The sequence below is a fragment of the Juglans microcarpa x Juglans regia genome, chromosome 2D, assembly GCF_004785595.1.
Source record: "Juglans microcarpa x Juglans regia isolate MS1-56 chromosome 2D, Jm3101_v1.0, whole genome shotgun sequence".
Taxonomy (NCBI): Eukaryota; Viridiplantae; Streptophyta; class Magnoliopsida; order Fagales; family Juglandaceae; genus Juglans; species Juglans microcarpa x Juglans regia.
This window is the reverse complement of record NC_054596.1, coordinates 42,581,127-42,725,305: the sequence shown is the minus strand read 5'-3', so window position 1 is coordinate 42,725,305 and position 144,179 is coordinate 42,581,127. Positions and strand designations below refer to the sequence as shown.

The 144,179-nt window shown below is 35.1% G+C and overlaps 8 protein-coding genes across 12 annotated transcripts; 4 read left to right on the top strand and 4 right to left on the bottom strand.

The window, feature by feature from the left end:
• The first annotated feature begins 23,851 nt into the window (after positions 1 to 23,851).
• On the top strand, positions 23,852 to 25,900 carry LOC121251211 (exopolygalacturonase-like). The gene is made up of 4 exons (XM_041150574.1): positions 23,852 to 24,041; positions 24,170 to 24,475; positions 24,624 to 25,142; positions 25,322 to 25,900. The coding sequence occupies exons 1-4, from the start codon at positions 23,913 to 23,915 to the stop codon at positions 25,547 to 25,549; spliced, it is 1,182 nt and encodes a 393-aa protein (XP_041006508.1). The 5' UTR covers positions 23,852 to 23,912; the 3' UTR covers positions 25,550 to 25,900.
• An 8,791-nt stretch (positions 25,901 to 34,691) lies between these two features.
• Positions 34,692 to 57,826, bottom strand: LOC121251212. The gene is made up of 2 exons (XM_041150575.1): positions 57,811 to 57,826; positions 34,692 to 35,354 (listed from the first exon to the last, which is right to left on the bottom strand). Exon 2 carries the CDS (start codon positions 35,307 to 35,309, stop codon positions 34,992 to 34,994), a length of 318 nt encoding a protein of 105 aa, XP_041006509.1. The 5' UTR covers positions 35,310 to 35,354; positions 57,811 to 57,826; the 3' UTR covers positions 34,692 to 34,991.
• Positions 57,827 to 59,223: 1,397 nt separating this feature from the next.
• LOC121248469 (F-box protein At3g07870-like) lies at positions 59,224 to 60,921 on the top strand. The gene has a single exon (XM_041146942.1). The coding sequence runs from the start codon at positions 59,473 to 59,475 to the stop codon at positions 60,682 to 60,684; it is 1,212 nt and encodes a 403-aa protein (XP_041002876.1). The 5' UTR covers positions 59,224 to 59,472; the 3' UTR covers positions 60,685 to 60,921.
• Positions 60,922 to 64,315: 3,394 nt separating this feature from the next.
• LOC121248470 (fruit protein pKIWI501-like) lies at positions 64,316 to 66,074 on the bottom strand. The gene is made up of 2 exons (XM_041146943.1): positions 65,821 to 66,074; positions 64,316 to 65,211 (listed from the first exon to the last, which is right to left on the bottom strand). The coding sequence occupies exons 1-2, from the start codon at positions 65,833 to 65,835 to the stop codon at positions 64,669 to 64,671; spliced, it is 558 nt and encodes a 185-aa protein (XP_041002877.1). The 5' UTR covers positions 65,836 to 66,074; the 3' UTR covers positions 64,316 to 64,668.
• Positions 66,075 to 75,820: 9,746 nt separating this feature from the next.
• On the top strand, positions 75,821 to 79,625 carry LOC121251250 (rho GDP-dissociation inhibitor 1). Of its 3 annotated transcripts, none has more exons than XM_041150614.1 (6): positions 75,821 to 75,890; positions 76,427 to 76,646; positions 76,776 to 76,842; positions 78,029 to 78,247; positions 78,330 to 78,454; positions 79,339 to 79,625. In XM_041150614.1, exons 2-6 carry the CDS (start codon positions 76,437 to 76,439, stop codon positions 79,414 to 79,416), a joined length of 699 nt encoding a protein of 232 aa, XP_041006548.1. In that variant the 5' UTR covers positions 75,821 to 75,890; positions 76,427 to 76,436; the 3' UTR covers positions 79,417 to 79,625. The 3 variants fall into 3 exon arrangements, with proteins under 3 accessions (XP_041006548.1, XP_041006547.1, XP_041006545.1); XM_041150613.1 differs by lacking the exon at positions 75,821 to 75,890 and adding an exon at positions 75,897 to 76,127; XM_041150611.1 differs by lacking the exon at positions 75,821 to 75,890 and having other exon boundaries at positions 75,897 to 76,646.
• Positions 79,626 to 84,111: 4,486 nt separating this feature from the next.
• On the top strand, positions 84,112 to 85,902 carry LOC121250700 (fasciclin-like arabinogalactan protein 7). The gene is made up of 2 exons (XM_041149887.1): positions 84,112 to 84,305; positions 84,938 to 85,902. Exon 2 carries the CDS (start codon positions 84,981 to 84,983, stop codon positions 85,758 to 85,760), a length of 780 nt encoding a protein of 259 aa, XP_041005821.1. The 5' UTR covers positions 84,112 to 84,305; positions 84,938 to 84,980; the 3' UTR covers positions 85,761 to 85,902.
• Positions 85,903 to 88,529: 2,627 nt separating this feature from the next.
• On the bottom strand, positions 88,530 to 93,391 carry LOC121250248 (growth hormone-regulated TBC protein 1-A-like). 3 transcript variants are annotated; one of them, XM_041149300.1, is made up of 7 exons: positions 92,235 to 93,390; positions 91,117 to 91,233; positions 90,061 to 90,239; positions 89,884 to 89,977; positions 89,685 to 89,762; positions 89,441 to 89,542; positions 88,530 to 88,910 (listed from the first exon to the last, which is right to left on the bottom strand). In XM_041149300.1, exons 1-7 carry the CDS (start codon positions 92,715 to 92,717, stop codon positions 88,776 to 88,778), a joined length of 1,188 nt encoding a protein of 395 aa, XP_041005234.1. In that variant the 5' UTR covers positions 92,718 to 93,390; the 3' UTR covers positions 88,530 to 88,775. The 3 variants fall into 3 exon arrangements, 2 of the variants coding, with proteins under 2 accessions (XP_041005234.1, XP_041005235.1); XR_005937736.1 differs by having other exon boundaries at positions 88,858 to 88,910; positions 89,638 to 89,762; XM_041149301.1 differs by having other exon boundaries at positions 88,858 to 89,338; positions 89,392 to 89,542; positions 92,235 to 93,391.
• A 21,200-nt stretch (positions 93,392 to 114,591) lies between these two features.
• Positions 114,592 to 115,943, bottom strand: LOC121249530 (replication protein A 70 kDa DNA-binding subunit B-like). The gene is made up of 6 exons (XM_041148231.1): positions 115,841 to 115,943; positions 115,677 to 115,755; positions 115,409 to 115,565; positions 115,095 to 115,252; positions 114,861 to 114,981; positions 114,592 to 114,750 (listed from the first exon to the last, which is right to left on the bottom strand). The coding sequence occupies exons 1-6, from the start codon at positions 115,941 to 115,943 to the stop codon at positions 114,592 to 114,594; spliced, it is 777 nt and encodes a 258-aa protein (XP_041004165.1).
• Between the last annotated feature and the right edge of the window lie 28,236 nt (positions 115,944 to 144,179).

The window sequence follows — 144,179 nt, the reverse complement described above, 5'->3', positions numbered from 1 at the left end:
AACTGCTGCCATTTGTGTTAAGCTTGACCCATCTTGCAGAAGGACGATTCCAGGTGATAGTTTTGCAACGCCGAATTGGGATTAGAACAGCCTGAACATTCAAACTTTTCAATACCTGCAAATCAAAACTGGAAATGTGAGAACTAGCATGCATATCACGGCATATAAGACTAATCCACCGACGAATAGAATGAATAATTTCTGAGATAGATTCAAAGGGACCCTCCATACGCGCCAAACAGCGCCTCCGCCATAGTCTCCAAGTTATAATCACCGGAAGAATTCCCAGAATAATGCCAACTTGAGACGTAATATTTGCTCGACGAAACCACATTTTCACTGTATCTTTCCAATTTTGTCCTATCGGGATCCCAAGATAAGTCCCAAAATAGCGCCAAGTATAAATAGCAATATCACCTGCAAAAAGAACATGATTTTGGTCCTCAAAGTGGCCATTAGCACAACAATCACAACGAGAGGTAATAGGGATGCCAATACAACGAAGATAATAATCAACACTAAGGGCCATATACCAAGCTTTCCACATGAGAGAAGACATTTTAAGAGGGAGACTCTTATGCCAAATCCAGGAATGACCCTCAATAGTATCACTTCTAATGCGAACACAATCCCAAGCCGACTTAGTAGAAAACAGACCATTATCATTTTTAGTCCAAATCAGAACATCCATACCTGGCTTAGCCTTGCAAAGATCCTCTAAAATTTCATCAATTTGATCCGGCCCCACTAACTGACGAATTAAATCGACATCCCAAACATTATTTAATTGACAATCCTTCATGAGAAGATTGGGATGCCCCACAATATTCATATCATTGCTTAAAGGACCTCTATCTCTCCATTTATCATACCAGAAAAAAACCTTACCATCCTTAAGACGCCATTTAGAATTATCCAAGACCAAAGGAAGAGATTTAGCAATCATTTTCCAAAACCTAGTACCCTTAGTAGGATCAACCAGGGCCCAAGGTTTCAAACCCACATATTTACTCTTAAAAAAATTAGCCCATAAAGAATTACCTTGAATAAGATTCCAAGCAAATCTGGCATGAAGGGCTTTCTACATATCATCGAGGTTTCTAAGCGCCAAACCTCCTTCCTCCACGGGACGGCAGATAGAATTCCAGGCCACCCATTTTTTCTTACCTTTGCCATTATGCTCCCCCCAAAAGAAAGTACTCATCATCCGGTGAATGTTTTTAATAGTAGCTTGAGGGACTTGAAGGACAGCAAAAAGATGAAGAGCCATACTAGAAATAACGTGAAGAAGTAAGGTAAGACGGCCACCCGTCGAAAGAAATCTCATCTTCCACCCCGAAATTTTCTTTTGGATATTAGCCAGCATATCTTCCAGATGAACCTGTTTGAGACGACCCAAAATAATAGGCACTCCAAGATATTTGAAAGGAAAAGATCCTTCTGAAAATCCAGTCTTCCGTAATAATAAGCTTTTGCGAGCAGCAGAGATTTTTTGGGAGCAGAAAATGGCAGGTTTAGAGTGATTGATACACTGACCCGACCAGCTCGCATATTTATGGAGCACAGATAAAATCTCCCTAATAGCTTGAGAGCTACCATTAGAAAAAATAACTACATTATCAGCATACATAAGATGAGAGATTCTGGGCGTACCTCGGGCCTGGGAGAATTGACCAAATTTTTTAGCCTCCACACTTTGCTTGATCAATCTAGAGAAAATCTCTTGAAGTATAATAAAGAGATAAGGAGAAAGAGGGTCACCCTGACGTAAACCTTAGCCAGCTTTAAAAAATCCTTTAATAGTGCCATTCATCATAATAGAATACCAAGGAGTCGAGATACATGTTCTGATAAGATCACAAAAATTAGAAGAAAACCCAAAACAACGAAGAACCTCCAGAAGAAACAACCAATCCACGCGATCATAAGCTTTAGCCATATCCAATTTAATCATGATATTACCACCATGGGCCTTTTTATTACTGGAGTGAATCATTTCCTGAGTAATGGTAATATTTTCAAAGATACTTCTCCCTAGAATGAAAGCTCCTTGTTCCCACGAAATCATTCTTGAGAGGAGGCCTGTCAGCCGATTATTTACACTGTTACGTTGCTGTGTCGCCACCTTTTGCAGCTCCATGATCATTCGGAAATTATTATATAGCACTGTAAGTATTTTTCCAAATAACTATCGTGATTTAAATATATTTTTGCACTAACTCATATTATTGTGATCTGGTTGGATATGCCGGACTGAGTCCGAGGAGTTTGGGGGTCGGATGGATTGTGGACGGAGTTGTGTGTTTAGTTGGTATTGTGAATTGTTGGTTGTTGATTTTGGTGTTGTTCATGTACATGGCATATTGCACGCATGATCATGTTTGTAAATGAAACTGGGTTTTCGGGTACATGCATTCATGTTCATATGTTTCATGAAAACTTGGTTTTCATGTGTTAAAGGATTTTGGGTGCGTGTGTATCACGACCCCAAGCCGAGATGGGGTATTATCTCGGTGGAGCTCCTCTGGTCACTCGGGAGCGGAATATACTGAGTGACGTCCCCTGGGTTGTCGCTGGGCGACAACGGGATCGGACGAGATGGTCTCGTGCCGACTCCGTAGCCCCTCTGCTAGCGGGGCTAGAGGATGCTTGGCCACGAATGCGCTGGGCGGAGAACTGAGCATCACTACGAAGCCAGGACGTGCGGATGATCCCTAGGGGAGATCATGGTGCATTGGTTAATGGAATAATGGGCTGTTTTCTGGGAAAATAGCGTGTGTTGATTAAAATGATTTTATGTGATTCATTTTCTAGGAAAATGAGGTTTTATTGATTTGGGTCATTTTCTGGGAAAATGACGGAGTATTATTTTTGGGCCAAAATGGGATTTTGGCATGTGTTAAAAATATCTATTTTCGGAAAAAATAGTATTTTTGGATCTAATGCATATTTCATCATATGAATGCATGTTGGTCGCATTAATATATTTTTATCTCGTAGTTGTTTGGTCTATACTTACCTGCGGTACCATTTTGTGGTAACACAGATTTCGATGCAAATGAGGCTGAGGGTGAGCCTGAGGATTTGGCTCCGCCCGAGGAGTGATCTGGGATCACTCGTTTTGGTTTGAGACTTGTAAAATATTTATTTTGGATGACTGTATAATTTTTAAACCTTTTTACTAATTGTTTAAATTGTATTAACCATTCTGGTACTTAGTTGACTTAATTATCCGCTGTGTTGTTTATTGTATACTGTTGCATGTATACACACTAGGCACTATCGTTGGGATGTGTGACCCTGTTGTCACCATCCTGACGTCTCGATTCCCGTGTCTCCTTACATGGGGTCGGGGGCCCCACATGACGTAAGACCAGATCTGGGTGTTGGAGAAGAATAATGTGATAGAGATCTTCTAAAAAGTTAAAAAGTTATTTGGATTGTTCCATCCATTTTTTTATCTATATATTCAAGATTTTCTTTAGAATTATTTTCTACCTTATGTAATAGAGTAATGTTCTCTAATTGTCATTCATTAGAGAGAGTAATTTGATTCCAATTGATTTGTTTAGGAATTTGTGCACTAGAATTTTGTGTACTAGATTGTAATAATAATGTATATCCTTTTGGACTTGTAATAAGAGCTTGTGGTTCTAATGTTGTTTTCATCAGTTTATAATGGATTCTATATACTACTACTAAAGGATGTGATCCTTTCATTATTTGATAACTGTTTGTTTTAATATTTAATATTAAAGTATGTAAGATATTAGTATCAAATAATAAAAGAGAGTAATTGAGATAACAATTAAAATAATCTGGACCTTGGAACAAGCTTGATTCCACAATTCCAAGTAATGAATCATGAAAATTATAGTGTCTTCCATCTCTTAAACAGAGTAATACTGAGGTGTTTAATCCATTTCTAGTGAGTGATTTTTTAGCTACTTGTACTAGTCCAATATGTATGAAAGAGTAGATACACATAATTTTCGATTGCAAATTAGTTTTATATCATCCATGCATTAAGTAAGGGAAGCTTTTGACTGACGATATTGCCCTTTACGTGCTCTGCTAGGGTTCCGTCTTCTTGTTTGCTGTGGTTGCATGGCAGCTGTGGATGGCCATTCTTCTGGCCGTCGAGGGGTTGCGGCGCCGCAACCCCTCCCTGAAATCACAGTTGCCCATCGTGTTCCAAAAGTAATGGACGGAGAAATATTTTTCAATTCTCAAAGGAAGAAATCAAAAGATCTGCAGAACCTTTCTGCTTCTCGATTGTGATCAAGTTTCTCTGCCAACGTCCCTCTCTGGATGCGATTCGTGCATTCATTGCCAGTCGGTGGGGTTTGTCATCTACCCCGGTGGTCTCCTCTATGAAATTGCCCCGTAACGTCTTCATCAGATTGGCTACGGAAGCAGACTTTGTGAAAGCCCTGTCCCGTGAATCATGTGAAGTGAATGGAGTGGCTTACCGTGCGTTCCACTGGTCTCCTGATTTTAATGAGGAACATGAACCTTCTAATATTCCAGTGTGGATCCTCCTTCCCGGATTACCCCCCAATTTTTATCAAGAATCGTTCCTTCGGATCTTCACCGCTCCGCTTGGTCGATTCATACGCAGGGATAATTCCATGCGCTGTGCGACCCGAACTGATGGAGCTCGTCTTTGCTTGGAGATGGATGCTGCTAAGGAGCCGATTTCATACTTCTGGATTGGCACTCCTGGTCTGACTACGAGCAGAAAACAAGAGATTATTTTTGAGACGTTGCCGGCGTATTGTGGTAAGTGCAGAGTGCAGGGACATAACTCTAAGACCTGTCAAGCAGGTAAACCCAAGCAGGAGGAACGAAACCGGGGACGGAACAAAGAAAAGAATGAATCGGGTGGAAACACTTCATCTCAGAAAGAGGATGGTGAGATAAATAATCCTCTGTTTTTCCTTCCCGAAACTGAGGCTGCTGAACCCGTGGCGCCGTGTGAGGATGCAGTAAAAACTCAACATGGGGTTCACGATCATTAACGTATGACAGGGAAATATGAATCTGGTGGACCTAGTTTTGATAATAAAAAGGGCGGTGAGATTCCAGTTTCTAGTTCTCTTGAGACTGAGTCCGTTAATATAACGGGTGCGCTACTGAATTCAGATGTCAGTCTGGAACAGCTTGGTAACAGCTTGGAAATTCACTCTGATCTGGGGAAGAATATGGAGTTCAATGCTCATCGTATTAGAGAAGTGATAGCGCCTTCGGAGGTTGCAGGTAACCTTTTGAACCAAAATGATATTTTCTCCTTTAATGTTGAATCGCTTCCTACACTGATACTAGAGGAACCTGCCTTCATTACGATTGAGGATAATGAACTAAATTTACCTACTGAAAGTAGCAAGGAAAATATTGACAATTACCCTGAAGATATTGTCTTTGAGCCGGACCCTGATATCCCTCCAGATGTGTTACCTCATTATAAGGAGTACCATTCGGAGTCTGAAGATAAACAGGTAAAGAAAAAAAAATTTGAGAAAGTTAGAAGCTCCACTCGGGTCATCACCCGCCCCTCTACTTTATCTTTATGAATAATTCTATAATTGTTTGGAACGTCCATGGTATTGGTACCTCTCGTCGCAGATTAAAGAATTTAGTTTCCAAGTTCAAACCTCAACTGGTTGCGGTTCTTGAACCGTTTCAAAATGTGGACAAAGCCATCTGGTTGCAGCATTATCTTCAGTTTGATTCCTTTTCTTCTAATGTGGATGTTGGTGGTAAAATCTGGATTTTTTGGGCTAAATCTCTTGATATTCAAGTGGTGAGATCCAACTTGCAGTTTGTCTCGTTTCGGGTCAACACTGGGTCTTTTCAGTTTTTATTAACTATCATCTATGCTAAGTGTAGTATGTACGAGAGAAAACTTATGTGGGAGGACCTTAGCTCCCAAGTTATGGGGCCGGCTCCTTGCCTGTTTGCTGGGGACTTTAATATTATTCAGAATAATTTGGAGAGAAGGGGTGGATCTCCTAGATCTAATGCAACGATGGCGGATTTCAATGATTGGATTCACCAAGGTGGATTGGTTGAGATGAAGTCTAAAGGAAGAATTTTTTCTTGGTGTAATGGGCAGTTGGGTCTTGCTAGGTCTTGGGCTAAGCTTGATCGTGTTCTTATGGATTTTTCCTTGCTTTCGTATTTCCCGAATGCGGTTTGCTCTTACTTGCCACGAACAACTTCTGATCACGCCCCCATGGTTATTGAGTTCAAGATGGATCCTTCTTCTTATGGCCCTTCGCCTTTTCGCTTTCAACAAATGTGGGTGGATCATCCCCAATTCTTGTCGTGCGTCAAGCAGGCTTGGTCTGCTACTTTTGATGGTCATGGGCTCACAAAATTGGCTTTTAAATTGAAGAGTACTAAGGTCGCCTTGCGTGAATGGAATAAACAGAATTTCGGTCATATTAAAATGCATATTATATCCCTCAAGAAGCAAATTGAGGAGATGGAACAGAAACTTCAGCAAAATTGGGATGATTCTACGGAGCGGGATCTTATTGCTGCCTCAGCGGAATTGGATAATTGGCTCCGTCGTGAAGATACTAGACTGGCTCAAATGGCCAAGTTAAAATGGCATATGGAAGGAGACCGGAATACTAAATTTTTTATGCATGCCTTGCTAATAAACGACTTAAAAAAGTGATGCACATGAGATCATCGAATGCTATGGTCTTTAATTCACCGGAGAGTATTCATCAAGGTGCTGTGGATTACTTTTCTTCTTTTTTGCAAGGCTCCCAGATTAGCTTGTTACCTGATTTATCGACTCTTATTTCTCCTATTATTTCTGATTCTGACAATTCGATGTTGTGTGGGATGTTGTCTATGAAGGAAGTGTCTTATGCTCTTTCTTCTATTCCTTCTAACAGTTCTCCGGGACCTAATGGTTTTAGCTCGGGCTTTTTCAAAAGTTGTTGGGATATTGTGAAAGAGGATGTCTTGGAAGCCATTTCGGAATTTTTTAATTCAAAATATCTTCCAAGATTTTTCACTGCATCTTTTCTGGTCTTAATTCCAAAGGTTGATACTTCCTCTGGTTTTGATAAATTTAGGCCAATCAGCCTTTGGTCGGTGTTCTATAAAATATGCTCCAAAATGTGGCCGTGGGTCTCAAAAATTCACTTTTGAATGGAGACAAACTAAGATCCGAAATTGATAGGGTAGGGCTTAGGGATGTCGGTGAAGCTAGTGGTGGTGGTGGTTCACCAGTGACGGATCAGAGCTGAGGTTGGGTCCATTGGGTTGCTAGGAGGTCGAGGATGAAGTGATGAAGAAATGGTGGCCGGTGGTGGCGCGACGGGGGCGCTGGAGTGAAGAGAGCGCCACGGCTTGGTGTGGTGCGTGAGGGTTGTCGGCGGCGCGAGGGAGGCTGAGATTGGTGGGGTGGTGTAGCCGGCCGGTGGGGAAGCTGATGGGAGGGGCGGTGAGGTGCACGGCAGCGCGACGGCGGTGGGTTGGGTGAGGCGACAGATGCACGGGGAAGGGGAAGGGGAAGGGCTATCGCGCCGGGGGGGGGGGGGGGGGGAGAGCTGGGGGAAAGAAAAAGAAAAAAAAAAGAAAGGAAAGAAAAGAAAAAAGGAAAAAGAAAAATGAAGAGAAAGAAATGAGGTCCAATCCTCACATCTTGGGTCACAGAAAATGATCCAACGAAAATGATTTTAAAATAGCAAATCCATTAAAATAAATTAAACTTAATGATACAATGAAAATAAAATAATTAAATCCCACAATCAATTAATTTAAAAAGAAGAACAATTTAAATGTACAACAATAAATAAATATTAAGAAAATATAACAAATTAATTTTCAAAATTTAAAGATTATAAAATAAACCATTTAAAATATCCGATAAATTTTAAAATAAGAGAATAAATTTTTGAATTAATAAAAATAATCATTCAGTAAAAATACACTAAAATACGGGGTGTTACACGTCAATCTCTCGGAATAGATCTCAAAATTTTGATACCAAATCTCAAAGTCTAGATACAAAGATCTGGAGAATTATTCTCGAAAATATTATTGATACACCATTATATACTGTTAATTATTCAGATAAAGCATCCACCTCTCATAATCCTAAAAATGAACATTATTTTTCAACATATTCACGAGTAGTTGGAGATGACGCTCAAATATATACCTTGAATAAAGAAAAATTTAAAACTAACAAAGAATATCTCAAACAAGATTATATGAAGGAAGATAATAGTCACAAAAGATTAATATTTTTCTCAACTTTTACAAAAATAGAAAGAGATTATATTCAAGAAAAATATTATGAGTATCTAGAGAAAATACATATTAATATACATTTCTTTATATGGTTTGAAATCTATAAATCAAATCAATTGTCTATCATAAATAGGACTACAAACTAATGGATTAGATAAGAGAATAATCAAATTGTTTATGAAGAATAACCATTTTGAAGCCATCAAGTTCAATCAAAGAAATACTTAAATATTGGCATCACCAATAAAAAAAACACAATAATACAATAGAAGGTAAAAACACTAATAAAAATATTGATAATATAATCCAACAAAACAATTACACCAATTTATATCTAAAAACCATGAGTAAACAATTAGAAAGAATTGAAACCCAAATATTTCCTATTAATCATACTATTAAAGAAGCAAAAGAAACCACTTTATTTGTTCCACATGAAATCTCATCTCATGTAAAAACTATCTTTTTTAAAAGCAAAAATGATTTATTGGACCAAATCTCTAATAAATTAAAAAAATTAACTATTAGTAGTACTACATCTACCTCAAAACAATCACATATTAATGTATTAAGTGAGACAGACTCGTCTGTATTATCTGATTTTGAAATTAGTAATATTGAAAACTAATTTAAAATTTTAGATTTACAAATAAATAAGATTAGAGGGTATCATATTAATAGTTTTCAGCTAGGGATTCTAAACATCATATTTCTATTACTCGTAATTGGTATCCGAGGCCTACTCTGCCGGATATGCAATTCGAATAAAGAGAATATATAGTAAGATCTGCTTTTGCACCAGATGTATTATATGAATAGAATATAGATGGATTATCTGAGTATGAAATATTAAACTATTTTCAAGAAATAATTATGGTTGCTAACGTCTATAAAAGTAATAAAAAAACTGATCAACAAGTAGCTCATATTATAATTACATGTTTTACTGGCTAATTAAAAGGCTGGTGGGATCATTAGCTTTCAATTAAACAAAAGACACAAATATTAACTACATATAAATATGATGAAAACATGCAAATGATTAAAATATAAAATGGTTTACCATTAGAAGATGCCGTAAATACTTTAATATATATATTAACTAAACACTTTGTTGGTGATCGGCATGTTCAATTCAAAAAAAGAACCAGTGATTCACTGATTAATTTAAAATGTCTTCAATTATCTGATTTTCGTTGGTATAAAGATGTATTTTTAACTAAAATTATAATCATAAATGACTGCCAGCATTCATACTGGAAGGAAAAATTCATAGCTGGACTCCATATGTATTACTTCATCCAAAATGTATGAGAATCATTAGTCAAGACAGATAGTATTATTGTTTTTTATAACCTCACCAGCTAGTACATATATACGTGTATATATATATATATATATATATATATTATATATATGTTCTTGGTTCCAACCTTTTGATATTTACTATCTATAGTAATTACGAATAATTTGTGATGATATATAGATGCATGCATGCGCGGTTGGATTATATATACAAGTGATCTCAGACTCGGATTTGAATATTAAATTATAAAAATCAGTTCTAATTATAATTAAGTCAAAAAATAAGCACTACAACACAATTGCTTTTTAGTGACGGTTAGAAAATTGTGACAGTCCCTAGACCATCACTAAAAGGCATTTTCTGTGACAGTTTCTGGAAACCGTCACTAAAGATAAAATGAGATTTTTTTACGTTCCAACGTATGGGAAATATGCGTTCGAACGTTACATATACGTTTGAACGTAAAATGTTTTGGTGCAACCGTTCGAATGTTATTAATTTTACGTTCGAACGTAAAATGTTTGCACCAATGTTCGAACGTTAAGTAATAACATTCGAACGTTCATTGTAAATTTAAATTAAATGACTTTAATTTAAAAATTATGTGGTTTTTATTGTGCATAATTTGTGAACAAGTCTAAAAAATTGAATTGTATATATTTATATATACACACTTTGTAATATATAAATATATATTATTGATTTTTATATATTTGAAATGCAGTGATTTAGTATTAAAATTGAAAAATATAACATCAAAGAAGATTAAAAATTGAAATTAAAAAACGATAGAAATATTCAATAATATTTTTCGTTATAAATATTAAAAATAAAATACAAAATTTGATAGAATGTAGTAAACAACAGTCAGATGATAACGTTATCCGCAAAAGTCGAACTCCGTACCTTCTCAGTCAAGGTATCAACCTTGTCGTTGAGGATAGTTACACGATGGGTGAGTTCGGCAATAGACGCCGATATAGCCTCGAGCGATTGATCGATCTTATGATCGATATGTGTAGTCAGCTGTGAGATGACCGCATCAACCCAAGCAGGTCGCACATCTCCTACAGATGTACTCGGCGTATGCTGACTACTACTCCCGACATGACCTGGCTCAGGCTGCGACGAAGGAACTAGATCCTCTACAGGGGGTGGCTGACATCTCCTCGCCTGTCCAATGCTACGTCGATGCGTGGTCATGTCGAGGGGGCTCATCTGATCTTTGACCCGCTCCTCTGGCTGGGTCGGCACTCCCTGTGTAAGTAATAGTCGGCTGATGAGGACACCATATGGGAGATTATCCGTGGAGATGATGCTCACCTCGTAACGGATCCTCTGAAAGATGTGCAATGGCAAATCTATAGGATCTCCACGTGCCACTCGTATCAAAAACTGTGCCCGAAGCCGACTAAATGTGATTTTATGAGCCACAGGATCGACATTTATTGCAACAATAAGGTGCAACATGCGGAAGAAATGCAGCAGATGGTTCTAGTTGAAGGCGTTCTTCCGCTCGATCTGTATGCGATCCCTCCAGGTGAGGATGTAGAAATCCTCGTCTCGGTCATCATCCCGAGCCTGGACGCCAGTATCCTCAGCCTCTGACTGGCCTGCATCTCTGGCTGATGCTGGCTCACATCCCCGGCCAGTAGATGATGTAGAAGTGCCTACATCCTCACGGGGTGTCGAGTGTGCAAATGTCTCCACTCCTCGACGAATCCCAATGTGCTCGCCGATGACATCTGCTGATACCTCAATGGAAACACCGCATACAGTCACGGTGTGAGAGGATGCATCCTGAGGCATGTCACACATCCCCATATAGAATTCTTGAACCATTGAGGGGTATACCTTCCCCCTCAATGTGCAGATATTTCCCTAGCCTCTACTGAGGAAAACATCTCTCAGGTTCGTCTGCTGCCAACAGAGTTCGTCGAACTCATTAATTAAGACCTCTCGCTCTACCATAACAGTACGAGCTCCGATACGAGCAGTATCCGACGTGGCTCCTTCCCTCCCTCGTTTCCTAGTATGCAGTGGAAGAGCCATATCCTGAAAATAGAAAAGGAAAAAAAAAATTATTTACAATAATGCATTTTTTTGTATTAATTTTAAGATGCTCTGCCGTAACGTTCGAACGTTTTATCTTTAACGTTCGAACGTTAAAGATAAAACGTTCAGACGTTTATTTATACGTTCGCACGTAAAATAATGTCAATATATTTACATTCGAACGTAAAACAAATACGTTCGAATGTAACAATGTACGTTCGAACATAAGCAGTAAATAAATATTGGCTGACGTACGTTCGGACGTTAAAACAAATACGTTTGAACGTATTTGTTTTACGTGTGAATATAAATATGAACGTCCGAACGTCAAAGCATGAATAATGTAGAAAATCATTACGTTCGGATGTTATAATTAAACGTTCGAACGGGGAAGTCGTAACGGCTCTGTAATTTAAACGTCGTACGTTCGAACATCTTGGTGAAACGTTAAAACGTTTCGACGCAGAATGGCTGAGTCGACTCAGCCATTATTGAAATCTCAAAAATTTCTCTACACGGTTCTAAATACCGAAATGTCACCGTATACACTTCATTTCCCATTTCTACGGTGACTCTTCGGCCAATGACTAGCTGTGGGAGCCAGAAAATGAAGTTGAAAATCCGGCAACCACTTATCTGGTTTTAAACAAAACTCAATCCAAATATCAATAAAATACATGTTACTTGAATAAAAGATGAATGCCTACCTTTAGTGACGGCTGTGGCGGAGTTGACGGCGGTGGTGAAGGAGGCGTGGCGGCGTGCAACAGAGTAGACGATGATACGTATTGGAAATGTCGTTTCGACGTTTGGTTTTGGCCTTATATACACAGAACGTTCGAACGTACTTATTATTACGTTCGAACGTTTTTCAATTTAATATTATATTATAAATGTTTATGTTATATATTAGGATGTTATATAATATTATTGACAATTAGATTATTGGTTTTTTTGTGAGTGCTTGTTATATTTTTAAAGTTTAGCAATATGTTTATACATGTTGTTGTGATTTTATGCTTACTCTTGAAATAATTGTGATTATTGTTTGTGAATTTTGTGAATAGTTTATGAGCTTATGGTGTTTATTGATGATTTAATAAGTAGTATATAGTTATAGATATATAAAATGTAGTATATATATTATAGTATAAGTTAGTATATAATAAAGAATTTAATAAGTAACAATTTAATATATATTATTGATTTATATATATGGTATAATTTATATATTATATACATTTATGTTCTCATTTAAAGTATTATGCTATCATACTATACAATGTAGTATATAGTTATAGATATATAAAATGTAGTATATATATTATAGTATAAGTTAGTATATAATAAAGAATTTAATAAGTAACAATTTAATATATATTATTGATTTATATATATGGTATAATTTATATATTATATACATTTATGTTCTCATTTAAAGTATTATGCTATCATACTATACAATATAGTATATAGTTATAAATATATATATAAAATGTAGTATATATATTATATTATAAGTTAGTATATAATAAAGAATTTAATAAGTAACAATTTAATATATATTATTGATTTATATATATGGTATAATTTATATATTATATACATTTATGTTCCCATTTAAAATATTATGCTATCATACTATACAATGTAGTATATAGTTATAGATATATAAAATGTAGTATATATATTATACTATAAGTTAGTATATAATAAAGAATTTAATAAGTAACAATTTAATATATATTATTGATTTATATATATGGTATAATTTATATATTATATACATTTATGTTCTCATTTAAAGTATTATGCTATTATACTATACAATGTAGTATATAGTTATAGATATATAAAATATAGTATACATATTATAGTATAAGTTAGTATATAATAAAGAATTTAATAAGTAACAATTTAATATATATTATTGATTTATATATATGGTATAGTTTATATATTAGTTACATTTATATTCTCATTTAAAGTATTATGTTATCATACTATACAATGTAGTATATAGTTATAGATATATAAAATGTAGTATACATATTATAGTATAAGTTAGTATATAATAAAGAATTTAATAAGTAACAATTTAATATATATTATTGATTTATATATATGGTATAGTTTATATATTAGTTACATTTATGTTCTCATTTAAAGTATTATACTATCATACTATACAATATAGTATATAGTTATAAATATATATATATATATATATATAATGTAGTACATATATTATATTATAAGTTAGTATATAATAAAGAATTTAATAAATAACAATTTAATATATATTATTGATTTATATATATGGTATAGTTTATATATTAGTTACATTTATGTTCTCATTTAAAGTATTATGCTATCATACTATACAATGTAGTATATAGTTATAAATATATATATATATATATATAAAATGTAGTATATATATTATATTATAAGTTAGTATAGTAGGAATCGTACGTTCGAACGTTTCAAGTTAACGTTCGAACGTTAAACTAAGAGCGGGAAATTTCCCTCTCGATTAAGGTATCTGTGTGATTATTCAGACGTTCGGACGTTTATACTATACGTTCGAACGTTATTTGATGAAAATCACCAGAAAATTATGTACATCCGAACACCAAATATGTTAACGTTCGAACGCTACTTAAATTAGTGCGGGAAAATATGGTAACACTTTGATGAAATGTACGTTCAGACGTTTAAGTTAAATGTCGTTTATCTGTAAATTTACGAAGTTCGAACGAAAAATTGTGATACATTCGAACATATATGAGGAAAGTGCGGGAACTTTACCGCTAGATTTTATGTTATAAATAAGAAGGGTACGTTCGAACGTGTACTGTAAATGTCCGAACGTTATGGGCGGGAATAATTTTAGAATATAACGTTCAGACGTACAACTTAAACGTTCGAACGTTTAAACTAATAATTTTAGAACTTAATCAGTACGCGCAAGGGAGGAAGCAGGTCATTTCTTCTTCTCCCGTGCGTGCAACAGAGAGAGAGAGAGAGAGAGGGTGTTAGAGTGAGAGAGAGTTGAGTTAGAGAGTTAGAGAGAGTTGAGTTTTGGTAAGAAAAAATTTTTATTTCTTGTCTTTATTTGAATTTTATGATATTTATACAATGTATTTTTGTTATAGAATATTTCTAATAAGTTAGTATTGTATTTTTTTGAAGGATTGCTTGTTTTGGGAAGTTGGAAGATTTTGATTTGTAAAAGGATATTGTGAGTGCTAGGTATATTTCTAAACTTTATCAATATGTTGTTGTGATTTTATGCTTACTCTTGAAATATTGTGATTATTGTTTGTAAATAGTTTGTGAGTTATTGTAAATATGTTGTGATATGAATTTGAAATATTGTGTTTATTATTAGAAATATATTTTCATTAGGCTTTGTTAATACATGTTTATTGCTTACTCAACTTTAGAAATATGTTAATACATGTGGCATGTTATTTTGTGAATATATTGTGAGTTATTATGAATATGTTGTGATATGGACTTGAAATATTTAAATTATTATTTGTGAATGACGTCTGAATATGTTTACATTGTTACAAATATATTGTCCTTAAGCTTTATTAATATATGTGGCATGTTATTTTATGCTTACAATTGAAATATTGTGATTATTATTTGTATAGTTTGTAAATAGTTTGTGAGTTATTGTGAATATGTTGTGATATGGATTTGAAAAATTGTGATAATAATATTTCAAATTAAGTAATAACAAATAAAAGTAACTCTTTAAGAATTATAATAATTAAAATTATTGTATAACCATTGAAATTTAAGAATGATAATTAAATATTTATAATAATATTTGAAATTAAGTAATAACAAATAAAACTAACTCTTTAAGAATTATAATATTTAAAATTATATTATACTTCTTTTACAATTTAAGTATAACAATTAAAATTATATTTTAAGAATGATAATAATTAAAATTATAATATAACCTTTAAAATACTCTTCAATAAAAAAGTCTTGAAACTACTAAATAAGTAGAGTTTGAATATGTAAATATACTTATTTATTATAAACTAAAGAGAAAGGAAATAAGGATCAAATAGATTCTTATATAAAAATTATATACTTATTGTCTATATAAGTAAATAACTCACTCAATTAAATATAACAATTAAGATTATAATTGTGGAATGATAATAATTAAAATTATATAATAACCTTTAAAATTATATATAACAATTATAATCTCTAAATTTTGGTCTAATTGCTTGACTGTCATAGTCTCTTCGGCCTTGAGAGTTGTCAAGGTCGGACAGTTTGTGACAGTTAAGTAATTAGATTAAAATTTAAACATTTATTCAAGATCATTCTCCCTCGTTGTGTACAAGACACAAAACGTTGGGTCACATAATCTTCCATCCCTCTTTAGTTTAACAATATGGAGATATTGTTGTATGATTTTTTACTAGATACGTGTGACATTGCATAAATACCCTTAGACCCGTTTGGGAATAAGTGTACATTTATGTGTCCACTGATTCCTGAATTGTCCAGTGTGGACAGTTTGAGATTATATTATCTGTATTGCACATTTTTGTTACTCGCTACTTTCCACGTTTAATATGAAGTTTCGGTATCTTCTTCTACTGTTCTTCGGGTATACTGTTCGTAGGGTCACAATCTCAATATTTGAACATGTATACTTGGAGAATTATGGGGAGGTGCTGCCGAAATTTCTACTAACGTAGAAATTAGTAGAGTGACGAGATTTGTGCAATATGGAGAATATAATCTCGAATGGGATAAGACCAACTACCTTATCAAAAAAGTAATGAGAATTGGAGCATGACATGCATGTGAATTTTCAATGTACGTGTTATTAATATATAGATGTTTTTAGAAATGGACAAAAATTGGATGCGTCTGGACGATAGACTTGGAAAGGATTACGTACCCTATGCATGTGGAGTAAGAACTTTCATTGATTTTGCACGAGCTTCTGCTAATAGTCGTGGTTACATTGAGTGTCCATGTCGAGGGTGTAAAAATTTGTGTGCGATAGGATTGGATGAAGTAGAGCGTCATATAGTTGTGAACGGTATGGATCTGGGGTATACGCGATGGGTACTGCATGGTGAGCCGTATGAAGGGTCAGCAGATGTATTGGTCGATCATCACAATTATTTGCGGCACATGGATGATGATTATGAGCATGATGAGATGGAGGAGATGTTGGGTGACATTGGAGCTGGGATGTTTATGGATGAGGTTAACGACAATGCCTCAACTGGTGGATCAGAGACTGATTGTGAAAATTTTCCTTCACTGTGGGAAGATGCAAAGCGCGAGCTTTACCCAGGTTGTACAAAACATTCCAAAATGTCGTTTATTGTGCGGTTGCTTCACATTAGATCATTGTGTGGGATGTCGACGAAAGCAATAAACATGGTATTGGACTTATTTAACGAGGTGCTTCCCGAAGGGTCTGCATTGCCTAAGAACTTTTATGAAGCGAAGCAGTTGAGAAAGGGATTAGGATTTGAGTACAAGTCCATACATGCATGCAAGAATGATTGTGTATTGTTCTGGAAGGAGAACGAGGAGAAACAAGCATGTCCTGTATGTGGAGAGTCGAGGTGGAAAGGTAAGAAAAACGTCCCGGTTAAGGTGTTGCGGTATTTTCCCTTAAAACCTAGGTTGCAAAGACTATATATGTGTAAGAAAACAGCTCATGATATGAGGTGGCACGAGGAGAAAAGAGTTAAGAATGACGGGTATATGAGGCATCCAGCTGATTCACTTGCGTGGCAGTCTTTCGATAATCAGTATCCAGAGTTTGGGTTAGAAGCTCGGAACGTGCGCTTGGGACTCACAACCGATGGATTCAACCCTTTTGGGAATATGAGTACAAGTTATAGCACTTGGCCCGTGGTATTGATTCCGTACAATCTTCCACCATGGAGGTGCATGAAGGCGCCAAACTTTTTGTTAACTTTACTCATCCCTGGCCCTAGATCACTTGGGAATGATATTGACGTATTCATGCAGTCGTTGATTGAAGAGCTGGAAGAGTTATGGGAAACAAGGGTTAGAACTTATGATGCATCTAAGTCGACATCTTTTCAGATGCATGCTGCGGTAATGTGGACCATAAATGATTTTCCGGCGTATGGGAATCTTTCCGGCTGGAGTACGAAAGGGAAGTTAGCGTGTCCGACGTGTAATAAAGAAACTGCTAGTGAGTGGCTAAAATTTTCTCAAAAGTTGTGTTTCATGGGTCATCGACGTTATTTACCAGCAAATCATGCATGGAGAAGAGAATGTGCCAAGTTTGATGGGAGAGTAGAGGATAGATTTGCACCAAAAGAGTTGTCAGGAGAAGAGATAGTGGAACAACTACAACATGTTAGAGCGAACAATTTTGGCAAAGGTCAGGAAAAGAACAAGAGAAAATGAGCCGTACAGAATTGAATTGGACAAAGCGTAGTATTTTTTTTGACTTGCCGTATTGGTCGTCATGCAAGTTGCAACATAGTTTGGATGTAATGCACATAGAGAAGAATATTTGTGATAATATACTGGGTACATTGATAAGTATTAACAAAAAGACGAAAGACACGATCAAGACGAGGAAAGATCTTGAGAGAATGAGAATTAAACATAATCTGCATTTGCGGGTGGAAGGCAACAGGGTGGTCATGCCGCATGCATGTTTTACGATGACGAGGGAGGAGAGGATGGATTTCTGCAAATGGTTGCAAGGTGTGAAGTTGCCAGATGGTTATGCTTCAAATATTGGTAGATCCGTGAGTCCTGATGATTGGAAAATCAATGGATTGAAAAGTCATGATTGTCACGTATTTTTGCAGAAGTTATTACCTGTGGGAATTCGTGAGAAGCTTACATCTAATGTACGTGTGGCCATATCTGAACTATGTATATTTTTCAAGGATTTGTGCGCTCGGGTAGTAAATCGAGATGTGTTGTCGAAATTGGAAGAAGACATTGCAACTATACTATGTAAATTCGAGCAGATCTTTCCACCATCATTTTTTGATGTCATGGTCCATTTAGCAATACATTTACCTCGAGAGGTACTTCTGGGTGGACCGGTGCAGTTCCGTTGGATGTATCCAGTTGAAAGATATTTGGGTCGATTGAAGCGCACTGTTGGGAATAAAGCCAAAGCTGAGAGTTCAATAGCAGAGGCCTATATACACGATGAATGGTTAACATTTTGCTCTCTATATCTTCGTGGTGTTGAGACACAATTTAATCGTCAAGAGCGAAATACTGATCTTGCTACTCCGCCTCCTCGTGAGCTATCAGTGTTTTCTCAGAATGTACGACCCTTGGGTGCACAAACAGGTTACGATTTAATTGATGGAGAGTTGGGTAAAGTTCGGTGGTATGTGCTAAATAACTGCCGAGAGATTGATGATTATCTTAGGTATGTCATTTCATTTCTTTGAATAATTATAGTTTTCTTTAAATTAATTAGAATTGTTGTGCTCAAAATATACTTCTTTTGCAACATGTTATAACAGTGACCACATAGACAAACTTAGGACGGAAGGCGTAGAAAATATAGAGGTAAGACACGAGGAAGAATTTCCCGGATGGTTTGAAGAACGTGTATGAACTAAAATTATATATATGTTATATTGTGAAATTTTTAACTCTGGATAATGAAATAATAAATATATACTATTTCAATTTATAGATTTTGGAACAACGTGCTCGTGATCCCGGATCAATTTCTTCTGAATTGTATGCATTGGTCCGTGGTCCCTCAAATAGAGCACTTCGATATACTGCATGCACGGTTCGAGGTTATAGATTCCATACTTTGGACCGTGAACGTAATAGAAAAACTCAAAATTATGGTGTGTTGGTCGAGGGGAGTCATGGAACAGATGATATTGACTATTATGGTGTCATACGTGATATTATCGGATTGAAATATCTGGGTGGGTCTGTAACATATGTCTTTAAATGTGATTGGTGGGATCTAGGCGGTGGTCGGGTTTCAATACATAGGGATAATCACTTTACGAGTGTCAATACTGCATCTAAATGGTACGAAGATGATCCATTCGTATTGGCTTGTCAAGCTACCCAAGTCTATTACTTGATTGATCCAATGAAAAGTGCTAATGAAGATAGTGGGGAGATAACTTGGCGAGTCGTACAAAAATTTGTTCCTCGAAATATATATGAAGCAGGAACGATTGCAGATTACGAGAATAGTGGAGATGAAGATGACACTCCGATTGTTAAGGCATACCAGGAAGATGGAGAGGGTATTAACTTGTTTGTTGACCTCGGTGCACTCGAGTTGCTCCCCTTGTGTAGAGATGATGTCCCACCCGTACATCTCGACCCGTCTGTATTAAATGATCATTCAATTCAAGTCAATGAGGAGGAAGAAGAAAAAGACGAGTCAGAAGATGAAGACGTATTTCTATCCGGGCAGGAGGTGGATAAAGATGATGATGAAGAGGTGCATGATGATGATGAAGATGTTATTGATGGAGATTCTGAAACAAGCATGGAAAATTCATCTGAAGAATAAAAGTACTAAATATTTTATTCATATAGGTGACTATAAAATATCTTGAATTTTCATAATTTCTTCTAATTAATTTTCTTTGATATAATTAATTATTTTAAAGAATGCCGCCAAAATGACAACGAATAAATATGCCTCCGCCAAGTTCAAGTCCTGAATCCATTGAGGACTCCCCACTCGAGGAATCCGTTCCTGAAGATCAAGCTAACACAGAAGAGAACAACAGCCAGTCGACACCTACCAGTAAAGAAATATTGTAGTTGATAATTATATATATAGTTAATACTTTTTTCTTAATAACTATATAATTATAATTATTCTATTATCAAGTAGTTGATGCATCTGCACGTCACGGTCGTGGCTATACACGTGGAATCTCTCTTAAAAAAATAGAAGGCATGGTAAACTGAAGATCACAATTCCTGATAATTCCACTGGAGGAGTGGATGATAGTGCAGCAGCGCTTTCCTCATATATTGGCACAGTAGTTCGAGCTTATGCTCCATTTTATGTGCACTCATGGCGAGATGTTCCGAATGAGATTAAGGAGCACATTCGAAGTCGTGTGCTGGTGAGTTTACTTTTCAGTACATTTTTTTTCACCTAGATTAATATATTATATTTTTTACCTGATTCCCTTATTAGGATGAATTCGACCTCGACTTTGGCCGTAGCGAGGATTTGAGAACCGTGAATGAGTTGATGGCTACACTATTCCGACGTCACAAAGGATGATGTTATGACCACTTCAAGAAGTTTGAGACGTTGGAAGAGGCTGCGCAATCTCCTTTTCAGCAGATGAAGTTAGATGATTGGAGAAAGTGTTGTGATCTTTTCGCATCTCCAGATTATCAGGTATTTTACATTTATATCTTTTAATTATTTACATTCATATTCGTTTTATATATTATATGTATACATATTACAATTAACATTTTTAATATATTTTGTAGCACTTGAGTTCTACAAATGCACAGAATAGATCCGTTCTGACTGTCCACCATTGTGCCGGTTCAAGGTCATTCCACAGTCTTGTTGAAAAAATGGTAATTAAAAAATTATAGAATTCATTTATTTTCCTGATATTATTTCTAATAAGTACTAATATTATCTTTTTAAAATTGCTAATATTGTCGCTTTGTTAGAAATGTGATGATCCTGAAAACTTTTCCCTCAATCATGTCTATGCTGCTGCTCACACTAATGAGCATAGTGAGTGGATGGATCCTGTCACTGCAGATAATTATGTAAGCAGTGTTATTTTTGTTAAATAAATTATTTATATAATATTTTAATATTTTATTTCTTATTTCTATTTCTTTTAATACGTTACTAATTATTTACGATCATTACCTTTTAAATTGCAGAGCAAAATGTTGGAGATGCAGTCGGCTTCTGAGGAATCCTCTCCTAGTGACATAGACATATTCACGCAAGTGCTCGGGCCGCAGTCTAGTATGGCAAGAGGTTTGGGACGATCTATCAAGCATAAATGTTAATCCTCCTTAACCTCATCGGCTTCACAAATTAATAATCTTACGGCAGATTTAGAAGCTGCACGGCGTGAGAATGAGTATATGAGGTCGAGACAACAAGAGTTAGAGTCTCTCTTAGAACGACAGTCTCATTTAGAGACGCGTTTGCAGGACCAACAGAGAGACCAGGAGGAAAGAATACGCAGTGAAGTGCAAGAGCAAGTGCAACGGGAGATGATGGTGCAAATAGAGCGTGTTATGTCGTTGCAACAGAATCCTCGTGGGCGAGGGAAAAAGAAGAAATAAATTTTATCAATATTTCTGACTAGTTTTAATATCTAATTTTGTGCTTTTATAAGATATTGTTACTTTTTAATTGGATATGTAATATGATACAATTGGTATTATGTTTTTAAATTTTATGAAATTAGTATTTCTGATCTGTACGTTCGAATGTAAATAAAAATCGTTCAAACGTTGGTTCACACTGTAACAAACGTTCGAACGTAAATACAATTGAATCGTTCGAACGTACTCACGCTAAAACGAACAAACCGTTCGAACGGTAAAGCGACTAACGTTCGAACAAAGAACTTGCATTCGAACGCTCCTTCGTTTACATTCGAAATAACGTCCAAACATTAAACGCGCTACGTTTGAACATTTACGTTTACGTTCGAACAAATATTCGAACGTTTATTGTAATTAACGTTCGGACGCATTAACATTCGAACGTAAATATGATACGTTCGAACATGATATCCAACGAACGTCAACTTCTCTCATTCGAACGCCAATCGGTCGGGTATAACGTCCGAACGTTTGATTTTACGTCCGAATGTGATTTTCTGTGACAGTTCATAACCGTCACAAAAAAAGGAACGTTCGAACGTTGTACCGAACGGAACACTTCCAACCGTCACTAAAAATATTTTTTGTGACGGTTGAACAGTAAACCGTCACCAAATGTTTTCTGTGACGCACTTTAGGTGACGGTCATGGTGACGGTTTCAAACCGTCACCAAATATGTTTAGTGACGGTTTGCCATTTTTTTTGACAGTTTTCTCTGTCACAAAACACACATTCTGTTGTAGTGAAGACAAATGGATATATATATATATATATATATATATATATATATATATATATATAGGTAATGCTATGGAGACCAATGATGAAATTTGACCTAAATACACTTTTTTTTAATGTTTTTCTCTTTTATTTCAATCATTTTTTATATATCTTTAAACATTTTTAAAAAATAAAAATAAAAATATTAATTCACTAAAAGTCACCTCCTTAATCCTTAAATAATAAATAAATAAAATAAAATAAAAAATTCAATCGATCACTTTTATCGATAACTTTTATCAGTTTAAGTAATATTTTCGTTTATACATACATACATACATACATACATATATATATATATATATATGATTTTTATTCTAATTTTAAAAATCCCATGCAAAATACGTCTCTCCCTATATATGTATGCATCCCCTTTAATTAGGTACTGTTGTTTGGGGTCTAAACTGGTTTAATTTTTCATTAAGGTTCACCCTGCCCGGCCCTGATCCGTACGTTGATCATCAGCTAGCTAGCTAGCTAGCCAAGTGTACGTATTGTGACATCGGAAGGAAAAAAAAAATGTTTATTGTGACATCTGATTTGTATAAATTAACCACTGTACATCATGTGTACTGAACGTACATGATGATAACGGATGGCCGGTACTAATGATCATAACGATAAACATTAGAAACCTCGGTAAAACAGAAAAGCATGCAATTACGTATCATTGTACGTACGTAGGGATTTAGATCATTTGAGCAACACATGTCGACGGCGTGACGGGTAAGTACAATTTAATCTCGGTAGGTTGAATAAGTAGTAGTGGATGCAATCGGTCAATAGTACTTATACGATCACCACAAGTGAAAAGCAAGGCCGATCGAGTACTATATATACACATGTATGAAATATAAACCCTAGCTAATTATAGTAAATAATTAAAAAATATTGAAGTTGAACTAATTATACGTACCTTACAACTTCTTTGTGGTCTTGCATAAAGTTAGGTCGTCGTCACAATTAGTCAACGTTGCAGTTTCAACAATTGTACGTAGTACAAATAGTTGGTTAAACCAAAGGATATACAATAAACAAACAAAAAAAAAAAAAAAAAAGAAGAAGAAGAAACGATCGAATCGAGAGATAAAAGAAAGAAAGATGGCTAGTACCTGTTTGAATATTGGTGTAATTATGTTGCTGTTATTGTTGCCATCAACTGTCAATGCCCAATACAATGTCATTGACGTGACAAAATATGGAGCAAAGTCTAATGGGGATCTCACCCAGGTATATCCATGCTGCATGCAGTTAATAATTAATTATATATATTGATTAATATTCTAGATATATAAGATACGTACGTACGTATTCTTGAATATATATGTTAAAGCACTCATATCGATCTTGGTGATCAGCCTTTGACCAACGCTTGGAAAGATGCATGCGCAGCAGGAAAACCAACCAGAGTTTTTGTTCCAAAAACGACTTACTACTTAGGGGCAGTGACTTTAAAAGGTCCTTGCAAAGGTCCTGTTGAACTTCAGGTTCAGGGCACCATAAAGGCACCAGCAGACCCCAAGAAGTTAAAGGATGCTTGGGTCGTTATTCAAAGTGTCGACCGCTTCATTTTGTCAGGCGGTGGGACTTTCGATGGGCAAGGACAAATGGCTTGGAGCCAAAATAATTGTCTGAAAACTTCCGCCTGCGGACCATTTGCTATTGTACGTACGTAGGATATATATATATATATATATATATATATATATATATATTCCCATCTTATCATCTTAATTAATACATATATATTATATATGTATGTATGCATTCGGCCGGGGTTTATTTATTTATTTTCTCCTTCAAAATGAACAGAACTTAAGGTTCGACTACGTCACAAATTCACAAATCCGGGACATTACATCCCTGAACAGCAAGTTTTTTCACATGTTCGTGTTCGGTTGCAAAAACCTCAAGATCCAACAAGTTACCATCACTGCACCTGGGAACAGCTTGAACACCGATGGAATCCACATCGGACGTTCTTCTGGGATCAACATTACCGGTGCAAATATTGGAACAGGTGATGATTGTGTCTCCATTGGCGATGGAAGCCAAGACATTACTATCACCAAAGTAAATTGTGGACCTGGCCATGGCATTAGCATTGGAAGCCTTGGAAAATACCCCAACGAGCAACCTGTGAACGGAATCAAAGTCATCAGTTGCACCTTTAATAACGCAATGAATGGCGTAAGGATCAAAACATTTGCCGCTAGCCCTAGCTCCGGTACTGCAAACCAATTGTATTTCGAGGATATGGTCATGAATAATGTCGGAAATCCTATCATCATAGATCAAGAATACTGTCCATACCACAATTGCAAAGGTCAGGTACGAATTATATATGTCGTCATATATATATATATACATACACATACACACATACATATTTACATATAATGAAATATATTTTTTTATATCAATATTAGCTAAAAACAGAAAAAAGAAATACTAATATTCTAATATTAACGTTTTTATGGTTTTTTTTTTTTTTTCTCGACATTGTATAGACTCCCTCTAAAGTTAAGATCAGCAATGTTAGCTTCAAAAACATTCGAGGCAGTTCTGCAACTGCAGAGGCTGTCAAGCTTACTTGTAGCAAGAGCATACCATGCCAGAATGTGCAGCTTCAGAACATCAACCTTTCATACAAGGGATCGGGACAGGCTAAATCGACATGTCAGAATGTCAAGCCCTCGTTTTCTGGCACGCAGAACCCTCCTCCTTGTAAAGCTTAAACCACTACTTCATGATGGTGGCGTGAATTCATGTACAGCTCATTTGCGTGCATTCCTAATTAAGTAGTACCGTAAATAATGCATGCTAGTCCGGCTATTGAAAAAATAATGGCGCGCGGCAGGTATACGTACGTACGTACGTAGAATAAATTAATATATATTAAAATAGAGTACTTCCTTAATTCATGTAGTCGATTATGATCTGTTCTCTAAATTATATCATGTACAGCTTCTGGCCATGAAGGTTAATATATATATATATATATATATATATATATATATATGTATGTATGTACCCGAGTTGGCCTAGTTTTTCATTAATAAATATATATTCAGTACTTTTGTTCTAAATATTTTTTGCAATATTAATACTGCTAATTAAGTGCTAGCTGCTGCATGTGATCTACAGATCATGCATGATATTTGATCAAGGACTGATCCATATGCATGCATGGCTGTGATCAATATCCTCATGATGATAGTCGAACAATTGGATCAGCAAATTAGTACGTACTCTATTATTAATATTACTCACGATCAAATCCAATAATGTAATCCTGGTTACTACCACCATTATATATACATTAATATATATATATATATATATTCCTTATATCTTAAAAGTGGCCATAAGGGAATGAATAGTAATTAATAGTAATTAGTGTTTGACACTTTTTTTTTTCTCCTTTTTTTCATTTATGCCTATGCCTTTTTGGTCTTATTACGTTTTTGTCTCTTTTGAAAATCTGGTTTTTTTCCTATTTTTTTTTTTTTTTTTTGGCTTTCCCAGTTTGTGTGATCAGCACGTCAGTTATATTGTGTCAATGCCTTGTTTGTTTTCACAATTATTCTCATTTCATCTCATCTAATCTCATTTAATCATTATAATTTTTCTAAATTCTCGTACAAAATAAAATAAACAATTCAAATTTTTCAAATTTTAAAACAAAAATAATATTAAAAAAATATATTCTAACAATATTTTATTCAACTTTCAACTTGTATCTCAACTCATCTACGAAAACAAACGAGGCAATGGGTCATCTGTGTTTTTTCATCCGTGTGAGTAGTTCATATTTTGTGTTATGTCGTTTTTGCCCTTGTGTTATGTTCTTTGTATCCGTTTAAGTGAGAGTTTATTTGTCTTTTGGTGTAAATGGGTTAGATGTGGTAAAAATATTTTAAGCACATATATATTGCTTAAAATGATGGCAATCCTGAAATTTCATATATATATATTCATATATATATATATTCATATATATATATATATATAAATATCTTCAACAACAATATTATATCACAGCTCTAGATATAATATTGATGTATTTGCTTCAAAACAGTTATATGTTGTTCTTTTTAGTGAAAATTGAATTAATTCTAAATGACATGCCTATTTAAACTATCTTTAGATTTCACAGTCATTGTTGGTTGTTTTTCTGCTTTGATGCATTAAACTACTCACTAATTGGTTTTAAGTAAAAAATCATATTATTTTTATCTTTTGTGGACATTACTAATTTCCAAAAAAAAAATTCTCTCAACTAGGCAAACGTTAGCACATTGCTCCACTGCTAGTATAGATATATGTATATCTGTATACACAGTACTTGTCTCAGGAGATTATCATGAGTAACTTGCATGTATATACGTACGTGGACTTGGACATTGGAAATAAATTAGGAGCAGCCTAGCTAGCTAGTTAATAAATAGAGGATTAATAAATTATTTGGTCATATATATTAATTAGAAAGAGATCAGTAGTGCACATAATTAGGCTTATAATTATGATCATAACCCAAGAAGAAAATATTATCCACGTTGCTTCATTTAATTGGTCTCTCGATTGCAACGTTGACTCATGTACAAATTGGATGGAAAAATCAAATTTGTCGGTCTAATTTATTCCTCACAACTCTGACATCTCTATGAGACTTATTTTGTGCAAAGAACTTCATCAAGCTGTCATTATCAAGACTCAATATATATATATATATATATATATATATACATATATATATATACACGAGAAGTGTTATAAATGTTATAGCTATAAATTGATCTAATTTTATATAATCTGTTAGATTTATTTTATAATAAAAATAACTTTATAATCTTATAAATTAACTACATCAAGACATGTCAATTTGTGATATTACTTTTTGTATAATTCATAATTTGTAGCTAAAGTATTTCTATATAGATCAGAGAGAGAGAGAAGGAAATAATTAACGTGGAGGGCATTAATAATGGAGCTTAGCACTATGAAATCGTGTTCCGAAAGCAAGTAAAAGATAAGATAAAAGTGACATTGAAAGGTACCTCAATTAAGTCGTTCCACATATATATGTCAATGTTGTTAATGATTACTGATGAAATACATCTATATAATTCCTTCATCTAAATAGGTTTGGTATCCCGATCTCGCTGCCACTCATCATCTTACTCATGATATGTCTAACTTGAACTTGTCATCTGAGTCCTATGCAGGAAATGAGACCATTAGAGTGGGTGATGGTGCTGGCATCTCTATCGATAATTTCGGTAACTCCTCCTTCAAGTTCAACTCATCTTCCTTCCTTCTTTGAAATCTTCTTCATGTTCCCTCTATTACCAAAAATCTTGTTTCCGTTCTACAATTCTGCATTGACAATAATTGTTACTTTGAATTTCATGCAACTCATTTTTCTATGAAGGACACGAAGACAAAGAAAATCCTCCTCACCGGGCCTACCCGTGATGGTCTTTATGTTTTTCCCACCACTTCACCTTCTCTGCCTTCTCCATTTGCCCATGTTGGTGAACGGACTTTGGTTGATCAGTGGCATCGAAGGCTTGGGCATCCCTCTCTTGCTTTAGTCTCTCGAGTGTTGCACTCCAAGTGTTTGCCTTATTATCCAACAGATTCAGTCTTTTTTGGCTCAGATTGTCCACTTGTAAAATGTCATCAGCTTCCTTTTCAATAAAAAACGGCTCATTATACTAAGCCTTTAAAGTTAATGTGCGCTGATGTATGAGGCCCGGCCCACTATGTCTCTCACAATGGCTATAAATACTATGTTTCGTTTGTTGATTACTATACTCGTTTCACTTGGATTTTTCCAATAAAATTAAAATCAAATGTGCATCAAATTTTCTCCTCCTTTCTTCCATTTATTGAACGATTATTTAATTCCAAGTTAATTAACTTACAAACCAATGGAGGTGGTGAATTTAAACCTCTCACCTCTATATGCAAACAACTTGGAATTACTCATTGTCTCTCATGTCCTCACACCCATCAACAAAATGGGCTTGTGGAACGCAAACACCGTCACATTATTGAAATTGGGCTTGCCCTTCTAGCTCGTTTCTCTCTTTCTTTTAAATATTGGGCCGAAGCCTTTGAAACCGCAGTTTATCTTATTAATTTGTTACCAACACCCACTCTCAAAAATAAATCTCCCTATTCTATGGTTTATAAATATGAACCTGACTATAAATTTCTCAAAGTTTTTGGTTGTGAGTGCTGGCCAAATTTAAGACCTTACAATTCTCACAAAATCAATTTTCGGTCCAAATCCTACGTATTTCTTGGTTACAGCCCGACTCATAAAGGATATAAGTGTATGGACTTTCAGACTCATAAACTCTACATTTCCCATGATGTTGTTTTCAATGAGCGATCCTTTCCTTTCTCTCGCCCGCAACCCACTTCATCTCAAATTCCTTCCGTTCCTCTACCACAGCAATTCTACCCATCTTGCAATCTGACCCGTTATCTGGCCCATCCCTCCTAGGCCCAGCACCGTTTTCCTCTTCTGCACAGAATCCTCCATCCTCAACCCCACTCTCCTCAAATCGCACTTTACCAATTTCAACTTCAGATTCAACACCATCTCTTGATTCAACCCAATCTTCATCCATTCATGCTTCATCGTCTACCTCTATTTCTCCCATCTTAGTCCCACCACGTTCTCCTATAATTACTAGAGCTCACACAAACTCATCTCGTCCTTGCCGTTTTACCAATGGAACTGTTGTCTACCCCACTCGATTTTGTCTCACCATCTCTGCGCAGGTTCCAGATGATCCTTCAAGCTTCACTCATGCTTCTCAATTCTCAGAGTGGAAACAAGTCATGCAGGTCGAGTATGATGCTCTTCTTCAAAACTCAACATGGACACTAGTTCCTCCTGCCCCTCATCAAAACATCTTAGGCTGCCGATGGGTGTATTGCACCAAGACTCATGTAGATGGATCATTTCAAAGATGAAAGGCTGGATTGGTAGCAAAAGGATATCACCAACAGCCTGGGATTGATTTTCAGGACACTTTCAGTCCAATAGTAAAGCCAACTACCATTCGGCTCGTGTTGTCTATTGATGTCTCCAAACGATGGGCTATGCATCATATTGATATTCAAAATGCCTTCTTACATGGCATATTATCTGATGATGTTTATATGCAACAGCCCCAGGGTTTTGTCGATCCAACCCGGCCTCATCACGTTTGCAAGCTTCAAAAAGCGATTTACAGTCTTAAACAAGCTCCACGAGCCTGGTTTGCCCAGCTCAGTACATGGCTTCTTGATTATGGTTTTGTTGCTTCTAAGGCTGACCCATCACTTTTCATTCTTTCACATCTTGATACTCAGATTTACTTGTTAGTATATGTGGATGACTTTGTCATCACTTCCTCAAAATCATCTGCTGTTACTTACTTGATTGATGATCTTGGTCGTGCATTTCCTGTTAAAAATCTTGGTAGACTTTCCTTTTTCCTTGGCATTGAAGTGGACTAGCTTAAGGATGGTATTATGTTGTCTCAACGGAAATGTCTAAACAGTCTTCTAACCCGAAGCAACATGCTTCAAGCCAAGCCAATGTCCTCTCCTATGGCTGCCTCCTTAAAATTGTCTAAGCATGATGCTCCTGATTTTGAGGATGTCACACTCTATCGAAGCATTGCTGGGGAATTACAATATTTATCTATCACCAGTCTTGACATTTCTTTCTCAGTTAACAAAGTTTGTCAGTTTTTACATGCACCAAAACTTCCCCATTGGAGTGCACTTAAGACAATCTTGAGATATTTAAAATCTACCATCAAGTTGCTGATGTACTTACAAAGCCTCTTGTAGCTGATAAATTCTCTCGTTTCAAGTAAAGTCTCAATGTTGTTGACACACCCTTAAACTCGAAGGGGCGTATTAGAATAGAAGGCTTTGATGTGCCTTAGATACGTATGGGCTATGCATTGTTACAAACACATTGTGTGCATTCTTTGTAAAACCGTAGACAATAAGTTTATTATTGTCTACGGTTACCATAACTATTTTTTATTCCTTTTTTGATTCATTTTACAATGTATATATACACACATACAGACAACAATATCAATATAATGAAGAATTCTGCCTTTCTGTTGTGCTCTGTTATCCTTCTATTCCGTGAACCTAACAATTACTAATTTTCAAAAAAAAATTCTCTCAACTAGGAAACTTATTGTCTACGGTAACCATAACCATTTTTTATTCCTTTTTTGATTCATTTTACAATATATATATATACACACATATAGACAACAATATCAATATAATGAAGAATTCTGCCTTTCTGTTGTGCTCTATTATCCTTCTATTCCGTGAACCTAATAATTACTAATTTTCAAAAAAAAATTCTCTCAACTAGGCAAACGTTAGCACATTGCTCCACTGCTAGTATAGATATATGTATGTATGTATACACAGTACTTGTCTCAGGAGATTATCATGAGTAACTTGCATGTATATACGTACGTGGACTTGGACATTGGAAATAAATTAGGAGCAGCCTAGCTAGCTAGTTGATAAATAGAGGATTAATTAATTATTTGGTCATATATATTAATTAGAAAGAGATCAGTAGTGCACATAATTAGGCTTATAATTATGATCATAACCCATGAAGAAAATATTATCCACGTTGCTTCATTTAATTGGTCTCTCGATTGCGACGTTGACTCATGTACAAATTGGATGGAAAAATCAAATTTGTCGGTCTAATTTATTCCTCACAACTCTGATATCTCCGTGAGACTTAGGGTTTATTTGTTTTCAGAGATAAGATAAAATTAAAGTTAAAAAATTGAATAAAATATTATTATAATATTTTTTTAATATTATTTTTGTTTTAGAATTTGAAAAAATTAAATTGTTTATTTTATTTTATGTGGAGATTTAAGAAAGTTGTAATGATGAAGTAAGATGAGATGAAATGTTTCCTGAAAATAAACGAGACCTTATTTCGTGCAAAGTACTTCATCAAGCTGTCATTATCAAGACTCAATAATTATATATATATATATATATATATGAGAAGTGTTATAAATGTTACAGCTACAAAATTGATATAATTTTATATAATTTATTAGATTTATTTTATAATAAAAGTAATTTTACAATCTGATAAATTAACTATATCAAGACATGCCATTAATTTATGAGATTATTTTTATATAATTCGTAATTTATAGCTAAAGTATTTCTGTATAGATGAGATAGAGAAGGAAATAATTAACGTGGAGGGCATTAATAATGGAGCTTAGCACTATGATACCGTGTTTCTTAAGCAAGCAAAAGATAAGATAAAAGTGACATTGAAAGGTACCTGAATTAAGTAGTTCCACGTATATATGTCAATGTTGTTAATGATTACTGATGAAACACATCTATATGATTCCTTCATCTAGCTACATGACTTCTTACTTACTAGTACTGTACGTAAGTTCTTACAGATCATGATCAGGGCCGCATATATATATATATATATATATATATATATATATAATCAAATTAAGAACTCATAAATTAATCCATCAGGTAATTATTCACAAATGTCATCATGTACGTGTAATTTTCTAACTTACATGTCAGTACTACTACGTGTCGCATTAACATGAGTACTGTTCTTTTGGGCTTTCTTTTCAAGTCAATGGGGGTGGGCCCTCTAGTGTGCATACTCAGCTAAATGAGTGGGCCGGGTATTTGATTTTATTTTTTCATTGATTGATACGCTCCTAGTAATATATAAATAGAACGATATTGTAGAAAGTTTTATTCAAATTTGAATATCATTTGAGATTCTACCGATCTATAATTTGTAGGACCAACCAAGAAGCAGTAGTGAGTGGCATTAATATCAATAAAAAATTCTACTTATCATCCATATACCGCACATTAATATATGATTTATCATTTTTATTTTTTTACTTAAACACAGACATATTAATATGTAAATACGCGTGTTTAATATTAATAAAGAAGTAGCAGGGTAGGTAGGTAGGCAAAACAAGCAAGAAATAGTTGGAGCAGTTGACTATATCTTTTGCTTGTTTCCCACTTATTATGGACATAAACCCAACCACATGATATATCTTCTTTTAGGCTCCCCACTCATTATTCAAGACTACTAATACTACTTCTACTTCCACAAATTCATTACTTCCAATTACCACCAATGCTTTTTTCCTTTTCTTTTTTTTTTTTTTCCCCCCTTGGTTTCTTTCTCTTTGGAGATAATATTGGTTGGGGATGATGATCATGGAAAACATTAATACCAAATCAAGGAATTTTGGAATGACCGTATTAATTGCTTAAAAACAAGCTAGGTCGGCAATACATTTCTGGCCGGCAGGGTGTCTTAACAAAGTAGGAGCTAGCTAGCAGCTTGTAAATAAACCTATATATGGAATTTATTCCCATAGGTAGCTAGCTTTGATTTTAAACTAATTAGAGGGGAATTAGCTAGGACTGGAGTATCAAGCTGCTTAATTTCATTGGATTGATTAAGGATATTATATATATCTTTTTTAATATAGGCATTAACTAAGGGTATATTACAAACATATGCTCATGGTGGGTTACAAACCTTGTAAAATGGGGCAAATTAAATGAACCCTCCATTTAATACAAGAATATTTCAGTGGAAGAAGGGTATATATGCATGCAATGTGTACTGCATGATCAGATTGATCACATGAAGCTAGCGCTGTGGAGCTAGCTCGATCCCCCTCAGCACTAGCTTCATGTGATTCATTTATATATATTTCAATTTCTTCAAACTAACATTGATTTCATATGATATGTTAGATCTATTTTGAAATAAAAGTAATTTTATAATCTGATATATCACATAAATTAAGTACGTTAGTTTGTGAGTTTACTTTTATGAAATTTATCATTTCTGGCCAAACCATTTTTCATTTAACAATCAGCATATATCTATCTATCTATCCCAAAAATATGTAAATATGTCGCCAAAAGTTGCAAAAGAACTAGGTTTACTACCTAGCTTCAACGTACGACGTTTCAAAACTGATCTTGAGGCGCTATTTATGAGATCTACATGCAGCAGTTTTTTAAAAAAATAACGAGAAGAAAAATCTTTTTTTTTTTTCCTTGAAGAAAATTAGGGTTTAAAAACCCCATCCTTTTACTTCTAAATCTCACAATTATAAAAGGTAATTGGTAATTAATTAACCAACGACTACAAATCGGCCTATATATATACATGATCATTTACATGAATAATAGATCAGTAGTAATTTGTATTCATTCCTGTGACAGGACAAAACTTCCTTGTTTATATGAACAAAATTTCATCCTTCAGACCAGCTTATGCTGCAGTTTCTTGCTTTCTGGCATCTCTATTTTTCAATTTCTGCAATTTCTCATGTCTATTCTTCATGAGTTTCTTGATTCCAGGCCTTACATCCCCACACTAACTAGTTTCACTTGTCTCACACGCACCAATTTCTCTCTGATCTGGTCTCCCACTAAACATATATATATATATATATATATATATATATATAAGTTGCATAACCAAACTTCAATTTGCATATATCCATTATTAAATATCATCTAATTCTAAATTAATTCATTCGAGTACTAGTACTATAATAACAATAATGATGGTAATGACCAACTTGATGTGCCATTATTAATTAGTTCAAAAACCAATCAGCAGTAATCATTCTCTTTAATTACTTTGGTTCATTATATTCCTAGCTAGCGCATATATATTAATCTCAGGATGACTGAACAAATTAATAATAATATTTAAGCAGAAGCTAGGCAAGCAAACCTGCTGCAACAGAGAGAGAGACAGAGAGAGAGAGATTCATATAAATCCATGGACTCCATTCATTTATGGATGTAGAAAGCACTTAATTGGTACCAACATTATAAATACAGTACTAGTACTGGTAGACGTACAAAACTATTTTTATACACTGATCACCACATGCTAGCTAGCTAGGCGAGCAATATATAATATATATCCATGCAAGTACTTGTCTACTACTATAAAGAAGAAGCCCAAAAAAAAAAAAAAAACTACTGTAAAGAAGGTAGAAAACCCCAAAGTCCTTTCGAAAGCAAGAACCTAAACCAATCTAATGCTCACTTACATTGACATCTCTACATTAGTATTGCATAGCGCATGCTGTCGTTTACCATGAGATGATTCATCTCTGAAAGCTGTGCAAACTCACCTGACACCCACACCCCGTCGGTACCATTCACATGTGGGTGTGAAAAGCACGAAAGAATCGAAATCGGAACTCGCACAACGCTGTATATAAGCGAAAAGCCATTCCATCCATTTTGTCTACGCCCATAGATCGGCAACTGATCACGACCTCCATTTCCACCTGCAAACATACTCTCATCGGCGACTCTTGGGCTCTTCTTTATGTTTTGGAGGTTTCGCCTCACTGCTGCCAGCATACGCCACATGATCTTTGTAGTCAAAGGGACGAGTGCGGGGATATATATGTATATTTTTAGACCCTTTGCCGGACTTTGTCAAGAGATGGAGATGGAGATGGAGAAGGGGGTGGTTTCAAGTTTGGAACTTGGAGGGCAAAGTTCTCTCTGCACTCTATGTGGCTTTTGATAATGGAAATTTGGTGGTGGTGTTGCTAGTGCTAGTGTTTATCACAAAGGTTAATGGGTGCCTTTTAAGGACCTTCACCTGTGAGTGTTTGTTTTTTTTTTTTTTTTTTTTCTTTTCCCCCCTCTACATATGTGGGGTCTTCCAAAGCCAACATGCCGACAAATCTGCCCAATTATACACATTATACAAAGCTTTCAATTAGGTTTCTTTTTTCTCTCTTTTTTTCCATTTTTCGGAGCTATCAATTATGATCACTAAATTTAGCAAATGGATTAATTGAAAATTTTATGGTATCTTTAAGGTTTCATTTGAGTACAGACCAAGGGTCCCCAAACATACATATGCTTCAGACAAAAGAGAGAGAGAGAGAGAGAGAGAGAGAGAGAGAGAGAGAGAGAGAGAGGAAAAGATGGAAGAAGATATTATCAAACCGGACTGATTCATTAGAAAAAAATCAAGTAATTGATCAGAGAATCATAGCCACCTGATGTGATGTCTAAATCTTTATCTAAACAAGTTGGTCCAACGTATAGATACCAATTTTATAATTAGAGTGATGCTAAGTTGTGGACCCAATTTGGACAGTGCAGGAGAATCAATACCAGTGTATGTAATTCTGATAGGGACCCAATATATGGTTTCACTTCAACAGAGTATTTAACTATTGCTCGATCCACTTGTTGTCATCAAACGCATATCAGCATCTATGCTCACCTTGATCATCAATGCAGACCGACTTCTCTAGATCTGTAATATTTCATGTGTATGGTTATAGATCATCGTCCTCAATTTCTCATCTTTGTGGTCTTTGTTCAACCATTATTGTACTGGCTATTGTCTGGTTTTTAGCTCATAATCTAAGGTAAAACCTTAACTAGATAACTTGTTAATTTAAGTTTTAACATCGCTCTTTATGTTCTCAAAGTTTCTTCATTTGGAACACATGTATGAGAAACAACAGATCAGCTGTTGACAGGAAAAGAAAAAAGTAATTAATTTTCAAATTATTTTTGGACCTATTCTTTCATTAATCTATATATATATTGTCTTCCTCGCATGAGATGCATCATGTATTGTGTGCACCTTTATCTTAATCATGTGTATATGTATTGTGTGTATCTCTCATAGGAATACACTAGAATCCTTAGTGCAGCACCAGACCAAATGATTAGAGTTGTAAAACAAAACTTTATCCTCTAATCAACTTTAAAAATGTCATTATTATAAAAAAAACAAATGCTTCTTGCAATGGCCATTGAAACCAAAAAAAATAATAATAATGGCCATTGAAACCGAGTATGCAAGTCAAAAGTCATTTTTCTTTGAAATGAAGTCAAGTAGCACTATAGGGAGCTTGATTAAATTATAAGACAATGGAATATTATGCCATTAGAAGTTAACCGGATTTGGATACACGCATGAGCTTGGCTAGGCCCACAACTTTTGACGCACCACACCCACATACGGATAACTACTGTCCTCATTTTGGTTTTTGAGTAATGGTGAAGACGCGTTAAGTTAGTCTTCAGTGATCTCACAAGCACGCAGAAACATGTCAAATTTCCAAGTTTTATGCCTACCTAGCTATAGTACTTTTGAGCTTGTGTGAGACGTCTAAGCATGCTTGATGGAAAGAAGCCTGCAAATTAAAACGTTCTTTATGTTCTTGACGTTGGGGCACTTTCTTTCTGAGATACATGAAAACAAGTAATTTTCCTCCGTTGATCACAAGACAGATCGAGTACAGAAGGCAACAATTTGATTTCAATCATCAAAACATCAGTATCATCTTTCCAAAAAATTGAAGCAAAAATAAATATGCAACATCAACTATATATCAACATCCTAATAATTAATAGTACTGGAGCCACAGTAAGTCGTAAGAAAAAGCTTGACGAGTATTTTACTTGCCATATATACGCTCCCTTCCAGGGCTTTGGCCGCAATACTACCTCTGTGCTTAAAAATCAACAGGTGCTTTGAGTCCAAAATAGACAGTAGAAGCAATCATGCCAAATACCCAACCTTTTGATCAAGACTGGAAAAAAAAAATATTGAGGTTGCATCAGTGTAATGTTTCTAGCTTAAATCTCTGACATCTTGTTTGAGAATCAGTCTTTGCATGGCACTAATGATCTTGTATTTTTTAAAATATATAAAGGGATTAATTCAGCCAATTAAACTACCCCTTCACTCTTTGTTGGCACTAATAAACTTTTATCCTTGAGCCTTTTGTTCTGGAAAAGTAAGTTGTTCTTTATTAGTTTTGGTAGTTCTGCTCTAGGTGGGATGCCCCTTTGCCTTCTTATTGGACTGCTCTTACTTATGGTTGTGTGGATTTGCTTCTATTGTTCTTGGTAATGCTGGTTGGTGGCTCGTTTTGAAGTGCTGCCATTGCTTTCAAAACTTGGTGTGGTTGTGGCTGGGTTCTCTGTCCCCTTGTAGTGGATGTACTCTCTTCTTTGATGGTAAACTTAAGTCTAGTTTTTAGTCCAGCCTTGTGCTGTTCGTGGTGGAAAAGGTCATGTAATTAGGCCTAGCTGTTGTGGTGGAAATGTAAGCCTGCTGTGTTGGAGGTGGGAATGATTATATTTATTCAAGCTCTTTTGAATACTGGTTGCTGCACTAGATGTTTCCGGCTGTGCAAATTGCTGTACATGGTTTTGTTTGTTCCCTTTGAATGACAACTCTTGTACCTTAAGTTATGCTGTATTTCTGTTATTAATTGTTGTCTTTCCTAATTGTATATTTTCTTCATTTGGAATAAGATTACCATACTCGTCCAAAAATAACAAAAGGTGAATAAAATAGATAAAGCATTGATTACAAATTAGAATACAAAGGGAAAAGAAAGGGAATATTGCCAAAGCAAAAGATTCAAAGAAAAGTACCTAATCATCTCTCTGAAAAGCACGACATCCAGAATAATTCTTGAGCGGCTGCGTTGCATAAACCACCAACTCATGTTACACTTTTTACAGACTAAGCATGCAACTTTAAATTGAACAATGTGTAACGGAACAAAATATTTTCAAATTAACAAAACAAAAAAGCTTCAAAACAGAGACACCTAAAATGTGAGTTTATCGGAGACCAATCAATAGGGGACATGTAAGCCTTCCATGCCATGTTAATGTGGGGACGCATACAGGGTCATCTTTTTTTGTCCTTCCCGATCTAGTCTCTCTCTCCTTCGTTCTCGATTTCCTCTCTCTCCTTCGATAATTTCTCCTGAACCCCTCTCGATCTACTCTCTCTCCTTCGATTTCAGAATCGCTTCGATCGACTCTCCCTCTCTCTCCTTCGATAAGAGGGAACTTTTCCATAAGTTACACTATCCCCAAACACCATCTCCACCAATCAAAGCCCACCACCTACACTCTCAGCTTTTCTCTCTCACTGGCTAAAGTTCTTGAGCAAAAGTAGATTCATTCCTTGAAGCTTACCAACCTGTTTTTTCAGCTTCCCTCAATTTTCTCTCTTTCCCTTCGTAGTTTCAGTTGTTTTTTTTTTTTTCCTTCTCTTTGTTGCTGATGCCATAAGGAAAAGGGAGAGAGAATAGATCTTTAGCAGCTTTTTTAAACTGCTTCAAATCCTCAAGAGTTCAGAGTCTCCCTTGTTTTTCGAATTTGGTTATTTTTCCTACCTTGCTTTGTTTCATGGTTCCTTCTTAGTTCCTTTCGTGAGGAGTCAACTTGTTTTTCTTTCCCAATTGAGATATGAAGTGGTTGCAGCCAAAGATACAAATGTTAGTTAGCTCTAACTTATAAAGTTCTTTCTTTTTTCTTTTTCTTTTGGGAAAGTCTTACCTAAAAGCCCTACTCTCCTAGACTTCTGATCATTCCTAGTTCAATTTCATGGAAGTTTTCTTGGTCTTCACTCTATAGTTCTATTTCTTTATTTTGTGTTCCTTGGAATTCCACTGGGTTTAGACCTCAGCAGTGGTTTTAGGGTTTCAGAATGGAGCAGCTAAGTTATTTTCCTTTTGAATTTGTTTTTGTGGGATTTTCTTTGATTTTTGAAAAGGTGGGTCTTTTCTAGATTTCTCAAGGGTATGCCTACGCATAAAAAGGTATTCTGATTCCTTTCAAAATGTCTCTTGATTTAACACTAATATTATTGCTTTAAAACCTCCACCACTCTGCATTTTCCTGTCTGGGTTCTACTTCTCCCCTCTTGCTCTGTCTTTCTTCTTTTTCACCAATTCAAAATCTTGGTGGCTTCGATGAGAGGCAGTGAGGGTCTCCTCTTTCAGATCTAGTGAGAGAGCAGAGAGAGAGGGAGCAGAGGTTTTCTCTTTTGACAGAGAGAGATCGAGAGCAGAGAGAGGGGGGAAAGGGAGAATCGGATCTAGTGAGAGAGGGGGAGGGGAGGTCATGTGCGCTCGCTTACGTGTCTATTTCTTACTGGTCTCCGATATTCTAACTTTATAGGAGTCTCCAGCCTGAAGTTATTCTCTTAACAAAATGGTACTAGCATGCTTCCATGGCTACAAATATATAATACGTACGTTGGGGCACTTCTATAGTGGAGTATGCACTTCTATAATGGAGTATCATGCAATCATTTTTAGGCATTTTTTCTCCACTCATTTTGATTGTAGGGAGTACATATTTGTACCAAATACATACTATATAATCATTAGTTCAAAGTGTTCTAATTGAATATCACCAACTTCTGGGGTCTATTGTTTTCCTTGAGATACAAAGTGGTCCGCAATTCACCTCAAAGATGAAGGGAAGAGTGAGTTGGCTGTAATTTCCCCTCTTCGTTTCAGAGATTTGACCTAGCCACGAGGAAATCATAATAGCTCTGGGGAATATCTGCGTGGTAACATGAATGAAAAGTCTTGGGCTCGATTTGACAGTTACTGTAACACTCGAGCCTAGTCAAGCTCGCTTTACAAAATTTTTGAGTTTATGGGTAAGAAAAGCTCACTACGGGTTAACTAGTGTTTTTTTTTTTTTACCTCTAGCCCGGATTTTTTTTTTTTTATTGGCGGATTATGATTTTTCAATAGGTTGGATAATTAGGTTTTGAATCTTTTGGTAAACCAAATAGATTTTCACCGGAAAAATTTATGGGACAAGTGTAATTTTTTCAGGTTGAGTTGAGGTCCAAAACTTAAAAAGGCCATGCATTAACCCCGTTCAATATCCAAGTCGTGGGCCAATTATTTTCGTGTTAAAGAGCCCTAGCCCATGAAAATAATTTCAGACTCCACATTTGCGTCTGTTTAGTCACTGCATGCACGCCACTCTCTCATCTCTAGGGTTTTCTTCTGGTCATCCTTTCCTCTATATATACACGTACGATTAGCCCTCAGTCTCATGTACATAGTTTTCACCTTCAACGTTTATACTAGAGTTGCCGCCGCTAGTCCTTCTCATCAAAGAAGGCCAAACCGAGACCCCCACTCCACTGCCGCTATCAAGGCTTGTCCGGGACGACTAGTGGAATGTCCGTGGTGTTGCTGTGTTAGAAATCCAACCCCAACCCCATGCGTCCCAGCCACCATTAGCACCACCACGAGCCACCCATCTCATGGAAAAACCCGGTCGTTGTCCCCTATTTTAGCCCCCGAAAATAGAGCAACAACAACCCAATGCCTTTTTCGTTCAAAGCCACCACACACGGTGCCAGCCCTTCCACGTCGTTACCACCGGCACAGAAAACTTCGACGGTCACTCCACGTTGGTCCTTGCCTGCCGCGTCCCTCTTGGTAAGCCATCGACGGCATCTTTGTGTCACTCTCTCTCAGTTTACTCTATCATTTTCACGTATTTTTCTCTTGTCAATGGGTCTCTTTCTCATTGCTTTATCTCTTTGTACTCAGCCATCCGGACGCCAGCGTATCCACCGTAAACAACTGCCCAGCTCGCCGCCTCCGTGCCCTCCATCGCTCAGTGAGTATGGCTCCATACGAAGTTATACCGCTATGTATGAATTTCGATTATTCTAAAAGAGCCCTTATGTGTTTTGTTTAATCCCTATAATACCCTTATCATTAGACTAATTATAGGTTGATCATATTTTGGTCTGTATATAGTTTTAAATTCAAGATTTTATAAAGAAAATAAATAAAGATTTGAGATATATTATTAGTGATAATATATTTTTAGAAGTACATTGTAAGTGCAAGTTTTTATTTTAAATCCTGCAAAAAAAAAAAAAAACTAATTAGTCTTTTTTTTAATTAAATGAAATTTTTACTTTCCTAATTTTTAATCAGCTTTGTTATAATTATATTAAGAGAAATTTTAAACTAGAGATGTATTTTGTGGCATAGTTGTATTTAGTATAATATTATTATGTAATTTAGAAGTGACCTAGTGTATAATAGTAAGAGGAATTATGTGGGTATTGAGGAATTTGGGAAGTTATGATACTTTAGGGCTAAGAGAAATTTTAGGTCTTGAGAAATTAAAATAGGTTATTTTAAAAGTTTAGGCTTAAATATCGAAATACGTACTTGATTGAAAATTTATGGGACTTATGTGATTATTTTATAGATGACGATTAATTATTGTTCGGCATTTTGAGGAAAATTCTGAAAAAGTTAAGAAGTCCAGGTAAGCGGGGTTTCTATACTAGACTTTGCATAAAAATAAAATTGATTTTTGGAAAAGTATGCATAGTTGCTTTTAAAAAGAAAATTTGAACTACCACAATTATTTGTTCTGCATTACTCATGAAATTCTATATAAGAATAAAGTAATTTCTGGCATGACTGGTGTAGACATGAGCTATTTTGGCATTTTATTTCTGAACTATACAAAAAAGAGAGGATATGAAACTCTGCGCATAAATTATATTTTTTTGTGATAAGATTGTATTTTGTTCTAAAGATGTTCTGTACTCTAATATGATATAATGTGATTTTTGAAAACATCTGGTATAACATTCTGTTTTTGTTTCTGTTCTATTCTTACCTTACCACTGGTGTAAAACTGTGGCCTCTGTTCGGGTTGATACCAACTTTTCTGTTTCTGGTGCACCCACTTTGGAAACAAAGTAGTTTTCTGTGTGGTCTTTCCTATGTGCACACTTGGGACTTCGAGAATGAATAAGAGGAAGATTCACATTTTATTTCTGCTCGGTTAACTATCGGGGTTTGCATAACCCTACCACTGAGGTTAAACATGGTCTCTATTATGATATGATAAGATAAGATGAATATGTTCAGTTGTGCTCTGCCAAAGGAAATTTTGCATAGAAATGTTTTCTGGAAGTTTTGCTCTTATATTTTTGGTAATATGCTATGATTTTGCATTCTGAAAATAAGTATTCTGATTCTTCATTTTGAAAGAAAATATTTTGTTCAGCATTCTGAATTCTTATAAATGTTCATATTTACACACTAGTATATGTTTTTTGCTTACTGAGTTGTTGATAATTCAGCCCTTATCTCCAAATATTTTTCAGATAATTTTGATGGTTCAGCTAGAGAACAAGAGTAGAAAGTTTTAGTAAGGTGTGATGATCGTTGTGGAATAAGTGCATGAGGGTACAAGTGTTTATTTGAGAATTGTAGTTAGTAAATTGATTTATTTTCGAGTCTTTGGAGAGTTTTTAATTTATATTATTGAGAATTTCTTTAGTGTCCCTATGAATGAACATAAATATTTGGGTTGAGTAAATGAATTAATATTTTATGAAGTTTTCTAGATTTTATAGTTGTGTTATTGAAGTTGATATTAAGTATTAAGAGCTAACTCTCTGGACCTTCGGGATCGAGGTGCTACACGGGGTGTTACAGTTACTATTCTTACCACTGGACTCTGGCCGAGTTAGAAATCATTTGATCTCGGCCTCCTCCTGGAAATGGTTGAATTCACTTGTTTTGGAGATGGCGAGCATGTTTAAATTAATTCCATTGCTATTATTATTACTACAGTAAAGTATCCAAGATGTGTAATAGAACATATAAAACGTACATGGATTTACTAATTGGGCTCTTGCAACAATAAAGGTTGGTTTGAGTAAAAAGAATTGAGCTAGCTGAATGTACAAAACATCTTCTTTTGGGTTTGGAACCAGATTATGAGAGTGATGCATGTTGACTTTATTTGTGGTATTACGGGCTGCATTCCTGCAGCTATTTAATGATGATGATAGATTAAGCATTTTATAAACCATGAACCGCTTGAAATAGGCCCATAATTTGTCCAATTACTCCATTCTCCTTCATGTGCCAAAATATAATATCCTTTAATTAAGGAGGCTAATTAAACATAGAATATCTTGCCATTGCCAGTAGACATGTTTTATTGCTCTAAAAAGTCTATAAACTTCGGTTTGTGTGTTGTTTGTGTTTGCGTGACAGATTTGTCATCTCACCTTGTGGCTTGACCACCTTTGCCATAACTTCCACAGCATAAATCCATCATGCATGCTTCTCTTTTAGATAGGACAACACTATAGGTCTTCTTCCTATTTACACGAGTCAACTCGAGATAGGACAACACTATAGGTCTTCTTCCTATTTACACGAGTCAACTCGTGTTCATAAAATGACTACACGAACCATGAACCAAATTTTTAAACTCAAACAGTTATATCTAGTTTCCAAACACCCTCAAACCAAACTCATTGAATTAGCTTGTGTGAGTCAAGCTGTGAATCATTTTTAGTGGCGTGATGTTATGTCCAATGAGCTTACAGCTCTGATGAGGCATGGAACTTGGGAATTAGTTTCATCTCCTCCAAATTGCCAACCAGTAGGCTATGAATGGATGTTTAGGGTAAAAAGAAAAGTTGATGGTTCTGTGGATAAGTTCAAAACCCAACTTGTTGCAAAAGGCTACAATCAACATCCTGGGCTTGATTACAAAGAAACATTTAGCCCAATCATGAAACCTGTCACCATTCACACTGTTTTTACTATAGTTATAATGAATGGTTGGAATTTCAAGCAAATGGACATTAATAATGCATTCTTGCATGGGAAATTCACTGTGATAGTTTATATGTTGCAACCTCCTAACTTCAAAGATGTGTCCAAGCCCAATCATGTGTGCAGGCTGCGAAAAGCAATTTATGGGCTTAAACAAGCCCCTTGGGCATGGTATACACCTTGAAGAATGCTCTTTTGGAGTTTGGTTTTCACAACTTCGGGTTGCGCTGTCCAGCTACCACGCCACGCGTCCGTACCAAATGTCATCTCTCCTCCACAGCTTGAGCTGTCGTTTTCACCTTTCTTCCACCCGTGTGACACGCGGCCTCGCAAACTGCCGTGCTTGGCCTATAAATAAGCCATGGGTTCCTCATTTTAAACATCTCCATGATTCTTTCTCCTTCTTGTATTATGTTTTTCCCATCTTGATTCTTAGTTTATAATTTTGTGTGGTGAATTTTGGTTGAAAATCCGAGTGTGTTAGAACAATTTTGCCGTGCGTCACCGTGAGTTTTACCCTGCGCCGCCGTGAGCACTGCTGAGTGCCGCCGTTGAGCCGCCATCTTGAGCAACGCCCTTTCACTTGATCTTTCAGATTATTTCCAATCTTCGTGTGTATGTAATTTTCCAGTTTTATTAATAAAGTTGTTGTAATTGTATTTTGTAAACTGTCATTTCTAATGTAACTGTTGATTGTAATGATTTGTTGAAATTGGGTCATGGGCCGGTTTGGAGGACGGGATATGACGTGTATTGTGAAATGGTGAAATTGTAAATAAATGATTAATTTTATAAATGAATTATATATTCCTATTAAATGATTTAACTGTATATTTATGGTTTTATTAAAATGTGTTGTGATGTTACGTGGTCTGTTGCATTGATTACTGAATATTTGGGTGCGTGTGTATCACGACCCCAAGCCGAGATGGGGTATTATCTCGGTGGAGCTCCTCTGGTCACACGGGAGCATAACAGACTGACGTGACATCCCCTGAGTTGTCGCAAGGTGACAACGGGAATAGACGAGACGGTAACGCTCTCGTACCGATTCCGTGACCTTTTGGCTGGCGAGGTTAGGGGATGCTTGGCCATGTACGCGCTGGGCGCAAAATTGGGCATTGCTCGTTTCGAAGTCTCATGCACGGACGTTACCCGTGATGTGACGAAGAGAGCCAGGGTGTGCGGACAGTCCATAGGGGAGATTGTGGTGCATGCGTAATTTCATAATAAATATGATTGGGACCAAAAATAGGATTTTTGGTGTAAGTATAAAAATGATATTTTTGGGAAGTTGAATGTGGGTTGTTATTCTGTCCGTATGGGGACGCATGTTTATATAAATGTGTTTTAAATCTCTTGGATGTTGTTTTGGTTAATTACTTGCTGAGATATCATAATCTTATTGTGGTGTTTTATCCTACGGTTCCGTTTTATGGTGCTGTAGAGTTTGACGCAGAGCCCGAGTATGAACTTGAAGGACCGACTCCGCCAGAAACTTAAGTTGCTGATATGTTGTTTAGCGTTTTGGGATTTGTTTCCCTTATGTTATTTGTTTTCTTTAAATTATCTGTCGGAAGACTGTAAAATTCTTGTAAAGTTATTTTACTGCTTTTTGTACAATTCTAGTACTTAATAAAGAAAGACTTTTTATTTTCTCCGCTGCAAATATTATGGTGTACATTTATTGTATGTTGTACACACTTTGAGCACTGGTCGTTGGGGTGCGTGATCCTTGTGGTCATCATTCCAATGTCACGAACTCCACAAAAATAACACGTGGGGGTTGAGAGCGTCACAGGTGGTATCAGAGTGGTCTGGCTTTGGGTAAAACCGTATAAATACCCAGGTACAGTACCAGAAAATTTTATTGTAATTTAAAAATATCGAGTTTTAAAAGGGCACGTTTTTATCAGAAAGATGGACTGATCAGGAATGTCACATCCAGAACCTGAGACTAACTTGTCTTGTACTGATGGGAATCTCGCCATGGCTAGAGCTTTAACCCGTATGACAGAATTTCTTCAACAGAATTTTCCGCCGCAAATGGAGCAACAGAATGGTTGTCCGTACGAACGCTTTTTAGCTCATAGGACCCCTGCTTTTTCTGGACAAGAGGATCCACTTCGTGCTGGAAGGTGGATTAGTGATCTCGAAAAGACATTTGAGATCTGTGGGTGTAGTGAAACTCAGAAGGTGTTATACGCAAGTTACCTGTTGCAAGGTGATACGACTGCTTGGTGGGGGACCAAGCGAGAGCTTCTGGAAATGGAGTTAGGATCAATTGCAGCGGTATCTTGGCCGCGGTTTAAAAAGGAATTCAATGATCGTTTCTTTCCGAACACTATGAGGAAACAAAAGGCACGAGAGTTTAACAATTTAGTGCAAGGGGAGATGACGGTCGAGCAGTATGCCCAGAAGTTTATAGAACTCAGGAAGTTTGCTACACATTTGATTGCTACAGAGGAGATGCGGATCGAGCGATTTCAGGAGGGTCTACGGCGAGAGATCCGTAGACAGGTTGCTTGTTTGCAAATTTTGACTTTTCAGCAATTAGTAGAGGTTGCTTAGATTGCAGAGCGGGAGTTTATTGATCCTGTTGCTGCTCCAATTGGGCAAAAGAGAAGAGTTTTCGGGGAAGGAAGTTTGGGATCTGCACCTAAGTTTATTTCCAAGACTGGGGCCCGACCGCAGATGGCCACCGGAGTACGAATGGGGGGTCGAGTGCTAGTATGTGGCAAATGCAATAGGTCGCATGTCGGCGAGTGCCACATGTCTAAGATTCAGTGTTTCAGATGCGGGCAAACGGGACATCTTGCTTGCAGCTGCCCTACCATGATGCAGGTGAACCGAGGCAGTTGCCAGTTACCGTGGTGAGAGGACTACCCTAAGACCAACTGTTCAAGCTAGGGTCTACGCAGTGACACCTGGTGAGGTAGATGATGAAGCTTAGGAAATCCAAAATGCTGGAGTCATCACAGGTATAGATTTCTATCCAATCATTTGAAGTTACTTTACTGGGTGTTTTGTTTTGTTAGATTTAATTGGTAGTTTTAAATCTTTTTAGGTAGAACTCGACTGTATGATTATTATGCTTGCACTTTGTTTGACTCGAGAGCATCTCAGTCGTTCATTTCTGCCACGTTTGCACGGATGTGCAACCTGGTCTTTAAACCTTTATCACAGTCTTTGGTAGTGAAGTTACCAAATGGAGAGACTGTGTGGTGTTCAAAGGTTTCCCTAGGTTGTCCTTTGGTTATTAGTGGAATGACTCTTAAGGCAAATTTGATAATGTTTAAATTACTTGAGTTTGACATTATTTTGGGAATGGACTGGTTATATCAGTATTTTGCCAGCATTAATTGTCGCAGTCAGATAGTTAGTTTTCAACTACCCGGAGGGAAGTATTTAGAGTTTATAGGAAGTAAGGTAAAATCAAAACCTGTAGTTATATCTGCCATTCAAGCAAGCAGGGACTTAGCTAATGGGGCGGATGCCTTTTTGGTTCATGTGGTGTCTGCACTTTCGGAAAAGAAATCTGTAGCAGATATTCCGATTGTAAAGGAATTCTCTGATGTATTTGTGGATGTTTTGCCCGGCTTGCCACCTGTTCGTGATTTGGAGTTCGCCATCGATCTAGAATCTGGTGCGGCACCAATTCATAAGGCTCCGTACCGAATGGCGCCAGCAAAGTTAAAAGAGTTGAAGAGTCAATTACAAGAATTGGTAGATAAGGGGTTTATTCAGCCTAGTTTTTCACCTTGGGGAGCACCAGTGTTATTTGTTAAAAAGAAGGATGGTACCCTTAGAATGTGTATAGATTACCGAGAACTCAATAAGGTAACCATTAAGAATAAGTACCCCCTACCTCGGATTAATGATTTATTCGATCAACTCCAGGGTGCAACTTTTTTTTCAAAGATTAACTTAAAGTCGAGATACTATCAATTAAGGATAAAAGATCAGGTTATACCTAAGACTGCCTTTAGGTCTAGGTTTGGGCATTATGAGTTTAAAGTGATGCCTTTTGGATTAGCCAATGCTCCTGCAGCATTTATGGATATGATGAATAGAGAATTCCGATCTTATATGGATTCTTTTGTGATAGTTTTTATTGATAATATATTGGTCTATTCTCAAGAACCGGAAGAGCACGCCAGGCATCTTCAATTGGTTTTGGGTAAGTTGAGAGAACATCAACTTTATGCAAATCTGAATAAGTGTGAATTTTGGTTGGAAGAGATTAAATTTCTTGGTCATGTTATGTCCCGGGATGGAGTAGCAGTTGATCCAAGTAAGGTCGAAGCTGTATTGGCATGGCCACGTCCTTCAACGGTGCACGAAATTCGAAGTTTTTGGGACTTGCTGGTTATTATCGCAGGTTTGTGGAAGGTTTTGCTCAATTGTCTAGACCTCTCACTACTCTTATCAGGAAAAATGTGGAGTTTGTTTGATCCGACAAATGCGAGAAGAGTTTTCAGGAGCTGAAGAAGAGGTTAACTACAGCACCTGTTTTGGCACTTCCGGAACCTCAAAAGCCGTTTGTGGTTTTTAGTGATGCTTCCAAATTTGGTTTGGAATGTGTTCTTATGCAGGAGGGAAGAGTTGTAGTGTATGCATCCCTCCAACTGAAGGATCATGAGAAGAATTATCCCATGCACAACTTGGAGTTAGCAGCTGTGGTTTTCGCTCTCAAAATTTGGCGGTACTATTTATATGGTGAGACTTGTGAAATTTACACTGATCATAAGAGCCTTAAACATCTTTCCTCGCAGAAAAATCTTAACATGAGACAAAGAAGATGGTTAGAGTTAATCAGTGATTATCAGTGTGAGATTAAGTACCACCCAGGAAAAGCAAATCTAGTTGCAGATGCACTAAGTCGGAAGTCTTATTCAGTTGATGAGGCTGAGTCATCAGGGTTAGACTCTCTCCTTTCTGGAATAAGGAGACTTCTTGCTGCGAGTTCACAGTAGGAAGAGGTGTTGACTTCAATTCATGATATCCGAGTTCTTGATTTTGAGGAGTTGAAGACTCTGCAGGAAAATGACTCTAAGTTGTTAGATATTAAAGAAAGAGTCAAGAAGTCACAAGGACCCGCGCATTTCAGTCTAAGCAGAGATGACATTCTTTTATTCCGTAATCGTAGGGTGGTTCCTATAGATTCAGAATTTAAAGAAAGAATCTTGGCTGAGGCCCATGTAGCGCCTTATTCAGTTCATCCTCGAAGTACAAAAATGTACCGAGACTTGAAGAAAAGTTTTTTGTGGGAGGGAATGAAAAAAGACATTGCTTTGTTTATTGCAAAATGTACAACTTGTCGGCAGGTTAAAGTTGAGCATCAGAGGCCCGTTGGCTATCTTCAACCACTCCCTATTCCTGAGTGGAAATGGGACGACATCGCAATAGATTTTGTAATTGGTCTAACAAGGATGCCTAGTAGGAAGAATTCAATCTGGGTTATTATTGATCGGTTGACCAAGAGCGCCCATTTCTTACCTATTTCTAAAACTGATACTTTGGAAACTTTGACTCGGATATATGTCAAGGAAATTGTGCGTCTTCATGGAATACCCAAGAGTATAGTGTCAGATAGAGACCCACGATTCATATCTCACTTCTGGAAGAGTTTGCAAACAGCTTTGGGAACCAAGTTGAAATTCAGCAGTGCTTATCATCCTCAAACCGATGGTCAATCAGAATGCACTATTCAGACTCTTGAGGATATGTTGCGAGCTTGTGTTTTGGATTTTAAGGGAAGTTGGAAAAGTCATCTGTCGCTTATAGAGTTTGCTTATAATAACAGTTTTCAAGCAACTATTCAAATGGCCCCTTATGAAGCTCTTTATGGGAGGAAGTGCAGATCTTCCTTGTTTTGGGATGAAGTTGGCGAAGGGAATCTACTTGGACCAGAAATTGTTCAGGAGATGAAAAATCAGGTTCAAATTATAAGAGACAAGATGGCAGCTGCACAGAGTCGTCAGAAGAGCTATTCGGACACGAGGAAAAGAGATTTATTATTTGAGGATGGTGATTGGGTTTACCTCAAAGTTTCTCCAATGGAAGGCGTTAAGCGTTTTGGTAAGAAAAAGAAACTTAGTCCGAGATATGTTGGCCCTTTTCAGATTCTGGAGAAGGTTGGACCAGTTGCTTATTGTATTGCCTTGCCAGAACATTTTGGAGAGATTCATGATGTTTTCCACGTGTCGTCATTGAAGAAGAGTTTTGGTCAGCATGAGCCACGTTTCGTTGATCCAGGGAGCATTCAACTCCGGTCTGATCTCACATATGAAGTTGTTCCAACTCAGATCTTGGACAGGAAGGAGCAACAATTAAGATCCAAAACGATACATCTAGTTATGGTATCTTGGGGAGATCCTTTAGCTCAGGATTTTTCGTAGGAGAGAGAGAGGCAGACATGAGAAAGTTTTACCCTTACTTGTTCGGGTAGTTTTGAATGTTTGTTTTCTTCTCAAAATTTGTTTTGAGCTTTGTATTGTATTGTATTTTGTTTTAGAATAAATGAAGGAACTTGGCAATTTCGAGGACGAAATTTCTTGTAAGGGGGGAGGATGTGAGATCCCTATTTTTTCTGGGTTTTTAATTATTTATTTAAATATGTTATTGTGTTATTTTATTTATGTTATTTTTAAGTGTATTATTTTATTGTTAATTATTTTGGTATGTTGGGTTTTTAATTTCCTTATTATTATTTATATATATATATATGTGTTAGTATTTTTTTGTGTAATTTTATTGTAGTGATTATTTATTGTGGGCTGTGTGTGAGTGTTTGTTTTTGGGCTTAGTGTTGTGTGAAGCCCGAAGCCCAACTCAGCCTTGTGTGTGTGTGTGATTGAGCCGAAGCCCAGCCCAGCAGGGCCCAGCCCGTGCGGTGATGAAGAACCCAGCCCTTTATTCCGAACGGCGTCGTTTTGGAGGATGACGTCTAGGGCTTCATCTCTTTCTCCCTTGCGCTGCTAAGCTCCTTCTTTCTTCTTTCTTCTTCTGGTTTCTTCCGGTTTCTTCTGATTTCCTTCTTGTTTCAGCAGTTGCCGTGAGCCACCTCCTCCTTCTATTATTTTTTTTCTTCTTGTTGTCGATCAGCTAGGAATTTCGTAGAACTGTTGTCCAGCTGCCACTCCACGCTGCCACCATCTTTCGCCTAGAGCAGCTCTGTGTCGACCGGTAGTGAGCTTCAGGTTGCGCTGTCCAGCTACCACGCCACGCATCCGTACCAAATGTCATCTTTCCTCCACGGCTTGAACTGCCGTTTTCACCTTTCTTCCACCCGTGCGACACGTGGCCTCGCAAACTGCCGTGCTTGGCCTATAAATAGGCCATGGGTTCCTCATTTTAAACATCTCCATGATTTTTGCTCCTTCTTGTGTTATGATTTTCCCATCTTGATTCTTAGTTTATAATTTTGTATGGTGAATTTTGGTTGAAAATCCGAGTGTGTTAGAACAATTTTGTCGTGCGTCACCGTGAGTTTTACCCTCCGCCGCCGTGAGCACCGCCGAGTGTCGCCGTTGAGCCGCCATCTTGAGCAACACCCTTTCGCTTGATCTTTCAGATTATTTACAATCTTCGTACGTATGTAATTTTCCAGTTTTATTAATAAAGTTGTTGTAATTGTATTTTGTAAACTATCATTTCTGATGTAACTGTTGATTGTAATGATTTGTTGGAATTGGGTCATGGGCCGATTTGGAGGACGGGGTATGACGTGTATTGTGAAATGGTGAAATTGTAAATAAATGATTAATTTTATAAATGAATTATATATTCCTATTAAATGATTGAACTGTATATTTATGGTTTTATTATAATGTGCTGTGATGTTACGTGGTTTGTTGCATTGGTTACTGAACATGTGGGTGCGTGTGTATCATGACCCCAAGTCGAGATGGGGTATTATCTCGGTGGAACTCCTCTGGTCACTCGGGAGCGTAACAGACTGACGTGACATCCCCTGAGTTGTCGCAGGACGACGACTGGAACGGACGAGACGATAACACTCTCGTACCGATTCCGTGACCTTTTGGCTGGCAAGGTTAGAGGATGCTTGGCCATGTACGCGCTAGGCGCGGAACTGGACATCGCTCGTTACAAAGTCTCATGCACGGACGTTACCTGTGATGTGACGAAGAGAGCCAGGGTGTGCGGACGGTCCATAGGGGAGACCGTGGTGTATGCATAATTTCATAATAAATATAACTGGGACCAAAAATGGGATTTTTGGTGTAAGTATAAAAATGATATTTTTGGGAAGTTGAATGTGGGTTGTTATTCTGTTCGTATGGGGACGCGTGTTTATATAAATGTGTTTTAAATCTCTTAGATGTTGTTTTGGTTAATTACTTGTTGAGATGTCATAATCTCATTGTGGTGTTTTATCCTACGGTTCTGTTTTATGGTGCCGTAGAGTTTAACCCAGAGCCCGAGTATGAACCTGAAGGACCAACTCCGCCAGAAGCTTAAGTCGCTGATATGTTGTTCAGCATTTTGGGATTTGTTTCTCTTATGTTATTTGTTTTCTTTAAATTATCTGTCGGAAGACTGTAAAATTCTTGTAAAGTTATTTTACTGCTTTTTGTACAATTCTGGTACTTAATAAAGAAAGACCTTTTATTTTCTCCGCTGTGAATATTATGTTGTACATTTATTGTATGTTGTACACATTTTGAGCACTGGTCGTTGGGGTGCGTGATCCTTATGGTCATCATCCCGGTATCACGAACTCCACAAAAATAACACGTGGGAGTCGAGGGCGTCACATGGGCACTCTCAGTTTCTTTCACAGGGTGGAAGTTATCCCCCCTCGGGCAGGTGTTTTTTTATCCCAACACAAGTATGTCCATGACTTACTGTCCAACACTAATATGCTCAGTGCCAAGGAAGTTTCACCCCTCTATCCACCACTACTTCCCTTCATCTCGTTGATGGCACTGCCCCAGTTGATAGCGCTGAGTTTAGGCATGTCATTAGGAGTCTTCAATATCTTTCTTTGACCCGTCCTGACAACTCGTTTGTTGTCAACAAGTTGTCCCAATTTAGGCACAAGCCAACAATCACATATTGGACAGCTACCAAGAGGCTCCTTTGATACTTGAAACAAACTATTTTCATGGTATTCAGTTTACTAAAAGTGTCAATTCTATTTTAACCACTTTTTCAGATGCTGATTAGGCAGGAAATGTTGATGATCGAACCTCCACATCGGCTTACATTTGTTTTCTTGGATCCAATCTCATCTCTTGGAGCTCCAAGAAACAAAGAGTTGTTGCACGTTCCTCAATGAAAGCTAAATATCACACTCTTGCCAATGCTGCATCCGAAACAAGGTGGCTTCAAGCCTTACTTCATGAGCTTGGTTTCTCCCTCAAAGAGCCACCATTGCTGCTGTGTGACAGCCTTGGAGCTACTCATCTCAGTTTCAACCCAGTCCAACATTCTAGATTGAAACACATCCAAATTGACCTGCACTTTGTCCGAGACCTAGTTCAACGTGGTTCACTTCATGTCCGACACGTTCATATTCAAGACCAACTTGTTGATCTGTTGACTAAGCCTTTGTCAAGACAACACACTGATATTCTTCGTAACAAGATTAGACTTGCCGATGGAACCTCAATCTTGCAGGGGCATATTAAGGAAGATTGCCAGAATCACTCACAAGTCAAACAGAAAGTATCAAGTCAACAATCAAGCTGTCCATGATACTCTGCTATCACAACAAATCAAAACTGATTGTATATTCATTGCTGTGATCTTTATAATTCTTGTAACCGTTGCAATTATTTCCTAAAATAGTTTTGTATGCTGTATATATTACATTCTGAATAGTCAATGAAAAGTGTGGGAAAATCCTTTGTCAAACCAATAGTTAGGGCTGTAACCCGATCAACCCGGTTCGTGTTTTGGTCCGACCCGACCCGACCCGCATTCAGAAGGAAACAAACTGATATGGACCGACCCAACCCGAGACTGGAGGAGATAAAACCAAATTAGCTATAGAACAAAACAAGCTCAAATCAGAACAAAACTGCCTTGCCCTCAATGACGATGAATCAGGTAGACAACGTTGTCCTCTCTATCTGTAACTTCTGGGTTAAATTTGTCTATTTCATTCTTGAGCTCAAACCAATAATGGCTTAGGTGGTGGTGCTGTCCCAAACAATTTTTTATCAAAAAATCTTCAATGGTTTGCTGTGTAAGCACCGCAAAGTCATATGATTTACTAAAGCAGCAGCATTCTTTGGTGGGAACTCAACCACCAAGACCGAGATCTGATGCAAATGAGAGTAGACCACCCCCTCTTCAGCTGAGGAAGACACCATCAAGGAGGTACCCTTCGAAACCCCGAAGCTCAAGCCTCCTCAACCTCTAGGTTTCCAATCTACTGCTACTAAGCCTGTGTTCAACGAAGTCAAAGAAAATGACAAAGATAGAGACGACAAAGACAACAAGGACAAGATCGACAAGTTTCCCTCGCCAATAAATATCGCTAGCGACAACAAGATCTCTGAGGATTAAATTTCGACCACTTGTGATGGCATTTATTTAGCCGCATGCAATCCAGAGGCAAAAGATCACTTGAATTCGACTTTGTAATTGTGTAGTGGGTCTTGCACTAATCAGAGGGTGTTTTTAGTTTTTTTTTTTTTTATGATTTTCTAGGGGCTTACGTTGCTGACAGGAAGTTCTTCTTTTGTTTTGCTTTGCTTTTTAATGGGACATGCAGACTTACAGAGGAGTGAGAAGTTAGAACGGTGTAGTCGGTTTCAGCGGGTTCGACCCGCAAGTTAATTCAACCCGTTTTTTCGGGTCGGGTGAAATCGGCTCGCACAGACGGATCGGATCTGAACATTTTCTGCACAACCCTACCAGCAGTGTAATTTTCTATAAACACCTGATAAATATAGAAAGCCAACCTGCACAATATAGGTATTCTCTACAATGACACTATCGACGGTAGGGTACAATCCCATACAGAATCTAAATTTCAGAACAAGGTTTGTATTCAACCAAAGCTCTTAGTACAAAGACAATATTTAGAACCAAAAGTAGCACCTTGGACTCTAAATCCTGTTTTAATCATGAATTTTTGAACAAGAAGGACCACAAAAAGTCAAAAACTCTCGAAATCTAGGATTAAGCCCTATCCTCACCATTGAACTAGGTGTACATGTAGATATTTCTGTACTCTAAACTAAGCAAACACGAAGAATTTGCTTTGTACTGGGTGAGAGACCATTTACTCTACAAGACTTGCCATCCCAATTCGTCATGGAAATTCTTGTTTCCATTTTGTAAGTTTGCATCTATCGAGACCACCCATCAGCCTCTTGCTTAGAATTATTCGCAAGCGATCGAGGAAAACCAGGATAAATGCTCCTCTTGTTTGACCTTCGTACGTCGACAATATCGATTGCCGTGAATCAAGGATTTAAGCTTAAGAAGAAAGCTAATCCCCCTGACTCTGAATTTGGTTTTGTGATGTGAATTCCCAGCTAAAAGGGTTGCTTTGCTTTTGTGAACTTGATAAGGAGGACCCCATATATGTGTGTAACCCCATTTTAAGTGATCAGTACATTACACTTCTAGAATAGCTGGTGCTGGGTTTGTTTCTAGACTTCTAGTTTAGAGATTGAACAATACAAGGTGCTTCGGGTTCTCCGAATAATGAGAACGGAATTCTGAAACAATTATGAGGCCTAGAAATAAAACAAGACCAAATGCACTACCGTCATTAGTTCAATATTCTTCACAGTAACCAAGACTTGCCTAGTTTGATCCTGGCATTGAATTTATCCTTATTTTACAATCTACTTACCAATCGGCTTATGCTTTCCTTAACATTCATTACTTGCTGATCAGGATCAGACTTGTAATTAGATATATAATATCATCTTCCACTTTCATCTTCATTTCATGTGAATGAGGTTGTCTTTTGCTACTTCTAGATGTCTTACAATGGGCAGGTTGACACGGTACTGGTAGACCTTGGAGCAAAGCACTCAGAAGAAAGAAATCCGATCTGTGTTTTGACGATCAGTAAGGATAAATAAATATTTTATGTTGACTGTAATGAATGAGATTGCAGGAAGGTGATTTGTGAGGAAGTAGGTTTATGGGGATGGTAATAGGCTTTCATTAATGGGCCTTCTTGGTACTTAGGAATACCATCTAGCGTTGAGGGAACCCTTGTGTTGAATTCCACGTCCTCCCCCACTCTGACGGTGGACTATGGCATGTTTCACGACCCTGCCAGGCAGTCTGATTGTGATTTTCCTCATTCCATGTATTTTGACGTAATTGTGAGGAAAGATTATGGCACCAAGGGGTATTTGACTATAGATTTTCTAATTATGAAAAATTCTATATTCTATGCATTTATGCAACTCTTATCATATTTTGATGATTATCCCCCAATTTTTGAATTTGTCATTTAAAAAAATAAGAGCCGATCTATGGTTGATGGTACAGATCTATCAATACAGTAAAATGAAAGTGAGATAGGACGGTAATATATGGCTTAACTATTTACTGTTACTGAGATATGTTGTCCGTGACAATATATGATGTGGTTTGTCAGATCTTTGAAATACTGCTGGTGACCATATTTCAATGGGTAATAATTAAATGTCCTTGTGCATCATTCATTGCCCTTTACTTGCTGCACAGGTGGTACGTTCCAAAAGGCTACAATTTCAACATGTTGGTTGACTCAGTTCTAATTCATCATCTTCATTTACTGTGACTAAATAATGCATTACTTATTTGGCTTCCTATGGAAACAAATTGCAGTGGAGAGTTGTTTGCAGTCTGTTTCTTTCTGCAGTCCTCTGAAATTTAGCAAGCAGCCAAGATATGTCCAATTCTTTTCTGAAAAAAACAATGAAATCTGCTAGAATGTGAATTCAGTGAGATTTTCTTGCTGCTGAAGATTTTTTTGCTTTTCTAATTTTTATCTTATTCACTTTGTGAGATAAAATGTCAAACTTGCAACCAAGGAAACTGCTCCTTTTTATGGTTTAACCTCTGTTTGATCATAAAGCAGTAAGCTATTTAAGTTGACAAAAATGATTCAACTGATTTAGGATGAATACTGGTTGTGAGAATTTATTGGTAATTAGGATGATAATTTCTTGAGGAATAGCTACTGCAATTCAACCCCCTTTTTTTTTTAATATTCTTTGAATACTTAAATTATTAACACACTTATTTTGATGCAGAAAAATCATAGAATTCTCATTAATTTACAATCCAAACTGGGTAATTTTTCTCATAGCTCCCAAGAGGCATTCTCATTGACATAACATTCTCATGAGTCATACCAAAACTTGGATTCAGGTAGTGGTGTTCTATGCTGATTTGATAACAAAACTGATGAGCCTCTTTAGTTTGCAACCATGTTGTTGGGGGTATATTGTGTGTGTATATATATATATATATATGTATGTATGTATGTACGTATGCATGCATGTATGTATGAAACTTGTATCGCCTGAAATTCTCCATCACAGGTCGTAGAGGTTAAGGATAATATAATTATTCTGGATTTGGCTTTAAGTCCCTGAGCTGGTGAATATGAGATGATACTTTTTCTGAGACAAAATAATATAAAGAGGAAGATGCCATACCAAAGTACAGAACGCACTGTTGACTTTTGAGATTAGTGGGATGGTGGCCTTTACTTTGGTTTTAAAAACTAGGGAAGATGGGTGTCCAAAAGAAAAGAAAAAAAAAAATATCAGGAAAAACTAGGGGAGTTGGTAGCTTAGCACAGGTCACCTGTGAAAATGTATACATGACAATTACTAACTAAACTTGTCCAAATCCAATTGGACAAGTTTTCCTTTTCTGTATTGCACAATCCAACAAGTGCATGTGGAAAGGTCGACTATAAGTAGGTGAAAACAGCAAAGCAGGTTTTCCCATTTTGACAGATTCATACTTCTATTTTTTAATTAGTATCCATGTGGATTAATTAACTTACTACTTGATCTGGTAAAAGTCTGTGAAATCCTATATCCTGCTAAATAACTTTTAAAAAAATTTCATTACCAAATCTGCTATCATGCACTGGAATTAGGAAGTACCAGCTTTCTTGGAGAATCTAAATAACTATTTTGGAGATTGAAGGAGAAAACTTTTGTTGCATGAAGTAAATAATGAACCCCTTTTTTTACTGCCTTGAAGTCACATGCTTTGTTTTCAAAATGATGCTTAAAATTGACGAAGGTCTTTAAATACACTCAGAATTCTCTGGAATTTTATCCAGCATGCTCTCTTAAGCATCTTGTAGCTCTCTTAGTTTTGAGTTAAAATTAATCTGTCAATATTTTAGCATCCCATTGCCTAACAACCTAAATTACCCGGGTTCTTGACATCTTGTAGTAGGATTTTTATTAAATATCAGTGTAAGAGAGGGGGGGGGGGGAGGAGGAGATGCCATCATGGTCCTTTTGGGCTCTTCTGTAGTTATAGTTGGCTATGTTGCAAGAGATGCTCTTCATTTGTCTTGTCATTTGATCATGTTTGGTGTCTCGGTACATTGCACATACTGTCTTTATTGACTTTTCTCCTAACAAAAATGTCTTTTGTGATAATTACTGCTAGAAAAATTTTCATCAGGATGATCGTCCCACCGGATTGAAGAAGCACCCAAGTAACTCAGAAAAGGGTAAAGAAATTTTGAACACTTGGGGTATACATACAATATTTAAAGAAAGGAAAAAGAATACGTTTATCTTATACAAAATATTCGCCAAAGTAGAGGTAAAGAGAGCATTTTTTTGTTGTTATTCAAGACTTTTATACTGGTGGGTCACTGACAATAAGGCCACCAATTCGATGACATGGGAACTTTGTTTCGTTTTCACTGTAAGGAAAGCAAAAGCCAACCTTTCCTCCAAGAAAATTATTCAACTTTGGCTCTCCCACAATTTCCTTGTGGTTTCCGTCTCTTTGAATATTAATTTGATCTTATCAAAGACTACAATTTTTGATCGGCAGGCTCCTTTTGCAGGCCTTCTTCCTCCCTCGGGAACTTTACTCTTGTGTGTGTCTTCCTTTGTTTCGTAAAACCTCAGCTAGTCATGGACTCAGATTTTGAGAAAGAGAGCGAAAGAAAGAGAAGAAAGGTAGAAGGAGAACCACAACCAAGCAGAATGGAAAGTCTGCCACACGAACTGATCCTCGATATAGTTTCAGGGCTTCCTGTGTCATCCTTGGTGCAATTCAAGTCTGTATGCAAAGGTTGGAGCAAGTTAGCAGGAGATCCTGATCTTGTTAGTATGCACGGTACGCGCATGGCTGAGAACAATCCATGCCTCATCTTCCACTGCGATTATCCTCTCAAGAACCATCTTTACTTTTTAGAGCTCCCAGCTTGCATCGAAAAGAAGGAAAAGGTGAAAAAGCTTCGTGTGCCTTTCTGGAGTGCGATGCCCGAGTTTGATGTGGTAGGCTCATGTAACGGTTTGCTCTGCTTATCTGATTCATTATTTAGTGATGCACTCTACATATATAACCCTTTCACCAGTAATTACCAAGAGCTTCCTAAATCCATACAATACTTGAATCAAGAGTTAGTTTTTGGATTCGGGTTTCACCCCACGACCAAGGAATACAAGGTGATTAGGATAGTCTATTATAAGAATACAGATAGAGGTGGCAACCGGCGTGCCTATAGACTCGCTAACATGAAGTCAGATGTTCAGATTTTCACTTTGGGTTGCTCAAACTGGAGAAGTAAGGGAAAGGTTGCTTATCATCTTCTTCAGTCTCCATCACAAGTCTTGGTTAATGGAAGACTTCATTGGGTCACTTGGCCTCGCAGAAACGACCCAAGGCGCAGCATCATCTCGTTTGACTTAGCAGAAGAGCAATTCCAGGAAGTCCTAACACCTGATTGCTATACTTTAAACAGGCGCAAGTATCATCTGGTGGTTCTAGGAGGTTGCCTTTCTGCTGCGGTTTATTGTAACTATGGGAGATTGGAGATTTGGGTAATGAGAGAGTATGGTGTGAAGGAGTCTTGGAACAAGAAATTCAGCATAGGAAACTACGTGCCTAAGGGACTTGAAAAGGATGTGAACCAATCTTTCAAGATTTCTAAGATTATTTCCAAAGGAAGGTTTGTTCGCGTTCTATGCATCTTGAAGAATGGCGAGATCTTGTTGGAGTACAAAAGCAGAGCTCTGGTCTCCTATGACCCAATAAGTGGGAAATTTAAAGACCTTATGTATCAGGCTATACCTAAGTGGTTTCAAGCAGTTGTTCATGTGGGTAGCCTCAACTGGATTTGACTGGTGCCAGAAGTGCCAAAATGGTAAAGTGGATGATGGTTCTTTCCCTCAGACTTTGCTTCTAACTGAAATCGACCATTCGTTATTTTCTGTATATTGGCTCCCTCTTTTTGATCAGGTTTTGCATTTTCCATCTCCAATGCCTCGCAGGTATGTGACTGTGAACATATGAATGTGACATCTGAGATCTGTGATTGTAAAATTGAAGTCATAAATGTGAAAACCCAATTACATATAGTGAAGATCTGTCACATTACTTTCAATTTTTCCGTATGCTTTTTTTTTTTTAACATTGTAAAATCACCCTATCCAAAGCTAGTCCTTCCTAATCCACCCCTAACCCAAAGAAAAAGCTATAGACAAGAAGTAATGTGAGAAAATTATTACTGTCATACCGTTCTTATGCATGCCTTGAAACAAACATGATGTTAATGCTCGAGAATAAATATACCACGTCAATTGCTCTTGAAACAGCATGAATGCTTTTGTATCATCGCTATGGAATATTTAGCCACAACTTCTGACTCTTTTTGCACTAGTTCATTTTCAGAATTCTCTGTGTTCAGTAAAAGAAACCTTTTTTTCCCTCCACACCAGTTGCCCTTTTCTAATCTTCCATTTTATGTTGCTTCCTGCTTCACCCCATCTATTTAACCAGCTAGAATTCAGTGAACATTGGCGTGGCCGCTTTACAGATTTCCCAACAGTGCCAATTTGTTAGTGCGGCATCTTAGCTTTAGACTAGTAGTTCAGAAGCAACACAACCAATGAGAGAATTGGCAACCGAATTAAGTCCCATCTTAGGTTCTCCTTGGTAGAACAAGCATGATTACCTAGGGAGAACATGCTCAGAGCATCTTTTTTAGAAGAGGGACGTACCCAATTTTATTAATAGCCCTCTCTTATGGCGGAGCAACATGCTCAGAGCATGCTTCCTATGAGGACAGAGATGTGTCAATTACTCCTGAGATCATGGAAAGCAAAGAAGATTAAGCCACTGATTGTTCGGTCTCCTGTTAAAGCGGTGACTGCACAGTATACTAGCCTACTAGGGAAAAAAACCTCTCAGTATGAATTTCTTCCGTATCTTAGATTTGGCGAGCATCTAAAAAAGAACACTAAGAATAAGACTTGGCACAAGCAGGAGGGACCAGTTTGTGGATGCGGGGCAAAGGAAATATATACACATGTGTAGGTGTAGAGAACAAAAATGAACAAATAAAATAAAATAAAAGGTACCATTGGTGGCTGATGTAGCTCTTGACCGAATGTTTAAATTCGCTAGAACTGCCGAAGTAGAAGTGTTGAACAGCTAAAAGGTTCACAAGTGAAAGGAAGGAAGATATGTGAGATGGCGGATTTTGACACAAGAAATGAGCATGAGTTATCCTTCTGCAAGGTCGGGTATGGTGATGTCATGGTTATGGTATCAAACTTGGTTGGTTCACACATTCTGTTTTTAGGAAGTGATTGAAGGTGGGGGAGAGATTGGAATGCATGTTGATCAAAATTCAAGTTCTGCTTTTGTGTTTTGTCTAGAGCAGAAGGATAAAACTATCTGCGTTCTTTCCAGTATCATAATGTGGCATGTCTAAATGCTGTGCTATTCAAAGCTTCAAGCCTACAAGAAAGTCAGTACAACTTCTAAATCTACTTTTTGGTGGTAAATTTCTTCCAAGTTCTGATTTCATATAGGGTGTCAAGCAACCTTTAAGAAAAATATAAAGATTTGCAATGATTTCTTTATGAATAAAAAGATCCTTTAGTTCTCTCAACATTCTCTCTCTCCTGTGCCCCAAGTCCACCTCCATTCAGGTATAGCCACTGCACCCACTTCCTTCTTAGTTTCCCAGATTATGTCGAATTCACATGCTATATCTGCTGCATCCACTTCCAAACATCGAATATACCGGCATTTCCTTCTTTTTAGTTTTCTCAACTTCCTCACAAGAACTCACAAACAGTAAGGGAAATGTTAAATCTAGCATTCAGATATTGAAAAGTACCTAACAAAAAAATAAAAAGTAAATTCAGGTATTGAAAAACCAATGGCACTATGTGGGATCAAACTGATTTACTGGCTTCCACCCACACAGATTTAGACAGATCCCAAGTGTTCTGCACCTTTTTGGATGTTGAAAGTTGCGTCATGTATGCTAATAAAATTTCAAATCTGATGAAGCTTCTATGTTCATATTTAAGCTCAGTATGCAGAACTATGCAGGGATGAAATTTATGCTATGATATAGGGCTCACCTTGCACTGCTCTACCAGATATACCATCAAGAATCTTCAGGTTGAAAATTAAAATCCAAGCCTGAAAAAAGGGAATAAATCTGATTAATATAATGAGAAGAAATCTAACACTGCCGTCATACTTTCTCTTGGCCACTATATTAATATTCCAAAAGCAGAGAATGAAGTTATCCTCCTGGTCTAAGCCACTTTAAATCCAACTTACCCAACATAAAGCCAACTTTTTCTCATCTATATTAAAAATAAGAATGCTTATTATAAATAAGTGACGCATCTTAATAGAACATCTTCAAAATAAGTTCAGGACTGAGATGAGAAAATGGACATCACGCAATGGAAAAGGAAACAGAAATAGATACAGAAATTCCTATTATGCTGGAACAGGATAACAAAACTAAAAATTCAATCTTTGCAAGATTAGAGTATCCTAAAATACTCCAAATCACTCATTTAAGAAGGGGGTGTCATCACATGCGAACTTGAGCTATATCATCAGGCACCTATAAAATAATTGAACAGGGGAGCCTCAGAGTCACATAATTTCTCTACCAGAAAAGATATTGCTTTCAGCACCTTACAAGAAAAACGTAAAAGCCCCAGATTTGAAATTGGAGGGAAGAGAATCTGAGAAGAAGGAGGTGGTGAGGAGGGTTTGCTGAGGACCATAAATTGCTGCAAATCCGTCCTCTACAATCAAGAGCTCTGTCTATCATTGTGGGAGAAATTGACGACTTAGGCAAATTGAAAGATCAAAAGAGCCGTTACCCCTATTAAGGAAAATCTTGCTGATTTTCTTATTTTTTGGAAACTTATAGCCGCGCTGCATCTCCTATAGATATTAACTGTGGATCGGTCAAAGGCACAAGGAATGTTTTTATTTACGTTCTGTACCGTTAACCACAACTGGCTCTTTCCCATATATGCAATCTACACATATATGTATACACACACACACACACACACAGAGTATTGGAGGATAAGGAGCTTCTCCTGTTTTTGAGAAAGCCCTTTGTCTTTCTACAGATGCTCTGTTTCATCATCTTCTTCCCGATACACTTCATATCTGCTTCTTGATACTGCTGATTTTGTGACCATTACTGAAGCGATTTAGCTTTGGCAGTAAAATCCAGTTAACACTGCGACTGGCAATGACTGATGATTAATACCACTGGATAGGTATGAAAAAAACGTAATATCTCTGATTGAATATGTTGTCAACCTCAAATTCCATTATTTTAGTTATCCTGATTGGATCAAATGACACAGATACTGAGAGATTCCAACCAAGATGCATTAGTACTGCTGCTTGCACAGAAAATAAGACAAGCAAAACTTGATTTGAGATTGTAAAGATCAATTATTAGACAAATTAAAGTGCTGACATAATATAATTATTATTCAAACAAACTGCGCATTTGTAATGCAAATAGCATACATGATAAGATCCATGACCCTGCCTCCAATCCACAGCCACACTCTCCCTCCCACGTGGCACAATTTACCCTCAAGATTTTCCCACGGAGACCATGCTTGTCTGCCACGTGGCAAGCGAGTATTTGTAAGATCGAAGTGGGTCATTTCCATACCCAGGTTACATACCCATCTACCTAGTCATCAATTATTAAACGACTAAACAAGACCCTCATTGAAGTACTTGACTTGCAATCTAAAGAGACCCACTGGACACTATCTTTCAGTTTCACCAAAGTGCACAAATCTTTCACCTTATTACTTGGCCTTCTCCACAGCTGCTTCTGTCTCAACTTTCTCTTCAGCTTCTTCTGGCTTCTCGTCCTCCTCCTTAACAACCTCCTCTTTCGGAACTTCTGCTACAACCTCCTCTTTTGGAACTTCTGCAACAACCTCTTCCTTTGGGACTTCCACTTCAGGTGCTGGCTTTGGTTCTGGTACTGGAACCTCACCAGAGTCAGTAGCTTCTTTGGTCCCCTCGACAACCGGCTCTGGTGTTTCCTTAGGGGCATCCTCCTCGGTCTTCTCAACTATTGTCTCCTCAGTCACAACCTTGGTCTCTTCAGCCGCCACCTTAGTCTCAACTTCGGCTGGGGCTTCAGGTTCTGAAGCCACGGCTGCCTCAGTTACAGCCTTGGCTTCCTCAGGCACAGCCACGGTCTCTTTTTCTCCCTTTGGCTCCTCTGGGGTGGACTCCGATGCAGGTGGTGCAGTCACTACCTCTTCTTTGATAGTAGTCTCATGAGCTTTGAGTGAGTCCTCGGTTGTGTCCTCGGGGAGGGCTGTCTTTGCTGATACAACCTGCAGGGCCAAGATCACAGCAATTATAGGGAGATTATCTCTCCTACCTTGAAGCTCAAAAAAACAAAAAAACCAGATGACTGATAAAAACACGTCTATTAGAGATTGCTATCATGAAGGTAGACTCCTATATGTAAAAGGATAAAATCAAGTCTTGCTTCTGAGAGTGTCACCTTCATACACCGACTTCAAAAACTGGGACACCAAAATGGTGTTTTTTTTTTTATTTACCGCATTAAGCATGAAAGTTTAAATGGATGTAAACTGATCTATAACAATAGGAGCTACACATATATTAGTTTTCCTTGAATAGATGGTATAAGACACATATAGTCAGGACTAATATCTCACAACGTTAATTAAAATTAAAGAACTGGTACTGACCTAGCTAGTGGCAGAAAGCATCACTAATGACCATAAATATACTGGCTTCTTAGAGGGACAAATCATAAAAATGGAGCCACTTTTAGTTTAGTTGACTCTTTAGAAAACCAAATCACAAAGAGAAGATGGAATAAAGAAACAGCTATACAAAGCAAAAATGTTGGATTCCATCTAGATCAGCACTGATCAATAGAAAAGTTTAGCTACAAGCTGTTGACGAGTTACCTCAACAGTGGCCATTTGGACCTGAAGGAAATTGTAACGAAATTCGTAATTAACAAAATAAACAGAAGAAAGGTAAGATGTATGGAAGCAGATAAAGAATGCTAGCTTGAGATGAAGAAAAAATGCTGAACGAGTGGTTTATATAGACGTGTAGAGGCCTCGAGTTGATGATAGAGAGAAAAGGGGGTGGGGGGCACTTGGAGAATCTTGGGATTTGACACCTCATTTCTCTGAATTCTAGGATATTAGCATGTTTGGTAATCATGATACCAAATGTGGGAAATTACTGTCAGGTGGTTGATGCATGTTGAGGATTTTCCTGGGTGATTTTATGTGATTGTGTTGTGGTAATGTCTATTGGTTCATTTTGGGGTGAATAGGGCTTGTAATTCTTGGTTAGGCCCTTTTGTTTATGGATTATATATCTTTTGAGAAATGAAATAGTCATTGATTCACCCCCCAAAAAATAACAATAATGAAGTGAGGGTTGGCAACAAGGTTATACTATTTTTAATCAACCTGTTTGTAAATTTTTTATTGGAAAGTAGGGCCTACAATGGAGACCATTTTCCTTCTACGCCATCATCTTCTTTTGATTCTGTGCTTCTGTGCTTTGTGCAGTCGGGTATGTGGGTGACCTTACCATCATTTACTCATGTTAATTGCAAAGCTTACCCTTCCTTTTACCCACCTATCAATAATTTCAACAGTGGTACGTTCCATCCATTTTACTGTATATACAAATTTCAAATAGACAAATTTTGCGGAGATATTTTATAAAATAGGGCATCCCAATCAAAAAATAATAGTTTTTTTTATACTTTTTCATGATGGGCACTGGGTCCACTATTTTAAAAAATTAAGTGCGTGAGATTTGTCTATTTCGAACTTATACAAATCATTACTCATATCAATATTTATGAAAAAAAAATGTGACCTCCATTTCTACTGACTTTAGCAAACGATAAATTAATTTAAATTCTTAAATATCTTAACATACAAATCTGCAAATAATTACTGTTGAACCTATGGTTTTAAGTTTCATATAATCATATATCTACATATAGATTTTGATGATAACAAATTAATTCAAGCAAAAATGAGTCTCAAACTCAAGTTGTTTACACAATGAAGCCAATCACATCAATGAACCAAGCATGAGCAAGAAAGGGAACATGCTCACAAATAAAGCACTTAAAATAATTTTGTACATCTCTTAAAATAATCGAAATTAGATTGAGGTTCAAAATTAATATTTTCTCATAAACCATAAAATTGCATTTTCCACATGTGCATGATATATTTGAAAATTAAAAATTTGAATTTTGAAAATTTGAAAGATGATTGATTGTCATTTTTCACATGTGCATATTTTGTTTGAAAATTTTGAAAAGTGATTGATACTCTTTTTGACATATGCAAAAGGCAGATGATTTTGTTTGAAAATTTTAAAAAGTAATTAATGCATTTTTTGACATATGCAAAACGTGGATGATTTTGATTGAAAATTTTGAAAATTAAATCCTGCTTATTTTGTCATATGCGAAAAGTAAAAGATTAAATTTTAAAATTTTAAAAAGTGAATGATGTTATCTTTAACAATTGTAGAAAGGAGAAACTTTTATTTAAAATTTTTGAAAAGTAAGTAGTGCTCCTTTTTGGCATGTGAATCTTTTTAAATTTAAAAATGAAATCTCATATGCCTATAAATAGCTTAATTGAGATTTTCAAATTCACAACAAGAGCATACACATCACTTGTAAGTTTTACAACATTCATTTAAAGTTTTCAAAATTTTCAAACCAAATCTTTTACTTTTCACATATGACAAAATGAGCATGATTTACTTTTCAAATTTTTCAGACAAAATCATCTATCTTTTGCATATGTCAAAAAGAGTAGTAATCACTTTTCAAGATTTTCAAATAAAATCATCTACATTTTTCATTTGTCAAAAAGAGTATCAATCACTTTTCAAAATTCTCAAACAAAACATGCACATGTGAAAGATGACATTCAATCATCTATTAAAAATCCAAATTTCAAATTTTTAATTTTCAAATATATCATGCACACGTGGAAAATGCAATTTGATGCTTTATCATGAAAAAAATATTAATTTTGAGTCTTAATCCAATTTTAGATTTTTGCAGAGATGTACAAAATTACTCTAAGAGTTTTATTTGTGAGCTTGTTCTCTTTCTTGCTCATGCTTAGTTCATTGATGTGCTTGGCTTCATTGTGTAGACCGCTTGAGTTTGAATTCTTTATGCTTGAATTCATTTGTTATCATCAAAATCCATATATAAATATATAATTATAAGAAACTTGAAAGCTTGGATTCAACAATCTTCCCATTTTTTATAATGACAAATGCTTAGTAGAACTCTAAGGCCTATAGTAATACTTAAACTCCCCTTGAAAATGTGCGTTAATTTTTCAAACAATAGATAAACATAATTCCAAACTTATATAACAAGCTTAATAATTCAATGTATGTTAATTTAAAATAAAGCATTGGCAAAAACATGTTAATGTTCTTATTCTAAAACTTCTCATGTTTGGTTCATTGATGTGTTTGGCTTCATTATGTAGACAATTTGAGTTTGAGACTCCTTTATGCTTGAATTCATTTGTTATCATCAAAATCCATATGTAGATATAAAATTATATGAAACTTGAAATCTTGGATTCAACAAAAAGTAAAATGAATAGCTATATATATACCCATAAAAAAATTAGAAAAAAAGTTTTAATTATTTTTAAGATCATCAAGACATATCAATATTATCATATATATGATTTTGAATAGGGAGGTAGGCCAGGCTGGGCAAGGGCGGCTGCCACCCTGCCACTCACTACCTTAGCCCCGCCTGGGTGGTGTAGACAACCCCGCCTATACCATGCAGGGATGGAGTGCCCCAACCCCACACCACACACACAGTGAAGGTGGGGGGCAGTCCAAGCCCTAACCCACACCCCACCGCACCCCAACCCAAAATTATAATTATATGTACTTATATATAATTTCATTGATAAAACGACATCGTCCTCTTCTTCTCCTCCTCCTCTTCTCATCCTTCTCCTTTGCTCCTCCTCCGCTTTTTCTTCTACTCCTCCTCTTAACATCCTTCTCCTCGACTTCTCCTCCACTTTTTCTTCTCCTCCTTCTTGAAGCACTCGATACTCATAACCATGCCACTGAGTGGCCGTTGTCATGGTTCTTTGTTGTTGATTCATTGGATTTGTATTTTGTTGTGGATTATTTATTTATTTCTTTTGTGTTTTCCAGTTTTCTACATCGTGGATAGGGGCGTTGGACAGACCATGAGTCTGCCTCCACCCCTTGTATGCGATGGCAGATTCTAGGGAACAAACCCCGCACATGAGGTCGAGGTGCAGGTAGCACCCCTATAGGGAGGTAGTGATGTACAGTATGCCCTATGCTTTAATTCTTACCTTTTTATTTTTCCATAATTAGCTTTTATATGCCTAAGTGCATTTTAAAAAAATTATTTATCCTTTTTTTCCCCAGCTAACTCAATCAGTACCCAGAATCAAAACAAATAAAATCAGACTTGTATATATCAATCCAATAGCTTGAATTCACACCATATAGATGAATGCGTGAGGGTTGATCCGCATGTATATTAATTGCAAGAGTAGTTCTAGAGACAAGCTCTAAATGTATAAGTCTCGTGCAGATTTTTTTATAAAAAATGGACCACATCAAGAAAAAAAATGAGTTTTTCACACTTTTTCACGGTGGAATCCATTTTTTTTTATACAATACATGCATGAGACTTGTACATTTAGAGTTTGGATATATCATTTTCCTTAATTGTAATTATTGCCCAGATGACTAATACAAGAGGGGGTGAATTAGGTTGTATTTAAAAATTAACAATTATAAACCAAATACATAATATAAAATATGAACAAAATACGAAGTAGCAGGAAATATAAAGAGTAAGGGTAAAAGAGAAGCAAACTCAGTATTTTAACGAGATTTAGCCCCACAGCCTATGTCTTCACCTCAAGCTACCCCTTGAGGATTCTCAAATTCACTATACAACCTCCTTCAGATGGAGATAGAAACCTATTACGCCTTTGAGTAGCAGCGGTACAAAAAGAGTCATTGTAGAACACCCTTTACACTTGCAATCACCTTGCATGTGGTGATTCAACTATTTCCTGTATAGAACACCTTCTACACGTACAAGGGTTATACACATCATTTTACTGATACAAGAACTGATAATGAGTAGGTTATCATAAAACACTCCTCAATAAGTGAAATAAGAATAATATAGTGCAAACTATATCTCTCTCAAAATGAATAATAATTAAGACTTAATGTTAGAGAAGAAAGATTGAAAAGTTTGAATGAATATTGTAAAACTTGCAATTGATGTGTGTATGCTCTTGTTGTAAATTTGAAGATCTCAATTGAGTTATTTATAAGCATATGAGACTTCATTTTCACATTTAAAAATATTCACATGTTAAAACAGAGCACTACTCACTTTTCAAAAATTTCAAATAAAAGTTTCTTTTTTTTTTTTTTTTTGCAATTGTCAAAGATAATATTATTCACTTTTCAAACTTTTCAAAACGTAATCTTTTACTTTTCATATATGACAAAATGAACACGATTTACTTTTCAAAATTTTCAAACAAAATCATCTACCTTTTGCATATAGCAAAAAGAGTATCAATCAATTTTCAAAATTTTTAAATAAAACATGCACATGTGAAAGATGACAATCAATCACCTTTTAAATTTTTAAAATTTAAACTTTTAATCATATCATGCATATGTGAAATATGACAGTCAATCATCTTTCAAAATTTCAAATTTCAAATTTTTAATTTTCAAATATATCGTGCACATGTGGAAAATGAAATTTGATGCGTTATGAGAAAATATTAATTTCAAGCATTAATCCAATTTCAAATTTTTCAAGAGATGTACAAAATTACTCTAACAATTTTATTTGTGAGTTTGTTAATTCCGTTTCTTGCTCATGCAGCTTGATTTACAGCTTGATTTATTGATGTGTTTAGTTTCATTATATAAACAACTTGAATTTGAGACTCTCTTATACTTGAATTCATTTGTTATTATCAAAATTCAGACATAGATATATAATTATATAAAAGATGAAACCTTGGGTTCAACACTGTTGATCTCCTAAATGAGTCATAATTATGTAGTTCTTGCGTTGCTCTGCTCTTACCTTTTCTTCTCCCTCCCTCCCTTTTTTTCCTTATAAGTGGGCGCATTTTTTTCTCTTTTTATTCAAGTGTAGATTCATACATTATTTTACTATTGGCATAAAGTTTTAGCCTTGAAGTTATATTCATCATTCGTTTTCTTCTTTAATCCCAAAAATAAACGATGTTATTTTTTACCTAAAGTTAGGCAAAAAGTTGATGCCAGGGGTGGAAAAAACCAATCATGGCCGATAAAATTATTAGAAAAAAGGAATAAAAATCAATACTAAGAAAGTTTGTCAAAGCATGAATGACGCATGGCCAATGGGTATAATTTACTTGGAAGAAACGAATAGAATTCTGAGGTGGCAGGATGTATGCATGGTCCATAACCTTGTGCCTCCTTAGGAAACTGCATGCTGCATGCATGCCTTGTATAATTTCATGCATGATATCTAGCCAAAAGCTGGCCGGTATTGGTGGATCCCATTCATGGGATACACGATCGATAGGGGTTTTTGACGCTCATGACTCAGTATCCACTTTTGGATTATTTGTTTGGCTTAATTGGAGCACAGTCAGCTGCTCATCTTGTCATTCTGCTCTGCTAATCAACTCATCATCAGTATCCCTCCTCATGAGCTTCAACTTTAACCGAATATTCAGTGGTGCTTGAACTACAGGAACTCCTGTCTTTTTTCTCTCCTAAGCAAAAGAGACATGCAATAATGGATCAAGGAGGGTCAAAAAAAAAAAAAAAAAAGGGAGAAAGCTTGGGTTTATGATTGTTCATGTGATAATATCTATATCCTAGTACTGCTTAGGATATCCCCTCACACCCCCCCCCCCCCTCCCCTCTTTTTTTTTCTTGTTTCTAATTTGATTATCGATTTCATTTTATGATTATAAGTTTATCCCATACAAAAATAAAAATAAGATGAGAACATGCGATCTGATTCTTCAAGAAGTAAAAGAAAAGACTGATATTTCCTGTAAAATTTGGAGGAAGAACACGTAGGAAATGCATGGTGGAGATGACAAACAAAGCCCCCTCTGTAAATGAGCTTGCACAGTCAAAAACAGGAAGGACTTAGATATCAAAATAGAGTAGTGATATTGACGAATACATTTTATAATATATTTTATAATACATATTATAAAATAAAAATATTTTTATAAAATAATATTAATTTTATAAGATAGTTTATAAAAATATCTCTTCTTTAAAATATTATTGTGCTTATCATTTTTCACCAAAATAACACAGCACAGATCGAGATCGAACGCCACCCTCTCATTCTGTTATGTACTGAATGACGAGATCAAATTTCTGAGTGACAAACCTACCCAAAGACTAATCTAATGTTTTTGTTGATCCCTAGAAACACAGTAACTTTCAGACTGAAAACTCCGTACGGTAGCAGGCACCTGATATTCATATCCTAGGGATATGTATGGACGATTCGGGTCCCACCTGACGTACCGTTTCAAATGCTCAAATTGGGAGAAAAAGGGCTCATTTTCATCTCTTTAAAGTCTGGCAGACATGCCTTTTGGGTTTGGAAAAGACTCAAACTTAACGTTCAAAGTTTCAAACTTGTTGTTCGATTATTTTAATTATTTTATTTTTAATTAATAATTAAAGAAGTAAATATTGATAAAACTATGAATTTTTTATTTTTATAACAATTAAAAATATTAAAAAAAATTAAATACATTAGTGGACATGACATGCCAGCTGTGACGGTAGCAGTATCCTTCGGGTTTTGAGTTTTAAGTTGGGCTGGACGGTGGGAGGGCCCACCAAATGGAGCCCACAAGGGATCACATCTAACCTTTCGTAAGTTGTTGCCCATATGAAATGACACGTGTCAGCATCACACCGACCACGTGGTAGGCTGTTGTCTCACTGTCTTTGTTGGATGTGATTGGGTGTTTTGGATGATTATCTGGGGCCAATCGTTTGAATCATGGACCTTTTGACAGTATGGGGGAGGGAGAAGAATAAGGTTGTTCATGGCACATCAATCTGTGTCATTGTGTCACCTTTTTGGGAATTTAGTGGTTTTTGTTCAACCCCATGGATGATGGTTTCTGTGGAGGATCAAGTTGGCAAAGCCGCCTATAGCTGGTTGTCATGGTGGACAGATCATGACAACTTCCCATCTAATCTTGCTTTGCCATTATTCAAGCTTGGCATCTAAAATATTACTTAACATCTTAACCACTCCTATCTTTTATCCTCTATCAACGAGTATTTTTTTAAGGAAAAATGATTTCATATATCTATTAATTGAATACACTGACAATATATATACACATCATGTTAACTTTTAAAATAAAGATCAACATTTCCTTTACAATTGTAGTTGTGATTAATGGACTGATCATGGGCTAGCTTTTGATTTTGATGAAAGAGGTACGAGAGGCCCTGCACTGCACTGCACTGCACTGCACAGATCTTTGTAGGTTGGTGCAGTAGTTTAGCTTTGGGTTTGCAACACTGATTGTGAATGTTCAGAGAGGGGACCCAATGCACCAATTGGGACTATCCATCTACATCACTTACGTACACCTCCCACCCACGATTCTTCTTCTTTCTTATTATTATTTTTTTAACGTAGTAGGGACTAATTTAAGAATGGGATTGAGTTGGGATAGATATTTATTTAAAGAATAATGCTATTCTTCAATCACTATAAAAAAAAAATAAGGTCTTTTATAGCGATTTTGTGTCTGTTGAAAATAAAATCGATATAAAAAGTCTTTAATTGCAACTAGTTTTACATCATTGCGGTCTTTTTATATCAAGTTTTAAAACTGATCTTTTGCAACGATTTTTTCACTTTTCCAGTGCTGATTTCTCATATGTTAACATAAAAGTCTTGATAATAGTTATTAATGTACGTGGTACATCTTAAGTGATTTCATATGTCAACTATTTGAATAATAATCACTTAAAATATGTCACATCAAATATAATTGGAGATGACAAAATTTAAGATGATTTATGATATTGCTCTTATTCATGCATCTTTCTAAATAATTAGTTCCTCTATTACTTTAGGATTTTGTAAAAATTATTTATCCCTGTTAGATGGGGCTTCAACCATTCAATGTGTCTCAACGAGCAAAGAAAAAACAAAAGAATACGCTTTCAAGTGACACCTCTAAATCAACAAAATAGAAAAACGACATGCATAATTGATTGTAAAATAGTTGCAAGAACTTCAATCGTTATTCCAAATTTTGGGATAAAGATGCACATAATTTGCTATCAGTTTTGCCAATATATAAGTCCGGGTGTTAACACACCAATCATAGTGTGACTCATTTTAATTTCAAAAACACTATCAACTTATCTCAACTTATCTCAACTCGTTTATTTTCACAATTTTCAACTCCTCTCAACTGATCACAACTCATTTGATCTTGTTTGTTTTCACAACTCCTCTCAACTCATATCATCTAATAATTACAACTTTTTCGAATTTCCAAATAAAATAAAATAAATAATTCAAATTTTTTAAATAAAACATAATAATAATGTTAAAAAAATATATTCTAACTTTTAACTTTAATCTTAACTCATCTCATCTCATCTGCCAAAACAAACGAGACCCAGACAGCTTGTTTGGAAATAGATCTCATCTCAAAATTCTCATCACATCTCCTTCTCAAACATAATTCAAATACAAAATTTTCAAACTAATCATTACAACTTTCTCAAACGCTAAAAAAAAAAAAATCAGCTTTTTCAAATTCTCAAATAAAAATAATATTATAAAACTATATTTTAATAATATTTTTTATTCAACTTTTCCTCTCTTCTTTCTCAAAACTCAAAAAATACTCAACTCAAACTATATTACTACTATTCACAAAATTCTCATCTCATCTCACTCTAAAGATCAAACCCTAAACACTAATATTTGATCTTTAGCATAATTGATGTGAAAGCGGTAATGTGTTAAAAAAAAATTGTGTGTTAAATAGATTTTCTCATTGGCTATAATTCTGTGGTTCTAGTTTTGAGTTTGGGTCATATATATGGTGCTTCCACTTCCAATTTCATTCTCTTTGTACCCGTCCCCAATAATTAAGTTGATGTCAATTGACTGAATAAATAAGAGGTCAACACAGGTGGGCCTAATTAAAGAATGACACTAATTTCCCTTTGCTTCAATCACTCTCAACTTTAGTCAATTTGCAACCTTTTCCAACAATTGAAAACAGTAGCAATTGAATTTCCACCTCACAACCACATATCTAAACATGGGTTTGGGTTGCACCAATTTCTTTGGTTTTTTGATGATTTTGATTGAGAGTATACGAGACGTCGCTAATTATAGTCAGACAGCGTAGAGAAAAAGAATGTTTGTAGAGTATACGAGAGTATACGAGACGTCGCTAATTATTATGAGTCTATGACACTAATATAATGTTTTTAGAGGATTTTCAACCCCTCGTGAGAGAAGGAAAAAAAAAACACTAACTTATAACGGTTGATATTATTACGATTCCAAACCATGCAGTGATAATTATAAGGATGCAACTAAAAATATTTGGACTTGATTTGAGATGAAGTTCAAGTTTTGGGTTCATTAATTTTTACTTTGCAATACGAATATTACGAAATACTATTCAGAGAGATATATAGCTCTATGTTCTAAAATGTTTTGATTTTCAAACGATATCTGTTTCTCCCCTGAGCAATTAATCCTTGAGAACTTTCTACTTAATTTCTTCGAGCCAAGCGATTAAAATTAAAGTAGAAGGTTCATACAATTCAGACCAGAGGATAAAACTTTATATCCTTGAATCGTGTACTACAAAACGATTACTGCGTGAATGTAAGTGCATTAATGTCTGATCTCACGGCCTCTCCTGGCCTCTTTCTTCTCTCTCTATCTGACTTATATTCCGGATCACCACAGGACCTTTTCTTTCGCGGTGGAAAAAAAGAAAAAGAAAACCCCTTAACCAAACCACCTATTTCTCTCTTTCGTTTGACATTTTCAACAACCCACCGCACAGGGCTAGTAGATAAGACAATATCAGTTTTCTCGGTTGTCTTTATTTGCTTTCCGGTTTGTGGGTCTTTCTGTTTTTTGGCTACTATTTGTTGGTTTTTTCTGAACACAGACAATCGTTGCCTTTCTGGGTTTGTTTTCGTACGACAAATCCTATCTGAAAATATCTATTTTTTCAATATGAGTATAAATGTTTCTCGATGGGATTTTCTTATTTCTCTGTTTGCATAGAAACAAAATCGTTGGTTCTGTTTTTGGCTTGGTGGGTTTGCGTTGTTTTCGTGCAATTGGTTATATATATTCGTTTCCGTGACTGTTGACGGGTTGATGTCTTTGGCTGTTGGAGCTGTTTCAAGTTCCAAGAACATGGGGTTTGATGAAAACGAGGAGGGAGGAGAAATGAGTACAAGGCAAACAATGCCAGCAAATCAAGAGGCTAATCATGATGAGGGAGAGAGGATAAGCAGACAGAAGAGTGAGACCTCTGTATATACAACCGAGGAGGAAGATGATGAGGGAAGCAAATTAGAGTTGGGTCCTCAGTACACTCTCAAAGAACAGCTCGAGAAGGATAAGGTTTGTTTCTCCAGAAATTACATTTTTCAAAAAAGAAAGAAAGATGGAAATTATATTCTGTTATTAAAGTTTTTGTTTCTCTCTCTATCTCTCTCTCTTCAATTTTTGGGTTTAATTTTGAACTTTCAGGATGATGAGAGCCTGAGAAGGTGGAAGGAACAGCTTCTCGGGAGTGTTGATCTTAACAACGTTGGAGGTATCAGTTTTTCTGTTACTAAATTATATGATATTGTTTAGGATTCAGTTTTCAGAATATTCTTGTATTCTCAATTCCTTTTCCTTTGATTTTCAATGTCGATGATTACAATCATCAAACTTCACATTTCACAGAAATTATAAAAACTTTTCTTTTTCAAAAGTTTTGGGCAGTAAAATATTTCAGTTTCAACTCTTCCCTCACATTTTACTCCCAATTCGATGACACCTCCTTGCCTTTCTTCATAACAATTCCTGTATCCTACGGATATTTTTATAACAATTCTTCCTCATGCTCGCTATAAAGAAATAGAATTTAAGTACTTTGATATAATTATGATTTGTAATGTTAAACGGGAGTGAAAAATACCTAGACATCTCGGTTGTAATTTTCTCTTTCGGCATTGGTGCCTGCATTCCTCTCCTCAGGCCTGTTGTTCATGATTTCTGTTTCTCTTAAATCATTTGATGTGAATTAGACTATGGTGTTCAACTTTGGATTTTCTATTGGGCTTCAATCGATGTTATCTGAAGATTTTGTAAAATCGGAGATGAGCCAGATAAATGTGTTTAGCATTTTTGCTGAAGCTGTCAATGGAGTTCTAAAATCTAAAAATATGAAAGGGTGTTTTCGGGGAGTCGGGATTGCTATTAGATTAGTGGCTGCATTTGTATGCTATAAGCAACACATCAAATGTGGGTTCTTCATAAGTAATTTTTAGATTCACCTTCCTCGAAAGCTAGGCTATGTTGCTCTGGGTAAACTCACAGATGAATATATCTTATCCGTGGTTTATTTAGCAAGGCAAAATGTTTGAGCAGCAAAACATGTGGCAGTTGATCTATATGCTGGGATTTTAGCAGAAACTATGACATAATCGTCTTCATCAGTTATGGCACAAGATGTAGAACATTTTCAATTGTTAATGATATATTCGTATTGCAACATACGTCATTGCTATCAGTTAGCTCTGCTTATGCAGGAAATCAGCCACCTCTCTACTAATGTGGTGGTAGTTATGTTGTTTCCAAATCAGAATTTTGGTGTTTGCATCCTTTTCCCCTCTACTGATGGTTTATACTCATTATCAATACATTTTATATCGACCAAAATGAGAGCCTTGTCCCTTGTCTTTCTTAAGAGATTCTTAATACAGTAAGATCGTTGTCTGTTTCTCCTATTGCAGAAACTCTTGACCCAGATGTGAAGATCCTTAGTCTGTCAATCGTCTCACCTGGCAGATCTGACATTGTTCTTCCTATACCTGGAGATGGAAATCCAACTGGTTTGTGGTTTACATTGAAAGAAGGTAGCAAATACCACTTGAAATTCTCCTTTCAAGTGAGCAACAACATAGTATCTGGTCTTAAGTACACCAACACTGTTTGGAAATCTGGTCTCAAGGGTAAGTTATCAGTATTCTTAGAATGCAAGAAATTCAAATTTGAAAATCTTAAACCTTTCCTTCACAATGAGTCTTTTCTCAGTGGACAGCGCCAAAGAGATGATTGGGACATTCAGTCCTCAGCTTGAGCCTTATTCACATGTGATGCCAGAAGAGACCACCCCTTCTGGCATTTTTGCCAGAGGATCATATTCTGCTAAATCAAAGGTTAAGTTTAATCACTTCTGCTCTCTTGAACAAATAGAATATGCAATCTATTCCTCATCTGTGTATTAAATTCAATTTTATGGATATTTTATGAAAAAAATCCATTCAGATGACTAGCGGGTGGGCTAGTCACATGACATCCTTTAGCAATGGTCCTGAATGAATGTATGCATTGATATGCTGCTTCTGTTATTTAAAGGTAGGTTCAAAACGAAACTAAAAGAAAGAATTAATAATGGACTGAGTTCAAAGAGCTGGCAGACTTTGTATCCAAAAAGAGATGTACCCTCTCTTTGAGATGCCTTTCCATCTTCGGCAAATATAGAAAATGAACTGAGGTGGTTTGAGCTTTTAAGTTTTATCAAATGCGCATCTTTGAGCCCCCACAATGGACCAGTGTTTATGTTTACTGTAGCGAGATACTCAGTCCAAAGTAATTACCTCGCTCCTAATTTCAATTTGAACATTAGGATTTCTGTTTTCAACTTGAATCTATACAAGGGTTGTGGTTTATTCTAATTACTATAAAAGCATGATCTTGGAGGACATCCGATTGTTCTTCCTACCTTGTAATGAGGAGCTGGATCCATTGTTTCTAATTCACCATATCATCTCTTATGCATGACCTGCTAAATCTACGCAGAATTTACTGCTATTCGGTCAATTCTCGGTGTAGACCTCATATCCTACATCTATGTTTTGGTTAATGGATGTGAGAGTTGTACTTCAAACTCACAAGAAGTTTCAATCCAAGCCTCGGTACTACATAGACAACTCAGACTTAGGGTGCAACAATTTTTGTAACACCTTTTCCTTAATATGTATGGCTGATCGCAGTAATAATTTTTCTACTATCTAGTCTCATATATCTTTCTCCTCTGCAGTTTCTTGATGATGATGACAAGTGCTACTTGGAGATCAACTATAAATTTGACATCCGAAAGGAATGGGGTGCTACTTAACCAGAGAAACTTATGAACAAACACTAGCATATCCCAGTATTCAGTTGATTTTATTAATTTTTAACTAGTACTAGATTTTATCTAAATATCAATTGCATAATTATCTTTTAAGTCTTAATTATAAAAAGTTCCTACCTGTGGCAATTGTATGAGAGAGATTGAGGGATTCTTAGGTGACTGCTTGTATAAGAAGGAGAATTTAAACTGTCTTTTTCATACTCTTGCAGTACTACCATTATTTGCAAGTTTAAATCGGGGTTGTATCCGGCCATTTGTTCATAAGCTTGCTGGGTTGAACTTTCTGTTACTGTTGGTAAAGCATTGGTCTCAGCAAAACAAAATAATAAGGAAAAATTAAAGGGAAGAAAAGGTTGTAAAGCGGCAGATAGTGGCTCTTTAAATTCTAAAAACCAGAGCCTGGGATTGGGTTTGATTTTGTTTGGAAAAACAATACAAGGAGCTGAAACAAAGCTTTCATTTCCACAGCCAAACCAATATTCTTTTGTTCATTTTCTTGAGTTCTTGTTTCGTGCTTTCGTGGTTGCTATTATCTTCAGATGCTGCTGCTGCTACTGGGTGAAGCTCTTCGCACAAGGTATACTGGAATGAAATTGTTGATCAATGCTAAAACATAAAAAGAATTAGGTTTTGAACATTGGAATCAGTATGCGCATATTAGAATGCACTGATTAGAATAAGCTTGGCATTTACCCAAAGAAGACATGAAAAGCTCCAAAATTGGTATCAAGATGGGATGTATGGAATATTTACACGAGTAACTCAAGACAACATGGGTCCAGCTCTGTTTTTCAAACTTCTACCTGACATTGCAGCACGCCAACCATTTGTTGTTCTTGTTTTTCGGTTGTTGCAGCTGTTGTCTTGTCATCATTATTATCAAAAGGTTTTGACAATAGCAAGGAGTTTTTGCCTTCTGGTTCACTTTTGTGAATACATTGGTGGTACTGTGATGAAGTTGGCTCGATAAGCAGAAGTAAAAGCGACATTTATTTCTTTGTTGAAAATCCTAAATAAACAAGAATCACTTTAGTTCTGTTTGAGTTCAGAAAGAGAACATTCTTTTAAAAATCTGTCCTAAAACCCAATTCATTCACCAGCTGAGCTATGGAAATTGAAACTCCTCCAGGTGATAGAGAAATTGGCAGAACAAATAACTGAGAGTCACTTCCATAGTGCATGACATGTGTCACTTACACGTATTAGGGAAGATTCTCTCTCAATTTTCTAGCTTGAATGTGATAGGACGACCCAAGAAAAGCCATGCCTCTTGACATGTCAAGCTCTGCTCTGATGGGGTTGCAGACGAGGTTGATGCGTCAATACCCACCAACACCAAAATAAAAAAACAAAAAGTCAAAACAAAAGGAAAATGGGTATAAAATCAGCTTGACAGGGCTATGCTACCTGCTAGCCGCAGCTGAAAACAACCTCCCATCTTATCACCTCTGTTTACTCACGCTTCTCATTTTTTACACTGTCTGGTCATAACATTAACAGCTAGGTGCTTGGACTACAAAATAAAAAAATAAATAAAGACAAAAAATTATGAATGAATAATGATGGCTTGTTTCTTACTTCCTTTGTCCCTTTTGATTTTTGTATTGCTTGTAAAAACAGAGTTTTTATGGTAAATGGCATATGCTTATACCTGTGAAGGTGCTGTTCTCTTGTTCTAAGTGATTTGACATTTTTTTACACTTGTGGTAGATTGGTTTTTGAATCTTGTCTTCTCCTTTTAAAGAAAGGGAGAGAAAGTATGATTATCTAGAAGTAACTACAATTATTTATTGGATTTAAACAAGGATCACGTGTGTGAAAGTGCTCTCTCTGTGTCTCTCGTGAAAGACTCTTGCCACCACTCCTTTAACACAACCAGACAAAGCTCGGCTCTCTGAGAGTTGAATTTGATTTATTAATTAATTTAGTTACCTCCCCAACGCAAAAATGCACGATTCATTGAAGCTCACATGTAAAATTAAATCACATTGAGAATTCAGGGAAAAAAAATCCCATCAACTTAATAAAAACATCATCTCAAGCAGAAGAAAAATTAATATAAGAAGCAAGTTATACAAATTTTTTATTTATTAATATTCATTTAAAAATAATATTAAATTATTAATTATGTTATAAAATCTAGTCTATATTTTTATGTGATAAACCCATGAGCCTCGTGAGAATGCTCATTCATCATCATCTCTCCTTCAAAATTCAAATGCCACCTCTCCAGAGGATTTGATTTCATTCACCACAAATTCCAATATCACTCACAAAGAGGACTCGTCTCTTTTCTTTGTGAAATTATGGAAAATGTCAGGGAGCTCATTCTAATTTTTTTTTTTTAATTTAGTTATTAAAAAAATATTATTTAATAATATTGTAAAATTTTTTTATAAAAATATTAAAAAAATAAAATAAAATAGAATAGCAAGAGCACCAGCCCAGCGGAAGACCCACCCTGAAACTATTTATTGCCGTTGTTCTTCTGCCTTACTCTGTCTTATATTTTGAAGTTGGTGAAATTAATGAAGAATTAAATACTCAGCCTGATTTGACTGCATATTCCAATGCAAATTGCATTGCACTTCACATGTCTTCCCTTCCCTGATCCCCCACACCACATTAATTTCCTGATCTTCTCTTCCGTTAAACCCTTTAATTAATGTTGTTATTTTTTTTTTTTTGCTTTTTTATTTATTTGGAGTTCTCGACGTTCATTTTCATTTCGAAAAGTCTACTATACCGTTCAAATTTTACAGCTCGATTTGATTGTTTGATAATTTTTTTTTTTTTTATCGAATGATAAAAAAATAATTTTAAATGTATTGATATATTTTTTTTTATTTTTTAAAAATATTTAAAAATATTAAATAAATATAAATAAATAAACTAATTTTAGAACTAACGGTAACATGAACGGTGTTATTTTGTACTACTCAGACAGCATAATAACACCGCTCTTTTCATTTCTACTTCATAGTAAGTATAATAATAATATAATTTCCAGATAATAATCCTTAATAATTAATGAGCAGTGGTATCTGGCTGACTGGTGTGTAGGTAGGAACGCAAAAACGAAGTCGTTGGGTTGGGTTGGTAAAAATGAGCGGTGTTTGCTAACGTGAGCGTGGGGGGTTCATTGGGGGAGCGAAACTGCGAAGCCGTAGGTTATGTCATGATTTGTGGTGTTGGCGTGGTCAGGGTGCGCATGTTTGCCATATCATTGAGAGAACAGCTGGGCATCGGGCCTCAATGCCGGTGGGACCCACAACCCGACAGCTTATTTTGGTTTGGCCCAAATATCGTGGTGGGCCCCCTCCCAATTAATTTACCTTATCTATTATTATTTTTTCAAGTTCAATTTCTAGCCTTTCACTTCGGTTTGTTGTAATTTTTTACATCCGTTATTATTTATTTTTATATTTTATATTTATAATATTTTTATAAGATATGAATGTATTTTTTATAAGCGTAAAATGATGAATAATAATTAATAAAATATATTTTTCTTTATTTAAAAGCTTAATTTCCCTTTTTTGGCCTAGTTTGTATTCGCAATTTATCTCAATTCATTTCAACTCATCTCAATACTATTTATTATTATTCATCAACTTTAACTTACAAATCTCACTATTATTCACAACTCATCTCACTACTATTTACAACCTATCTCAACTCATTTCAACTCATCTTCGAATCTAAACGATACCTAATTTTAAAAGAACATGTATTAACCTTTCCACTTGGCACTTGTGTTTGGTGGAAAGGAGATTGGTAAATATCGGTATACCAAGAACACCCTATATTTCTATTTGTGAGGTAAGTTTTAAGGCCCATTTTAAGACTAGTTTTAAATTTTTGAATCTTCATTTTTGTTTCAACTATAAAGACAGCCCAATTTAACTTCATGACTGATATTGAGGTTTACTTGAGTCAAAATACTCTTACCAGACATGAAAATGACACTAATCCGTGGGGTTTAATATAGCCTAGTCCAGTAATAATACCATTTTACCATGTTGGAAATGTATATGCATGGAGTTGGCAACCACGTAAACATGAGAATATTGTAAAAATCTTGTTCAAGCGTCTAATCATGTGTACATTTCATTTCTACAATTGGAGTTTCAAGTTTCAACAAAGATCCAAGTGAAATTACTCCAAAAAATTAGTCAATAGTATAATTAGAGATTCATTAATATCATTATATAAAGTAAAAATTTCTATCTTTTAAATAGAAAAATTATTCTCATCAGTCATTATTTACCACTCTATATGAAAAAATAAATAAATAAATAAATTTTCACATTATGTATAGAGTATGTGATGTGAACAGTTGTTGATTTATAGTAAAATTTTTTTAAATAATATGAGATCACATTCGAATGATAATAACAAAAATTTAGAGCTTAATTTATATATCTGTTTATCATTTAAAATTCTCAAAACACGTGCATGATCAAGGGATGAGGAATTTCTACGCAGGGTTGGTGTCTCATCTTTGAAGGAGAAAGAAACGAATTAGTTGAGATGATTTTGAAAGCCCACCCTACATATAAATTAGGCTCTTTTTTTTTTTTTTTGGTTGAAAAAGTTTTTATCGTATTCTATTATTATAATATGTCAAAGGAAGTAGTAGTAACCTTCCCTGGTTATAAAGCACCCCCAGCACCAGGCCCCATGTTCTATTCCACCTTTATATCTCTTCGGCTTCGTCGCCAGCTTGATATCACTCCATTATTATTTTTTGTTTTACTAATACATCCTTCTTTAAATAGACTCAAACGCATTGCATTCTCCATTGCATTATCATTCCCCAACACCACTCCGCCACCCCTCACTCTCTCTCTCTGAGTTCATCTGGAGAGGTCAGTGTCCTGTAGTCTCTGCTACCTTGTCGCCCTTTTTCTCAAGTTCAAATTTTTTAATTTGGCAATGCATTGATCTTTTCGGTTTGCTTTTTCTCTTTAATGGGTATTGTTTTATGTTTATGGCTGTTGCTATTTTGAGCTGATCCAGATCTGTTTCCTTGCTGTTTGTGATGTACATTGTGTGACTCTGGACTTTCTTGTTCTCACTGAAAATTTGTGCATTTGATTTTTGTTTGAGAGACTTCTACCATGTGTGAAGGAAATGGTAAAGAACCACATTTTAGAGATAAAAATCTAATGGCGTACACTTGTGGAAGTGTATCCATACAAGAACACGGATTACAAATCAAGTTTGCATGCAGGTCATGCGTCCATATTCTGCACATTTCAGTGCCATCTGTTAATGCATCAGTTCTATCCCGTTCATTATGTCTACTTGTTAAATCCCTTTTCTGGCGCTACGTTTCTTGATAAGTTGTTCAAGATCTGGAATTTCCTTACATGTGAGGTTTGTTTTGCTGATTTTTAAAATGGCCTCGTGATCTGTTCTGGAAACGGGGTTCTGATCTTGGGCTAGATTTCGAAATTTTTCTACTCAAATTGTTACTGATTGGCTTTACTTCTTGCAGGAATTAGGAGAACTTGGTCACATTAGGGAGCAACATAAGATTTATGAAAAACATGGAGTTTCCCACGATTTTTATCGCCATAGTGCTTCTTCTGTGTTCTTCATCGACATATGCTCAAACTGCTAAATCTCCCTCAATAAGCCCAACTCCAGCACCAGCACCAACACCAGAACATGTAAACCTCACAGAGTTACTCACTGTGGCTGGTCCATTCCACACCTTCCTCGGCTACCTTGAGTCCACCAAAGTCATAGACACCTTCCAGAACCAAGCAAACAACACTGAGGAAGGAATTACCATCTTTGTACCAAAAGATAGTGCCTTCTCATCTCTTAAGAAATCTTCTCTATCCAATCTCACTCAAGACCAGCTCAAGTCAATCATTCTCTTCCATGGCCTGGCACATTACTACAGCCTTGCTGACTTCAAGAACCTTAGCGAATCAAGCCCTGTATCTACCTTTGCCGGTGGGCAATACACTTTGAACTTCACTGATGTATCTGGGACAGTGCACATTAGTTCAGGATGGACAAACACCAAGGTGAGCAGCAGTGTGCACTCCACCGATCCTGTTGCAATCTATCAAGTCGATAAGGTCCTTCTTCCTGAGGCAATATTTGGCACGGATATACCTCCAACCCCGGCTCCAGCACCATCTCCACACATTTCCCCGGCTGCAGATACTCCGTCTGAAGTGACTGCTGATGGCAAGTCTTCTCCAACATCTTCACCAGGGACATCTTCTTCTTACAGGGTGATCAGCTGGGGAATTTGGAGCCACTTGGTTTTGGCACTTTCAGGTGTGCTGGTCTTGTTCTTGTAAGGGAGGATTTGTTGAGCCTTTTAATTTATATTTAAGAGGTCATTTTCGGATTCTGTTCATTTGCATTGATTGAAACCATTTTTTTGAACATATATGTTATTGAATTTCTGTATGAGAATGTGAGTTCCGTCGTTCAGTTGCCTTTTGTTTGTTCATATACACTACAATGGTTGTACACAATTCTCTCAAACTTCAATAGTGTCATAATGTGAGTCTGGCATGATGCTCGAGTTTTGTACTGCATAATCTCAGTACAATGTCCGGTATTCCTTCTATTAATGTAAAGCTTATTGAATTGGCACATACTCAGTGACAAGATTTAGTCGAGAGTTGTAAACAGGATGCGCAGTGTATAGGTTGAAATTGTAACAAAAACCCCAAAAGATTGCAAGTTCGCTAGGCTCGTGCCACAGGTATGAGACACTAATGTCCAGCCAAAATTCAAGCAACTTCGCCGGATGCGCACTAGACTCTCCCCATCAGCAAAAATTGTGACTTGTGCGTTACGATCAAGCGAACATTAAAAAAAAAAAAATGTCTTAAACTATTTTTTAATCATGATTTGAACCATACTATTTGAGGCTTCTTATACACAATTTTCAGTATGGAGAATACTTCTCTCAAGAGAAAACCTTACCATGTGAGAATGTGCGCTTCCTGGTCAAACATTTCTTTCTTTCTCTATTCATTGTGTTCTGGGATTGTTGTTCTTTCTTTATACATTGTGTTCTAGGATTGTTGTTTGTAAGTTCTAATGGCAAAACTGTTGAAGAGGTTTGATTTCTAAGCTGCCATGTCACAGAATTGAAGCGGTCATTCATGGAGATTATAGTGGCTTTTATTTTAAAGATTTCTTCAAGAGTTCTCGGTTCATCAGCAAAATCTTGAAGTTAATTTATTGATTTTGTTTATTCTAAAATGCTTAGAAATATTGATTTGTAGAATCTTTAAATTGCTTATCATTCGGTTATATTTTGTTAAAATAGCTATTTTTTGTTATTTAGTCCAAGTTTTTTGAGATTTAATCAATCCCAAAACAATGCTGACATCAAAAGTTATCAGCAATCAAAGTAGAGAGAAAAGATGTTTATATTACACCAAAAAGCTGCAAGGGGCATGACAGTAAGATGGAACATAATCACCTAGAGAGTACTCAATTTTCTATTTACCTAATGCTGCTTTTTGGTGCTGAAGTGGTTTGTCTTGATGGGGCCTTTTTCTAACGTCTGTTTAACACATTATTACTTCAACAAGACTAGTAAAAGTGATACTCGATTTATATAGTTAAGCATGTCTCATTCTACCCTTTTCTGTGGTAAAAAGTTTAATCAAACTTGTTTGTGACAAGAATTTTCTTTTTCCATTACTGTTGCCCTGAACAATCGAGTTGTGACAAGGGACTACTGTCATAATCATTGCAACCCTGCCTCAAACAACTTGAGTAGGGTAAAAAGGAAGGAATAAAGTGGCTGTGAGCCGGGAGGTGATGCGAAAAATGTTCAAGGCCTCCCTCTGCCTGTCCTAAAGGGATTTGGCATCAGAATAAGTTGCTTTTTGGAGTGTCTCTTCCTTCTTGTCGTAGAGTATGGAAGAATCATGCAGTTACTTTAAAAAATTAATTTTTATTTTATATGAGTTTCGTATTTATTCATTTTTTTTAAAGTGATTACACGATAGTTATACAATACATTTATCATTTATCGAAAAGATATAGCTCAATTGTTGTGGCTATGGATTTAAGAAAGTTACCTTACCTACAGATAACTTATTACCATTTGGCATTTGCATAGATCATTTTCCTGTCACCTTTGCCATGCCTACCCCTACCCAGAAGCAAAGCCTCATCAATTCAAGTGGGCTTTTTAATTAATCCTAATATGATATCAATACGATGGCAAAACAAACACTACAGCCAATCAACTTTTGCTTCCTCTCACCCTTTTACATCTCATTTGATTTGAGTTTCACCCCATATCAGTTGATCATCACTCTGAGGAAGGGGAGAAGTCTCTTCTCTACCGAGTCTCCTCTTTCTAACTCAATTATGTTCGTCAGGCGTGTGGCCCTCTTACATTCCCTGCTATAATCAATGATAAATAGGCCCCATTTACACAATTATAAAACACATCATATGTACAGATTCTCTCTCACTGACAGGAATATAAGAGTAGAAAAATACTTTATAGCCACAAAGAGATTACACAACTAAATTCACAAAGTAACGCAACTTAATGTGATACTTTAAATTATAAAGATACTTTTATTATAAATTAGATCTAATAAACCCCATTTACACAATTATAAAACACATCTTATGGCATGAGCTTGCTTGCTCAAAGGGTTGCTAACACACACCGGTGTGATAGCCATTCCCAAGATCTTGTTACTCAAGATTTCTTTTATTGGACACACGGGTTATGATCCCCCCAATTATATTGTATTTGAACTTTATCTTTTTCTTTATATATGATTTTTTTTTTTTTTTTGGGGGGGGGGGGGAGGGGGAGATCTAATTATTGTATCATGTCACCAGTTCTTATCTATTTTATCCAACCGTTAAGATTATGCGAAGAAGCTCAAGTAGATGGGTTTAGCAATATCTTAATGAAATGACTTATCTTCACTCATTTCATTATAAGTTGGCCCCTAGAATTGGTCAAGGATAATAGATACGACACAAAATCACTAGAAAATTTACACAAGTTGGTCATGGGGCAACCGAACTACCACCTCTTGAGGAGTCAAGGACATACCATCCAAAAACTTCTTAGAGGAAACTAAGTTCGATTCAAGTAACAATTACAAGCACAAGCACAACCAAACACCAAGGCAAAACTTAAGGGCAGGAGAAAATTAAACTACGCCCTGCATTGTGATGTTATTAACTGTATATAATGTAACAGTTTGAAATTTACATTCCTCACCCACAATATTAACAGTCACTCCCCATGCTTGATCCTTTCCCTTGAGGGGAATGCAAAAAGGATGTAACTTCGTATTATCAACAGCAATCTTTTATTTATCATCCAATTTGATGGAATTTAGCCGTCTTAATCTTTGATCAAGCTCTGCCATTACTGCTGGTTCTTGTTTTTTCCTTTGCTTAAATATAGTGTTGGTTGTCATAGAACCGATCTTATCAAATGCCACCTGCAACATCAGATTATTAAAAGAGATATCAGCACTTTTTTATTAGCATTTCTTTCAGTAAATTTATAATGTTTTCAAAGTAGTAAGCCCTAAAACACGGGAAGTAGGTGGTTGATACCACAACACAACATAGCGAAGATGATTGGAAAGGTTTAAGCCAACACACGAAGCAGCGTTTGCACACAAAACAAGAGAACTTTATCTGAGTTTTATGTACATGATGCAAAATCTTATCATCAGTGTCCATTCTGGTTTGCTAAAATCTCTAATATGGTAATTTGTTCAAGCTTACAAAAGAAAAAGGAGTAATTATTCATTCCAAATTGTTGACCAGTACCATAACTGCTGTGCAAAAGAAGAAAGGATTTCACTGATATACTTTCAAGTTTTCCCCTCTGCATCTCTGGAAAATGATGGGGGGGGGGGGGGGGGGGGGGGGGGGGGGGGGGGGGGGGGGGGGGGGGGGGGGGGGGGGTTGGGGAACTTGGAAAAACATGGCAACTCAAAAGAGTAGGCAAAGAAATTTTTACCGTTAGTAATTCATCAGGATCAAAAAGGTGATGAGTGGTTCTCTGCAATATGTTAATTACATCACCAACATGATGAGTTAGAAGCAACTCCTCCTCTTTCATCTGCATTTGCAAATCACAACTTCAACAACCTTAGCAAAATGATGTATGCTGTTTAAGTCATTCTAGTCATCAGTGAGTAAAAGAGAAAGCTTAACTAAGCAACGGAGGAAATGCTAAGAGCCTAAAGGATAAGCAGTGACACCTTAAACATTGCCAAAGCCACATGAAACAGAACCTTTGCCCCCTCATAGAAAAGGACATCCCATACCCGCAAAGTCGTCTAAAAAAGAGCCGAACAGAAGAATTCTTAGCAGTTAGTTATGGAAACAATCTTAATTAACTAAAGCACATATGAGAGAGAGGGAAGAGAGAGGGGGGGGGGGGGGGAGAATTCTTCTAACCTCTGATGGCAAGCTCTTAGAAAAAAGGCATAGGAACCACTCAGTGGCAACAAGCGAGACATCAAAATCCAATTCTTCTAAATGAGCGGCGATCCTGAATTTTAATACTTTCCAATGCTGAAAGGTATTAACAAGGAAATAAAGGAAATATCCATCAAGTTATTAAAAGCAAAGTACCTTGGGCACTTTTTAGAAAGTAGATCTTTGAATACTCTTTGTTCGACATGGCAGCCTGACAAGTTGGTTGTATAGCAGTCATTAACTAGTACATTTTCCAAGAGGACAGCCAGCATCCAAAATGCATCTTCTTCCGTTTTCATCACAAGCAACAGTAATGCTGCGACATAATTTAAGCCCTGCACCAAGAATAACAAGCATTAAATAAAAAGTTGATTATCCTGGTTAGATATCAAACATATTCAATTATCTAAATGGACTTAAATGGATATTGGTGTCAAAGTTGATTACTACTAGATGCCTAAGAGAAACAGTTTTGACGCTCCAGATCTCAATCATCAAGAAGATGCAATGGAATTCATTTTTTTTATAGGTAAAGATGCAATACAATTCATAACAAACAGTAGCCAAAGAAATTAGCGCTAAGAAAGAGGTTTGCATGAAGTATATCGTAATTATTACGTCTTCAGTAAAATTCACCATATTTACATGATGGGAACAAAGCAATCACGCTTTTGCAGTAAAAGGTAGAGTTGGTAAGATGATGTGATGATTGAGAATAAAATGCAGCAAGATAGACACAGTTATTTTATTTTTTATTTTTTGATAATATATATCATCCTAAATGGACGTGTAAAAGGTGATAAAGAAAGAGGCAATTGTGTTTGAATGAATTGAAATGATTCAAATTAAAGGTACAATTCCAAGGGACGTACCAGAAGGGATATGGAAAAAATCAAATTGAGATCCATGATGACTATGCACTCTGATTTTTCAAAGACTAAAAATCTAGATTAACATGAACCTTCACAACGTGATGAAGGAACAAGTGTATTAAAACGTACCAACTCTATATATGCATTAATCTGGAACACTATTCCAGTTAGTGCTGTGAAACAAATAACATGGGGGATGCTTTAAAATAAAATTAGTTTGTAAAATATCTTGTTTGACACAAACACTTCAATAACACGTTTTCTGAGGCATCATATCATTATACATGGATGAAGTCAAGACAGATATTTCTGTCCAGGTCCAGGAGAGAGCAAACCCCACCTGACAATAACCAACATCAGAATCACGGAAAGAATATCCTACAAGAACACGTCGGAGAGCAGCATGACCCCCTGGAGTGTCCAACCAGGGGTGACCGGGGAAAGTTCGCGGTAGGTCCTGCACGCATATAAAAAGTATAGAACAGTAAAAGATATTAAACAGCCATACAAACATGGTATATAATTGATGCCCCTTCGAATGTGGGCCTTTACATTAGCAGTACAAGAAATTTGATTACATGGACCTTGAAAATAATGCAACCAGCAAAAAACTTAAGCAAAGGCTAAACCTTGGATGTATAGGAATTTACTGTATACAATCTCACTTCTTCATGGTACTCAAACACAAGGCTGGTTAATGACCAACATCAATTAAGATGTTTCAAAATCATGACATCAAGGCATTGAATACTTTTAGTTTCAGTGGTACTCCCTCTCTCCAAAGTCGATGAGTTGAGAAGTTCACTCAGAAGAAAGAAAGGCCAGAAAAAAAACACTCATCAAAACACAACAATGGCCCTATCAACACAAATCACTTCCAAATGAAAAAGAATTATAAAACGTCATGAATGAACCAGAAGACATTTATGTTCATCCAAAGAATTTAAAAGCGGCCAAGATTCTCATTTCCATGAATAAAATAAAAATAATAGTAAATAAACCCAGAATAATATTTTGCATCTATTTAGAAATCGACTGTCCCCCACACAATTCATCTATGAAAAATTAATGTGTTTTCTAGAGATGAGGCCACCTATTGCAAATCCAGAATTGAATTTTCAAATCATCAAAATCTGTTATGAATTGACAATGTATGCAACTACCAACATTAGCAGAAGATAATGGAGAATTTTGCAATACATTCGTTTCAAAACGGTGCTGCAAAAGACTTCCCAACCATTCTCTACGATCGCTAAATCAGCCTCAAACTAAAATTCATAAACTTGTGTATAAGCAAATAGTACTAGATCAATGCAAATTACTTATCTTTAAAAAAGAACCTATAGCAATATATGCATTGAATCTACAACGTCAATAATCAATTAGAGAATCCAATCAACCAATTCTTCCACTTGTCACAATCACCAATTGCAATGCACAAAAGCCTAATGCACTCACATGATCAATCTGCCTCGTGGCAGGGGTGACCTTCCCCTCGACCGCCTTGGTCAAGTCATTGTAATAGCTCTCCGGCACCGTGGATTTCTTCTTCGCTGCCCCGGAAAGTGAAAACCACACTTTGGGCCTGAGAACCGGCGGAATTCCCTTCCTAATGAGCCTCTTTAAAGTTACGGCGTTTGCCAAAGCTGATAACTTAAGCGAAGCCTTGAGGGATTGGCTCTCGGAGATAGAAGGTTGCAAGTACCAATTGGCTCCTTTGCTGGCCTCCAATGCCCACCAAACCCTGCCCTGGCGTCTCACCTTCTCCCTCACCTCATTCAACACATTGACATCGTCCACATTCCCTTCTACTGTGAAACCATAAAGATCTTGAAACTTTACAGTGAGGTTCGCCCTCCTGGCATGGATACTGGGCCTCAAGATTGGTATTTGAGATCGAAGTTCTAAGGCAAGGTCTCTCTTACTTTGAGTTCCATACATTTCTTGGGGTTAATGGGGATAGATCCAGAAAGAAACACACAGAGAGACAGAGAGAGGTTCGATAGGACGTTGTCAAATGACGAAACCCCACGAGATTGAAACCATGGAATGATCTAATTTGGGAGCCTTAGAGGTTGAAAAGGGAAATTTTGGGTTGTCTTCAAATGGGTGTTTCAGATTTTGGTGTGAGAAGAGTCGGGCTCAAGAAATTGTCACCAAAGCCTTTACATTGGTCATAGATCATCCATGAATGTCTCTTTTGTACCGCTGCAAAAGATCCATTTTAATCTGTTTTGCAAATCGGCTTTAGAATATGCAAAAACAACAATAGAGACCCAGAGAAGGGAAAGTGAATAAAATGGCGAGAAAACGGGAAGAAACAAGAACGAAAACAATACCCAGTAACTAATCCTACAAAACAACACAGAAAAGTTATGGGTTTTGTCCGAGGAACACACGAAAAGGAAAATACTAATAAAAGAAATGGGATTATTTGCAGCAGATTATAAAAAGAGAGAGGGTTATAAGCATCAAGGGAACCCGAAACTCAAGGAAGATGTAATTAAGGTTTGAAATATTGGAGATAATTAGCTGAAAATGGGTGGGTCTGAGCCTGAGGTGGCCGGCTTTTATTGGGGTGTAGAAGAAATGGTGTAGATGATAGGAGTTGAATTTGTTAGAAATTTTTTTTAACTTTTGGGATCGTTACAAATTTTTCTTTCATTTTTAAATTTTCTTTTTCTTTATTTTATTTTTGGAACGTTACGGAGGACCAGGAGGGAATTCCAGTGCGGACAGATAATCATAATTTTAGAGAGAGACAGACAGTCGGGCATTCAAAATCACAAAACTATCCTTTTTATATGGAGTTGTTGGTATTAAATAGTATTTCGTAAGCTCGTGTATCAAATACACTCTTTATATAACTAACAATATAGAATTTAGCTTATAAAAATTAATTTTTTAATTTTTTTAAAATCAAGTTCTGTTATGTCATTGTGAAAGGTATGTTTTTCAAACCGGCTCGAGTCTCAACGTGAGATTAGCCAAGATATTTAAGGCTGTATTTGGGTTGTTGAGTGAATATTTTATCATTATTTTTACTTACTTTTTATTACTTTTTATTATTATTTAATATCTTATCATTATTTTTTTTATTATTATTTAGAAATCATTTGATATTATTTCACTACCCAAATGTAGTTTTGTCCCGTTTGGATATAAAAAATATTTCATCTTATTTTATTATTATAATTTTTTTAAATTTTTATACAAAATATAATAAAAAATTTTAACTTTTTAAAATTTTAAAACAATAATAATATTAAAAAATACTAATAAAAAATTAATAATATTATAACATTATTTTATTCAACTTTTATCTCAACTCACTATCCAAGCGACATTTACCATCCATCTCAAATTGGTTCTTTAAGCATTAGGGGTACCCTAATAAGTGTCAAATTCACAATTGTTATATCTCAATTTTGTTTAAAAACAACATTAAAAGAGACTAATCTTGTTAAAAGAAAAAAACATCACTATTAGGAGATGAAAAGTTATTGCAATAATGCTACACAACTTCCCCAACCTCCACACATCACATGTTTTAAAATTTTTAAATTTTTAATATTTTTTTAAATTTATTCTTTTTAAACTAATTCAATTCTTCTATTCATTAATCAATATATTAAACTAGTTAGCACCAAAAGTCAGCACCTTCTTGTGTGCTTTGTAGCCCAACTTTATCCCATCCATTGCTTCTATTAACAAAGTGCATAAAATGCTCAATCCATTTGATCCGGCCATGCCTTGAGAATTTAGATATTTTATAAGCTTCTACTTTATCATCCATTTTGCATGCATTTCATTGAAATAGTGCAGTTTTTTTCTTCGCTCATTAAATATTTTAGACGAGTCACGTTTAAATATATAATATCAAACCCTACGTACTCCCTTTCCCCCCTTTTGGTTACAAGGAAAGAATAACCAATAACTAGTATTAACAATTAACTTACTATTTGCTGATAGCTTCATACCTAATTAGTTTTCGTAAAAGATTTTGTTATGCATTAGTCATTATTTACTTTCATACTCCACAATTAACAGTTTTTTTTTATCTTTTTTTTATAAGATGTGAGATAGTGAATAGTAACTAATGAGAAGAATTATTCTTTCGTATACGCTAACAACTATTTTGAATTTAAACCAAGACTTAAGGATTAATGATAGGCCAAATATTCTGGATAAATAAATTTCATTAGAAATGGATTTTTTTGAAATTTTTAAAAATTTTAAGAGTCTAAAATAAAAGACTTATAAATACATAAAATAAATTCATAATATATACATGATTCGACTAGTGATAATATTGGAAGGATATTTTAGTAGTTAAGAAATTAAAGATGTGGAAACACGTAGTACTGGGCCCCCAAAATGATTACCGAAATTGTGGTGAGCTGGCTTTAGCTGTGGGTCATACCCAGGAATGCGGGCCCATGAGATGAAGAGGTAGTCACGTGTGAGTGTACAACAAAGAGAACAAGACAAATCGCATTGACTGGGATTTCTTTATTAAATTCTTAATTATTTCTTAGATTTTTTAGGTATTTATTAAATCCTTTAATTATTTCTTGGAATTACTTTAATGTTAATTGTTTCGATTTATTTGTTTATATTAATAATTTATTGATTCTGTAACTGTTGGGACGTTGGGTGTTGGGCCGGCTAAACGTGAGTCCCATTGATGTAGGAAGTCAAGCTGATCAAGGCCGTCTAAATTTGTATCTTACAAGGAAAATGATACCCAAAAATTTATTGAGTGTGTACTGAATGTATAATTTTTTTAAATTTTAAAATATTTTTAAAAAATCACAAATTCATTAAAAAATATTTTCTCAAAAACTGATATTCACTCTCAATGAGTTAATATTATCTATCTTACAAACTCACCTCAATAAGAGAAATAATTTGTACAAATTCTAAATAGATAAACTTTATACAAATTTTTATAAAAAAGTAGACCTCACTTTAAAAAAGTACAAAAAAATTATTATTTATTAATAGAATCCATTATTTTATAAAAAATTTATATAAAATTTATCTATTTAAAACTTGTATCTAATATTACACCTGAAAAATCTTGAGAGTTTACATTACCATCCAGATATATGATTGTATGTCAATGTCAACCCAGAAGACAACGACATTGACATACAATTAAATAAATGACTAAAATTAGAGTGATGGCTATGCAACAAGAGGGTGGCCACACAGCCACTTGTCCGCCAAATGGAGGTGCTCCCTCGTGTTGCTACCACCTTTCTCATTCATGGATGTCACTGTGCGACCACCAATTTTTCAAAGAGGGATTGTTGTGTAGCACAGCACGATAATCATAATCTCATTTTTAGTATAATTTTTTTATTTTTTCTTAATTTTTTTAAATATAATTTAGTATAATCTCACTTCAATGTTTGATACATAGAGTGTCAGATCAATTCGTAGGCAGACATATATTAACAAAAATTTTAATAATTTTAACATTTTTTTATTTTTATAACATCACAATAAACGGTCCAAACCACATAATTTATATTTTAAAAGATTAATTAATTATACAATTGAGGCCTATTAGAACTTTATAAAAAGTAAAAATTTCTTATTTTTAAATAATATAGGATCTCATACACTACTTACCTTTACCCTTATAATATGATGGTAGTATCGCAATTTTATTATGCATAAATAGTTTACCTTAAAATGGATGTCACCTTCTATTTTGTATCTCTAATTGAAAAAACATTATCCAGAATTTTCAAGGTTTTGTATCCCTCAAACACAATATGCTAATATTTTTAAGCAGTACATAACTATTCAACTGTCAAGATTTGTGATGCGTCATTATTAAGATGGAGTACGGTTAAGATCGTGTCACACCACCTATTTCTACTTATTTTTATTGACTTTAAGATTGTGTTTAGTTATCAGACTCAAGCTAAGCACAGTTTAATTTTAAGTTAAATTTAATATTTAAATATTTAATTTTTAAATTATTAAATTCATCTCAACATGAAACCTCCTTATACGTGGATTCTATAACTTTTTTCAACTTAACACATTTTTATAAGTGGGAACTCACAAACTTTTTCAATTTTTCATAAAAAATATTAAACTCACTTTAATATTCAAACATATTTTAAATTCAGTTTAGATAAATCTTACATAACTCTTTTTACTATTTAACTTATTACTATTTATAAATAATTGAACTCAACTCAATATCTAAATCCAGCATCAAGGTGAAAGTTGAACGATGCAATGCGTTTAGTATTTGATAATTTGGAATGCAAAATCTAAGATATTTGTTAATAGAATATATATGGAAAATGCGTTGCTTTTGGTTTCAAATTGACACCATACCTTTCCAAGATTATCTATCTACTACTGCATCAATTCCAAAGATAGTGCAACTGATTCTAGAGCCATCAATTTCTTACCTAATTTTGGACGTTAACTAGTTTCTTTTCTCATAAAAGCACAGCAGAGAAAACAGAGATCACTAAAGTACTTGAGGGAGAAAGTAGTCCAAGATGAGTTGGTATTCAAGAAGTCTCACTTTCCTCATCTCATGCTACCACAATATATTAGAGTATGTAGTACTGCACCTGCACTCACCAACTTGTTTCCTTTGGTACAAAGACACAGAACAGCTAGTACTACTCTCAGAACAAGTGTGTATGTTAAGCAAAGTTACCAAGATAGATCATCAAAACTCCATGCATTCAGTGAAGTAGGCGAGGCACAGTTCACAACTAGATGATGATCTCTTGTACGTGGTAGATAATTTCTAAACGTGGCCGGGTGTATGATCACAGCTATTTATTTACAATATGGTCATGATCTGCATGGAATAAACATATATACTTTAAACCAAATTGATGAGTTTTCTCTTCCACATGGGATCGAGACGTGAGCTCACGACTCCATTGCCACATTAAGCTTTTGTGGGTGTACAAAGGATTAGATCTACTGATCAAGATTGTGCATGCCACATCACATGATATTATAATATTTTTATCCATCCAATGGTTAGAGTTGAACGAGAGTACTATAAAGTATAAGTATTTGGTAGTTAGATCATGATCATCCAATGTGTCGTTTTTTGATAATTTGTGATGCATGGCGTAAAATTACCTTAGATAGTTTGAGATTGGAAATGAGATTTTTCCTTTAATATTTCATTTCACTCCAACCCTAAGAGATTTAGGAAACATTTTTACAAAGACAACAATTACCTTGCAATAACCTTTGCATGGAAAATAAAATGTCACTACACTTTTATAATTAGGTACTTGATTTTAACAAATTAAAATGTCACCAATCTTCAGGATTATAATAAATTCTCAATCAATGTTGTAGAACTCATAATCTACATATAACTCTCTCCCGCTTAGGTCCTTAGAGTTTATACGTACAAGAATTTCAAGAGATCTTTATCAAATCGACTTGGATAAGTCATTATTATTATTTTTTTAATGGTTAAAGAAGTGACTATTAGTAAATTTGTGTATTTTTTTTAAATGTTTAAAAAATTTTGAAAAAAAAATACAATTTTACCGGTGCTAATTTTACAGGGACAAAATCAAGGATCTGAATAGTGGGTGCCCCAGTAATGAAATTGACGCATATATATTGTGACTAGCTATCGGTTTCCAACCACTAATACAAAAAACAAGAATTCGGGCTTATGGGCCTCAGGCCCAAATAAAGAAACAAAACATTACAATTTGGGCTAGCTAACATGTGAATGGATGATGGCGAAATTGTACTGCATGCGAGTGCTGCAACTTGGGAAGAAATTTGTTTCTGGGTTTGCAATTAAAGCTATGAAAATAATTCTCATAGCCTTGTTGGAAGTTGGGAGGCAGCTAGCCCATGCAACTGCCAATTACTAGCTTCAATCAACGAGTAACCTCGTAAATGCTCTTGTGCACCCACACCCGCAGGCCACCAGTACGTACTAATCTGTGTGTCAGTGTGTGTGTATATACATATATATATATATATATATAAATATGCATTTTCTTTTCTTTTTGGTCTAATATATAGTTGGATTATTAATATTCATACTACTCTTCATCTATATTTTATCATCTTCAGTTGATATTTTTTTAATTTTATTATAAATCAATTACTTGATCGATCATTCAAAGTAATTAATTCGGCATTAGCTTTAATTTCCATATTCCAAGGGAAAGAAAATTAAGGAACAACCAGTACCGATATTAATTAATTGGTTTTAAATTTTATTATAATTAAATGATCTGAACGATTATTCAAAGTACGTAATTCAATATATAATATACTTTTTTTTCCAAATATGGGACAACATGAGTTCCTAGCTAGCTGCCAAGGGAAGAAAATTAAGGAACAACCATGCCAGTGACGTCATTGGTTTTGAACTTTCTCTTGCAATAAAGCTTAAAGCATAAAATTCATGATTTTGTCGTTAATCATCTCCTACTACTCTCAAGACAATATGCATGCACATAGAATAGAACATTTATAGGGAGTACTACGTAATTAATTAAGTACTTCACCCACTTAAATAAATTAAAGTATTTCAAACACGTACTCACGTACGTTTTGTTATTGATTAATATACAAATATATATATATATTAAAATTAATGTACATTTATTGCATTTGAAATAAAAGTAATTTGATGAGCAAGCTGGTAAATTAGCTCAAAGTTGGGAACACAAATTAAACATGTATTTTTTTGGAAGATGTCATGCATTTGCTTATTAATTATATATCCACAAAGCTAAGGTAGTACCTTTTATTCATGTCCTACAATTTCAGTACGTACTGCATTATTCAACCCTCGACTCATAACCATATATTAACATATATATTATATCATGTATATATTCACATAATTAGTCTTGTAGCATCTTAATTCGATCTCTCTTATAATATTGTGAATGCATAGATTCCGCATTTACATTTACAATATCAATACTGGTGTCGTTTGGATAACAAGTTGAAATGAGATGAGTTGAGATGAAAATTAAAAGTTGAATAAAATATTCTTAGAATTTTATTTTTAATATTATTATTGTTTTAAAATTTAAAAAAATTGAATTATTTATTATATTTTATGTGCAAATTTAGAAAAATTATAATGATGAAATAAGATGAAACACTTCTTATATACGAATCGGGCTTGACATCATGTGTGTTGATCATTTTGATCTTCATTTATAATAAATATAGAGTATGCGGTAGTCAAAAGAGCTACAGAAAAATCTTATAGTACTCCCAATGAATTCGTCATCCTATCATTTAAAATGCATCACCAAAACTCAAATTTTCAATTATACATACCGACTTTTACAATATACCATATATCAGCTTATCAATTTTTTCTTCATATCATTTAAATATTATACTTTTTAATCTTTTTTATTTATTTCAAATATTTTCTTTAACTACTAATGATATCCTCATATCTTTTGATATTTGCAATATCTTCTCATATACAATGTCATATAATTATGCCCTATTTTAAATTAATCCAAATTTATAAGCTAAATCAAAATATAAATTAATTCAAAAAATAAAAAGAAGAGATTATATAATGAAAATATTCTCAAAGTATATTATGAGAATATTCATTCTCAATAATTATATAATATGAATAAAGAGAGTTCAAGAAATGAGAAACTTAGCAAGAGGAGGGAAGAAAAATTAATTAAAAATATTTTCAATGATGAACAATGTTCTCTACATTTAGAAGTTTACTGTAACAGAATGTAACAGTATATTTAAAATAGAAGATCTAATGGAAGGCACTTTTGAGAACATTTCCTTATATTTTAAAGAAAGATGTATTATAAAGGATCTATTAGAAGTGCTCTTATATTTATCGCGACTACTTTAATTTTTGAACTTTGATCCTTATAAAAGTCTAAATAAAATAAAATAAAAGTTAAAATAAATAAATAATGCACACGGTTTTTTTTATAAAATTAATATATAAAATGAAAATGGAAAAAGAAGAAGAAGGAGAAGGAAGACATAAAAAATTTAAGGCATGCAGATTGAAAGTCAACAACGTAGTCTTCCTCGGGCGCAATGCAAGCCGTGTAATTTTGAAAGATCAGCTTCCGGCCTCCGACACGGATTAAAAAATTAACAAATCAATCGTGTATATATTCCTGAATTGAACCTAACCTAAGCTATATATATCCTTATAAATTACTAAAGGTAGATTTTTTTAAAGCAACAGCTAGTAGTACTTATTAATGGAGGTGCGTATACAACACGTACGTCGAATGCAAATTAGCACACCCTGAAACCTAAATTATAATTTGTGAGTCAAATGCTAATAATCTAATTCAAGGCACCAAATTTCAATTTGTTTTTAATACAATTCTTACCCTTTTTTGGGTCAAAATCAACCAGCTACATACGTACTATATAAAATTTGTCAGCTTGTTTGCCTTAGATATCGGTATTGGTTGCTAGCTAGCTACGCCTGTTCACATGCGATTCAACAATCGATCGATCGAAGATTTTCTCAAAACACATATTATATATATATATATATATATATATATATATATATATATATGTAGCATGGTTGCATCTAGACCTCTAAAAAGGTGAAGTGTATATATATATATATATATATATATATAAAATATCATTGAAATAAAGAAAATCAGGGACATGGCTTGTTGGGAAGGAGATGTGGTTTGAATATGGGATTTTTAAAGTTTTATTTAAGTTTTGGATACTATGATTATTCCTCTCTCAAATTCACGGGCTAGCTCTTACGTACGTACCTTATAACACACACACCACATATAGAGATTAAAAAGAATGAAAAACCAATCAAGTCGTAATTAATTAGATAAGAGAAGTTAAGGGGTATATATATATATATATACACATATATAATTAACTATGTTGGTGGGTTAGAGGTCCTTATAACAATGATCGTGACGCAGCTGATGATGATAGAATGTTTATATGTTTGAATTTCTCAGTTGATTAACCACTTTACCAACAAATAATTATTGTTGGACAGATGATCGGGACAAATATATTCTATATATATGATTAAATATAAACACTTCATCGAAATAAATTTTGATGAACGTCCCCGGCCGGCCTAGCACATGACTCGACCTTCCACCCTCCAGAAAGACTGTACGTTTCAGTTGATCATATTATATGCAGCTACCATTAAACATTGTATAATTAACGTGATCATGTTGTATCTATATCTCTAAATATTGTAGAAACTTTATACTGCAGTTTGTAGACCAAATGTAAGGGAATTCAATAATTTAGGTTTATACCAATATGATAATTTGGTAAAATTAATTAGCTAGCTAGTGACCCTTTCTAAATATATAATATCCTAGCTAGCTAGAGCAATGCTAGCTGACGTTGAACATGCTTCTCATATATATGCATATACATACATACATACATATATATGTATGTATATCATATCCTTATATTATTGAAGTATATACCTCAAGGGCGGAGAAAAAAAAAAAAAGTAAATTAATACTGCCACTATGTATGTTTGTTTGTCCCCTCCCCTTCTCTCTCTCTCTCTCTCTTCCCCGCGGCGCCGGGGGGGGGGGGGGGGGGGGATGTGGGTGGTGTGTGTGTTTAACGTTTATCTGTAAATGGTAAGCTTTCTAGCACGCGCCCCTTGTAGTTGTAAGTGTGTTATAATCATGGCAGTAGTGAAGATCTTAGATCTCAGGTAATTAGAGACTACGTCAACACCTCTTGCACCAAAGATTCATAAAATTAGATATACTAAAAATAGATCGCAGAGAGAGTTAAGAAACATGCCATCATAGACCTGGAAAAGCAGTCAAATCTTGTTTCATTTCTATGAATTATAATGTCCATCAAGTTCTGAGAACATTTTACATCTGTTTCTTCTTTAATAAGTACTATTTTCTCTCTATGCCCCATTTCCATATTCAAACCAAAAAAGATACATATAGAATAAAACAACAAGAGAACAAGAACAAGAACAAAATGCCTGGCTTTCCCATGTACGCCGCCGAATTTTTCTCCAATGAATTATCCAGTAGTACTGGATACAAGATCCTCTTAAGCAAATCCCAAAAGGGTGTTGACGAGAGAGAACAACAAGCGAGTTTCTGAAAAACCTTTAGGAAACTCCATAGACGAAACGTGGACATGGGTACTAAGGAAGACATGATGTTTCTTCTTCTTCTTCATAACTTGTACGTGCTCGATCGATCCTTTGTTGCTTGAAAACCCGAAGAAGAAGAAGAAGAAGAAGAAGAAAGGCTAGAAGCGATAGAATAGTACTGTGTGGGATTCAATTGAAAGGAATAATATAAAGAGATGACAGATACCGAAGAAAATGGAGAGAGAGAGAGAGAGAGAGAGAGAGAGAGGGTAGGCAGATGAAAAGGTGTTCCCAAGAAGATGACGAGCATTTCCCGTTAAATGTTGTTTTTGAAGAAGGGTTTAATTTCTCAAGAGGTGGGCCACGAGGGCTAGCTTTTTGTTTCACACGTTGTGGTGTTCTCTTTGTCTTCCCCTCCCCAACAACAGTCAATGATTTTAGGGCCCAATAAATTGACCAAAATGACTTTTATGTGCAACTGTGTTTTTGTAATTTTTCGCCTAGCTAGCTCAACAAATTAACAATACCCTAGCAGCTAGCAGCCTTAATTTAGGGATCGAACAATGTATATAAGGCCAACTACTTTTGAGACACAAAATCATGTTTATATATATATATATATATATATAGCTTCATTAATTATGAGAGACCTAATTTATCAATATAAGTTGTACCATTTTTATTAATTATATCAATATCTAAACAGACTTATACATAAATTTCTTTATATTAATATATACTATATGATTTTTCAAAGGTTAGCTAGATCGATGTTGGAGTATGGTACTGTATATTGGACAGACATGATATATATACATAATATATATATATATATATATATATTGACCCGGGCGGTCTAATCTGTACTATATCATTGAAATAATAATAAAAAAAAATTATGGAAATAATTGATGATTTAATTAATAGGGGAACAGTACGTAAATTGGTATCGTCAATGATAGCCGGGGGCCCATCATTTAGGTCGTTCATTGATGAGCAACAAGTGTGGTTACCTCATGCCATGTGATTTCACTATTCAGCATCTAATTAAACGCTAAGCTAGCTAGCATCGTGTGCAGACATAATTGGTACGACCACATTATATGCTATTGCAGTCAGATCAGATGAAGAGATCATGAGATCATCAGTAGTACTACTACTACTACTTCTTCTCTCTTAATTTTCTATATATATAGTTTTTTTTTTTTTTTTCCCAGAAACGAAAAGTTGGAAGTTGAAAAGATGGCCGGGGGGGAATAAAGAATGTTGGTATTTTCCGGTGATGATTAAGATTGTTTTTTTTTTTTCAATTTCTGACCATGTTGATCTCAAACTTACAGATATGACATATGTAGTAGTACCATGCATGCATTGAGATATCATTAGATTCAAGTGAATAGAGTGAAAAGGAAAAAGTGGATGGGAAATTTTGGCCCGGCCTGTATGTATGCATGCATGGGATCATCAATCTATTATGATGACACATTAATGATAGTACTATATATATTGCCCTAGCTATACATGATGACTCTCGTATCACCCCCAATCTTTTATTTCTTTATTCTAGAATATAAAAAAAAAAAAAAAATGGGCAGCATAATCTCGTCATTTGAAAAAAATACGCCTTACTTAAAAGAATTTATCTTTTTATTTTATGATGAGTTTATTTTTTTTTTACAAAATGCTACATGAGACTTGCATGTATTAGAAACATAGTACACTTATCATGTGTTTGCATTTTGATATATATGTTTCTAACAAATTAATTAATTTGAGCCATGAAAATAAATTAGAAGCTGATTGATGTCAAATTTAATTATTCAATTCATAAAAGTCGATCGAGCTACATTTATATAAATACTCGGGCCTAGCTAGATCATGATGACTAAATTTGATAGAATAATTAATCATCTTATTGAAGTTCACGGGGACTAATTAATTAATTAATTATCAGTACTATATATGATGATGTGCATGGGTCTCTTTGCATAGATCATCATGTGGCATATATAATATGTTTATTGAAATTTGACAAATTCAGGATAATGATCCTCCAATTCCCTGAAAGCCACGCCATTTGGGGTCTTGCACCATTGAAAAACTATACTGGCATGCATGATGTGAGGATAAGTCAAAGCTGAGGTAATTGTCATGCATGGATTAATTAATTGCTCAAGAAAACTATGAATATACGATTTAACACAATCGTATTGTGTACGTACGCGGTAGCTAGTCTTAATTATCTCGACAAGATTTGTGAACAAGAATATATATATATACATATATATATATATATATACACACACATGATACATAATCATCGTGATCACATATGTATATAATGATGACATTAATGTTAACTCCCTACACAAAGCTGCACATTAGTGATGAGTACATCTGATGTTCAGCAACAGACTGCATATATATGGGACTGTCTGGACATTAAAAAAAAAACAGCATAGGTAATTGCGATGCAGTGTCGTTCTCCACTCCAGATCAATGTTTTGTACGTACGTGTTTGTCGTCTGTGTTTGCATGTGTGACATATGAAATGATACCGGTAAAAATCGACATATATTTAAAGGTTTTGAGCGGAAAAGTCCCGATCGACAAGATTCGGCCGGAGCAATGGGGGCAGCGGCCGGCTCATGTGTACGTAGGAGAGAGAGAGTACTTGGGACTTCAGTACTTTGGGACCCATGCACTGATTTATATATTTATTCGGCATACATGTATATATATATATAGTTAGCTAGCTAGCTAGCTAGCTGCATACGTAAAACAGTCGTCCCCGGCCCCATATACACATTTATTGGGTTAGAAACTAATTAACTTGAAAACAGAGAGGCATATCTAATGTCACAAAAGGTGAGAGTGGTTAGAGGGAACCTTCATGTCCTCGTCTACAGGCATGCATTTTGCCTGCAAAACCCACACCTACCCAAATGGTACGATACACAAAGTCCGAAATTAACAGCTTCTGGGTCAAAGGGAAAATAATAATAAATAAAAGATGTGAAATTCTGGTATGCATGGAAGGCGCCCAATCACATATATATGTATCATTTCCGAGCTACGTGTATAAGCTCCTGGCTAGGCCAGCTGGTACGATATTGTTTTTTCATTTTATTTTTTTTTTCAAATTATATATATATCTCATTCTTTGTGTGCTTGTGTATGCAGTAGTATTCTGGAAAATTTTAATATTTAAAGATCTAGAAATCCTAACTTTATGCCCTACGTACTCTTACCATTTTGAGCAGAAATCTCAGAGCTAGATTTGCCAGATTCCATATATATATATATATATATATATATATATATATATATATATATATAAAGAAAGGTATGCAAATTTAAGCACATTAATATAAGTCGATTGGAATGATCACTTGGGAGCACGCAGATTCGTGTTACAGACACATGTTAATATTATTACTAATCGTTAGTTGCGCCCTTTTCTTTGCAAGATATACTTTATAAACCTGAACTTCCATGCTCGTTAGTGCGCAAGAAATCAAGAAGAGGGAAAAGCTTCAGAGAGGTGAGAGAGAATGAGAAAAGAAAAGAACGAAGAAATCTGTATTATGTATATTTCTATCTCATGTGAACATGTATATGTATTTATATTGAACCAGTTGGCCAATTAAAGGTGACATGTCTTTTTACAACTACTAACACTCACCCTCAAGGTGAAGTATATAGATATATAACACCCATCTTGGAAAATAAAGAATTAAACTGTATTGACCCAAGAGGTTTAGTAAGAAGATCATTAAGTTGATGAGAACCTGAAAGATATAGAGTTTTAATAGTGCCAACTTGAGTTTTCTCATGAACTGGGTGGCAATCTATCTCTATATGTTTAGTTCTTTTATGAAAAATTGGATTTGAAGCAATGCAGAGGGCTACCTGTTTTTCATAAAATAAGAGATAAAGCTGAGAGTGAGGAATATAGAGAGTAGTAAATAGAGAAAGGAGCCAAGTTAGTTCACATGTAGCCGAGGCCATGGCCATGTAGTACTTAGCTTCTATAGAGGAGTGGTAGACAGTTGGCTGCTTCTTAGATTTCTAGGAGATAAGAGCATCTCCCAAAAACACACAATATCCAGTTACAGATCTACGAGAATCAAGACATCTTGTGCAATCTAAGGTGTCGTTTGGATTCGAAGATGAGTTGAGATGAGTTGTGAATAGTAATGAGATGAGTTATGAATAGTAGTGAAATTTGTGAGTTAAAGTTGATAAATATTAGTAAATAGTAGTGAGATGAGTTGAGATGACTTGAAATGACTTGAAATGATTTCCAAATACAAACTACTCCTAAATCAATGATAGCCTTAAGGTGAAAAGAAGGATGTGCTGGAAAAAACAAGCACAAACCAGGAGGTGATTTAATATATTTGAGAACTCAGTATACAACATCTAAATGAGGTTGGCTGGGTTTTTCCATAAATTAACTGATCACCTGCACAGAGTAGGCTAAATCAAGTCGAGTGATGCCTCTTTAAGGCCATACAATGATTTGCTCAATCTACAAACATTGTGCTCTCCCTGCGAGACTTCTTCATCTAAGTATCCATAGAGAAAGATATTATAAACATCTAGCTGATGGAGAAACCAATTCTTTGAAGTTGCAACTTTCAAGAGACATCTAACACTCACAAGTTTTGCCACAAGAGAAAAAGTTTCTTGAAAACTTTTTTTTTTTTTCCATTTTAACATATTTCTGCAATCTCCTTCAAGATTTTTGCTCAAAGATTCATACATTTGAATTTTTTTTTTTTCAGGATTAGGTTTCCTTTCAAGAATCGATGGATCTCTTTGTTCAATCGAATCCTTGTGATGATTCCTCCATTCCATATGGGAGATAATTCTCAAGAATAGTACTGGTTACGTAGTTATTGGTTACGCAGTTACTTATGGGAGATAATTTTCATACATGGAAGAGGTCCATGTCAATGGAAATTAGTGCTAAAAATAAAATAGCTTTTGTGAATGGAAGCTTGGCCGGACCTAAAGAAGATGATCCTTGCTTTGCTGCCTGGATACGATGCAACAATATGGTAATTTCTTGGTTTGTAAATTTTTTTCAATAGAAATAGCTTCAACAATTTTGTTCATGGAAAATGCTGCTGATATATGGAAAGAATTATAAATTCATTTTGCTCATGGTAATCACCCTAGAATCTTTCAACTAAGGAAAGATATTTTGGCTTTAACCCAAGAAAATAATTCAGTCAGTATGTACTACTCTCAATTGAAGGGTTTGTGGGATGAAGTGTGGACTTTCAAATTGTAACACCATGCTTCCCAAGTTTAAGAATAAAATCACTTTTATAAATTCTCGAAAAAGCCAGAATGCTATTACTGCACTTGACCTAAAAGTATATATTTTTTTATTATAAAGGAAACGCCAAGTACAAAAATTCCTTATAATAAACAGAATTGTTTTGTATTAAAATACTAAAATTATAAAAGAGAGTAAGCGAAAATATTTATTAAAATTTCTCAAAACCTGTACCATAAATATTATAACTTAAAGTCTCTGTACCTGATTTAGGCTATTGTCACGCCTCTCTGGACTAAATCTCGTCCTGCAACTCTAGTTTCATAAATATTCTGACCTGGGGTGATTTAAAAATATAAAAACAAACTAAAATGAGTCGATGGCTTGGTAAAAAATCCATCATAACGTTAAAAAACTTTTTTCATAAAAGTTTTTATGTTGAGAATGTAAAATCATGATTGATCATACTGATACTTATGCTATGAATGACTGATTTATCTAGATTAATTGACTGATTTGATTTATTTGACTTATCTGGCTAGCCAACACACTTAACTCTGTGTGCAAGATTGTGCACTAACTTCCCCTGCTGTAGCAAAGGAATCCGATTGTATAGTACTCTGGCGTACTGCGGTGGACCACACTTGAATTTGTGGCTTGCATGCCCACCTTGAAACTGTATGGTACCATGCATCTGAATTGCCATCTGATTAACTATTATGAGTTTATCTTACACTTAATCTTATGAAATCTTATGTGTCTTATGCAATGTGATATGCATGAGATACATAATACATACATAACTATAATATGCGGAATGAAAGCTGCTAAATTGCGTGCTTGCAAATGTTATGACATGTATGGTACATAAACATTGGCTTTGAAAGAACTGGATTTAATAATAATATATATAACTAGTTAATGTATGTTAATCCTAATTTATGATCAAGCTACTTCTCTTGTAGTATTGCTTCCTAAACTTTTCGATACAAAATCGATCACGGTGCTGGACTGGGAGATATATGGTTTTTTCCAAATAACATATGAAATGGAGATATTTATAGAGAAATTTGAGAGAGGGTGATGACTTATTTGAGTTTGACTCGGTTAATACATGTAGTGACATTAATCTGCTGAACACTCGGTTGTGATTATCTAAGAAGAGAGTTTGAAGTTACAAACATGATCTAGTAGCTCATTTAATATAGAATTGAGAGTGACTGAGACTTCGTAGGGGATTTCAATAAGTGATGATATTAAATTGAAATAAATTTCTAATAGCTGATCTTTAAATTCTAAAATGATTCTAACTTGTTCAATAAATAATAAATGAGATTTAACCTAATTATTAGCCTAATTAAAACTCCTAATCAATCTCAAAAATTTATCGCTCATGGACTTATTCAATATGGCACATTAAATATAATTTAGGCCTAATAAAAATTATTAATATTTTGACCTTAAAATTATAGGGCCGGGTCGTTACACAAACCATTCGGGGTATGCAACTATGGACCAGTGTGTGTGTTTGTAATGCCACAAAATTTTCTGTAAAAAATCAATAAGAAGAGTATGTTCTTCAGTTTCTTATGCGTCTCAGTGATAGTTTTTTCATAATTCAGAAGATAGATTTTGTTAATAGAACATTTTCCTACCATTAGCAAAGTTTTTCTTTGACTTTGCAAGAAAAGAAGCAAATGGATGTATCTACAAGTAACACACAAATCTTAGTAATTTCATTGCACTTACCACCAAAGCCAGCACTAATGTTCCTTTGTCCAAAAAAAATTAGTAGGTCACAAAAATTTGTTTCTCGAAAAGATAAGGTCATTTGCAGTCACTATGGTTACAATGGTCACACTGTGGATGAATGTTACAAGATTCATAGTTATCTACCTGGATGGAATTCTACAAGAACCATGAACTTATCTTCTGGTGTTGTGAATCAAGTTAATTCTTCTGGACTCGAAACTAGTAGTCCTATTGAGCCTTCACAACTTTGAGCCAAACAAGAGCAGTACCAACAGTTGAGTACTTTACTCCAATGTACCTTAGATTGCAAATATGTATTAAATCAATCAAATTTATTGCAATCTGCACTTAATTAAGCGGGTTTATTACCAACACCCATTTTAGATATTCATAACCATGCTAATGTGTTAGGTAAAACTCTCACTCTCTCTGTTTTTTTATCATTCTTATAAGCCTATACCTTTATCTTCCAAAGATTGGATCATCGATAGTGAGGCAATTGACCATATGGTTAGTTCCACCTCTTTTCTTACCTCTGTTTCCTCACTTGCCAATCATATAGTTAGAATCCCTAATGGAGCTATTGCACATGTAATTACTCATATATGTACTATGCATCTCTCAAATTCCTTAGTTCTAAAAAATGTACTTTGCGTTCTACCTTTTCTTTCAACCTTATTTCGGTTAAAAGACTATCTGCAGAATCATCTTGTTGTCTCATATTTTGATCCCATATCTATCTTATCCAGGACTAGCTTTGGAAGATGGTTGGGTTAAGTGAGCAAAAAGCTGGTCTATACTACTTGTTGTAGGAGTCTAAAGCCAGCTCGAAGATTACTGCAATTTCTTCTTATTTGAAATCAAAAGTTGCCTCTGTAAATTCCTCTTCTTTGACTTGTGGCACTATAGGTTAGGCCACCTTTAATTTTCCAAATCACTTCTTCTTAATATAACTATGCCTGACATAAAGTTGTTAAATAATTCTCTTTGTACAATTTTTCCTTTAGCCAAATAGTATATGCTTCATTTTCCTTCAAGTCAGAGTGTATCTCATTCTCACTTTGAAGTAATACACTGTGATATATGGGGTCATTTTTCCATATCTTCTATTGATGGATCCAAGTATTTCCTTACTATTGTGGATGATTTCTCTAAGTGTACATGGGTATATCTCATGCATCATAAAGTCAACCCGACATCTTTTACAATCTTTTCTTGCTTTAATGGAGAATCAATTCAATTACCACATGCCTGAATTTCACATGCCTAAGATAACCAATAATTTCATTAAGCACAATCAATCTGACAATAGGCTTGAATTTCACATGCCTGAGTCTTATGCCTCAAAGGGAGTCATCCATCAAAAGACCTATGTTGAAACACCACATAAAAAACGGGGTAGTAGAGAGGAAGCATCAACATCTATTAAATGTAGCTCAAGCACTAAGGATTCAAGCCTCTCTACCTCTCAAATTCTGGGGTGGGTGTTTTTTGATAGCCACATACTTAATCAATAGAACCCTTACACCTCTTCTTTCCAATAAATCTCTACATGAAGTATTATTTTATGAAATACCTTCTAGATGTCTCTGTTTTGTTTCCACCACATCCAAGAATATACATAAGTTCGATCCTTGACCTAAGAAATGTGTTCTTTGGATACCCTTTTGGTGTCAAAGGGTATAAAGAGTTTGATAGTTAGATATGAATCCTTGATTATCTCAAGAGATGTAATTTTTTATGAAAATATCTTTCCTTTTTGGCTTGTTTCCTCTTCTCCTCACATTTCTTCTTCAAATTCACATAAGTGATCTGTTGTATTGCCACATCATGTTTCTAGTTCTTCTTTCTTATTTGTTCCCATTCCTTAGATATTTCTAGCTCTGATACCATGATAAAACCTGAACTTTCATGCTCGTCAATACGCAAGAAATCAAGAAAATGAGGTAAGGTTTAGAGAAATGAGAGAGAATGAGAAAAGAAAAAAAAGAAGAAATCTGTATTATGTATATTTCTGTCTCATGTGAACAAGTATATGTATTTATATTGAACCAGTTGGCCAATTAAAGGTGACATGTCTTTTTACAACTACTAGCACTCACCCTCAAGATGAAGTGTATAGATCAATAACACCCACCTTGGAAAGTAAAGAATTAAACTGTACTAACCCAAGAGGTTTAGTAAGAAGATCATTAAGTTGATGAGAACCTGAAACATATAGAGTTTTAATAGTGCTAGCTTAAGTTTTCTCATGAACCAGGTGGTAATCTATCTTTATATGTTTAGTTCTTTCATGAAAAATTGGATTTGAAGCAATGTGGAGGCTATCTGTATTTCATGAAATAAGAGATCAAGCTGAGAGTGAGGAATACAGAGAGTAGTAAATAGAGAAATGAACCAAGTTAGTTCACATGTAGCCGAGGCCATGGCCATGTAGTACTTAGCTTCTATAGGGGAGCGGGACACAGTTGTCTGCTTCTTAGATTTGTAGGAGATAAGAGCATCTCCCAAAAACACAATATCCAGTTACAGATCTACAAGAATCAAGACATCCTGCCCAATCCGAATCAATGATAACCTTAAGGTGAAAAGAAGGATGTGCTGGAAAAAATAAGCCCTAACCAGGAGATGATTTAATATATTTGAGAACTCAGTATACAACATCTAAATGAGGTTGGCTGGGTTTTTCCATAAACTAATCGATCACCTACACAGATTACACAATCAATCACGGTGTTGGACTGGGAGGTTTATGGTTTTTTTCCAAATAACATGCGAAATGGAGATATTTATAGAGAGATTTGGGAGAAAGTGGTGACCAGGTTGAGTTGGACTCAGTTAATATATGTAGTGACATTAATCTACTAAACACTTAGTCGTGATTATCTAAGAAGAGAGTTTGAATTTAAAAACATGATCTAATAGCTCATTTAATATAGGATTAGGAGTGACTGAGACTGCGCAGGAAACTTCAATAAGTGATGATATTAAATTGAAATAAATTTCTAATAGCCGATCTTTAAATTTTAAAATGATTCTAACTCTTTCAATAAATAATAAATGAGATTTAACTTAGTTATTAGCTTAATTAAAACTCCTAATCAATCTTAATAATTTATCGTTCATGAACTTATCCAATATGACACATTAAATATAATTTAAGTCTAATAAAATTATTAATATTTCGACCTTAAAATTATTAGACCGGATCATTACACAAACCATGCATGCATTGAGATATAATTAGATTAAAGTGAATAGAGTGAAAAGAAAACAGTGGATGGGAAATTTTGGCCCGGCCTGTATGTATGCATGCATGGGATCATCAATCTATCATGATGACACATTAATAGTACTATATATATATATATATATATATCTATTGCCTAGCTAGCTAACTGTACAAGATGACTCTCCTATCACCCCCAATCTTTTATTTCTTTATTCTAGAATATAAAATATAATTTGTGCAGCATAATCTCGTCATTTGAAAAAAATACGGCTGACTTAAAAGAATTTATCTTTTTATTTTATGATGGGTTTATTTTATTTTATTTTTTTAACAAAATACTGCACGAGACTTGCATGTATTAGAAACATACACTTATCATGTGTTTTCATTTTGATATATATGTTTCTAACAAATTAAGTTGAGCAATGAAAATAAAGAGGCTGATTGATGTCAAATTTAACTGTTCAATTCATAAAAAGTTGATCGAGCTACATTTATATAAATACTCGGGCCTAGATCATGATGATTAAGTTTGATAGAATAATCAATCATCTTATTGAAGTTCACGGGGACTAATTAATTAATTAATTATCAGTACTATATATGATGATGTGCATGGGTCTCTTTGCATGGATCATCATGTGGAATATATAATATGTATATTGAAATTTGACATATAAGGAAAAAATTGATCCTCCAATTCCCTGAAAACCACGCCATTTGGGGTCTTGCATCATTAATGAAAAACTATATATACTGGCATGATGCGAGGATAAGTCAAAGCTGTGGTTTTCATGCATGGATTAATTGTTCAAGAAAACTATGAACATATGATTTAACACATGATCGTCATGCATGTGTACGTACGTGGTAGCTAGTCTTGATTATCTCATGTCACAAGTACGTACTTGCATGCCTTAACCGAGCACGCTGCATGTAATACATTTGATCATCACCGCCGGATTTCCTACAGCTTGACCGTAGTGTATTGTATTTATTAGGGTTGGTCACGGTCACCTGATTATTATATTCTCACTATTTTCTTGAAATATAACCTAACTAGCTAGAAATAATAATACGCATATATATACTCATACTAGCAGTGAATTTACGTGCGATGCACGTTTGCCCTGTATTAAATTATTTTAAAATATAAACATCTAGTGTAGAAGAAAAGAGTCTAAAAGGACTAAATATTACATAATTGTTTTTTTATTACTGAAAGTAAAGTCTGAAACTGCTAAATATTACATAATTGTTTCTTTCGTTACTGAAAGTAGAGTCTAAAACGACTAAATATTACATAATTGTTTCTTTCGTTACTGAAAGTAAAGTCTGAAACTGCTAAATATTACATAATTGTTTCTTTCGTTATTGAAAGTAAAGTTTGCTGGTTATGGATTCAAAGTGGTGTGTTCTCGTCATTTACAGCATTTATGGAGAGAACATTGAAGTTTTTGTGACGTTGTTTTTGGAGTTGATCCAAATCTGCACCCAATTGTATGATCCATTTTTTGGTTGAACATAATTTTGCAATATTTTGGATATATGGTAAATGTTCCTGTATGGTGAATAAATATAATGTAAAAGATATTTTTGATAACTTTCTATTTGAATATCTAAGATTAAATGTTTTTAAAATACAAATTGGAATATGAATAAGTTGGTTACCTTTCCTGTATGTTCCATTAGTTCGATTGCTGTGCAACCCAGAGCTTCTTCTGCAATTTGACCGAACATGACAGCCCCAAGTCGTCCATTACCATCGTCAACTTCGATGTAAGCTCGACAGCTATATAAACAAACTATATTTTTTAGTCTGAATGATTAAGTAATAATTTAAATATAACATAAAATTGATTAAAGAAACATTTACGACGTAAAATATGAATATAACATATATACCGTGGTTGTGCATTGCTCATGTATTTGCAATGATAACATTGAAATTTTTCATTTTGCTCATATCCAGTCCCCTTCTTACACCCAATGCAGGACATGTAGAAGAATATTTGATGGAGATCAACCACACAAATAGTTGCTTTGATCCAAAATTTTGCTTTCTGCATTAATTTTGGAACAGATATATGTTTTTAATGGTTGTAAATAGTATGTAGCCTTAAGATAAGGTTATATTTATTTTGAAAAGGCATGTGTAAAATTTTTAGAAGGCAATATATATAAAGAAAAAAAAGTTTAAGAAGACCGTAGAATTGTACCGTCATTGGTTGTAGTGATTTAAGAAAACCAGCAAGATCATCAAGCTTAATTATGTCTTTCATGTCAACATTTGATGTCGATGCTGATGCTGATGCCGTTGTATGATGTAGATTTTTTTCGACGATTTCTTCAAGCAGTGCATGATTAAGCATCGTCCTAAATATTTTTAGAATAATTTAAAATGAATGAGAGAAATCATGGAGGAAAAGATATAAAAGAAAAAACAATTTTAGAGCTAGTTGATGAATATATATTTTGAAGAATTACCATTGACATAATGGAGTTGCAGCAGGGATGACAGGATTTAAGGTAAATACGCTTGTCGGTTGAGATGAAAGAGAAAGACCTATATTATAAAGAAAAAAAATTTGTTAGTAGATAATAACATTCTATTTTTAATAAATGTTGATATTATAAGTTGTGTAATATACCATTGTATGAACCGACTTTTAAACGTGTTGCGAGTAGAGTTGGCTTAGCTTCAATAATATCAGAGATTGCTCGGCATTCACCGTCTACAAATCGACTCCACATAGTTAACCATATCGGCATCAAGCTGTAAAATTTAGGATAAAGTATTTAAAAGTGTAGTATGATGAAATAATATTGAAAACAAGGTAGTTAAAGAATTTATTAATATCACATATATAGTTGAGAAATCTTCTTTACCTCTGGTCGATAACATATATTTCTTGAATTTTTGTTGGCCCATGTATTGAGGTAATTTCTCTGGGAGGTTTCATGTATATTGCGATCGCCAGAATAGCTGTTCAATTATGTTGAATTTTTTTTTTTGTGAAAACTGAATAAGAGTATTAAGAAGTATGTTAAATATATTGATGTGATATTTACCTATTTCAGTTCCAGTGTTTTTGTAGTCATGCAGATTGGTGAATGGGATAATATCATATTCTGGTGGTTGTAATTCCACTTCGTCATCTGGAATGTTTTCGATGATTGTTCTTGAATTTAAGATCCACTGGTATTCATGTGCTTCAATTCTATGCTTGGGATCTAAAGGCTTAACATAAGCATTACTGATGTAGTAAGACCGGAATATGTGTAACATGTCATTACGTAGGTCTATATCTTTGCCGAAAATTGTTGCTTGTAGTCGGTTGCCCTGCATAATATTGCATAAGTAAATAGTTATTTGCATTCAATTGATTAGAAAATAGTACTTATTAAATATATATATAAGATTTAATTTAAAAATATAGTTAGAATGAATCTATGTTGTAAGGGGAAAACATATATATTTTGAATATATCATGTGAAAGAATACAATGTAAACATTAAGTATGTTCTTGCAAGTATGATATTGATGTCAATGTGTTACCTCAGGGTCTATCAATGTCAGATTTTGATATTTTGTTGGTGAATGTTGTGCAGTACGTTTGGGTGATTTGTCTGACACAATCATCTTGATGCTCCAATTTCTTGTACTTGGAGTAATGTTTTTGATTGATGTATAGACAGTCCGCATGTTGAAGCCTACATATGAATTAAAAGAAAGAAATATTAGTCCAAACAATTGAATTTAAATAAAACAATTTTAATAAAAGAATAATAAGAAGTTGTGAAAATTACATAGTGGAAAAACAAATTGTATTTAATTGAGAGGTATATATTGAAATTTGATTACTCACAGAAGTTTATGATGGATATGCTAGTGTTAGTAATTCTCTATAAACAATATTATTTGTTTCAGCTTCTTCACAATCATGAGTTGACACTGGTCTTATAAGAACTTTTACTGAAGCAGAAGTTTTGACTCTTGACAGTGCTACATATAGTTGGCCATGACAAAATACAGGTTGAGGCAAGTATACACCAACAAAATCTAATGTCTGCCCTTGTGCTTTATTTATTGTCATCGCAAAACTTAATCTGATAGGAAATTGTGTTCTTTTGAATGGAAAACCACTATTATCGTCTGCATTTGGCAAGAAAGGAATCCTTGGTATGAAAACTCTTTTTCCGGTGTGGTGACCAACTGCAATTTCAGCATCAATGATATTTCGTTCAAAGTTGCGACAAATAAGACGTGTTCCATTGCATAAACCTTCTGAAGGATTGACATTTCTGAGTAACATGATAGGACAATTTTTTTTTAGTAATAATTCATGGGGTGGAAGTCCATTTGGTGTTAATGTGTTTAAGAAATCCTCCATGATGCCTTGTTCTGATGTATCAATCGTTTCATCGAAGCTATAGTATTGTGTAACTGTACCAGGAAATCTTTGAATAAGTATTGTATTTATCTCATCGACGGAGTTGTTCTTTGGTGTCAATATAGCTCGATTTGTCATTTCGGATAAATTTTCTGAATAACTGCCAATATCCTGGAAGACTGCATCGATCAGATCATCTAAAGACTCCACATCATTTTTGTAAGGAATGAGCATTTCACTGGGAATTTTGATCTTATTCTCAATTGTGATTGGTGTTGTTCCATTTCCGACCTGAAGTAAATAATTTGAGAAGTTTGGATCGAATCTTGCTCGCATATTTTCACTTAAACTAATCTTAGTTAAAGTGGACCACAAATATGACGATGCTAAACTGGCATTAACTTCTTCTTGTCTTGTGCCTTTACGAATCACTGGTAAGACTTGACGAAAATCTCCACCGAATACGATAATTTTTCCACCAAATGGTAATCTTGAATCAGTTATGTCTCGTAACATTTTATCCAATGCTTGCATACATTCTTTTCTAGACATAGGTGCTTCATCCCATATGATTAACTTTGCAAGACGTAACAATTTGGCAAGAGCACCTTGTTTGCTTACACAACAAGTACTATTTTTGTCAAGATCTAATGGAATTTTGAAGCGTGAATGTGCTGTTCGACCCCCAGGTAAAATAGATGCAGCAACACCAGACGATGCAGTTGCAAGAGCAATTAAGTTTCTTGATCTCACTGTAGCGAGAAGTGCTTTATATAAGAATGTTTTCCCTGTTCCACCAGGACCATCAATGAAGAATGCAGCAGATTCATTTAGAAGGACTTTCTGTAAAATTGATTCATATGCATGTTGTTGTTCAGGATTAAGACTCATCGAAGCCATAAGATCTTCTTCTGGTATCAAAACTGCAAATTCATCATTTATTTCCCTAGATTCAGTTTCATTCTGATCAAAAGAAACATCATGTTCTATTAAATGGAACATGTTTATGTCTTTTCCCATCGATTCAAGTGTAGAAGAGATGCTTCGTAAGACTTTTGTCCTAATATCTGCTGATGTTGCAACACTTGTTTGGAAATCGCTTGACATATCTTGTTCAAAGTATTCCCAAAGTTCTCTAGGATTTGTTGGGTTACAATATACTAAAATTGTTGCAAATAACCGTCTTAAACTGTGTGGTATTTGGTATAAGGAAGCCTCTTGCATACAATCTTGCAAACTGGTATCTCTTTGTAACAAACCATGTAATGTAGCTGCTTCACGAAAGGTTGGTGCAGTGACATTGCCAACTGTTTTGATGTGGTCAAATGATAAAGGGCCTCTTATATGATTTAACAATATCCGTAAGTAATACCTTTCACCTTCGAATGGACTTGCTGTAACAATGCGGCCTATAACAGTTTTCTTCTTTCTTGGAGTCCATATTTTGTGTTGTTGATTCCAAACAAAAGCTTCAGGAAATTCTTTGTACAGTAGTCTTCGTGCATTTTCATTAGTTTGATTTGTTGAAAAAAATTCAGTCAACATTGATTTTGCCGTAAAATCAGATCTCAGAACATTGTTAAGGTCGTTATGTGCATGAAAAGCTACCAGATGTTGATCTTCAAGATGTAGATGTAAACTGTAAACTGATGGATACATTTCATTAAGAATAAAGCCATATATTCTCCACATGGCTTCTGGTGGAGCAATCCATCTAGCTGATTGAAATTGTTGGATTTCATCTATATCTTGGATGTTTTGTCCAGGAATCAAGTTGAAAGCAACACGATCATGACCTTTATAAATGTACTTATAAAGGTATTTGACTGCTTTGATTGTTGAGCAAATTTCTACATTCAAGTGACAATCAAATTTTGCGAGGAGATATGGATTATGTGGAACAACCCAACGGTTATCCAAATTTTTACCTCTGACTTTGACAGTTATTCCATTATCACAACGTCTGTACTGTGGGAAACAATCGATTCCAACAGTTGTGTTAGATGCAAAGCCTTTTGGAAAGTGGTTTTTACAACTGCCATTTGTTTTCATACACACATTGCTCGGATTTAGTACTCCACAGGGACCATGCATCATATGTCTTATTACTGCCTTGTGCAAATGTAAATTTCTTTCTTTGTCAGGTATTTCTGCTGATACAATTTCATCAAAAGATTCTGGAGCATAGATTTTCCAATCTCTTTGTAGTATGATCAAGAAATGTGCATGTGGTAGTCCTCTTTTCTGATGTTCAATGACATATACATATGCTGAAACTTTCCCAAATATCTCCCGTTTGAATAATTCATCCTTCAATTCTTCTAATTTTGCTCTAAAGATACGTGCAATCAAATCAGGACGATTTTGTGCTTCTTCTCGTGGACCTAACTCATCTAAGATTTCTTTCCAACTTGGGTTACATGTCATGGTTAGAAAGATGTCCGGTTTTCCAAAGCGTTGGACTAAAGCCATTGCTTCCATATATCTTTTGCGCATATCTCTTGGACCTCCAATAAAAGAAGAAGGCAGAATGATACGTTTACCAACTTTAGAAGCATTGCTTTCTCCAATTGATATACTGTCAACTATTCCTTGATACACTTCAGATCGAATCTCTTGTTGCTTATTACGAAAATAATCCAATCTTGATGTCTCAATTTTTACGTACATATCAACAACAAACTGCTGCAGTAAACGTCCCGAGAGCAACAAAATAGATTTTATATTTTTCCTAATTTGAAGTTTGTAGCAATAGTACTCGCGGCATGAAACGACCTGTTGTTTTCTATTCTTTTTCAGCACTGTAAGATGATAAATTTAACAAATTAGAAATATAATATTGTTATATTAGAATAATTAAAAGTTAAAAGAAAATTAATTATTTTAACCTTCTTGTTCCTTTATAAGCAGTTGTTCCGCTGATACTGATTGTTGAGGGTCAATTGTTGCTCTTGTTACTCGTTGTGGTAGTCTTTCCCCTTTCTTTACTCTTAATATTCCTTGGTGCCAACCAGTATCACCAAAAGGAAATAACAATGGATATTGCAGTGGATCATAACAGCCAAAATAGTATTAGACTATATGACTTCCACCTGCATGATTGAATACCACAATATTTCGTCCTTTTAAATGTTCTGAATCATCATCTTCAATCCAAATGACTGCTACTTGGGAAGCTGACGGTGTGTTAAAAACACGCTGATCCAAACCCGCATCTGATCGAATATGGATTTTGTGATTTTCTAAATTGGGCAAATCCCCAAGACTTCGAAAGAATGTTGAGTATGGATTAACATGAAGAATATCCATTAGTTGAGCAACAGTTGATGAATCCAATCTTTCGATGTCATAAACACGATTGTCCAATTCATGTTCGGTATCATAAAAATATAGTTGTAGATATGAAGGATGTCCATCCAAAGGAACCAAGTCATTAATGTAATGATAAATTTGACCTTGAGCTCGAAATGTATAAATACCTCTGTTTCTTCTACACAAATCTTTATCAAATTTAACTCCAAATGATGTAAAAGCAAATTTGTTGTTGTATGTGCGAACATACGTAAGAAAGTTGACAGATTCAACTGTATTAGAAGTAAACAAATGGTAAAGTTGGTCTGGAACATCATTTGTAGTTAAAGAGATTGTTCCATCGGCACAACAAAAACCCTTCGTTTCATGTTGAAATCTCTTTGCTTCACAAAATCTACAGAATGGAACTGATGATAAGAAAGTTGCCTCAAATGGCACTGTTTGTAATATTTTCCTATAACCAGCTGATTGTTGATGCTGATTTCCTATGGAGGAAAAATGAACCATAGAATTGAGGTAAATTCTTAAAGTTGCTATAATTTCTAATAAAGGTATCGTTGAATGAAACTGTATATAAGGGAGGAAAAAAAGGAGAAGAAGTACGACTTAATTTTATATATCTTTCTTACCCTGAGAATTTGTTAACAACCTTGTGTCAAAGTTGGGTTGGCATTGAGGAAGGGAATGTGCCTATTCAATAAAGAATTAAGTATGTTGAATAAAAAAGAATAAAATGATTGATGGGAAAGTACGGTTAGAATAAAGGAAATACAATAAACCTGTTCGATTTGGAGAGAACCAGATGTATGTACATTTTCTGTACATGTATTTGTTGCCCCAAGTGTTAAAGATATTGTGGTATCGTCCAAAGAAAGAGGTTCTGTTGACATAATTTCAACTGTGTTTATTTCCTGATAGGGAGCTCCGGAACTACCAACGGAAGATATATCACTGGTTCCAGCATCAGCACGAAAAGTGCGTTGTCTTTTTGTACAATATGGCCTGACGTCTTCATTATTGTGTATGAATTCTATATGATCTCCCAACACATTTGTTTCATTATGAACGATTCGTTGGGAGAAAAATTGTTCTTCATGTTGAGTAGTATCATTCGTAGAGTTCCTTTGTTGAAGATATCTTTCTTTCTTTTTTTGTCGTACATGTTCTTTTTCTTCTAAAGAAAGAGTCTCATGTAAATTGTGTATCTTAGGATGTTTTGCAGCACCTTGGGAATTATTTTAAACAAAGATTAAAGTAAGAATAATATGAAATAAATAATTGATTATATGATGTTAAATTTGTATTGATTTATTAATATAAACTTACCACTTTTCATTTATACATGGAATGAAAGAACTCTTGTCGATAACTGGATAAAAGAAAAACTTATAATAATGCAAAATCAAAAACTTTTTCAATTTAAGTATATATTTGAACAAAATTAAATCATCTATTGAAAGAGATATATTTGTAGCATCGTTGGTTACCTTGGTAGTCTCAGAAAAAGACTAAAAAAATCCAATCAATTCAGCAAATTCAACGAAGCTGCAAAAAATGGAGAATGAAAATTAGAAATGAATAACCAATAGGTATAGAAATTATATGACTGTTATAGCATGAATTGCAGATGAAGAAAGTAGAAATTAAAAACTCACAATTAAATCAATTATTTAAACGAATAAAAAGAAACAACAAATTTTGAAATCCATAAAAATGTTATATTTTGTTTGCAAGTTTTTATATATATTTCTTTTATTATTTGTATTTTTTGTCTGATTTGGGGAAGCCAACTTTTTCCCTTCCTCTTATAAATAAATCTTGTTTTTAAAAATTTCAACATGTTAATAATTGAATATGTATAATTATATGGGTAAAATTCTAAGTATTGATTTGAGTATTTACATATAGAATTGTTTGTTGGTAAAATTTTATGAGCAAGTTTATAGCAATTCTGTAAATTTTTTTTTTTTTGATAAATACGCATATATAACTAATAAGATATAACATTTAATTATGTTAAAACGTTAGTTTATAAGTTTATAATTTTAAGAAATCGATATGATTTGATGATAAAAATAAACTTAAAGAGCAAAAGAATGTCAAATTTTATAAAATTAAATTATATAATTATATTGATTGATTCAATTAATTTATTGTATATTGTGTAATAAGAATAAATTCTAAGGTTTTTAAATGAAATATATATAGCAAAAGGAAAAAAAATTGCTTAGTAGTAAGATAATAGTAAAAGAGGTATAATTATAGAATTATAATTTAAAAATATTTTAATTTGATAATATTTTTTATTTAATTGTTATATCTCATTTCTTAAAATCCAATAAGTATTTAATCTAAAATTACATCTCTATTATTCACAAAATTTTTATTTCATTTTATTTTTCAAGCATCTTTTAGAATATAAGTTTATGCAGAATATTATTTTTAATGAGTATGTACTTTATTTTATTAAATTCTTTAATTGAAATTTCAATTTTTAAAATTTACAATATTTCAATAATTGATTATATATAATTATATAAGTAAGACTGTAAATATTGATGTAATTTTTCTAATGGCAAATGTATTTTGTTTATTTTGGAATTATAAAAGAAATAAACTTATAGTTTAAAGTCAATTAAGATAAGTAGAACTAATTGTTTATTTTGGAATTATAATAGATTCTCTTTTATATAGAAGTTGCTATATTTGCAAAATACTCTAGATAATCTAGAGTGGAAGATTTCAGAAAAAATCTTCTTAAAATGTAGTACTATTTTTAAATTAATTCGAAATATTTAATCTATTTAATCTATATTTACAATAGAAATAAATTTTATTATTTACAAACTTTATTATCAATATTCATAAAATTTTTATTTTGTTTGAGTTTTGAAGCATTTTTTAAAATACAAGTTTATGCATAATATTATTTTCATTGAATATGTACTCTATTTTATCAAATTCTTTAATTGAATTTTGAATTTTTAAAGATTTCAACATTTTAATAATTAATTATGTATAATTATATGGGTAAAATTCTAAGTATTGATGTAAGTATTTACATATAGAACTAAATTTGTTGGTAAAATTTTATGAATAATTTTATAGCAATTTTGTTAAAATTTTTTTTTTGATAAATATGCATATATAACTAATAGGATATAACATGTAATTATGTCGGAACGTTAATTTATAAGTTTATAACTTCAAGAAATTGATATTACTTGATGATAAAAATAAACTCAAAGAGCAAAAAAATGTTAAATTTTATAAAATTAAATTTATTTTTAATTAAATTATATAATTATATTGATTGATTCAATTAATTTTATTGTATATTATGTAATAAGAATAAATTCTGAAGTTTTTAATTGAAATATAAATACCAAAACGAAAAAAAAATTGCTTAATAGTAAGATAATACTAAAAGAGGTATAATTATAGAATTATAATTTAAAAATATTTTAATTTGATAATATTTTTTATTTAACTGTTATATCTCATTTTTTAAAATTCAATAAGTGTTTAATCCAAAATTACATCTCTATTATTCACAAAATTTCTTATTAATATTCACAAAATTTTTATTTCATTTTATTTTTCAATAATTTTTTAGAGTATAATTTTATGCAGAATATTATTTTTAATGAGTACGTATTCTATTTTATTAAATTCTTTTTTAAAATTTTCAATATTTTAATAATTGATTACATGTAATTATATAAGGAAGACTGTAAATATTGATGTAAGTTATTCAATAAATAACATTAAATAAATGACTTAAAAGATTTTAAAATCAGAGAAAAAAATAGATTATTCCAGTTATTAATTTACAATATGAAACTAAAAAGTTAAAGGATTCATACTTTTGACACTTTTATAAATAGCTAGTTGTTGGGATATCTTGTTTCCACTTTCAACTTCACAGAGTTCAACCTATATAAAAAATTCAACAATATAATATTCTAGTAAGGACAAAAGCAAAGTTGTAAAGAAAAAAAAAAAAGAATTTACTGTTATTTAATGTTTTCAGATGAAAACTTGTAAAATATTAAAACATATAAAATCGATTTTAACTCATTTTGCAGGAAGAAATTTTTCTTCCCAAATTTTCTCTCTCCTAGGCGATTATCCGCGCGGCTTCTTCTCCTCCAGCGCAGCTCGGCGCCGCCGAGCCCCGGCCATGATCACCGCCACCACCGGCGTGTTCCCCTCACGCCGACGAGCATCCCTGCCACCACCAATGTTTCCCACGCGCAGCCATGGTTCTCCTCCGTGGAAAGAGAACCGAAATGGGTTTCTCCCATTTGTGTGAGATAGCGCCGCCGTACGCGGCCACCGACGCTGACGACCACCATCGAGGAGTCCCCCTCAAGGCGGCGACCAACCCAGCTACCGTCGAAGTCCCCCACGCGCAACCGTCGATGTCCCACACGGACACCGAACCAAAATGGGTTTCACCCATTTATGTGAGCTACAGCCGCCGTACACGGCCACGGAAGCTGACGACCACCATCGAGGAGTCCCCCTCAAGGCGGCGACCAACCCAGCCACCGTCGAAGTCCCCCACGCGCAGCCCTCGATCTCCCCCACGGACACCGAACCAAAATGGGTTTCACCCATTTGTGTCATGTTACGCCGCCGTACGTGGCCACCGAACCTCACGACCACCACCGAGGAGTCTCCCTCAAGGCGGCGACCATCCCAGCCACCATCGAAGTCCCCCACGCGCAGCCCTCTCTCTCCCCCACGGAAACCGAACCGAAATGGGTTTCACCCATTTGTTCACCGATTCTGCGGCCGTAGGCAGCCACCCAAGCCACCGCACCTCCACCAGTTGACACCGACGACAACCTCTAGCAGAGCCACCCACCACGAGGTTCCGTTTGCCTCTCCATCGCACACTGTGAATCTCAGATTCACAGTGTGCGATGGAGAAGTTAGAAAGAAAAAAAACATGCGAGAAACACAGGAAAAAAAAAAGAAACAAGATGCAGAAGTTAGAGGTGAAATCAGAAGAGAATTGCGTACCAACGGTGAGAAGAAATCTCACGGAAATTTTTTTTTCTTCCTCGAGTTGAGTTTGAGAATTGTTCTGTAAATTGTGTAGTTGAGTTTGAGAATTGTTATGTAAATCTGAATTTGAAGTGTGTAGATTAGATATTTTATCATTTGAGATATTTTGATTGTTCAGATCATGCTAACTGAACGAAGAAGGGAACAAAATTTTCGAATGCAACGAGAAAGAACAGAGAAAGAACAACGAGAAACTGGATGAAACACTGTTCACTACTGTAGATCTTATACATGCTTTTAAGTATTAGGAAGATATATTAATAATCATCGTGATCACATATATAATGATGCATTAATGTTATTGACTCCCCACACAAAGCTGCACACTAGTACATCTGATGTTCAGCAACAGACTGTATATATATGGGACTGTCTGGACATTTACAAAAAAAAAAAAAAAAAAAACAGCATAGGTAATTGCGATACAGCACTGTCGTTCTCCACTCCAGATCAATGTTGTGTACGTACGTGTCTGTCGTCTGTGTTTGCATGTGTGACATATGAAATGATACCAATAAAAATCGACAAATATTTAAAGGTTTTGAGCGGAGAAGTCCCGACAAGATTCGGCCGGAGCAATGGGGGCGGCGGCCGGTGGCGTACGCAGGAGAGAGAGTACATGGGAGTTCAGTACTTTGGGACCCACTGATTTATATATTTATTCGGCCAACATGTATATATATAGTTAGCTAGCTAGCTACGTCCGTAAAATAGTCGTCCCCGGCCCCATATACACATTTATTGGGTTAGAACCTAATTAACTTGAAAACAGAGAGGCATATCTAATGTCACAAAAGAGGTGAGAGTGGTTAGAGGGAATCTTCATGTCCTCGTCTTAGGGCATGCATTTTGCCGGCAAAACCCACACCTACCCAAATGGTACGATACACAAAGTCCAGAAATATTAACTTCTGGGTCCAAGGGAAAATAATAAATAAATAAAAGATGTGAAATTCTGGTATGCATGGAAGGCGCCCAACCACATATCTACCATTTACGAGCTACTTGTATAAGCTCCTAGGTAGGCCAGCTGGTACTCTTGTTTTTTCCTTTTATTTTTTTTTCAAATTATTTATCTCATTCTTTGTGTGCTTGTGTATGCAGTAGTACTACCCTGGAAAATTTTAATATTTAAAGATCTATAAATCCTAACTTTATGCATGCCCTACGTACTGATCATCTTATCATTTTGAGCAGGAATCTCAGAGCTAGATTTGTCAGACTCCGGCCATATATATATATATATATATATATATAAAGAAAGGTATGCAAATTTAAGCACATTATAAGTCGATTGGAATGATCACTTGGGAGCATGCAGATCATTCGTGTTGCAGACACGTAGTTGCGCCCTTTTCTTTGCAAGATATATCACTATAACAGAATATGTATTTTGTAACAGAGAAAATTGTCACAAAAAAATGGTAAAACGTCACTAAACATATTTGGTGACGGTTTGAAACCTTCACCATGACCGTCACCTAAAGTGCATCACAGAAAATATTTGGTAACTGTTTACTGTTCAACCGTCACAAAAAATATTTTTAGTGATGGTTGGAAGTGTTCTGTTCGGTACAACATTCGAGCGTTCCTTTTTTTGTGATGGTTATGAACTGTCACAGAAAATCACGTTCGGACGTAAAATCAAACGTTCGGACATTATACCCGACCGATTGGCGTTCGAATGAGAGAAGTTGACGTTCGTTGGATATCGTGTTCGAACGTATCATATTTACGTTCGAATGTTAATGCGTCCGAACGTTAATTACAATAAACGTTCGAATATTTGTTCGAACATAAACGTAAATGTTCAAACGTAGCGCGTTTAATGTTCGGACGTTATTTCAAATGTAAACGAAGGAGCGTCTGAATGCAAGTTCTTTGTTCGAACGTTAGTCGCTTTACCGTTCGAATGGTTTGTTCGTTTTAGCGTGAGTACGTTCGAACGTATAGTTTAACGTTCGAACGATTCAATTGTATTTACGTTCGAACATTTGTTACAGTGTGAACCAACGTTCGAACGATTTTTATTTACATTCGAACGTACAGATCAGAAATACTAATTTCATAAAATTTAAAAACATAATACCAATTGTATCATATTACATACCCAATTAACAAGTAACAATGTCTTATAAAAGCACAAAATTAGATATTAAAACTATTCAGAAATATTGATAAAATTTATTTCTTCTTTTTCCCTCGCCCACGGGGATTCTGTTGCAACGACATAACACGCTCCATTTGCACCATCATCTCCCGTTGCACTTGCTCTTGCACTTCACTGCGTATTCTTTCCTCCTGGTCTCTCTGTTGGTCCTGCAAACGCGTCTCTAAATGAGACTGTCGTTCTAAGAGAGACTCTAACTCTTGTTGTCTCGACCTCATATACTCATTCTCACGCCGTGCAGCTTCTAAATCTGCCGTAAGATTATTAATTTGTGAAGCCGATGAGGTTGAGGAGGATGAACATTTATGCTTGATAGATCGTCCCAAACCTCTTGCCATACTAGACTGCGGCCCGAGCACTTGCGTGAATATGTCTATGTCACTAGGAGAGGATTCCTCAGAAGCCAACTGCATCTCCAACATTTTGCTCTGCAATTTAAAAGGTAATGATCGTAAATAATTAGTAACATATTAAAAGAAATAGAAATAAGAAATAAACTATTAAAATATTATATAAATAATTTATTTAACAAAATTAACACTGCTTACATAATTATCTGCAGCGACAGGATCCATCCACTCACTATGCTCATTAGTGTGAGCAGCAGTATAGACATGAATGAGGAAAAAGTTTTCAGGATCATCACGTTTCTAACAAAGCGACAATATTAGCAATTTTAAAAAGATAATATTAGTACTTATCAGAAATAATATCAGGAAAATAAATGAATTCTATAATTTTTTAATTACCATTTTTCAGCAAGACAGTGGAATGACCTTAAACCGGCACGATGGTGGACAGTCAGAACGTATCTATTTTGTGCATTTGTAGAACTCAAGTGCTACAAAATATATTAAAAATGTTAATTGTAATATGTATACATATAATATATAAAACGAATATGAATGTAAATAATTAAAAGATATAAATGTAAAATACTTGATAATCTGGAGATGCGAAAAGATCACAACACTTTCTCCAATCATCTAACTTCATCTGCTGAAAAGGAGACTGCGCAGCCTCTTCCAACGTCTCAAACTTCTTGAAGTGGTCATGACATCGTCCTTTGTGACGTCGGAATAGTGTAGCCATCAACTCATTCACGGTTCTCAAATCCTCGCTACGGCCAAAGTCGAGGTCGAATTCATCCTAATAAGGGAATCAGGTAAAAAATATAATATATTAATCTAGGTGAAAAAAATGTACTGAAAAGTAAACTCACAGCACACGACTTCGAATGTGCTCTTTAATCTCATTTGGAACATCTCGCCATGAGCGCACATAAAATGGAGCATAAGCTCGAACTACTGGGCCAATATAGGAGGAAAGCGCTGCTGCACTATCATCCACTCCTCCAGTGGAATTATCAGGAATTGTGATCTTCAGTTTACCATGCCTTCTATTTTTTTCAAGAGAGATTCCACATGTATAGCCACGACCGCGACGTGCAGATGCATCAATTACATGATAATAGATATACTATAATTATAATTATATAGTTATTGAGAAAAAAGTATTAACTATATATATAATTATCAACGACAATATTTCCTTACTGGTAGGTGTCGACTGGCTGTTGTTCTCTTCTGTGTTAGCTTGATCTTCAGGAACGGATTCCTAGAGTGGGGAGTCCTCAATGGATTCAGGACTTGGACTTGGCGGAGGCACATTTATTCGTTGTCGTTTTGGCGGCATTCTTTAAAATAATTAATTATATCAAAGAAAATTAATTAGAAGAAATTATGAAAATTCAAGATATTTTATAGTCACCTATATGAATAAAATATTTAGTACTTTTATTCTTCAGATGAATTTTCCATGCTTGTTTCAGAATCTCCATCAATAACATCTTCATCATCATCATGCACCTCTTCTTCATCATCTTTATCCACCTCCTGCCCGGATAGAAATAAGTCTTCATCTTCTGACTCGTCTTCTTCTTCTTCCTCCTCACTGACTTGAATTGAATGATCATTTAATACAGACGGGTCGAGATGTACGGGTGGGACATCATCTCTACACAAGGGGAGCAACTCGAGTGCACCGAGGTCAACAAACAAGTTAATACCCTCTCCATCTTCCTGGTATGCCTCAACAATCGGAATGTCATCTTCATCTCCACTATTCTCGTAATCTGCACTCGTTCCTGCTTCATATATATTTCGAGGAATAAATTTTTGTACGACTCGCCAAGTTATCTCCCCACTATCTTCATCAGCACTTTTCATTGGATCAATCAAGTAATAGACTTGGGTAGCTTGACAAGCCAATACGAATGGATCATCTTCGTACCATTTAGATGCAGTATTGACACTTGTAAAGTGATTATCCCTATGTATCGAAACTCGACCACCGCCTAGATCCCACCAATCACATTTAAAGACATATGTTACAGACCCACCCAGATATTTCAATCCGATAATATCACGTATGACACCATAATAGTCAATATCATCTATTCCATGACTCCCCTTGACCAACACACCACAATTTTGAGTCTTTCTATTACGTTCACGGTCCAAAGTATGGAATTTATAACCTCGAACCGTGCATGCAGTATATCGAAGTGCTCTATTTGAGGGACCATGGGCCAATGCATACAATTCAGAAGAAATTGATCCGGGATCACGAGCACGTTGTTCCAAAATCTATAAATTGAAATAGTATATATTTATTATTTCATTATCCAGAGTTAAAAATTTCACAATATAACATATATATAATTTTAGTTCATACACGTTCTTCAAACCATCCGGGAAATTCTTCCTCTTGTCTTGCCTCTATATTTTCTACGCCTTCCGTCCTAAGTTTGTCCATGTGGTCACTGTTATAACATGCTGCAAAAGAAGTATATTTTGAGCACAACAATTCTAATTAATTTAAAGAAAACTATAATTATTCAAAGAAATGAAATGACATACCTAAGATAATCATCAATCTCTCGGCAATTACTTAGCACATACCACCGAACTTTACCCAACTCTCCATCAATTAAATCGTAACCTGTTTGTGCACCCAAGGGTCGTACATTCTGGGAAAACACTGATAGCTTACGAGGAGGCGGAGTAGCAAGATCAGCATTTCGCTCTTGACGATTAAATCGTGTCTCAACACCACGAAGATATAGAGAGCAAAATGTTAACCATTCATCGTGTATATAGGCCTCTGCTATTGAACCCTCAGCTTTGGCTTTATTCCCAACAGTGCGCTTCAATTGACCCAAATATCTTTCAACTGGATACATCCAACGGAACTGCACCGGTCCACCCAGAAGTACCTCTCGCGGTAAATGTATTGCTAAATGGACCATGACATCAAAAAATGATAGTGGAAAGATCTGCTCGAATTTACATAGTATAGTAGCAATGTCTTCTTCCAATTTCGACAACACATCTCGATTTACTACCCGAGCGCACAAATCCTTGAAAAACATACATAGTTCAGATATGGCCACACGTACATTAGATGTAGGCTTCCCACGAATTCCCACAGGTAATAACTTCTGCAAAAATACGTGACAATCATGACTTTTCAATCCATTGATTTTCCAATCATCAGGACTCACGCATCTACCAATATTTGAAGCATAATCATCTGGCAACTTCACACCTTGCAACCATTTGCAGAAATCCATCCTCTCCTCCCTCGTCATCGTAAAATATGCATGCAGCATGACCACCCTATTGCTTTCCACCCGCAAATGCAGATTATGTTTAATTCTCATTCTCTCAAGATCTTTCCTCGTCTTGATCGTGTCTTTCGTCTTTTTGTTAATACTCATCAATGTACTCATCGTGTCTTTATTATATACTAACTTATACTATAATATATATACTACATTTTATATATCTATAACTATTTACTACTTATTAAATCATCAATAAACACCATAAGCTCATAAACTATTCACAAAATTCACAAACAATAATCACAATTATTTCAAGAGTAAGCATAAAATCACAACAACATGTATAAACATATTGCTAAACTTTAGAAATATAACAAGCACTCACAAAAAAACTAATAATCTAATTGTCAATAATATTATATAACATCCTAATATATAACATAAATATTTATTATATAATATTAAATTGAAAAACGTTCGAACGTAATAATAAGCACGTTCGAACGTTCTGTGTATATAAGGCCAAAACTGAACGTCAAAACGACATTTCCAATACGTATCATCGTCTACTCCGTTGCACGCCGCCACGCCTCCTTCACCGCCGCCGTTAACTCCGCCACAACCGTCACTAAAGGTAGGCATTCATCTTTTATTCAAGTAACATGTATTTTATTGAGATTTAGATTGAGTTTTGTTTAAAACCGGATAAGTGGTTGCCGGATTTTCAACTTCATTTTTCGGCCACCACGGCTAGTCATTGGCCGAATAGTCACCGTAGAAATGTTTCTTGAAGTGTATACTTCATTTTCACGGTGACATTTCGGTATTTAGAACCGTGTAGAGAAATTTTTGAGATTTCAATAATGGCTGAGTCGACTCAGCCATTCTGCGTCGAAACTTTCGAACGTACGACGTTTAAATTACAGAGCCGTTACGGCTTCCACGTTCGAACGTTTAATTATAACATCCGAACGTAATGATTTTCTACATTATTCATGCTTCGACGTTCGGACGTTCATATTTATGTTCACACGTAAAACAAATACGTTCGAACGTATTTGTTTTAACGTCCGAACGTACGTTAGCCAATATTTATTTACTGCTTATGTTCGAACGTACATTGTTACATTCGAACGTATTTGTTTTACGTTCAAATGCAAATATATTGACATTATTTTACGTGCGAACGTATAAATAAACATCCGAACGTTTTATCTTTAACGTTCGAACGTTAAAGATAAAACGTTCGAACGTTACGGCAGAGCATCTTAAAATTAATACAAAAAATGCATTATTGTAAATAATTTTTTTTCCTTTTCTATTTTCAGGATATGGCTCTTCCACTGCATACTAGGAAACGAGGGAGTGAAGGAGCCACGTCGGACACTGCCCGTATCGGAGCTCGTACTGTTATGGTAGAGCGAGAGATCTTAATTAATGAGTTCGACGAACTCTGTTGGCAGCTGACGAACCTGAGAGATGTTTTCCTCAGTAGAGGCTGGGGAAATATTTGCACATTGAGGGGGAAGGTATACCCCTCAATGGTTCAAGAATTCTATATGGGGATGTGTGACATGCCTCAGTATGCATCCTCTCACACCGTGACTGTACGCGGTGTTTCCATTGAGGTATCAGCAGATGTCATCGGCGAGCACCTTGGGATTCGTCAAGCAGTGGAGACATTTGCACACTCGACACCCCGTGAGGATGTAGGCACTTCTACATCATCTATTGGCCGGGGATGTGAGCTAGCATCAGCCAGAGATGCAGGCCAGTCAGAGGCTGAGGATACTGGCGTCGAGGCTCGGGATGATGACCGAGACGAGGATTTCTACATCCTCACCGGGAGGGATCGCATGCAGATCGAGCGGAAGAACGCCTTCAACCATAACCATCTGCTGCATTTCTTCCACATGTTGCACCTTATTGTTGCAACAAATGTCGATCCTGTGGCTCATAAAACCACATTTAGTCGGCTTCGGGCACAATTTTTGATACGAGTGGCACGTGGAGATCCTATAGATTTGCCATTGTACATCTTTCAGAGGATCCGTTTCGAGGCGAGCATCGTCTCCACGGATAATCTCCCATATGGTGTCCTCATCAGCCGACTATTACTTGCACGGGGAGTGCCGACCCAGCCAGAGGAGCGGGTCAAAGATCAGATGAGCCCCCTCGACATGACCACGCATCGACGTAGCATTGGACAGGCGAGGGGACGTCAGCCACCCCCTGTAGAGGATCTAGTTCCTCCGACGCAGCCTGAGCCAGGTCATGTCGGGAGTAGTAGTTAGCATACGCCGAGTACATCTGCAGGAGATGTGCAGCCTGCTTGGGCTGATGTGGTCATCTCACAGCTGACTGCACATATCGATCATAAGATCGATCGATCACTCGAGGCTATATCGGCGTCTGTTGCCGAACTTACCCATCGTGTAACTATCCTCAACGACAAGGTTGATACCTTGACTGAGGAGGTACGGAGTTTGACTTTTGCGGATAACGTTATCATCTAACTGTTGTTTACTATATTCTATCAAATTTTGTATTTTATTTTTAATATTTGTAACGAAAAATATTATTGAATATTTCTATCGTTTTTTAATTTCAATTTGTAATCTTCTTTGATGTTATATTTTTCAACTTTAATACTAAATCACTGCATTTCAAATATATATAAATCAATAATATATATTTATATATTACAAAGTGTGTATATATAAATATATACAATTCAATTTTTTAGACTTGTTCACAAATTATGCACAATAAAAACCACATAATTTTTAAATTAAAGTCATTTAATTTAAATTTACAATGAACGTTCAAATGTTATTACTTAACGTTCGAACATTGGTGCAAACATTTTACGTTCGAACGTAAAATTAATAACATTCGAACGGTTGCGCCAAAACATTTTACGTTCAAACGTAAACAGACATAACGTTCGAACGTATATGTAACGTTCGAACGCATATTTCCCATACGTTGGAACGTAAAAAAATCTCATTCTATCTTTAGTGACGGTTTCCAGAAACTGTCACAGAAAATGCCTTTTAGTGACGGTCTAGGGACTGTCATAATTTCCCAACCGTCACTAAAAAACAATTGTATTGTAGTGTATATACTTGATAAAACCTGAACTTTCATGCTCGTCAATACGCAAGAAATCAAGAAAATGGGAAAGCTTCAGAGAGGGGAAAGAGAATGAGAAAATAAGAGAATGAAGAAATCTGTATTATGTATATTTCTATCTGTGAATAAGTACTTGTATTTATATTGAACCTGTTGGCCAATTAAAGGTGACATGCATGTATTTTTACAACTACTACTTACACTTACCCTCAACATGGAATATTGTATAAATCAATAACACCCATGTTGGAAAGTAAATAATTAAACTGTACTGACCCAAGAGGCCTAGTAAGAAGATCATTACGTTGATGAGAACCTGAAACATATAGAGTTTTAATAGTACCAGCTTGAGTTTTCTCTTGAACCAGGTAGCAATCTATCTCTATATGTTTAGTTATTTCATAAAAAACTAGATTTGAAGCAATCATGTGGAGGGCTACCTGTTTTTCATAAAATAAGAGATCAAGCTGAGAGTGAGGAATACAGAGAGTAGTAAATAGAGAAAGGAGCCAAGTTAGTTCACATGTAGCCGAGCCCATGGCCATGTAGTACTTAGCTTCTGTAGAGGACTGGGAGACAGTTGGCTGCTTCTTAGATTTGTAGGAGATAAGAGTATCTCTCAAAAACACACAATATCCATTTACAGATCTACGAGAATCAAGACATTCTGCCCAATCCGAATCAATGATAGCCTTAAGGTGAAGAGAATGATGTGCTGGAAAAAATAAGCCCCAACTAAGAGATGATTTAATATATTTGAGAACTTAGTATACAACATCTAAATGAGGTTGGCTGGGTTTTTCCATAAACTAACTGAGCACTTGCACAGAATAGGCTAAATTAGGTTGAGTGATGGTCAAATAAATCAATTGATCGACAAGCTTAGGATAGAGGGAAGCATCTGACAAAAGAGAGACATCATATTTGCTTAATTTGATGTTTTTATGCACTGGAAAGCTGAGAGGTTAAGATGCAAGAAAGCCAAAATCTTCTAAAATATCAAGAGCATACTTTTCCTGATTTAAAACAATTCCTTTTGTAGATCGTGCTACTTCAAGGTCAAGAAAAAGTCGCAAATCACCACGATCTTTAATTTTGAACTTTTGATCAAGAAATGTTTTTAAGCCCAAAATGGACTGCAAATGACCTCCAGCAACTATAATACTATCTACATAAACCAGAAGAGCAGTAAAATGTGTTGAAGTTTGAAGAGTGAAGAGAGAATGGTCAGCCTGAGATTGAATAAAACAATAAGAAGGTAGAGGTGAAGATAGCTTGGCAAACCATTGCCGAGATGCCTGTTTAAGGCCATACAAGGATTTGCTCAATCTACAAACATTGTGCTCCCCCTACGAGACTTCTTCATCTAAGTATCCATAGAGAAAGACATTATTAACATCTAGCCGATGGAGAAACCAATTCTTTGAAATTGCAATTGTCAAGAAACATCTAACACTCACAAGTTTTGCCACAGGAGAAAATGTTTCTTGAAAATCAATTCTTGAAAAAGTTTGTTTGTTTGTCCCCCCCCCCCCCCCCCCCCCCCCAATTTTAACGTATTTCTGCAATCTCCTTTAAGATTTTTGGCCAAAAATTCACAATTTTGAATTTTTTTCAAGATTAGGTTTTCTTTCAAGAATCGATGGATCTCTTTGTTCAATCGAATCCTTGTGATCAATGATTCCTTCATTCCATATGGGAGCTAATTTTCAAGAACAGTACTAGTTACGCAATTACTTATGGGAGATAATTTTCATACGTGGAAGATATCCATGTCAATGGCAATTAGTACTAAAAATAAAATAGATTTTGTGAATGGAAGCTTGCCCGGACCTAAAAAAGATGATCCTTGTTTTGCTGCCTAGATACGGATGCAACAATATTGTGGTTATTTCTTGGTTTGTAAATTTTCTTTCAACATAAATAGCGTCAATAATTTTGTTCATGGAAAATGCTGCTGATATATGGAAAGAATTATATATTCATTTTGCTCAAAGTAATCACCCTAGAATCTTTTAGCTAAGGAAAGATCTTTTGGCTTTAACCCAAGAAAATAATTAAGTCAGTATGTACTACTCTTAATTGAAGGGTTTGTGGGATGAATTGTCGACTTTCAAATTGTAACAGCATGCTTCCCAAGTTTAAGAATAAAATCACTTTTAGAAATACTCGGGAAAGCCAGAGTGCTATTACTGAACCAATCTGTACTGTGAAAATTATAACTTAAAGTCTCTGTACATGATCTAAGCCACTATCATGCCTCCCTGAACTAAGTCTCATCCTGCAGCTCTAGTTTTATAAATATTCTGACCTAGGGTGGTTTAAAAACATAAAAATAAACTAAAATTAGTCGATGACTTTATAAAAAAACTTATCATAACGTTAACACACTTAATATATATATTTAATAATAATATATAACTAGTTAATGTATGCTAATCCTAATTTATGATCAAGTTACTTCTCTTGTATTATTGCTTCCTAAACTTTTCAATACAAATCGATCACGGTGTTGGACTAAGAGGTTTATGGTTTTTTTCAAATAACGTACGAAATGGAAATATTTATAGAGAGATTTGGGAGAGGGTGATGACTAGTTTGATTTAGACTCAGTTAATACATGTAGTGACATTAATCTGCTGAACACTCAGTCGTGATCATCTAAGAAGAGAGTTTGGATTTAAAAACATGATCTAGTAGCTCATTTAATATATGATTGAGAGTGATTGAGACTACGTAGGAGATTTCAATAAATGATGATTTTAAATTGAAATAAGTTTCTAATGGCCGGTTTTTAAATTCTAAAATAATTCTAACTCGTTCAATAAATAATAAATGAGATTTAACCTAGTTATTAGCCTAATTAAAACTCCTAATCAATCTTAATAATTTATCGCTCGTAGACTTATCCAATGTGACACATTAAATATAATTTAGACCTAATAAAAATTATTAATATCTCGACCTTAAAATTATTAGGCCGGGTCGTTACATAAACCATTAGGGGTATGCAACTATAGACTAGTGTGTGTGTTTGTAATGCCACAAAATTTTCTGTAAAAAATCAATAAGAAGAGTATGTTCTTTAGTTTCTCATGGGTCTCAATGATAGTTATTCATAATTCAGAGGGTCAATTTTATTAATAGAACCCTTTCCTACCATTAGCAAAGTTTTTTCTTTAACTTTGCAAGAAGAGAAGAAAAGGGATGTATTTACAAGTAACACACACATCTTAGTACTTCTATTGCACTTACCACCAAAGCTAGCACAAATGTTCCTGTGTCCAAAAATAGTAGGCCACACAAATTTGTTTCTCGAAAAGATAAGGTCATTTGTAGTCACTGTGGTTATAATGGTCACACTGTGGATAAGTGTTACAAGATTCATGGTTATCTATCTGGATGGAATTCTACAAGAACCATGAACTTATCATCTGGTGTTGTGAATCAAGTTAATTGTTCTGGACTCCAAACTGGTAGTCCTGCTGAGCCTTCACAACTTTGAGCCAAACAAGAGCAGTGCCAACAATTGATTACTTTACTCCAATGTACCTTAGATTTCAAATATGTATTAAATCAATCAAATTTACTGCAATCTGCACTTAATCAAGTAGGTTTGTTACCAACACGCATTTTAGACATTCATAACAATGCTAATTTATTAGGTAAAACTCGCATTGTCTCTATTTTTTATCATTCTCATAAGCCTCTACCTTTATCTTCCGAAGATTAGATCATCGATAGTGAGACAATTGGCCATATGGTCAGTTCCACCTCTTTTTTTACCTTTGTTTCCTCACTTGCCAGTCATACAGTTAGAATCCCTAATAAAGCTATTGCACATGTAATTACTCATATATGTACTATGCATCTCTTAGATTCCTTAGTTCTAAAAAATGTGATTTGTGTTCTTGCCTTTTCTTTCAACCTTGTTTCGGTTGGTAGACTATCTGCAGAATCATCTTGTTGTCTCATATTTTGATCCAATATTTATCTTATCCAAGACCAGTCTTGGAAGATGGTTGGGTTGAGTGAGCAAAAAGCTGGTCTATACTACTTGTTGTAGGAGTCTAAAGCCAGCTCGAACATTGCTACAATTTCTTCTTATTTGAAATCAAAAGTTGCCTCTATAAATTCCTCTTCTTTTGACTTGTGGCACTATAGGTTAGGCCACCTTTACTTTTCCAAATTACTTCTTCTTATTATAACAATGCCTAACGTAAAGTTGTCAAATAATTCTCCTTGTACAATCTGTCCTTTAGTTGAATAGTATATGCTTCTTTTTCCTTCAAGTCAGAGTATATCTCATTCTCCCTTTGAAATAATACATTGTGATATATGGGGTCTTTTTTCTATATCTTCTATTGATGGCTCCAAGTATTTCCTTACTATTGTGGATGATTTCTCTAAGTGTACATGGGAATATCTCATGCATCATAGAGTCAAACCCGACATCTTTTGCAATCTTTTTTTTGCTTTAACGGAAAATCAATTTAATGGAGAATCAATTCAATCACCACATGCTTGAATTTCACATGCCTAAGATAACCAATAATTTCATTAAGCACAATCGATCTGACAATGGGCTTGAATTTCACATGCCTGAGTCTTATGCCTTAAAGGGAGTCATCCATCAAAAGACCTCTATAGAAACACCACAGAAAAACAGGGTAGTAGAGGGGAAACATCAACATCTATTAAATGTAGCTCAAGCTCTAAATATTCAAGCCTCTCTACCTCTCAAATTCTGGGGTGGGTGTATTTTGACAGCCACATACTTAATCAACAGAACCTCTACACCTATTCTTTCCAATAAACCTCCATATGAAGTATTATTTTATGAAAACCTTCATACTCTCATTTAAGAGTTTTTGGATGTCTTTGTTTTGTTTCCACCACATCTACTAATAGACATAAGTTTAATCTTCGACCTAAGAAATGTGTTCTTTGGATATCCTTTTGGTGTCAAAGGGTATAAAGTGTTTGATAGCTAGATATCAATCCTTGATTATCTCAAGAGATGTAATCTTTCATGAGAATATCTTTCCTTTTTGGCTTGTTTCCTCTTCTCCTCACATTTCTTCTTCAAATTCACATAAGTCTGTTGTATTGCCACATCATATTTCTAATTCTTCTTTCTTATATGCTCCCATTCATCGTTCCTCAAATATTTCTAGCTCTGATACCTTGATAAAACCTGAACTTTCATGCTCGTCAATACGCAAGAAATCAAGAAGAAAAAGGGGGTAAGGTTCAAAGAAGTGAGAGAGAGAATGAGAAAAGAAGAAAATGAAGAAATCTGTATTTTTCTATGTAAATTTCTATATGTGAACAAGTACATGTATTTATATTGAATAATTGCCAACTAAAGGTACAACAAGAAAAATGTTTATTTATTGCCAGTTATTTCTTACGAAAAATTAATATTTTTTGATAAAATGAGTCTATTTTCGTAATAAATAATTAAGTTCTATCGCAAATAACTCGTCATAAATATACATTTTTCTTGTAGCAGTGACATGTATTTTTACAACCACTAACAATTAATATGCTTCACTATATGTGTGTGTGTGTGAGATTCCTATATATGTACACGTGCTTGTTTGGTTTATTTTTAAGCGAGGGCAAAATATTCTAATCTTTTTCATGGAGCAATTATAAATGACGTGAGCATAGATTAAACCCAAGTGCCTATAGCTTTCCACCTTTGAAGAGATGATGAGTACACTACTAATTAAAGCATGGGCCAATATAAGATCTAGAGGATTATGAAAGCCAGTCCTAGCTGCGCATGCACCGTCTATTATCTAAGAGCACTCTCAATAGATTATTTATCATATCTTTTAAAATATATCATCAAAATCAATTTTTTTTTATTTTACATACTGACTTTTACAATATGTCATCTATCAGTTCATCTATTTTCTATATCATTTAAATATTATACTTTTTAATATTTTTTATTCATTTCAAATATGTTCTCTAATTACCATTAATATCTTCATATCTTTTGATATTTGCAATACCTCCACATATACAATGTCATATATTTATATCTTATTTTAAATTAATCCAAATTTATAAACTAAACTAAACCAAAATTTAAATTAATTTTTTAAAAAATTTATATAATAAAAATATTCTCAAAGTATATATACAATGGGGTTGTTGCATGTCTACAAGGATACACAAACCGATTGGAGTCATATGTAGTGGTTTTTTTTTTTTTTTTTTTTTTTATCTGAGTCATATGCAGCTTTTTTTTTTATTATTATTCATATGCTGCTTGCTTTTATATATATAGATCGAATATTGGAGTCATCGAAGCCAAAGTGGCCTGAAATGAAAATAGGAAATATGGAAGAAATGGAGAAAATCAACCACTGAAGAGAGAAATTAATTTAAAATGTTTACAACCATGAATAGTATCCTCTACATGTAGCTAAATCACTATAGCAAAATCTAAAATAAGGATGATATAAAAGATCCATTGGACCTCACTTTTGTACAAATTTCTTTATATTTTAAAAGCAACTGTGTTTTACAACATTTATTGGGAGTGCTCTAAGAAAACAATATTGGTGAGGGGTCAAGAAGAGTTTATATATCTCTATTCGAGACTGGCCGAAAAATGGAAGTCATGAGACATTGTTTTAATCGCGATTTCCATCACATAGACATTATATCTCTATGAAAAATGAAAAATGGAAATCATGACAGTCTCATTGAGACTTCTTCTATCACCCTTTTCTTTTTTCATCCTTGAGTACTACTGCATGCATCCATGTCAAACTGAATATGAATCGAGGTGTGACTTTAAGATCCAGGATCAGATCGACCAACTAGCTCTGGATTAATCGCGACATTTGGGCTGCTGATTTGCAAGTTACACACACACACACACACACACATATATATAAGTTAACGGAAATATTAAAAAAGATTCATGATAAACAAACTATATATGTGGATTATATATATATAGAGAGAGAGAGATCAGACATGTACATAAGAAGGCTACACGAATTTGTTGTGCCCAAAGAGAGTCAACATTTGTCCCCAGGAGCTGAACAACATTTGCTGACCCTTTAATTTGGGAATTTGCACATGGAGCCACATGCTTTATTCTCATTTTCTCAGACAGACCAAGTCTTATATATATATTACATTATTCAAGTCCATATAAAGATACTTAGTTTTTGAGCAATGGTGATGATCATCTAGGGTTTGGATCCATAACCACCACCACCACCACCACCACCGTGTCCTCCATGTCCTCCTCCATGTCCTCCTCCATGCCCACCACCATGGCCTCCTCCATAGCCGCCGCCATGATGGCCTCCTCCATAGCCACCGCCATAACCGCCATGCTTTTCATCACCTACCGGATTTGATTCTTCTACATGAGCATCCAACACGCAAATGAAATTATTCAGTAACTGTTCAGCTGACCATGTATATATATCTCTTAAGTTAAGTCTCAATTACATTAGACAAAATATTGCATTGAAATTACAACGATATGGTAATGAATTTGAAAGACAGTAAAAAAAATTGAGGTTCCATTCGCAGCGCCTTAAAGAAAAAGATTGAAAAGAAAGAGTTTCCAAATGTCTCATGCAAAAGTAAAAGAGTAGTTATAATGAACAAAAAGCAGATCCCTTGGATCAAATATAAAAACGAATACTATAATTAGAAACCTAGCTCGCTCTAAGAGTTTTTCACCGAGATGAACAAACAAAAATAGTTATTACAGAAAAGAAACCAAATGAAAATAAAAAGTGACACTAGTGGGTGTTAGAACAACGTTTTTTCTCATCTTTGGATGTCCTAGCCTCCACATGAGTCGAAGAGACTAAAACAGTTGCTGCAAGCAGAAGGCCTAGTAATATAAAAGCCTTGAGATTCATATTCTTGGTGAAAAGTGCTGCAATACAATGCTACTCCTGATCAAATATGACGTTTTAAGAAGGATGGGAATGATTTGTCAGAAAGATGGAGAAAAGAAAAGGATGGGAATAGTACGTAGCTATCGTTTTCCTTGGCCATTATTTATAGTGTTGGAGCAGGTAGCTAGCAGGAGGATAGTGTCGACGATCAGTAAAAGACATTATGCATTGAAGTCTGTTGATTTCATGCACTCCGATCCCAAAAGCTTAGTTGGGCGACGTTGAAGATTAATTTGGCTCTTTATATGAATTTCAACTTCTCAATTCTTCCATTTGACAGACCGATGGAGTAAACAAGGACGTGTGTATAGTTTGAGCTCAGCAATGGGTAAGGTCTAGGGACAACTGGCAACTAAATTTGGAGAGTTCTGCATGTACTACGTATCGATATTATCTGCTTTGGAACATGAAATAGAGTCTTCGATCTATTTATCAAGCTGGTTGTACGTGAGGATTTCGAGCTGGCTATTATATACAATGCAGGACTCTCTCTCTCTCTCTCTCTCTGAAAGTAATGTTAGATATAGAGTTACGCAAGCGCTGTGCCGTGCATTCTTTTTTATTTGGATCTCATATTTATTTACTATTTTTAAAAAAAAGTGCATAATATTTATATATTTTATGACTGTAAATATCATTTATTATATTATATATATAAATTAATCCATAAATACATGAAATATATATCTAGAATAAAATTTAATAAAGGTTTTAGAGATCCTAGACCCTAAAGCACCGTTAATCAAAGAGTTAGTAATTACTAAATTATATATATATATATAAGCTCTAGGATTTTTAGACACCCTCTTAATTAAGAGGAGCAGACCAGTTTAACTTGTAATCCACAAATAGGGCAATTAATTAAGCTGTCTGTTTTTAATACTCTTGTAACACTTCTTCAAGTCAAGTATTCCCTTCGTACGTACCAAGAGGGCCTATAATTTCTGGAACATCGATCAAGATTTAGGGCCAACCTAAGCTCATGATCAGGTCCATAAATGGAAGTAGCCTGGGTACTAATATATATGAGAGCCATATATATTAGATGTATGGTTTGCGTTTGTGTCTTTCAAAGATAATTGATTTAGTAATATTCATCCGGGTTCTAGCCTAGGAACCCGGGTTTCAAAATTGGGACAGAATCTGGACCGGATTAGCCCGGGTCAAACCTGGGCCAGAAATCGATTTTTAAAAACCCAGAACCTGGGTTGCACCTGGTTTTTATTTTTATTTTTTTTAATCAAAGCCTACATGTTATGAATATCTTTTCATGAAAAAAAAAATATTGATGCAACATTCAAGCTCTATTTATTTAATTTTTTAAAT

What these genes read in the sequence shown, in the direction of transcription:
- LOC121250248 (XM_041149300.1), bottom strand. Translation starts at nt 92,717, where the DNA reads ATGTATGGAACTCAAAGTAAGAGAGACCTTGCCTTAGAACTTCGATCT. An exon ending in CCACGAGGCAGATTGATCAT is followed by an intron (nt 91,234 to 92,234) that starts GTGAGTGCATTA and finishes ATATGCGTGCAG; the next exon opens with GACCTACCGCGAACTTTCCC. An exon ending in CTTTCTAAAAAGTGCCCAAG is followed by an intron (nt 89,978 to 90,060) that starts GTACTTTGCTTT and finishes ATTAAAATTCAG; the next exon opens with GATCGCCGCTCATTTAGAAG.
- LOC121251212 (XM_041150575.1), bottom strand. Translation starts at nt 35,309, where the DNA reads ATGTGGCGTATGCTGGCAGCAGTGAGGCGAAACCTCCAAAACATAAAG.
- LOC121251211 (XM_041150574.1), top strand. Translation starts at nt 23,913, where the DNA reads ATGGCTAGTACCTGTTTGAATATTGGTGTAATTATGTTGCTGTTATTG. An exon ending in CTAATGGGGATCTCACCCAG is followed by an intron (nt 24,042 to 24,169) that starts GTATATCCATGC and finishes CTTGGTGATCAG; the next exon opens with CCTTTGACCAACGCTTGGAA. An exon ending in CCTGCGGACCATTTGCTATT is followed by an intron (nt 24,476 to 24,623) that starts GTACGTACGTAG and finishes CAAAATGAACAG; the next exon opens with AACTTAAGGTTCGACTACGT.
- LOC121249530 (XM_041148231.1), bottom strand. Translation starts at nt 115,943, where the DNA reads ATGTGGAGTCGATTTGTAGACGGTGAATGCCGAGCAATCTCTGATATT. An exon ending in AAAAGTCGGTTCATACAATG is followed by an intron (nt 115,756 to 115,840) that starts GTATATTACACA and finishes TTTATAATATAG; the next exon opens with GTCTTTCTCTTTCATCTCAA. An exon ending in GCAACTCCATTATGTCAATG is followed by an intron (nt 115,566 to 115,676) that starts GTAATTCTTCAA and finishes AAAAATATTTAG; the next exon opens with GACGATGCTTAATCATGCAC.
- LOC121251250 (XM_041150611.1), top strand. Translation starts at nt 76,398, where the DNA reads ATGTCTTTGGCTGTTGGAGCTGTTTCAAGTTCCAAGAACATGGGGTTT. An exon ending in TGATCTTAACAACGTTGGAG is followed by an intron (nt 76,843 to 78,028) that starts GTATCAGTTTTT and finishes CTCCTATTGCAG; the next exon opens with AAACTCTTGACCCAGATGTG. An exon ending in CATATTCTGCTAAATCAAAG is followed by an intron (nt 78,455 to 79,338) that starts GTTAAGTTTAAT and finishes TCTCCTCTGCAG; the next exon opens with TTTCTTGATGATGATGACAA.
- LOC121250700 (XM_041149887.1), top strand. Translation starts at nt 84,981, where the DNA reads ATGAAAAACATGGAGTTTCCCACGATTTTTATCGCCATAGTGCTTCTT.
- LOC121248469 (XM_041146942.1), top strand. Translation starts at nt 59,473, where the DNA reads ATGGACTCAGATTTTGAGAAAGAGAGCGAAAGAAAGAGAAGAAAGGTA.